The 144,179-nt window shown below is 41.0% G+C and overlaps 6 protein-coding genes across 10 annotated transcripts in view; 4 read left to right on the top strand and 2 right to left on the bottom strand.

Annotated features, from left to right (window-relative positions):
- Positions 1-27,085: 27,085 nt before the first annotated feature.
- Positions 27,086-30,054, bottom strand: sec61b (SEC61 translocon subunit beta). The gene is made up of 4 exons (XM_063486594.1): positions 29,905-30,054; positions 29,342-29,439; positions 28,406-28,510; positions 27,086-27,626 (listed from the first exon to the last, which is right to left on the bottom strand). The coding sequence occupies exons 1-4, from the start codon at positions 29,905-29,907 to the stop codon at positions 27,539-27,541; spliced, it is 294 nt and encodes a 97-aa protein (XP_063342664.1). The 5' UTR covers positions 29,908-30,054; the 3' UTR covers positions 27,086-27,538.
- Positions 30,055-30,327: 273 nt separating this feature from the next.
- On the top strand, positions 30,328-35,083 carry alg2 (ALG2 alpha-1,3/1,6-mannosyltransferase). Of its 4 annotated transcripts, none has more exons than XM_063485943.1 (6): positions 30,328-30,438; positions 30,701-30,788; positions 31,134-31,305; positions 31,398-31,535; positions 32,145-32,312; positions 33,252-35,081. In XM_063485943.1, exons 3-6 carry the CDS (start codon positions 31,135-31,137, stop codon positions 33,990-33,992), a joined length of 1,218 nt encoding a protein of 405 aa, XP_063342013.1. In that variant the 5' UTR covers positions 30,328-30,438; positions 30,701-30,788; position 31,134; the 3' UTR covers positions 33,993-35,081. The 4 variants fall into 4 exon arrangements, with proteins under 4 accessions (XP_063342013.1, XP_063342015.1, XP_063342014.1 ...); XM_063485944.1 differs by lacking the exon at positions 30,328-30,438 and adding an exon at positions 30,440-30,456; XM_063485945.1 differs by lacking the exon at positions 30,701-30,788 and having other exon boundaries at positions 30,340-30,438; positions 33,252-35,083.
- Positions 35,084-50,853: 15,770 nt separating this feature from the next.
- LOC134635674 (DOMON domain-containing protein FRRS1L) lies at positions 50,854-55,918 on the top strand. The gene is made up of 6 exons (XM_063485103.1): positions 50,854-50,983; positions 51,199-51,423; positions 51,776-51,860; positions 52,126-52,264; positions 53,400-53,646; positions 53,735-55,918. The coding sequence occupies exons 1-6, from the start codon at positions 50,905-50,907 to the stop codon at positions 53,905-53,907; spliced, it is 948 nt and encodes a 315-aa protein (XP_063341173.1). The 5' UTR covers positions 50,854-50,904; the 3' UTR covers positions 53,908-55,918.
- On the top strand, positions 55,770-72,845 carry tmem245 (transmembrane protein 245). The gene is given in 19 exon segments (XM_063485102.1): positions 55,770-55,800; positions 55,803-56,461; positions 57,559-57,676; positions 58,219-58,314; positions 58,618-58,725; positions 59,089-59,298; positions 59,397-59,566; positions 63,752-63,775; positions 66,027-66,131; positions 66,216-66,298; positions 66,384-66,474; positions 66,560-66,658; positions 66,750-66,878; positions 67,227-67,349; positions 68,433-68,578; positions 68,662-68,762; positions 68,868-69,042; positions 70,387-70,581; positions 70,671-72,845. Coding segments are annotated over 19 exon segments (2,712 nt in total). The 3' UTR covers positions 70,720-72,845.
- Positions 72,846-78,169: 5,324 nt separating this feature from the next.
- On the bottom strand, positions 78,170-134,046 carry galnt1 (UDP-N-acetyl-alpha-D-galactosamine:polypeptide N-acetylgalactosaminyltransferase 1). 2 transcript variants are annotated; one of them, XM_063485940.1, is made up of 14 exons: positions 133,655-134,046; positions 116,720-116,832; positions 99,602-99,741; positions 99,338-99,506; positions 90,863-91,029; positions 90,122-90,249; positions 89,942-90,021; positions 89,345-89,515; positions 85,949-86,066; positions 85,435-85,615; positions 83,533-83,672; positions 83,336-83,434; positions 83,079-83,213; positions 78,170-80,613 (listed from the first exon to the last, which is right to left on the bottom strand). In XM_063485940.1, exons 3-14 carry the CDS (start codon positions 99,738-99,740, stop codon positions 80,467-80,469), a joined length of 1,674 nt encoding a protein of 557 aa, XP_063342010.1. In that variant the 5' UTR covers position 99,741; positions 116,720-116,832; positions 133,655-134,046; the 3' UTR covers positions 78,170-80,466. The 2 variants fall into 2 exon arrangements, with proteins under 2 accessions (XP_063342010.1, XP_063342011.1); XM_063485941.1 differs by having other exon boundaries at positions 133,839-134,046.
- A 10,022-nt stretch (positions 134,047-144,068) lies between these two features.
- ino80c (INO80 complex subunit C) overlaps positions 144,069-144,179 on the top strand; it is a 3,560-nt gene continuing 3,449 nt past the window's right edge. The window contains exon 1 of the mRNA XM_063486571.1: positions 144,069-144,179. This exon is cut by the window's right edge and continues 169 nt beyond it. Within this exon, the coding sequence (XP_063342641.1) occupies positions 144,169-144,179 (11 nt within the window). The 5' untranslated portion in view covers positions 144,069-144,168.

Below are 144,179 nucleotides of genomic sequence, written 5' to 3'. Positions count from 1 at the left end.
GTTGAATCTGCGTCACGAAGAATCCCTCTGATAATTTTGTGAAGAATAGTTCTGGAGGGCCCGGTGGCGCCAGTGTCCGGCAGCCTTGCCTCTGTCAGTGCGCCCCAGGGCAGCTGTGGCTACAATGTAGCTTGCCATCACCAGTGTGTGAATGTGTGTGTGAATGGGTAGATGACTTTATGTAGTGTAAAGCGCTTTGGGGTCCATAGGGACTAAGTAAAGCGCTGTACAAATACAGGCCATTTACCAAAAGGGAGTCAAACCCAGTGCTAGCAAGGTGCACACAATGAAGTAGCAGGTGAGTATAAACAAACACATTTACAGGTCAGAACAAAATGATTGTGAAAATGTATCTAATTTCTAATCTCACCCGTTTTTATACCATTAAGGCTTCATGTTAAACATTATCAGGAGCTTAGCTGCTGTGAATGTGGATGATGTTAGCTGTCAAGGCTTCCCTTCAGCTATTTTGAATCATTTAATGGGATCTTTCTGTATTTGTACTTTAAATATAATTATCTGACACATAATTTGCCTGGTTGGTTTTTAGTTAACTAACATTGCTCCTATGTTAATTAGTTTGATTACATTAGACTAATTAGATAGCTTACCTTAGCTGCTAACCCAGCTCTCCACCACCGGCCAACTTAAGATTTTTTCGGTGATGTGGTTACATTTATCTTTCATATACAGTCTATATGTGGGGCACACAAGCAGTCGCGACCTACTCCAGAGCTTAGCAAAAGAAATTTAGAACAGAACGTTAAGTTTATGCAAAATTGTGGTAAAATATTGTATTATCTCAAAAATTAAAGTTCCAGCAAACTTTAATTTTTTAAAATGATATCATGTTCAGAAAACACTGAATGTAAAATACTATTTGTTTTGTTCATTAGGATGACCACAGCTACAAAAATAAGATGACAATAAGAAGTTCCAATCAGCTGGAGTCATGCTTTAAGGCATCGTTTGGTAGTTTGCCCTGAAATAACTAAATAAACACTCGTGATGTCAACCCCGTAAATGGGTTCTGAACTAATAGCTGTGGTAGTAATGGGGACAAAGAAAGCCTATGAGCATTGCTGGTTTGTGTGTCACTACCCTGATAGATTCTGGTTTATCCTCTGTCTCTCTTCATTTTTCCTCTGAATTCCTTTCATCTGTGAACCTGTTTCTTTTTTCCCCCGTATGACTTCATGCAGAGGAAACTAGTGAAGCATAGATTTGGTTTTATTGCACTCTGGGCTGCTCTTAGGTAATTGTCTGCAACATCCGTCTATAGTGGGGAATAAACCTGACCACTTAGGTATCTCAGGAATCCACAGCATCATCACATTCTGGGCTGATAACACTGGAACAGCCTGATTCCTATCACCTGCAATGTTGTAACCATCTCTGTCTCTGAGTGTGTTTGTGTGTGTGGGAGTGGATGTGTCCTCATACCATAATAGGCTTTTCCAAATAACTGTCCCATAATTCTAGTCTCGTGAGTGGATACAGCCGGCTCTGGCCTCAAAAGGAAGAGAGAAAGGGGGAGTTTGTTGCTGTAAATTTCGCTCACTTGGCTACAAATGCATACACACACACATTGGACCCAAATTCACCTTCTATTTCAGACAGCAAAGTTTCCGGAAGGAATCCTAGGCATCCCAGGAACTGTCTTCCTAATTCCTAAAAGCTTAGTATTAGGCTCATCCTGTCTAGATCTTTGGCCAAGGAGCACACTTGTGTACACACAGCCCGACGTTCTCAGATATCCCAGATATCCAGTCGGATGAGCTGAAATTACGTTGTGACTGAGCAACAGGGAATTCTGTGATCCTGGCTGTGCCAAATCATGAGTGATGAATTCCACTGGCGATGCTTAGCTGGCAAGCTCTCACGGGAATACCACAGAATATCCACAGTGTGTTTGGCAGGATTGAGAGAGAGAGAGAAAGACAGAGAGGGGGAAAGATAAGCTAATAAAAGACTGTATCTCATCTACCTCAAATAAGTGCTTTAGAGATGAGAAGTGGGCGTTCACCACAGCTCCTCTCACCCTCACACTGCCTGTTCATTTCAGATCCACAGGCTGTCAGGGTAATTTTTCCACTGTGAGGCTAAAGTGAGGGTCGACACTCTACTGTGTTTAGACAACACAGAGTAAGCTGGTGAAGAGACAACAGGATTTACTCTGATAGGGGTTGAAGGCACGGCGTACTTACAAAAGTATGTGGACAGCCATATTTGATTGTTAACCATCTCACTGTATTATTATAAGCAGCAATATTCTGCCTCGATTACTGTGGTCGCTGTTCATCCTAAAGACGTTTCTGTGCAAAAACTTGACAAACGGGAAATTAAAAAAGCAAAATGAGCATTTGAGGCTGTCCCCAAAAGCAGCTCAATCCCTATAAAGACCTCCTTAAGGTCAGTATGAAACCATGATTACAGGCTGCTACAAAAACAGGTTTGGTGTCTTTAGCTAATTTTCCCTTCATAACAAATCTACACGAAACAAATGTTTTTGTCTTTAATCTATTTGAGTTTTTGGCTACTGCTAATTTCAAACTCTTGTTCCTTCTTGGGCTTTTACAATTCTACTTAATCTTTTAAAATTTTATAAAGACTGAAACTTACGGATCTGGGCACTTTAATTCACAGGCAGCTGGTAGCTGTTAGCCTAAGGGCTTCGCCTCCACTAACTCCAGTCTGGAGTGTTGACCATTGGTGGGGTGTTGCGTTCTGGAGCACTTTTAATGTAAATGCCTGCAGGGGTTAAAGTAGTGTTTGGCAGGCTGGGGACCCCTAAAATTGGGTATAGCAGTGCAGTGTGGAGAAACGAATTACTAAGGGCAACAAGTCAAAAATATTTGTTTTGTGAGCTTTGGTGGATTTTTCTTTGTGTCCAGGCGGGGATTGGCTGACCTGTGCTGCTCTTTCAATATTCACTGTTCTCTGTGAATTGAGCCACAAAGATCTCCCAGCGGAGGAGCCTATCCCAGCTGTCACACGGTGAGTGGGGTGCACCCTGGACAGGTCACCAGCCTGTTGCAGCGCCAACATCACATTGCATGCAAGCTTAAAATTCCTAGTATATAAAATTTCACTTGCTGGGCAGTACTTACCTATCTGTGTTTCTTTGGGATGCGGCACAAGTGGCTGAGCTGTATGTTGGTTGTATTCCTACATAACAGTAAGGTTTCAGCTGAATTGCTTTCCTGCAGCAACTATGTCACTATTTGTGCAGGAATTTTTGAATTACTCTTTCAAATCTATGAGGTTCTCTGAAACCTGAATATAAGTATTATATAATTCTTTAAGTTGCTTGAAGATGTTTCACCTCTCATCCGAGAAGCTTCTTCAGTTCTAGGGTCAAATGGTGGAGAGTCCCAGATTTAAGCCCTGTGGGAGTGTCCCCCCAAGAGGGATGAAGAAGCTTCTCGGATGAGAGGTGAAACGTCTTCAAGCAACTTAAAGAAGTCCAGACGCTTTTCTTTCTAAGCTCCTTAGACAACCGGCTTGATACTTACTTCAGGATGTCAGTGTGGCAGTTTGAGCTTGTGTTGGCAGAGTTGGGACCACATCTGAGGAGGCAGACGAATCCTTTCAACGAGCCAATTGACCTGCAGCAACATTTAACTGTGTGTCTGAAGTAAAATAGAATTATTTTACTATTTCTATAACATTGTGTATTCAGAACCAGAGCACATTTTGAGGTATGAGTGCACTTCTTGACAAATGTAGTGATCTGATTGGTCAGATCTGTGTATTTGGATTTGAAAAGTCGAGTCTGATTTGAGAAAAATAAATGCCGCAAATTCATCCGGTGAAATTATGCGATTGGCGTGAACGGCTGCATTAAGAATAGGTGAATCCAAAAAATATTTTTAACACATTAAACATTTGCACAAATCTTATTTCTGTTTTCTTGCTCCCTTGGGTAGGTCGCAAATGATGCCTTGACCTGACTGTGACCACGAAGGGTTGCAGATGTGGTCCCCATCTTTGAAGCAACAATTTGATCATTGCACAGTATTGCAGCAGTTTTTGTTGAAAAATAAACATCAGGGTGCGCATTAATATCGGCTACAAAAGGATGGGCGATGAGCGAACTGATTTGTGTATGGATGGGACTTGAGATAGCGCTCAAGTCCCAAAACACCAGACAAAAAAAATTATTATTATTCATGCCTTAAGAAGTGTTTTGCAAACTTGTAGCGTTTATTCCAAGAAACACTGATGCACTTAAACCCTATTTTGTATATTTACTTTACTTTTTCACTCATCTGTGCGTAGAGAGCCTTTTTAATGTTTTCATTCTGCTGTGGCAGCTGAGTTTCCAGCATTTTGAGTGTGAACCATCTGAATATAATCAGAAATATTTCACACTCATCAGCAATTCCCACTTGCTTGTTCACTCAAATTTGAGATCTCGCACTCCATAGTGGACGACAGGTGAGTGAGTGCTTTGGAGTGTACAGCCGGTGGAGTACTGTGCCCATGAAAGACTCTTCTTCTCCCACTCAGTGGGAAGAGAAGAGTGGGCTGCTGTGGAATTGAGAACCCTCATCCCCTTCACTACAGTGGGAGAGAGCCACCGGGTTCGCGCTAAGTGCTGCCCGGCACTATTACTGTGAAAAGGACTCCTCTCTAGGGTGTCCTTTCAAGTGTCTGCTGAACGGGACACTACTGAGAGGCATGGCCAGCTAGTGTGTTTGTGTGTGTGTGTGCCTGCATGTGTGGGTCAGTGTGCTTGCTTGTATAATGTGTTGCTGGGAAGGTTTGTGCCTCTGAAACCGGATCAGGTATGTGTGACAGCCACTGCGTGAGGGTGCATTTATAGAGCAGCATGTGTGTGCCGGGTTACAGTATTAATAGGAGGTAGTAAGTTTGTACAGGACACTAATAGCTGTGCTGCTGATATTAGTGGATCATTTTCCATCACACTCTGTGGCGTAGAAGCGCCTGATTCAGCAGGTGTCTCCCTCGAATGTCCTCGATGTTCTCTGCCTCCTAGAAAAGTGTCTGAGTGTCCTGAGGAGGGTTTACCTTGTGATTTGGCCGAACAGCCTACTTACCAGGGACCACATAAAATGTGAATCCAGGGCAGAAGTAAATAGGGTAAGGGGCACGGTCCAGAGGAACTAGAAAGCAGTGAAAATGCTTGTGAAGCGTCTTGATCACTAATATTTTTTTTGTTTTTTCAGTAAGCGGAGAATCAGAATTTAAGAGTTAAAGAAAGAGATGAATATGAACAATAATCCAAAGATAAAATGATCACTTACATAAAAGATATATGAGTAAATAAAAGATACCAAAAAGAAAAATTGCAGACAAAATTCAAATGATCTATGGACTGTTCCTATCTCTTATCTTTTGTTGTGGCAAAGCTTCGGTTATCTGCTCTCAGAGCCCTCTTTGGTGATCGTCTGTGCTTGTTGGCGACGTGCACTCTTGAAGATCTTCAGATGGCAAGGATTCAGCTGTGGCTGCGGTGTTTGCAGAAGTGAAGTTAATGGAGAAGGGAAGGGATTTCTGAGTTAGCAGACAAAGCTAATTAATGAAGTGCATCTTGAGTTATTAGTACAGTCTTTCTCAATTTGCAGAACAAGCTACAGTGAAGTGTTTAAATCCCAGTGAGTGCATCAAAGATGGAAGCGTAAGTGCTGGTACTTTAAAGATAATTTGCCTCGCTTGGATAACGACACAGGACACACCTGTGGTATTTATCTCTAAAATCACAAATTAAAAAAATTCTAAAGCATCTTTTGTCGTGGAATTTAAAAAAATATATTACTTTTGACAACTGAAGGCAGGGAAACAGCAAATTCTTGGCCTTGTTAGTGAGTATCTTACCTTTCTTCATGATAGCCTCAAGTTTTTTAAGTAAGCTAAGGACAGCCAAGCCGTGCTCTGATGTTTCTTTTAGAGAGAAAAAGCTTTCTCCTGGGACCCCTTCTATACTTGTTCAGTCTTTCTACTCTCACTAACTTTTACATTTAACATGCTAACCGAGGCCTGAATGTAGAGATGTAGCTCTTGGGTTTTCTGCAGTTTCTCTGAGTGTTGCACAGTCTGACCTTGGAGTGAATTTGCTGGGACAGCCAGTTCTAGGAAGATTGGCAGCTGTCTTGAATGTTTTCCACTTATGAATAATTTTCCTCACAGTTGCTTCTCTTATATCATTGCTTATGTCTTTTCTCCTTGCATTGTGTTAACAGATACCTGAATAATTTGCTGTTACAGAGGTGCTCACACTGACTGATGTTCAGTTAATCGAGTGCATTCAATTAGCAGCAACTGGCTGCTCTTATCCTCTTAATCCCTACGGACGCATTAAGCGTGTACTTGGTTTTCTGATGGATTTTACACTGGAATAACAGAGTGTGATAGATATTTAATGTCTTGGGAAGGCCGAGATGACTTTGTTTAAATATATCCTAAACCATAAAACATTTGAACTGAGTTTCTTTTTCCCTGACTGTAATCATTACTTGTTTTGCATGTTAGCATTTAATAGATTTGTTTAGCTGAGAGAGACCAGAAAGTGGGGAAAGGGAGCAGGCGGTCACATGCAGTCAGGTTGTGTGTTAAACAGTTATAGAACTGGGCACTCGCTGCTTGAAGGTATCTGTGGCCACAGGGTATGCACCCTCAGCACTCACATATCAGGTCATCCCAGGATGATGTTGTGATTCAGCTGACAGTGCTGGCATGTAAGCATGTAAAGTGACAGGAAATTCATGATGTTACTTCAGATCAATAAATAACATCAGACCAGAAACCGGCAAGCCTCCTCAGCCGTTTTAATCTGGCTCCTATAATTTGTTAGAGATCATATTTCTGCGCACAGCAGCAAAATGACAGGTGGTGTGATCATGTTTGGGGCCGCATGTGTGTGTTTGTGCTCATGTGCACATGGACAAGCCCGTAATTACACTGTCAGGAGGAGGCTGAGTGGAATAATGCGCATATGAATACAGTATGGCAGCACACACACAAACTTCACTTAAACAGCATCATGAGCTGGCAGTGGGCTCCTTTTCCACCTCGGGTCAGGCTTAGTTCAAGCACAAAGAGTGAGTGAGGGTGGGTGTGTGTGAGTCTCTCTGTGTATGTGTGTATGCGTGGTAATCCTGCTCCAGTTTTATTTTTAAAGTGAGCTCAGACAAAGGCCTCCAGTCAGTCCGCTCTGAGAACAGGACCTTGGGAAAATGACCAGTGGCTGTTGCGTCACATAGTGTGTATGTGTGCATTTGTGTGTATGCGCTTGAGAGACAGAGTGTTTCTGACTTTTCTCTTGTAAAGAAGTCACTTGTTCAGGCTGAAAAAGAAACAAAGAGGAAAAAACTCATGAAAATCCTTGCCAGATGTGCAAGGGCTTAACTGCACACACACACCAACACTGTTTGCTTACAGGCTGGCTTAGCGGACATTTGAATGTCAAGAGACGTCACTGTGTGATGTCATAGGAAGGATTTTATATGCGATAGGAGCAAGTCACCTACACGCACACATGCACACACACAAACACACACAGTGGATACAGTGAGTAGAGTTTGCCTACACACAAACCACACCACACCCAGCAAAGCGCTCTCTCAACAGGTTTGTAGAAGAGAACAAACTGAAAATGAGGACAGCAGAGATGAAATTATAGATTAAAGTAAAAGACAGGAAAAGGAGATGAGGGAGAGTGTGTGGTTGACAACGGAGGAGACTGGAGGAGAGAGGGAATGGAAAAAAGAAAGGTGTAGGCATGAGAAAAGAGGAGAGAAGAAGAATGGGAAGGAAGATGAGGGGGGGAGGTAGCAGGAAAAGAAAAGGGAGATCAAAAGGATGAAGAGGTGAGAATCACTGGGGCAAGAAGACAAGAAGGGAGGAGAGGAGAGAGGGAAAAAAAGAAGAGACTAAAGAAGAGGATCAAATTCCTCTTAACACTTGTTCTATTGTACTTTTGAGAAGCTTCCCAAACCTGCAGACACCAGAGGACTTGGGGAAGCCTGGCCTCAGTTACATTACATCACACACACACACACATGCACACAGAGTGTAATCTGTCCCACAACAACATCACTGCCAGCTCCTGTCTTTCTTTTCTTTCTTCCTCCCTTTCTTCCTGTGTTTTCAAGACTTTTTTTCCAGCGCTGATGACGCACTCTGGCATAATGAAACTGTTAAGAGAAGTCCAGTAGAAGCTGGGGCTGAGACCAAGAGGGTGTGGGGCGGCGGAGGGGTGTAAAGTGAAACCACACCAGGGCACTATATTTACAACGAGCCTCTTTAGCACACAGCCTATTTATAGCTGCCAGATCTTTTCTCAGTGTCTGCTGCACACTGTTGCACCGTCACAAGTGCAGGCATCAGATGGCACCGGTGGATTGACACTGCACTGTGCTGCCAAAGGGAACACGCCTTATCCTGTAGCATGTTCCTGTGTAAACTCAGCCTCATCACGCTCCAACCACCCTCCACCCTTCACACTGGCACTTTCGGGACATTCCCTCCTCTGTGCTCTGACTGCATTCGCTCTTTTTTCTCCCCTCCTCTTTCAGAGATCTGTCTGCTGTTAAGATGAAAGAAGAGAAGAGGGATTTAACCCATTTTCTGTCATGGCTTGACTTTACTTTTAAAGAGGACAGAGGACAGGAAAAACTGGTGAGATAAGTGGAGGGATTTAAATGTGATCAGGGATTACACACAAACTTACACACCTAGCCAAAAGAAAAATGTCACTAAAGAAAAAGTATGGTTGGTCCCCATGAACATGTTATCACGGAGTATTGCGCAAAGGTCATTTCTTCATATTTTGCTTCAGAGTAGCTGGACTTTCTTGTAATTTCTTTTTAAAAGTGGCCTTGAGCAACAGTTCTCCAGGATTTCTGAAAGTCCAGAGTTTTTCTTTTTACATTGGTTGCTTTTTCATTTTAAGCCAGTCCTTCTACCTGTTTCTTTTTCTTTCTTTCTTTTTCCAGCAGGGACGTATGAATCATTCAGTGTTGTATCTATACATAACAAAAACCTATCAAAGGACCAGTTTTATAATAACAATTTGACAGGCATAACATTGTATTTCGAGGTTATTCCCAGAGAGCACTAGTTGAAAACTTGGCATATGTCAACATGGCATGCTGTATGTCCTTAAAAGAAATCTAAGGAAACTGGACAAAAGAAGTCTCAGACCTGAAAATCTACACTCATTAAAGGAAGCCCCCCCCCTTCGAGTATTTTTTGAGCTTCCTGGCCATGGATGGAAGAAAAAGCCTTTGTAAAAGGTAGCAAAGAGCCATGTGCCATCTGTGTGTGCTTATCAGTGTAAAACAACTCATTTTAAAATGAAATCAATGCAAAAAAACTTTTTGACACCATCCAGTGATGCTAAGATGGTGTTAAAGTTGGACTGAAATATGTATTTCTGATAAGTTGCACTTCAAGTTTACAGAGAGATGTGAAACCTTTTCTTCACTGAGGATCTTTGTCATTCTCAGTGGCAGAGTGGCAACTGCAGTGATCCAGCTGTTTTCCAGGCAAACTTTTTTAGTGCTTAGTTTTGATCACATTAATATGTTTTCAGCTATACTGCTGATACTTTTCAACAACATTTCAAGTTTAGAAAAAAGGAAACAACTGGAGCTCTGCTGGTATCCCTCAAACCGAACCCACCGGTACTCATGGAAGACAACAGTGGAAATAAGAAATGTAAAGAAACATAAAAAAAACTCCTCTATTTTACTGTGCTAAAGACATTTAAAATACACCAGTGCATATCGGCATGTCCCTTCCTCAGGGTGTGCAAAAATACCAACAGAGCAATTACAGCTTCACTCATCACAGGCCCGCAACACTACAAGTACATGCCCCATTTTCTGCAGAGGTGAGTACAGCATTTCTGCCTTTAAGGGCATCAGTCAAGAATTACAAAGCCCAATGACAGACTCTTAAAAACACTTGTCTAATGCAGTGTAGTGTGGACACAGGAAATTAATAAAAGAGACAAATACACTGAAGCCACAGCACTGTTGGCGATGAAAATAACATTACAAAAATATTTAGGTCCAAGAACATGAGGCGTCAAAGTTCTCATTAAGACCAGAGTAACTGCTGGTTTTAAGAGTATAAATGTAGTTGGAAATCCTTTGTTTGAGGCGCTCTGATACTCTTAGCAGGATTCACACGGAAGCAACAGATGTGATGCTTCAGAGTCTGACGGTGAGCTTTCCTAACGTTTGGGAGATAGCTTTACTTGCGCAGTTGCCATAGCAACAGTAACCAATCATTATGAAGTAAGCTAGCTAGTTTTGATTGTGGTGACTTTGTTTGTACACAACAGGTTGATTATTCACCTCCATGATCAACATCTCTTGCATTTGGATGATGAACTCTCGGGATATTTGTATAACATTTAATAACATTTAATTGGCTGAGCTGGAGCATTTGAATAAAGTTGATTGGATGATAGCCATTAGACTGACTGGGCCATTGCAACATCTTGATTCTTTTCTTTTTCATTTGCTGCTGTGCTTGGGATCTTTGTTCTGTTACATGAAACATGGCGTAACATGTGACTCTAGAATACTCTGTGATACAGAGGAGTTCATGGTCGACTCAGTGACTGCAAGACGATCAGGTCCCGTGGTTGCAACGGACAAACATCTCCGCTTTTATCTGTCATGAACTTTTCATGAAGTAGCATTGTGTTAACACCTGAATGCTCCAAACCTGCAAACTGCCAAAACCTCTCCATTTGCAGAGGTGGTCACATGTATTGATGATCGGTTAACTTAATTGTTTGATTATAAATTATACATTTAAATTTAAGAGAAGTACAAATTTAGAAAGCACAATGATCGTAGTTCGTGTGATGAGTTTGCCGTAGATGAGAAGAAGGACAAATAATGCGACTGGGGTTTAGGCACGCACTCCTTTGCCTCCCGGATTTCTGATGCATAATATTACCACTGCCCACTCTGCACTGTTTCACTGTGTTTGTCAGTGTACACATCACAAGCCCTCACAAACCGATTTACGCATCCGATCACATTTGTTCAGGAATTTATGAGGAGTAAAAACAAAATTCTTAGAATTTTTGGAACACACGCAAGAGCTGCACACAGTGTGCCGACACACATTCTCTCATGTAATCATGACGTCCAAAACTCAGTGTTTTGATCAGCTTTTGCCTGGGAGGTGGGGAAGATACTAAAATTATGCTTGCTTCACACTATTACAAAATCCCACTGGGCCATGTGAGAGTTTTTAACATTTTTTCCCCTCAGAGTATTTTTTTGCCTCAATAAGCTGTTTTCATATTGAGGCTTTTGTAATCCCCCTGCCTGCGGCTCACTGCAAATCACTGTTTTTATTGAGACGCTGGTTCAGTTCGTTGTGTGCAGTTGTCAGAGGAACTAGTATATAAACTGTGCAGATGAAATCATGACTGATTAGTGCAGCAATAACCACAACAACGTTTCAACTGGTAAACAGGAACAAAAAGTATACACCACATCAATCCTGTTTTGATTAAAGGAACCTGTTATGCTCATTTTACCCTCCATTTTTTTTTCATTTGTGTAATTTACTTAAATAATTATAAGTAATCCTTATCCTTACCTGGGCCTTAGTGCAGCCTATCAGTTCATCCACTGTCCAAAACAAACCATTTTACAGCTACTTTGAGCCAGTTTTCTTCTGATCAGCTGCCCCTCACAAACTAAACATTTAAACAGCAGGTGGTGGGTGGTTCTTCTGTGTTGTGTACCAAGATAAAATACAAAGGATTTCCCCTCTCCTTGACAAGAAAGTCTAAATACTGTTTTTTTTTTTGGCTCACAGGGATTGCTTTGGCAAAATTAAATATGAAGATTCAACACTGTAACAGTGAATATATGACAGAAAACAAAATTGTATCCATGTATCCTGGCAACACTTCCTGACAGGCCATACTTGTTCAGTCTTTTCCTACTTAGTTTATCACAGTACTGTATAAAGTCCTATGGAACTTTTCACGTGACTGTATCTGCTGACAGTGAGAGGTGTCAGCCCCCTACATAGTTATCATGAAAAGGGGAAACTATCCATAGAAGCCCAAACATTTATTGTACCAGGCTGTAAATCTGCTTTTTAATGCTGTAAAATTGAGCATTTCATGATGGAAGTTAAAGGGGATTCATGTGCTTTTGGGGCAAGTCTCAAGTGGCCACCAGACAAACTGCAATTTTTTGGCACATCTGCAATGGCTTCACTTTTCAGCTCAAGATATTATTGAGTTGGTCATGCAGTATTACTTAATCTTCTTCATCCTTGATGGTAAATGTTTTACTCTTTCCTGTACTTTATCTAAAATAATGTTATGTTTAATCTAAAACACTGTTTTAATATTTCATGACTTTGGAACTAAGCACAAGAACCTGGAGCCAGGTGTCATTGCAGCAGATCTCTTTACAGTTATTAGGGCTTTTGTATGCAGTTTATTACGTTCTCTGATCAACTACTGTGGACTTATGATTTATAATTTTTGGCTTTTCTTCTCCTCATCTTTACTGTGTTCTAATATTGTGTTAAAGGAGTTGGAGGACTTTGTACTGAGTCACTGCTTCCCCATTTGGACTTTATCTGGCACAGGACGGAGAGAATGTACCGCCCTCATTTCTGACCAGGATGTACATTTTGGCAAGCAAACAGTTTTATGTAGCCACAAGTTTGGCAACAGAGGATTTCAGTCTTTGGCTTTGAGGGTAACAGTGTGCTAACATTTTTTATCTGACCTGGGTCTTGCCGTTTCTTTCCCCGTGGAGCATGACAATGAGCATTGTTGACAATTTAGGGGCCGTTAAACTACAATACAGGTATGTTGCGTATGTTTGGGAGAGATGTAGCGAGACTGCTCTGAACCCTGAGCTGGTGCTGTTTGTTGGGCCTTCCGTCGCTCACCAGATGGCTTTAGATGGACCTGAGGTGCAGGGGCTGTCGTACGTTGTCGCAGTTGTGTGTGTTTGGGTGTCTGTTTACTCAACAGGGTGTTAACGTCAGTCAAGTAAATCAATGTTTATCCTCACACGTGTCAAGAGAGACGCATGTGAGTGTGTGCACCACTTTGCTTTGCCATCATCCCTTCACTGTCCTCAAACACACACACACACACACACATATACAAAGATGAACGCGTCCTGACTCAGCCTTTATTGAGCCACGTTAGTGAATATACCCACCAGCTGGCCAGTGCAACCACAGCACAGCTCTACGGTAGTTTTCCATGTGTGTGTTGGAGGGCAGAAGGTGTGTAGGGTTGCTGAGTTTCTCGTGCCTTCCATTGTAATATCTTTGGTGGGCGGTGTGACAGCGTCACCACTGCTTCCTGTGCGCAATGCTGCACACACACGGTCAAACAGAGACAAGATGATTTTAGCGACTACGTAGAACAATGCGGCACACAAAGAGAGAGTAGCATCACAATACATCCACTAATAACATGCTGCACTCAGGGTCATCCCCTCTCTCCGACTCTGGCTGAGTCCTTTGGGGGGAGGTTTGTGGCCACTTTCTCAGCTCTCCCTCGGGAGTCTGTTCCAGCTGCTGCAGCTCCACACAGTCCCAAACCTCAGCCCGACTTCACTGACCACGGCTGCAGCCTGTGCGCTGACATCACTGCCCGTGCGTCCAAGCACAGGAAGCTCAGACCACCACATACGCACTCTTTCAGAGGCGTCACAGCCAAGGCCGCTGACACACAGACATGCTGATGTTGTAGTTCCCAGGGCCTCTGGGTTGTAGTTCTCAGGGTAAGGGCAACATGGGTATAAGATACTGATATAAAACCCAGTTAACACTTGATTATTAAGGCAGTTTACACAGGAATAGTCTGCAAAAATGTGTGCGATTTTGCAGTAAATATGAAGTGACTTTCAACTTGTAGTTGTACATGAAGATACAGTACAACTCTCTCCTTCTTTTTAGTTTCTTTCATATTAGTTTTTTGCACATTTATCACACTTAAATGTTTCAGATAATTAAAGATAATGCAACTAATGCAACTTTGGGGTTTTTGAGCATAAGAACTGTCTGTTTTAAGTCACGACATCTCAATCTGGATTAAGTCCAAACATTGACTACGCCATTTCATTTTGCTTTTTGAATCATTCAGAGGTGGACTTGCTTGAGTTTTTGGATCATTGTCCTCGTGGATAACTCGAGTGCACCGCTGGTTTGATGCCCTTTTTATAAAATTCTGTGAAAGTTGTGCACCAGATGTGACTTTCCAAAAAGTTCAACCTTTGTCTCATCCATCCACAGAATATTTTTTAGCAAATATGAGCCTGTTTGATCTTTTTGGTCAGCAGCGGTTTTTGCTTTGGAACTCTCTCCTGTGGATGCCATTTTTGCTCAGTTTCTTTCTTATTGTTGAATCATAAACTTTGACCTTAACTGAGACAAGTCAGGCCTGCAGTTCTTTAGATGTTGTTCTGTGTTCATTTGTGACCTTCTGGTTGAGTCATCCATGTACTCTTGGAGTAATTTTGGTAGGTCGGCCACTCCTGGGAAGCTTCACCACTGTTCCACGTTTTCTCCATTTGTGGATTATGACTCTCACTATGGTTCACTGGAGTCCAAAAGCCGTAGAAATGTCTTTATAGTGCTTTCCAGATTGATAGATGTCAAGGACTTTGCTTCTCATCTGTTCTTGAGTTACTTTAGATGGTGGCAAGATGCGTTGCTTTTTGAGATCAGGTCTGGCAGTAATTATTAATTAACACATTACAAAATGTTTCTTTTTACAGACACATGAAACCATTTTTCCTTCCTTTCTTTTTCCGAAGCAAAAAATGGAAACAAAACAATGGACCATTTTTAGGCATGTTATAATTTTCTTTATGTAAAAAATAACTACACAAAAAAATGAGGGGGAAAAACAAAAAAAGCTTTTGTTGGCAGGTAGGTGAGGAGCAGACGTATGCAAGGAGGCTTTCAAAGCCTACTAGGAGAATCTGGAAAAATGTGTTTCTGTATGTTTCTTCTATTTTCCTTTTTCCTTCACTAAATGAAAGTTTTCAAAACTGCATTTTTCCATTTGCTCACCTTATCTTTATCTAATTTTAAAATTGTTTGATGATATGCAAAAAACTAAGAAATCCAGAAGAACAAATTTGATCCTTAAATATTTAACCTCAATACTTGTTTTGATTATCAGGTAAAATGCATACATTGCATAGTGACAAGTGAGGCTCGCTGATAGTTCAGGTGAAATGCTTGATTAAATGAAGCATTTTTGCATAATAGATGAAAAACAGCTTAAAGCACATGTTAATTACCAGCTGAAGAACCCTGGTTCGTGTTGTTTTATCACGACAAAATGTGACACTTACTGTACTACAAAGGTGGTTTTAAATACTTTGACAGCTTTTTCCATATCTTTTGACAGATCTTATCAGTGAAGTAAGAACTGTGTACGACACCAAAGAGTCAGAAAAATGTTGCCAACATCTAAATGAGTTTGTAGATGGGTGCAGACTGTAGCACTGAGTACAACTGATGACTACTGCGTAGTCACGGCCTTAAAGGCCAACATGTCAGTGAGTGTTGCCTCTAGTGTGATCCCATTGCTGTTTCCATTATCAGCGCCAAAACTCAAGTGTGGCATTAATGCCATTTTCTATAGTATTTAATACAGCAGGCCTTCCCAGATGATATTTTCACATGGTGTAAGATTATTGTACTGAAAGGTCGGCATATGCATTGACGCTTTGGAGGCATATTGTAGCATGCAGGCATATTTCCTGTCAGTCTGGCTCCTGGCACACGTGTTTTCCACATGGAAAGATACAAATATTTGTGTGTAGGTGGAACGCTGAGCGTGGGAGTATTCGTGGAAAGGAATTATAATATTGTTCTTTTAATATCTGAGTAACTCTGACTTTTACAGAGTTGTTGATTTATTTAATGTAATATAAATGTAGAACACTGTAAGATAGACAGATAACATATTCTTTATTTTTTCCCAAAGTTGTGAAATCCCTTAATTTGTAATAAAATTCAAAGAAAAAAAGAAAAAGTTTGCAGTTATGCAACTCTAAAACAAACCTGTCTTTTCAAACAAAGGAACTTGATCTTTATCTACAAAGTGGGTAGCATTCAGCAAGTTTATTCTTCCCTGGTAATGCTTCTGATGTCTTCCATTCACCCAGCACTGTTACCCTGTGCCCTGCCACCTCATTCTCCTCCACATTCCTTGCACACTCAAGCCAGGCGCTGGTTTCCACTTCGGTCTCTGTCATCTCTGGAGGTGAACATCCTCGGTTATCATGTTCATAATGAGCAGAAATCAGCAGAAAAGAGAAAAAAATAATCTTCTAAAAAATATTGACAAGGCACAATGGACGGATTGAGGGAAGAGCCGGAGGGGGTGGAGGGGGGCAGGTTGCCATATATCAGGCCTGGTTGAATCTCAGCATTGATCTCATGAATAATAGAGCTTCACTGTCCATGTGATGATATTAGATGTGACATCCAACTATAACTTGGAGCCAGCACTCCTTCAAAGCTTGTGCTTATCTGTCTTTAACCTCTTAAATCTGTGACTAATCCAGTCTAACTGTTAAACCATATATGTGAGCACATCCGAAAGGTCATTGTTAAGTTCCCGAAACAAGAAGTGGAATAAAAGTTATTCCTCTTTGGCTTCAAATCACTGACTCACAACACAGTCATCAATATGGAACACTCTCATCAAAGAATAACGAGTTGTCTGCTAAACAAGACGAGCTTCAGTGTTTTCGTGTATTTCTCAGCCTCTTAATAATATATAGAGAAACGGCTCAAGTCCTGAGCTCGTGGCTAACACACACATATGCCTCAATTGCCATGTGTATCGTGTTTACTGTCATCAGTCATTCACCGTGACAAAAGTCTGTGAGAAGAATCTGCAAGTCTGCATTTTTTTCTTCCCCAGCAGATTGTAACTGTGGGTTTGTTTTACCTGCCCTGCTTTTCATCCATTTATTCATGCGAGCAACTGGTGAGGAGCGGGGCCGAGCGGGAGCCCAGAGCAGTGAGGTGTAAGGACGAGGATGAGGAAGTTGTGAAGAGTAACTGCTGCAAATATGCACAACTTTGAGGCATTTCATTTGAGCATTTATCAAATATCCTGGTGTACTCGGTGTACTGGGTTCCACGCTCAGTTTCTGACATGCATGAAAGCATTCGAAAGCAAGTGTGAGTATAAATATATGAAGCGCAGCATGTAACGGTAACTATTACATGTTTCCTTTCAATAATTCAATAATGTATCAAGCACATATGTCTTATGTGATTGATTTATGACACTGACCACAGTTTATATATGAAGTGCCCTGTGAGTACCTGGATGCCATCCTGACAGGACACATGCCTCATTCTGTTAACTGTTTCGTCTGCGAAACAAAAGCAGAGGCACTGAACAATTAGCAGCCAGTCGGAAGAAGCACAGCTGGTATATTTTCATCATTTCATCATCATTTATTTGCACGCATGTTAGCTTGTCATTTTTGTCATTTTTGTCAGTATTGCATGTAGTCAGAAACAACTTTTTTGCAAAATGTGCCTTCAGGTGTAATAGTCATGGTTCAGTACTGGTTGGTTTACGACATGATTTACAACATGACCTTGCCAAAATTTATACACTATGCAAGTATGAAGTATGCAAGTACCATCATACACAGAGATATGCTGGAAGTTTCCACTTTTCTTTCCTCCCACACCACCCTGACAAACCCACTCCTTACCTAACATGTAAACTACAAGACATTAGCTCTGGTGGACTTGGCTGGCCTTTTGCTTGCCGGGCTCTGACATGTCTACACATGCTCATGCCTGTAAGACCCCCTCTCTGAAATACTACTCCTGATTTACAGTTGAATGTTAAACATGAACTCTCTACTTAAGTGTACAGCAGCTTGATGGGGAAAGAGATGTGTAGGTTGGATAATAATGACATTTTCACTCAATAAGAGGGGACAAGCTCATTTAACTCATTCATATAAGTTAGGGCAGTGTGTCAAAAATGCAGCTGCTGCTTGCTGGGTCACAGCGAGATACTTACTGAGAGGTTAGCTGAGTGTTGTCTGTGTTGGAGAATTATGAATAACATTGCAGTTTGTAAATGGGTTCAGCAAGCATTCCTCGCATCCACGTGGATAAATCTGACTACAGGCCAAATGTGAAATGCAAGAAATACTCGTAAAAGTCTGTTATATAAAATCATCCGAGCACGGTGGCCATAAAATCATGAGATTCATCCACAAACAAAGCATCAGTGTTGGTCATATGTTGGTTTATATTTGACTCTGGGGGTATCCAGTGTATGAGAACGTGATACACACTATGTCTCTGCTCCATAGGGACTTCCGCTCTCTGAAAACCTGGGATGGCACAATATTCACCTCACCTGCTGCATGCATACAGAGAGCATGCAGTAACCTGTCTGATGTACATAGCTGAATGAATGTGACAGCTACAAAATGCAAATTAATCATTCTGAGATTCAAACATAAGGAGGCTACACAATGATGTTTGCATGCCAGAAAATTTGAGTTTATGGTTGGTAAAGAATTAATGACTTTGCATTTACCTTTAAAGGTGCACTAACCTATATTAACTAATTTAAAGGAGTCATGTTATTTGCAAAAAAATCAGCAGAATTAGAAATGCTTCAGTAAGCACAGGCCATACAGACACAGTCAGTATATTTAGTTAAGTGACTGCAGTTATCAAAAAACTAGTGGCTAAAATTCATTGTGCTTATTCAGCGCACCCATCTTAATCCTAACTTCAAACATTAATCTAAGAAGAGGATGAATAAAAAATGTAGCCATGTGCAGTTTTTATGAAGGGGGAAGTTAGAATTATACCTGTACATAATTATAGAGACGAAGATATTTTTAGCACCAGACCATTGGTGTGTTTATTTCTGCCTGATGGTGTGGAATTTAATTTGGGAAACAAGCCTCAAGTGGTTATTAGCGGAAGTGCAGTTTTTGGCCCTTTCACTTCATTTTTCGGGCCTGGAGGCCACTGTGTGGTAAACACAAACACTGCTCCATATCTGCTGAATGTGTAAACTGGGGACCGTTTTGTAACAGCCTTATACGGTAGCCTGATATGTCAGTGTTGTGTTTACAGCCAGCTTCCTCTCTAATAGCAGGTTTAATTTAAGAGAAACCTACCGGACAGTGTTTTAAAACAACCCTTTAGGAAAGCATTTAGATGAATGGTAAGCACAGCGGCCGAGATAGATGATGTTTAATCATCTCTAATTTATAGCTGGAGTCGGCAGCGAGTGATGTTATTCATTACTTATGTGAGAGTGTCATGTTCAGTGTTTGTCCAGCGGATGTGACTGAAGCCTGCTCTCATTGTATGCGACTGCCTTCTTCATTCATCAGTGCAGCAGCTCTCGTGCTCGTCATGTGGAAAGCTTATGAAATCACAGACCACAAAACCAACACGGCTGCAGTCTGCAAGCTTGATGGTTTTGGGACAGACAGCGAAAGAAAGAAACCGATATCCTGAATGCTGTCATGAATAATTAACAAATTGCCACAGACTTGGATCCACATATATATTCCTACATACAAAAGTATGCAAATTGTTCTTGCCACAACTGTGGGCTTAAATGAAAACACACAGTAATATTTGACTCAATAAAAGAAGGGAAGCCCGGCACTGTTTAAGGCTTCTGCTAAAGGAATGTTGCAAATACTGAATTAAAGACAAGTAGGCGACAAAATTATCTACAAGGTATGCTCAGGATGATATATATCTATATCTATATATGTATCTATATGTATATATCTCTATATATACATATATAGAGATATATGTATAGATAGATAGATAGAAGCTTTATTCACAAATTCCAGCATTTATCCACAAACATGCTAGACATTCAGTAAATACTAATAAATACATATTATCAAGACACAGAAGTACAAATGAACTATAAATTAAATTATGTGTGGCCTAAAATATTTTATTGAAGAACATTGTTATATAAGAACCAGGTGATCCCCTCATTTACTGTACAGTCCCCCCTGCTTCCCCTCCCCTCCCTCTGCCTCACCTCTCCCCTGCTCTGGAGTGCTGCACAAGGAGTGGAAAATACAGTCACCTAAAAATACACTGCACATAAACAACACAGTTACAAAACACATGGCTACACACACTCTTTCACACATGGCCCAAGTGTCTTTAATATTATAAAGCACACGGCTGACATCTGAGACACTCAGCGCGACGGTTTCACCCCCAGTCACCCCACCCTCCTCCCTAAATTAGTCCAGCCTCGGCCACCGTGTCCCTCAGAGTCCAGTCTGATCCGCTCCACTGCTGGGTGTTAAGTGAATGAGGTGAGATGAGGTGGGGGCTTTCGGGGCGGGGAGGGTTACACATGTTTATGACATCACAGCCCAGTTGGCTCTCCGTGCTTGTGGCAATCACGCGGGGCATCATCCGGCCTTACGTATCTTGCTGACGGGCGGGGATGTGTGTGAAAAGGTCACTGAGACCAAAATTCCTCTGTGTCGGGATACCCTGTCGTAACATGCCTACTACAGCAATCATAAACAAGCAAAACACTAGGACAATAATAAAATGGCAATTTGTACGGTACAGCGTGCTGAGCAGTGGTGTTTTATTAATCACTGTCTGCCTGTGGTTCATTTTTTTTGTCTGTATGGCAGCTGATCCCTCGCCCTGCACTTGCTGCCTTCTCATCAGAAAGCAGCGCTTGGTTTCCTGCTGCTCCTTTAAAGTTTTATTCAGCTCTGATCTTGATATGTGTAGTTGAGCCTCCACATTGTTCCATCCTGTTAAATCGCAACAGACCTGTTAAATTTCTTTTGGTTTTCTCCCACCATCGACTGTCTCCACTTGTTTCCATCTTCCTGTAGTTATTCATATCTCTCTTCAGCACTCTGTGCTCCTTCATCTCTCTTTGTTTCACAGCTTCTTTCTGCTCTACTTCTATTTCTTTTAACTCCAGGTATATTTGTCTTCTTTCCCTTGTGCTTTTAACTCAACGGTTGGAGTTTTATCGTTGAAGATCTCAATTTCCTTTTTCTATTTGACTTGTCTTTCTATTTTTAGACAAGTTCTTGTCTCGTATTTCATATTTCTCCTTTTGCTAACATTTTCTTTCTTTTACACAGATTCTGCCCTCTCTGTCCTGGATCATATATATTTGATACATCACAATTCCTTATCATGCCACTTTTAATGGCCAGCATGCAACAGGACATTTTCTCTGAGTAGATTTTTGTGGGTAAATCTTGTTTTTGCGATTTTGCTTTTAATAAACAGAAGTAAAGTTTTTTTTAACGTACATATACTTTTGTCTCATATTATCTGTGCTGAAGAGCAAGTTGAGTAGACCGTTTCTTTTAATATTAAAACATAGCTATTTCTAGATCGAGGGGGAATGAAGTGCTTTAGAAGCAGATTCGTGACTAATATCGAACAGCATCTGTTTGGATGGCTTAGAGTAGTTAAACTGATTGTGAGAGGTGCACAGCAACACCCTGGGTGTACATATACCATCTCTTCATTTTGATAATTTGATCTACAGCAGCCTTTCTATAAAAACTGTGGATAAACCACAGATTTAATTTTTATTGTTGTTTTATTTAGTGTTGCAGAATGCAGTGAGATGTCTTACTCCTCTATGCAAATCATCAAAAATTAGAACCAAATAAAAATAACTTCTGACTTTGAATAGTTATATATATGTATTGTTTTTATCCCTACACATACAGCACTGGTTAAGTAAGTTTTAATCAAATCTGATATGCGTTATTATGTCTTTCACATTTCATGCATTGAGCACAAGGTGAGTGTGTGTCACAAGGAGGGTTAGAGAGAGAGAGAGAGATGAGGTACTGATAGATGCAGACTCAGTGTTGGCTCTCACCCTGACGCTCTTATTTCTCTGAAGGTAGATCTAAGTCCAGAAGGATCATGGAGGGTCCAGCTGGCCCACATAAACACATTCACAAATTCTCAGTTTCTCAGCTTCAATCCCCCCACCCACCTACCCGACCCTTATACAGCACGCATGACATCAGCCCTGAGCCGTGGATGGTAGAATATGGAGTCAGATTATTTTACAGCGAACAAGTTTTCACCTCTCAGCAGATCAGACTGTGCTACTGATCACTGGCCATTAACAAACTTTTTGACCAATTGCCTGCTATGCTAATCACCGGTCTTATGATCACAGCAGCTGCACGCATTTGCTATGAGTACAAATGCTTTATTTTGGAAGAATTTCCAGGCACTGGTGTAAAGATTCAGGTTTACAAAGTGTGCTTTAAAGTGGATAATAACAAGAAAAAGTATCATAAAAGCAGCGCACATAATGGTAAAGAGCACAAGTGAAATTAATGATGAAGTCAATAAGATATTAAACTGGCACAAACTCTAAAGGTCACAAGTTATAGTATGTATAAATAGTTAATATTATGATGCAATCTCATTCATAAAAATACAAGATTATATAAAATAACAGGTTTTTCTCATTCCTGTACTATCTTATATTATTTTTATTATTCCTTTATTCTTTTTTTCTTTTTTTTAAATTCAGAAACAGTATGGAAAGTCAGTAAAACATACAAATAGAAATAATAACGATAATACAGGGCAAAATGAGGTATCACCTTTACTTAAAACAATACACCTAAAAGTGAGCTTGCCCACTGGCTTGTGAGTAGTTTTCAGACATTTGCCATTACTTGTCACAGGTGTCCCAGTATAACCTCTTCCAGTCCTCAGTTTTTTGGGACATCCTTCAGGATTCACTTGGTCAAAAAGTCTGGATCGATTCTATCCGCCCGTCCAGCCATTGCACGCTTTATCAACCATGTGATCTGCTCAAAAAGTACGCACATGCACACACACGCTCATACCTGACATACACAGCTGGTCAAAAGTTTCCGAACACCCCCAGTTTTATTGAAATTTCAACAGTTAAAGTGGAGTGAATGACCTGAAGTGGTTCAAGAGGTTATAAACAGAGTTTAGATCACCAAAAGCTAAAGAATAATGCAGATTCGAGTTATACGAATAAACAGTGGACAAAAATTAAACTTTATTGATTTCTTCAGACTGTCTGTCAAAGCACTGTTAGAATACACTGTAACTTATATCCTTATATCCTAGCATTTTAAGTGATTCTGTCTGTAGGCATGAGTACACTCACCAGCCACTTTTTAGATACAACTGTTCAACCCCTTGTGAATGCAAAAATCTAATCAGCCAATCACATGGTGGCAAAACTAAGCATTTAGGCATGTAGACATAGCCGAGATGACCTGCTTAAGTTCAAACTGTATTTCAGAAACTGCTTATCTTCTGGATCTACTTTCTCACACAGCCATCTCTGACCCTGTTGCAGAGAATGGTCCGAAAAAGAGAAGATTCCAATAAGCGTCAGTTCTCAGTGCCTTGTTGATGTCAGAGGTCAGACTGGTTGGAGTTGACGGGAAGGCAACAGTAACTCAAATAACCACTAATTACAACCAAGCTGTGCAGAAGATCATCTCTTAACGCACAACACGTCGAATCTTGAAGCATCAGCTACAAACAGAATTCACACAAGCTCACCAAAACAGGACGATAGAAGATTTAAAAAATGATGCGAGCTCAAATGAGTCTTGATTTTTGCTGAGAAATGCATATGGTCAGATCGTTAGAACCACTGAAAGTTAAGCATTTTTCTTTAGAATCAAATACAAAGAAAGCCAAGTGACTACAATCGAAAAGGAGTTGGAGGAAACTCCGACAGAAGGCTTTCCAGTCAATCCGAAACCACAACAGAATTAGAAGACAAGTTTCAAGAGACAGTCGATCACGTGATAGGTGGCTGTTGGAACGACAGCTTCAAGCTCAGCAGTTTTCAAAGCAAGCAAATCTTGGTTTCACTCTTTTCCAGCTGTGAACAAAAGACTTTGTGATGCAAGTTTTGCAATTTTGTGTCAATAAAAAAAGTGTTAAAAAACGAGCAAAATAAGAAAAATATGGTTGCCTGGGCTCCAAATAGTGTGTTAATGGAGACTGGAAGAAAGTCTTCTAGACTAATAAATACTGTTGAAGAGGTTAAAAATGGTCCTTCTTCTGTTGTGACACCAACTGTTAAACATAGAAGCTTGATGGTATCTAAACTTGTGTAAAGCAAATGGCTAACCCAAAGGCCTAACACTGCATTTTTCAGTGACACAACCTAATTAGCCAGGCGTTCATTCTACTGCAAGTCGAAAACCCAAAAAAACAGAAGCAAGAACTCCACTCCATGGAGCTAACGTCAAGTAGAAGAACTTGTGAGCTGTTGTGTCTGAAAAGGGCGGTTTCTTACATTTTTGTTAAACAAAGCAATTCTGTGATGTTTTAATTTTAATTGCCCTGATTATATAATTACCCTGCATGATTTTCAATAAAATCTGGGGAGAAATGTAAATGTGCTGAAAGTTTCACTCTCGTGTAAAGAATATTTTTTTAGTCTTTTAGAGGAAGGACACACATCAATCACAAGCCTTCGGCTGCACCTGAAATCCCCAAATCTGTGTTTGCCTGCGCGGTGGGACACCTCTGGGCACGAGCATGTGTGCGATGGACGAGCGGGAGAGTTCTTTCACCTCCATGCCAAAGCCCCGAGCTGCATGTGTCATGTAGAACAGAAAACACATGTGACCTATTTACAGGTTTCCTCAAGTGTGCGTATCTACATGTGCTCACCTCTCTCACCTCTCTCAGTGTAAGGGACCATCCCCTGTGAACGCATGTGTGTGGGTTTGTTTTTTTTTTTTCTCACAGGAAATGGGTTTTTGGTGAAAAAGAGACAGGGAGGAAGCACTCTGAAGAAAGCTTCTTTTCGTTTCTTTCCTTCTCCTCTTTCCACAAGACAGACCACGTTTCACGTGTGCATGTTCAGGAAATAAAGGCTTTGACTGTAACTTAACAAGCATGCAGATGCACGTAATTACAACTTTGATGTAGTGGAAATGAATGCGAACCCATACATCTTGTATCAGATAATCTGATATGCAGAGGGAATACATAACTCGGAAATAGGCTACAGTTTAATAAATGTCCCTTCAGGACTCTTTTGGGGTAATTTGAGACCTATGATGCACTTGGATGCTCCTGTGCCTTTTTTTTTAATGGCGTTTCTTTGACTTATAATACAGATTCAGTTTCATTTGTCAGTATACAAACTAGCCCTTACATACAAAGGTTACAGATATATGTGAACCATGCAGTGACCTTTCTAGCAGTAGCAATGAGCGGATAAAAGCTACCTCCTTCTCCTCCCTGAGTGAAATGCCGAGCTGACGTGTTTGGATGGTGTCAGGAGGAGTTTGAAACTACAGGTCACAGTGCTCACACACACTGCTGCTCGGGCCCGTTTGACTCCCGAACCCTGAGGGACAGCTTTACCATGGCTCCTCCATATTTAATTGTTATGCTGAATTATTCTGGCTCACTGCCGTGTTGTGCCACCGTGAATTGGGCCGTGGAGTCTGTGAGTGTATTTTTCAGTGTGAGTGTGTGTGTGTAGGACAGGGAGAGTGATGTGGCAATAGTGCCTGAGTTTGCCACGAGAACTGGAAGCCTTATGGAAAGTAAAGCCATAGCAACAGAATGAATTAATGAAAAGGACACGAATGCTAGGTTTAACACACACACACACACAGACAAGGCCATGCCAGCTGGTGGTTACATATTCAACGCAGATAAACCTCCTGATGCACGTAGGACCAAAACTTCTTCTACAGTACAAAAACATCCAGCCTGCAGCTGTCAGTAACGGTCTCTCAGCATCAGTGAAACCAGAGAAAATACATTTTTTTTAATGATCCACATGGTTTAAACTGATGTCTCCAGAAGCTATTTATCTCATCTAATTCTTTCAATATAAATCTACTCAATATGATAAAGTATAGCTGTAGCTGTAGAAGAACATACAGAAATATATATCATTAAAAATGTTTAGCCCGGGCTAAATAAATCACTACTCAGGCGTAACATGTGTTCATGCTTGTCCCTGAGAGAGAACAGCTTTATGAGTTCGTACCTGCTGAGCCAGTGGCGCTCAGAAAGTAGTCTGCAGCGCCCCCGTCAGGAGAAGAAAATAACACACCTGGGCAAAATTCACAGGAAGCGCAATTAGGATAGATTTTGGATCTAGTGATCATGTAGATGTACATATTCGTAGTAGTGGTTTGGTCAACATTAAAAGTTATTGCAAGCTGTGTTTTTTGTAATTAAATTTTCTCTGGTTTCTGTATGAGCTTTATTCACAAAGACAATTGCCACTAAATGTAAAGAGACATTCAGGCAGAAAGGAATGCTAACATATTTAATTTCTGAAATGATTTCAAAGGTTTGCCTTGTGGCATTTCTGACACTGTTTACACGGTGATTGCCTGTATTTATAGATTTTATAGTCTGCAGAAGGACACCTTTAATGCCGCCAGTACAAATAAAACCAAAAACAACCTTTTGGCAGTCAGGTGTTAGGACGGGTGTAAGACCCAAACTTAAAAGGCCAACTTTCATCCACTCAAACTTAATTTTGAAGCAGTTGCTATATGTACAGCATGCATACGCAATTAAAACTGAGTAAAGGATGAGCTTAAATGTAATTTTAAGCAAAAAGAACATGAAATAGGATTATTGAATTACAGCCAAAGCCTCAGTCGGATAAATTACAAGTAGCTGGAATTTGTTTAAGTGTTTGGTGGACTGCCAATCACAGTGAAACTTAACACTTAACATTTCAATTTCTGTTTTAATATACTTGTTTTTATCCATCTAAAAGCACCATCAAGGCTTTCATTTTAGTCGAAATAAACACTAGTAAATGCCTTTTGTGAAAACGCACGGCTTTCAGTAGTCTGGTAATGGATACAGAAGGTTAAAAGTGAGAAAACTTCACTTGTCACTAACAACGCGGCGGAGAATATTTGTCCCCTCATTCAGTGTACAAAAAGCCTCGTTCAACTTCAAATGACTTGAAAAACAAAAGATTATTATTTGTTTTAGTAAAACAAAGTAAGGTTAAATTTAAAAAACACACACATTAATTTTTACTTTTTTTAATTGTACAATAATACAATCACATTTTGTACAAATGCTGTTAACAAAAAAAAATTAAATTGCAATTCAGGCTACGGGGAGAAATGTTGGTGGGAGGCCTGAAAACAACAATGTCCTTGGGCACTGCACTTAATTCATGCAGCATTGGAGTGAACACATGCTACTCCTGCTGCTTGAAAGGGACAGCGACACCGCTTCTCCCCATTCACCCCATCATGTGTGACACATGCACACGGTGATGGGAAGGAGCAACGAGGTGGTCACCAGAGTCAGACGCAGATGAAGATCGTGTACAGAAAAATCCAATTTGTGTGTTTGTAGTGACAGCTTAAGAAAAGGACGTGGGGAGGTTATGGTGGTTCATTTGTTGTTTGGTCCAGGTCCAAAGAGTTAAGAAACTGAGGCGCAGGGTCAAAGGTCATCAGGCCAGGGTTGCTTAAGAGCGGGTGTACTTCCCCCAGATGTGAAGCATGAAGACTGACGCGATGAAAAGCAGGCTCATCACCAGCACGGGCACCGGGCCGCTGTCACACAACAATGAGACGATGATTAATACCCAGATTAACACACACACACACACACACACACACGCACACACACACACACACTTTGCTGTAACCCTAACCAGAGTGCGAGTCTTAGTGGAGAGGCTGATTTTATTGATGAGTTTTAGAAACAAGGAAGGGGCTCTCATCTCTGAAGGAGGCTCTGAGTGGGGGGGTGGAGGAGCGCATTGCTAAGTAAAAGCATTGCCATGCCAACCCTCTCCTCGGCGGCCCTCCCTTTCCTCCCCCCTCTGTCAGAAGGCTGTAATTGAGTTGACCTTTCAGAGTGGATCCTTTAATGAAGCTTTGAGGCCGGCGTCTAACACAGGAACAAACATGCACTCGATATACAGCACTGTATACGGCGAGCGTGCCCTCCTTCGACTGCTGGAGAGACGCACTCAATAACCACCACAGCACCATTGATCAACCAATGACTGGCTATGGCCAGGAGGCAGGATGCCTCCTCTGCTGTTGGAGGGGGGTGGGTGTTGAGGATGGAGCAGAATATAAGTTTGAGAGTTTTCTAAATGTGTACTTTCCTCACATAATTACGTGTGTATATACACTCACACTCTTAATAGGCTGAATACATCATCTGCTTTACCGCCGAGTCACGTCTGGCCAATTTCCCACCATTAAACATGGCGAGTGTCGGAAATCCTGAGGATTAGTTTTGGAGTTGCGAGTGTATGAAAGTCAAAATGTCAAACGCTGGATTTGTTTGTGGCTATAAAACTTTTATAAACTATAATTACACTTTGAGTCCCGGTGAGTCTTCAGTGTAGAAGCGCCACATGCCGCCTGTGCCAGCAGATCCCGTGGTCCTGCCACCGCTGCGTGTACCACTGCTGGTAGCTTTCCTGTGCAACACAGATGCAAAAAGATCTTTTATTCTACCAACAATCAGCAATTTCTTAAAAAAAAAAAAAATGTAATCACATTACAACACTTGTCCAGAATGGAAAAGAAACCAGATTTTAAAAAACAAGCACAACACAATTTCTGTCAATCATACTGTTGGCAAAGTTTATCAGACTTTAACTTTATTCAACTGTATAAACCAACTCAAAACCTTCTTTGAGGCTGCCATTTATAAATCACCAGAAGAGGGGAAAAAAATCAACAACAACAGTGCGATCTATTATACACTACGGCTTATTATGAATTTAATTTCAACTACAGCAGCTGTTGATGAAAGAGCACACTGAGTCATGGCTCCTTCATTCTTTGGATGAGATTAAACAAAGGTTAATGAGGTAATGAAGATGGTGGTAGTAATAGGTAATAATGAGACTGAGAGGAAGCAGTGAGCCTCTGATTACACACTGATTAAGCCAACAGCATAACATCTATCTGCTCTAATCTATGGGAAGGAGCATGCACGTGCACACACACACAAATTATCAACACCTATTCACAGGATAACGACATTAATAGATGGGTCACTACTGAGTGAGGGAGTGTGTGTGTGAGAGAGAGGGGGGTAATTGCAAGCTTTGTAAGTTGTTTGTGCAGCACAGTTATCTTTCTTACAAAAAATATTCTCTCACTGGATGGTGGAAGAAAATCTGGTGTTAAACTGGGTGTAGAGACAGTGAAGGCTGCATTATCTATTGAGTCTTCAGGACACCCTCTGTGCCCTTTTGTCATCAGCTTAAAATCCTGATGGCATAAAGTGTGTGTATGCATACCTCTGTCTGACTGTGGAGCCTGCTGCACGGGGAGCCACTGTCTTGCTGGGGGATCTGCTAGAGGCTCCAACATTGGTGGCACTTGCTGCTGGTCCAGGCTAGAAAATAAACAGCACGTTTAAAATATGTGACAATGTTACAGTGCATTCAATCACAAATCTTCATATCTGTTACACTTTCACACCTAAAACTAACCTACAGCACTCTGCCATGAGATTCAATAAATGCTTCGTGTATAAATAACTTATATTTGGCTTTAAAGTGTATATTACGTCTATATCAGATTACAAAGACTCTGGCTGGGTACTTATACAGTTACTATCAAGCATCAAGTACCAAATCTCCTCCTAAAGCAGTCACATATATTTAACATTTACTTAATTAAGTACTACAATAGCCTGAAACTGTGTCTTGAGACCCTTTAATTCGTAGTTAAAAGAGCCACGTCTACAATTGATGAGCTAACGTTAGCATACTAGCTAACAGCTGAGTGCTGAATGAATGCGGTGGACAAGGCTAGCGTGACCAGTAGTAGCCGTTCCAGTCATATCTGAGGAGCTTACCATTTTGTTTTATTTGTCCAGATGCGAGCTAAAACGCTTTGGAGCTCTTCAAGCTGATGTCCACGTCGGAGGAGCGGCACACAGTCAGTGTGTGAAAAACTTGAGAAGAGAGCCCACAAAGCTGACGCTCGTCTAAAAAGGACACGACTGCAAAACACAAGACCAAAGTAGGCGACCAGATAGAAGCCTGAGTAACTGACCGCATTTAATACAAAAAAACACACTCAACAAAACATTATTTCATGTGTTTATGCATTTTTGAGTTATTAAATAATAATTATAAAAAATATTTATTTCTAATGTTTTGAATTCGTTTATAAATATGTACATTAAATCAAAGGCAAATAATTGATTACCCTCGGTTCTGAAAGAGACGTGTCTGTCACGTCGGAGGAAACGCTAGCCATTGTGGCTCAAGCACGAAGCGGGGTGAGTCTAGTCGTAACGTTTGATTTGAGCCAAGATGGCGTCTAAACGGTAACTTTGTCGGACGGTTGATCGGTATTACAGACAACTGATCGGGCATAATCACAGGTTGGTACACTTGGACAGGTTAGTGCGGAGAACCGAGCTTAAATTATTTTCCCTAAAGATGTGGTTGTGTTTTGTTACAAATTCCGCGGTTGACGGATAACACATTGTAATAATAACTGAACAAACGTCTTAAACGGCTTATAATTGTACTGTCATCTAAAGCAAAACAGGTTTCTGAATCAGGAATAACCTTTATGTTCGCGTTATTAGCTCGACTTTTTTTCTCTACTATATTGTGAACTAGCTGTTTGTCCTCAAATAGGTGACGAACGCTGTGACAGTCAGACAGGGTGGTTGCCAGAAGCTGTGGGTGTATTTCCTTGCTGTCAACAGTTCTGAAGTACCTTCAGGTATAAAAGTTATAAATGAAATGATGGTACAAAACCACAAGGACAGATTCTTCAAGTTGGCAACAATGCAGCCCTGAAATCTTTCAAAGATTAGATGCATGAATCCCGGGTACCTTTTGCTGGAGAAAACTGTTTGTTGTTTTCATCAGCATCAAGTTTTGGATTGTTTGAATGCCACAGAAAATGTATTTTTTCTTTAATCTGTATTTAATTTGTGCCCGAGGTTAACACTGACTTCTTTTAAACCTTAAAGCTGCTCATCTAAACTCTGTACTTCTGATTTGGGAAAATTAGCTATTTGCCCTTATTCATCTCAGTTTTAACTGTATTCCTTCTTGTCTATAGGATGGCACGGGTAGTTTTCCTCCATCCTGACCTTGGTATTGGGGGAGCGGAGCGGCTGGTGGTCGATGCTGCCGTTGCTCTGAAGTCTCAGGGATGTAGCGTTCAGATCTGGACGGCCCATTATGACCCAACACATTGCTTCTCTGAGACCCTCGATGCGGAACTTCCTGTGGTGTGTTAGTGTGCACTATGCTACAAAAAAACATTATATCACTGGTAAACACAAACATTTTGTCACTGCTCCTGTTATTATTGTTCTAATAGGTGTGTGTGGGTGACTGGCTACCCACCAGTGTGTTTGGCTACCTGCATGCCCTGTGTGCCTACCTGAGGATGATCTATGTGGCCCTCTACCTGGTCTTCCTTAGCAGCGTGGAATATGACGTCATCTTCTGTGATCAGGTGAATTGTATTGCACAATAAGTGCCAGAGACATTTTAAGAGAGAGGATATAAAAAGGCTTTTTAAAACCCCGTTTGGAGGCAAAGGCAGCATGAATGACTGTCATATATTTTTTGAGTTCTTCTGAGAAAACTGTGTCTCACAACTTACTGTAACTTCTCTGTAACTTAGCTGTTTTTCAATGAAAAACAGTGAGTGGGCGCTTCCCAGTTGAGCATCTCAAGAAGAAGGAGCACATTTATTTATTTATTTTTTAACATTTGGTACATTAGCTTTAGCATATTTATGAATCCACACATTTTACTATTAAAATGGGGTGGAAACTTTCAGGGCTGGCAGAATATATTTAAGCTCTGTCTTGATAAAACACATGGCTTCATTAAATAAGCTACAGTTGGAATTAAAAACCTGCTAGTTCCAAGTGGGTCCAGTGGGATTTGTTTTCCAGATTTGGTGAATTTTATATTGATTGATCCTTGTGCAGTGTTTTAAACACTACAATAACATTTAAAAACAATCAGCCGTTTTATGACTTGCACTTCTGTTAAATGGGCACATGTCACATTTTGATCTGTATTTTGATTTTATCGTTGTTCCCTTTGACCCCAGGTGTCGGTGTGTGTCCCAGTGTTACGTCTGGCTCGCCGCAGGAAGAAGGTTCTGTTCTACTGTCACTTCCCAGACCAGCTGCTGACTCAGAGGAAGTCGGCCCTGAAGAAGCTTTACCGTACTCCCATCGACTGGCTGGAGGAACGAACCACAGGCATGGCTGATATGGTGCGTAACATCACACACAGCAACATGGTCAGATTACAGGACAGGACTGACTTTTTTATTTCATTTGTATAATAAAAATAGTAAGGAATGTTAACCAAGCAGTGAACTAATGAAACAAGTTCACAAAACCCCAGCACACTTTTCAATCAGAGTCTGCGGGCCTACCAAAGACTGATCCGGTGCACATCTGATTACAAATGATTAAAATAATAAAATTAATTTGTAGACTAATGGAATAAAGGGATTGACCATTTTATGTCAAAAGAGTGTTGCTAAACCACCGTGGAAAATTAATCTCTCATTTTGAATTTGATTCTCTCTCTCACACTTTGTCACGTAGATGTACGACCTTGAAAAGCATTCCTGCAGAGCACTAAGTGAATGATTTTATGGCTTTCGTGGGTTGTTTGGGGTGATTTTTGGAAGTCCAGAGACACTATCCTCTCACTTGCCTTATTGTTTTTTTTCAATAACTAACTCCGCCGACGTTCACAATCAGCTGTTCCTGAAGACGCTCTGTGCCTGTGTGTAATTAGCAGTTATACTAAATACTTGCTGTGTAGTCCAGCTACAATGAGCCTATCTTTTCATGGGCCAGGAAACTGGACTTTGCAGATACAATTTGCTCGGGTACAGAACAGATTACCTATTGTGAGAGCACACCTAGCTTTTCAGCCTAAAGAAGTTTGAGAGAAGTAAATTCTCTCTCCTCGCAACTGCTTTAGCTCTTTAGCTATTCAGTGGTGCGAAAGGATTGATCTCCACATGTAAGCTGGTGTCAGAGCTCAGGGCCCTGAGAGAAATATGATGACATTTTGATTGTACTTTAGACTTTATGGTGATCAAAGGCCTCATGCTGCTGTTCATGTTATAGGGAATTAAAATACCTGTGATTTATGTGAGATCTTTGTGAACAAATCTCTTTATGCTTTCTTTTAGATTCTGGTAAACAGCCAGTTCACCGCAGGCATCTTCAGGGAGACTTTCCGCAGCCTGAGCGGAGTCCAGACAGATGTCCTCTATCCCTCCCTCAACACGCGTACCTTTGACGAGGCAACCACTGAAGCACAGAGCCTGGAAGGACTGCTCCCTGAGGGAACTACCTGTCTGTTTCTCTCTCTGAACCGATACGAAAGGAAGAAGAATTTAGGCCTGGCTCTGGCGGCTTTGGCAACCCTGAGGAGCAGCCTTCCTCCTGGCCAGAGACCAGGCATTCACCTGGTGGTGGCAGGAGGCTACGATGATCGCGTCACTGAGAATGTTCAGCACTACACTGAACTGAAAGAGCTAGCAGCACAGCTCCACTTGGTGGACTGTGTTACTTTCCTCCGCTCCCCTTCAGATTCGCTGAAGGTGGCGCTGCTGCGGGGCAGCACCGCTGTCCTCTACACCCCTAGCAGAGAGCATTTTGGGATAGTTCCTGTGGAGGCCATGTACTGTTGCTGCCCCGTTATCGCTGTGAACACTGGGGGCCCCCTGGAGAGCGTGGCAGACGGGGAGACGGGCTTCCTGTGCGAGCCCACGGCCGAGGCCTTCTCTAAGGCCATGGAGAGGCTCGTCAGGGAGCCACACCTCCGCAGGGACATGGGACAAGCTGGGAGGAGGAGGGTAGAAGATAAGTTTTCTCTTCAAGCCTTCTCAGACCAGCTGTATGGATACATTGTCAGGCTGAGCCAGTGATGTGAAAGCTGGAGGAGAGACAGGAGAAAACTTGTGAAGAAATGATCGTCTACTGAACAGTGAAGCTGAGTATGGATGGCTCGGCACTACAGAGAGTAGGAGCGAGGATGTATGTGTGTATGTGTATATGTGCAAGGAGGTGGGGGAAGTATCATGAGGACTTGGAGGACTATTAATCAGCATTCCCCTGGAGGGGTTGCTGTGAGGGGGAAAAAAGGACGGAATTTCTATACCAATTAAGAAAAGACTAACGAGTTTTCCAATCCTATCTTTACAAAAATACCAACCTTGCAAGTGTGTTCTTGTGTGTGAAGTTGAGGATGTGAAGCAGCGTGGCAACCAAGAGCCTCCAAATGAGTCTACCTAAAGGATTGATTGTTAGAGTGAAATGTTTTGCACTGTGTCTGAGTGTGTGTGTCTGTCTGTTGTTTTCTTTTCTACAGCACTCTTTGTCTTTGTGTGTTTTGGGGATGAAGAACAAGAATGTCGTTATCACCGTGTGCCATCGGGCAGCGCACAGTCGCCGATCGATAAGCAGGATGCGTTCCACTACTTCCGCTCGGAGCTTTGTTCCCCGGCGTGTATTCAGAAGACGCCGGCCTGTCCATGACTCTTACTGCTGCATGGAGGTTATTAGTAGATGATAGAGAGTGTTTGGCTTTATTAGAGGTCTGGCTGATGGGCAGTGTGCCTGTGCCTGTGTCTGGGTCATTATCAACGAGGAGAATAGCGGGAGGTCATTGTGTCTGTGCGCTGCCCTCCACAGCCTTCCTACTGTATAGAAATGCTCTTATTGACATTCCTGAAGTCTTAATAAACAAGAGGACACATAGTTTGCTGAGTCTTATGGAGCTTGCTTTGTTGGTAAGTTTTTGGCCTTTAATAGAGTTCGCTAAGGATTTTGTGGGTGAGCATAGAGGCACAGAGGCATTCTTAAAGCCATGGATAAATCTGATTGTGCCTCAAGTTATTAAATAAAGCATTCTCAGACGAAGTAGCAGCAGAGGAGTTTTATTTTGCTCATTAGGAAAAGCAGGAAGCCACACAGAAGGGCTCAAGTTTCTGTCTCCACCCGTTGCTGCATTATCATTTCCAGAATCTGAGTTGTATCCTGGTGGGCTTGATTCTTCTTCTTAAAGGAGATCTAAAAAGAGTAGATCATTTGATCGGTAAATCAGGTGTACAACTAAAGGTTATTTTCCAGATCCTTTGACCATTAAAATTCCTCGAAAATAAAATGCAGTCCACTATATTTTAGAACACAAGGTAACATCACCACATATGAAATGTATTCTCTTATCCAAAAATGGCAAACAATTTTCTAGAAAATACTTCTGAACTTTAGAAATGGATATAGCTACTGTGACATCACCCTTTGATTAATGAACATCTGTTCTGAAACCTCAAGCTGAGACTTTTCACCTTCTTGATGGTTTATAACCAGATAATGATTCAGAAACCAAGAACCAACCAGCCAGACACCGAGAGTCCCAACTCAGAAAAAAACAGCTAAACAATGACGCTATCAAGACTTTTCGATATTTCTGATGCTTGTCATCTGAACTTTACTGTAAAAATCTCTCCAAAATATGTCAGAAAAGTGTAGTTTATCGCACAGATTCTGGTGCATAAACTGCAAATAAACAGTGCATTATTTTACCCCAAATCTTTGTGCACGGATAAAAAACCGCACTATGTAGCCAAACATGCCAATGGGTGCAACAGGTCAGTAATGGGCGATCTCTCACTTGTTAGATGATTGTGTAAACCACTACATCATGGAGCCACTTTATTACTTCATCTTTGAGTATAAAATAAGTCAACTAATCGCTGCTTATCAACAACAACAACAAAGCAACTGATTTAATGCCACTCTACTGTATCTCTCTCGCCCACCTGGTTGAACACAGCGTGGCTGTATTGAACAAAAGTGGCGAAATGCTCACTGTTGAAATTCACCAGGTCATATTTCAGCTCCTGGTGCAGGAAACTCTGACAGTGACAGCTTATTGTCTCGGTGTTTGTTGTTGTTGACGACCCTGATTTGGGTTTCTTGAGGCACTTTGATCTCGGTAATGGGCTGCGTGCGAATTCTGGTCTTCTTCACAATGCTGTCGTTGCTCGACTTTGGAATCATCATCTGGAGGAAGCTGCAGCATGCTTTCTGTGTCACATTTTCATCTTGAAGGGGAGAAAAAAAGGAAGAGGAGTTTAAATAAACGTACTGCATTTTGAGCTGACACAACAGCCAGCTCAACTGCAGCGTGTAGCAGGGAAAACATTTCTTACCTCCACACCCAAAATGGAAAACTTGGCCTTCTCCCATATAAACACTCCAAAGAGACAACCCAAACATGGGTTTGCAAACTCAATCAAGTGTCCCACCTCTGTTGTAGACACACTCTGATCGATCTGCAGAAACAAAGATCAGAGCTGGTGCACAGAAATTCAATAAAACCATGAAATTTGGCTGAAAAACAAACAAAAACTTCGCTAATAACTAGGTTTTATACATCCAGTCGCACTGGAAAGCATGACCAACAAACCCAAACTCTTGTAAATTTTCTGCATATATTATAAATGCTCACCTGTCTCCATGTCAGTTTGGAAGAATTATAGTTGCACATTCCCATGACATCCATTGCTGCTGTGAGTTGAAGCTAACTGATGGACTAAAGGGCACCTTCCATTTGTAAGGCTCTGTACAGGAGTTGTGCAATATGTCAAACCTCTTAATTTTTTCCAGATAGACTTGACTCTAAGTAGTTCATGATAATAGGGAGCCTTACATGTTACATATTAATTTAGTATCTTCTATATTTTTCCACGTTTGTGCAGGACACCGGGGATCTCGGTCATATTCCGTATTCAGAAATGTTTCTCTTAGTTTGATTAAGTCGCGCGGTTCGCCTGCACTGATTTTTTTTAAATCCCTCATCTCATATTGATTCAGACATTTTCTTCTGAGTCAATTTCAAAAGCTGAAAGGCAACAAAACCAACAGCGATACCACTTATTTTTCAGAACTTCAAATTATTTGTCCCTATAGGTCCAATTAGTGCTGGTGGCCATGATTTAATTTAAAATAGATAGCAAAGTGTGGAATATTGCAGCGATGCTCCTCACGTCAATTTATGTATGTGAACCTGATACGTTTGACTTTTGCAAATAGGGTAAAATACATACTCCGATTTAATATTCAGGAATGGTTTAGCCTGAGAAATCCCTGCTTTACACACCTGACATTTGATCTGTTGTCCACTGTTTGATCTGCTGGTGCTTGATTGGAAGTTGATAATCAGTTGGATAGATGGACAATATTTTTAAAAAAACATATTTGGTGAGTCATTTTTCAGGAAGTAATCAGTCTTTTGCTTTCTGAACTTCCAATAGATATTAGGAAACAGTAAAAAAGGGTTTCTATTAGAAATTTTATGAGTGTTTGTAGTGTGATTTTACTCAAAGGTGTCCACTGTAAGGTTTCCTTTATGAAATTAAAGAATTTTGTTGTTTTAAGCTCATGAACAACATCTAAAAATGTCTTTGCTTACAATTAAATTACAATTGTGGTTTTTATTTGCAAAATATAGTTTTGTATAAAGAAAAAATAAGGAAGAAGAAGAATGCAAACCATTTATTGGCCAGGAATCAAAAAAGCGTGTGCGTATTTATGTGTGTGTTCGTGCTTTGTTTCCACATCCAGGAGCATTAAGAGCAAAAGTGATTTAGGGGCCCTGCTAGGGTGGATGATAAAACGGTCCCGCGGAGTCCGTAAGCGAGCAAAAGTGACACACAAACAAAAGCACGCAGCAGTAAACACTGATCAGGGTCCATTAAGAGTTCCACGTTCTTGCCTACACAGAAACACGGAGTCCGCGGTCTCCCTTCTGTTGCTGTCTGGTTTCCTCGCTCCTTAAAGGTCTTTACCTCAAAGTTGGGAAAGAAGAATCAGCAGTCCCTTCACTCCCCCGTCTCTCTCTCTGCCCTGTGGTGGGGTGGTTATTGAGATCATGGTGTGTCTGAGTGGCAGTGATAACCGGTACCCAGGTGCCAGTGGCACACGGTGTTTAATTAATTAATGAGACCGCGGGGTTGGTTTTCTAATTCCACCTAGCCGGCATCGGGGGTGTGGGGGAGATAGCCGTGAAATGTTTAGGTGTGTGTTTTCAGGCGAGAAAAGGGGAGATGTATGTGCGAGTGCGGGCGTGTTATGAGTGTATATCTATTTTGTTGGCAGTTTGGGAGCTGGCTTCCTTGTTAGTAGAGTATTAAAATATGTATGGAATATTTTTACTCCCACTTTTAATCAAGTATCTTGATTGGGAGTTAATCACAGGCCAAATGAAGCTGATGATGAAAGAAACACAGTTAGCGTTACAGTAATACATCAATCTGAACTCTTCCTCCTGCACAATAACCAGGTCATGGGCATGGGATATAAACATAATGCAATTACTGGATGGTGCTCAGATGTGTGTGGTGTAGGTTAAGGATCCAATCAAGTAATATCAAGAGATCAAACCAAATTCCACAGAAATCAGAGAGCAAGGATATGAAAAAGACTCTTTAAATAAACTCTATATTAAGACCTTTAAATTACTCCAAGAAGCTTTTGGCATTTTAGCAAAATGCAACTAGCAACTTTCACAACTTCATCAGTCATGCAGCACCTTAAAACAGTTTTGCCAAAACATTTTAACTTACCATGTGCTTAAAGTTTAACCAGAAAAGTATAAATGATGGTAAACGTCCATGACATTACAATCAAACATTTTAATGTTATTTAATATTTCAGTGGGAGTTTCTTTTGTGGGGACTCTTGGGTGTTAGGGTTTATTTCTGTGAAAGAAGACCCTTACATAGGTTAAAGATATCACTCTTTGGGTGTAGCAGTTCTTAGATCTATGAAAAGTTGCTGTATTTTGCTAATAGTGAGGTCAAATGAATTATAATTAAAACCTCTGTGAGTGAGAGTGATGTCCAAGTGAGATGTGATGTATTTATTAATACAAAAAAGAGAAGTCTACCAAAATCCCAGACTGAAAACTGGGATGTTTGGTTTCTTTTAACCCCAACGTTAACTTTACATCAGTAAAAATTTTTATTAGATACACCCTGCCAATAATACCCCCTTTTTCATTCAGAACTGCATTATTTGTTCATGGCACAGATTCAACAAGGTGTTGAAAACATAGAGATTTTGGTCCATCTTGACATGATAGCATCACACAGTTGCTGCAGATTCATCAGCTGCACATCTGTGATGTGAATCTCCCGTTCCACCACATCCCAAAGATGTTCTATGGGATTGAGACCTGGTGACTACGGAGGACATTTGAGCACAATGAACTCATCGTTCAAGAACCAGTTTGAGATTATTTGAGTTTTGTGACATGGTGTGTTATCCTGCTGGAAGCAGCCATCAGAAGATGGGTAAAATGTGGTCGTAAAGGCATGGACATGGTCAGCCGCAATACTCAGCTAGGTTGTGTTGTTTTAATGAGGCTTAGTTGGTACTAAGTGGCCCAAAGTGTGCCAAGAAAATATCTGCCAAACCACTAGCAGCCTGAACCGCTGATATAAGCCAGGATGGATCCTTGCTTTCATGTTACTTCTGCCAAATTCTGACCCATACAAAATCACAGCAGAAATGTAAACTCATCAGATGAGCCAACATTTTCTGCTTTTCTGTTTTTCCAATTTTCTGGTGAGCCTGCATGTAGTCTTATGCTGCTGTAGCCCATCTGCTTCAAGGTTCAGCATGTTGTGCCTTCAGAGATGCTCTTCTGCATACTTTGATTATAACAAGTGATTATTTGGGATGCTGTTTGTCTTCCTATCTGCTTCTCCTCTGATCTCTGCCATCAGCAAGACTTTTTTTGCCCAAAGAACTGCCACTCATCTTTTTTTTTTGAGAGCATTCTCCAAACAACAACAACAACAACAAAAACCAACAACTTGGGATCCTATCCTGGAGATGGCAAAGACCAGCCGGTCTAACACCAATAGCCGTGTCACATTACTTACTAACCTCACCTTTCTTCCCTATTCTGATGCTCGGTTTGAACTGTCTCGATCAAGTCTTAAGCGCATCAAGTCGCTGCCATGTGATCGAGTGATTACATATTTTCATTTTTGAACAGTTGAACGGGTGCACCTAATAAAGTTGCTGATGAGCATACCTCTGAGAGTTTAAAAACATTTAGAATACATACTATACCACCATCAGCATAACAGACCACAAATGATAAGAAGATGCTTTTAGGTGTTACAACTGTGTCCTCGGAAAAGTTTGAGCGGCCCCGATTAATAGAACAGAAATAGTTAAGAACGGCAGCTGAAAGAGGTGAGCTCACACAGAATGTGAGGGTCACAGAATCGTATGTGAAGACAGGAAAACACTGAAAAACTGCACAGTAAAAGTCCATTGTGCAACATTCAGTGAAAATACTACAAATACCACACTGAAATATGTAATAAGAATTTGTAATTGATGTTTGTAGAGTACTGCTACACATTCAATAGATTTGTTAGAAAATGTAATATTAGTTTTTAAAAAAGGAAAAAAGAGGTGGCAAGATGAAAAAAAGGTTTATTGGGTTCAGTGTGGCTTTTTTTTTTTTTTTTTTAAATCAAGCATCTGCAGAAAGAGAATCCATAATCAAAGCAAAAGCACAACTGGATATTTCATTCAGCTTTCTCTGATGCATGTAGACACAAACATTTAATATAGCTCAGCCTTTCTTGTAACTCTAAATATTTTTGCATTTTGCTCCAGGCGCAGGAGTTTTACTGCAAGCAGAAAAAAAAGCTTCCTAGATCATAAATGATAGAATGTGCCTTAACAAAAGAAAAGCAGCATTTGTATTCACAGCTCATCTTTAAGAGCTGTTTTACATGGTACATGTTAACAAATTATGTATTTCATACTTTACTACTTCCATAAAGTACTCAAATATATTAGCTTACACACCGTAAATGTTAACACTGTGCAACTCGTACACTCACACACTGGCAAACAGTCTTAGAAGCTGATATCACAAATGAAGGGAATGATTTATTGACGCTCCATAAAACTCTTCTTTCTGTGGGAGCTCACAATAAAACTTATATAATCTCTGCTAGTGAAATATTATAGATAGGCTCTATAAAACCAGCTTTATGACTACAGGAAAAAAAAGCGTTATAACTTGTTCTATCCTGTATATTGTGGTTTGAAACATCTTATTGCTTAAAGACAAACGAGTCCATAGATTTCCAACATCAACAATTTCCCAGTTCAGGGGTGGGTTATCAATAAAATCTTGGAAGTCTTGTTTCAGATGTAAAGTTATGAGTAAAAGTTTAGTTAGAAAAAAAAAAAGCTAGATAACACAGTAAGGAAGAAAACCACACAGTGTAAATTAATGATAAAATTTAATAGTAATCTGAGATTTCACAGAGTGGTCATGTGCTGTCTGTATATTAAAGTTTTGCTGGAAGTGACACTGGCCCACATGTCATCTCTTAAAAGGCACAGATTGGCCACTTACTATGAACCATCACAGTCATTGTTGCTCTTATTTGTGTTTGTGTAGGGATTGAATAAAGAATCCACTTTGATAAAACCAGGTATCTTTTCACTTCAGACAGAGCCAGGATACCTGATATCACCAGCTTACAGTCTTTGTGGCCCACCAGGAGTGGGGTAAAATAGGTGAAGGTGTTTTGGGAGCTCCCCCAGCAGCCTGGACCTACAGGATGGCTTCAAAGTCACCTGATCCAGTTCTGTCTCTAAGCTTTATCAAAAAGGAAAGTTTAAGCCTAATTTTAAAAGGAAAGTCGGTGTCTGTCCACTGAATTCTGTTTCCATTGACTTTTACTAAAGTATTAGAAAAACAAGAGGTTTACCAGTTCTCATCAGGATTTAATGGAGATTTCATTTAGTAACTGGCTGTTGTGTGCATCTTTGGCAGAAAAGTTGCAGGAGCTTCCTTGCAAACTCAAAATGACTTTGGCAGGAGAGATACAAAACAAAACAGCATCCCTACCTTAACACAGTATTACACTAAATCCAGTTGTCTTTTGAGTCCAGATTCATATTCAATGCAAAAATATGAAATTTAGATCAAGTGTTTCATCAAACTCTGAAAAATAATAGTTGAACTATTCCTTTAAGACGGGTCAACCTGCTAAATGCTCCCTGAGCAGCGATCGATCAAGCAGCTCTTGCACAAACAGCTTTATTTATATCATGAACTTCCTGCTTTAACTCATCTTTGATGTTAAATTTATACCCAAGGTAAGTATATGCTTTAACACACACAAATACACACACACACACACATCCTGGCTCCCAGGTTGCTCTTCCTGAAGCAGCAGGGTGATGCAGGAGGAGGAGAAAGGGGGAGTGGGGGAGAGCGGAGAGAAGAAAAAGGAAGAGGCAACAGGAGAACAGACCTCCCATTGAACTTGGCTCGCTTCCAGCACTCATTCACCCAGTAATCAGCTGTGAGTCAGTCAGTCATACTGGCTCTAAACAAACACATTAACATTTGAGTGCGCAATACAGCGATGGCTGCTTGCATGCACGCAAGCACAGACTGTCACTGCATTAAAGACACATACACGCACTACCGGAGCACAGTTTACTAACTCTTAACCTGCATGCATTTTTGTGAATTTCACTCGGAAAGTGCATTTTTTTTTTCCTTTACAGTCTCAGTTTCGCGCAGGCCTTTGATGATCACGAGTGATGTAGAGCTGGAAAAGACAAAGGGGTTTTTTTTAGAGGGGTGTGGGGGGTGTATTGATAGAGGTGGGGTTGGTGGACTCTCATCAAAGGACGCCATCACTCACCTATGCCCCAAAAGGAACTGTCAGCGTGCAGGTATGATGCCTCGGCGCTGCGCACGAGAAGCTGAGCAAACCCCCGCGCAGCTGGGGAGGATAACCTCCGGTGATTACACTCGCAGGGGTGAATGTCAATCATGCTGGCTGCCATAATGTGTGTATGTATGTGTGAGACAAACCACTCAGTTGTTGATGCAAGTATGCCTTATGTACAACTGTGGATTTTGAGCATGTGTGTCTGCATTAGTGTGTGTGTATGTCTGCCCAGCGATGGCCTGTGAGATTGAGCTGTCAGTCGGCAGGCAGCAGATGAAGATTAATGGAGCGAGCAAACAATAAGAGGCTGGCAATGATCATAAATATGCTAATGGCCATTATCAATACACACTCACTGACATGCATAAGAGACAGAGTATGCAGACGTGTGTGTGTGTGTGTGTGTGTGTGTGTGTGTGTGTGTGTGTGTGTGTGTGTGTGTGTGTGTGCGCGTCTGTGTACAGTATTCATGCGCAAGGGATTTGGGATAGGAGGTGATTCGGGTTACCCAGTTAAAATCATCCTCCCTCCCTTTGGGATACTGCAGCATCAAAAGACACACACACACACACACACACACACACACACACACACACACACACACACACACACATTTTTATAGTGGGAGTGTGTTGGCTGACTGATGGATCGGGCACCTGAGCTTCCCATGTGTTATGTTTGGGGTGTGGGCTACAAAAGGGAAAGGGAGGAGGGCTCATTGAGTAGATGACATGATTGGTGTCACATTAAAATCTGTTTATTTAGTGCTTGTGCGCGTGTGAGAAGGGCAGCGGATAGTGATGGTGTCTGTGCCAAGCCTCTGATTAAGACTACAGGTTCGGCTAATGGCACAATGAGAAGCTGATTAAGAGCGGATGAGATGGTAAAAAAAAGGAAAAAGAAAGCAGAGGGACATAAAAGGGATAGATATACAGACACATCTATTCACTAAACTGATGATGGGCCTCTTTGTTGTCTCATCCCATTCTGTGGTTCTCTTGGGTCCCTCCTGTGTCTGTATTGCATGCTCATTTTTTAAATGAATACCCTCTTTCTTTATCTCTTCCTGCCTCCCCCTCCTTCCTCTTTGTCTCCCTCACCACCCATCTGGGTCACACAGCAAAAAAGAGCAGAACGGGGTCCCTGATGTGAAACCTGGTCATCCACTTTATCACCTGAAAACACACTTCTTAACCTCCTTCTACCTGGTTGTCTCTTTTCCTGCCTACTTCTCTCTGCTCCATAGGGTGTGCAAACTCCACTGGGAGATGTTGAAGGCTCTCGGGGCTCTCCGACCTTCCTTGTCCTTTTAGCGCACACATGCATACACACACATACACACACACACACGTACTCCTGCTGTTACAAACTCACACTCTCCGTCCATTTCTGATGGAAAGCGCAATTTGTGTGTGGCAAGAAGGCGATGGATGAACTGTGCAAAGTAACACAGGGAAGTGGTTATGATTGGGGCTAATGAGCTCACAGGGGATGCTGGGATAGAGGAGGCGGGCCAATGGCAAGCCTGGTTCAGATACACCACTCCCTGAAGGGTCTCAGCTTAGCTGAAACCCATTTCACCTCATGGGAATTTATTTGAGTATTTGTGTGTGTGCGTCTGGGTAGTTGCTGTTTGAAAATCAGCAGTCCCTGTGGTCATTATACACTCATTCTGCTGAGCTGGTTACTACTGCTCCCCATAGACATCGGTAGTAAAGCATTTAGAAGTCATATCAAATCGTTAAGTCAAGGTCACGAGGACCCGCTTGTTTTTTTTCCCGAGTGTTATTGAGTCTGTAATCTTGCTCTTAGAGGCCAAGCAGAACAAACTCATAGAAACTCAGTGATGATCCTTAACACTGCATCAGTGGTAAGTGTGGGTGTGTGCGAACAGGTGTGTGTGTGACAGTGTGTCATTCTGTGTGTCTCATTACCATGCATGGTGTGTCAGTGTTGTCCAGAAGGCTGAGCTTCCATCCATTGCTCCAGGGGAGAGTTATAGATTACTGGCTGGAGCAGGCAGGGGCCAGGGGAGCCGCTGGAGCCCAGAACCAAGAACTGTAGGCTGGGCACGGCTCTCAGCTCATCAGCCTGTCTCTTGAGGCTGCGGAGCTTAACCTGGAGCAAGGCTCTGATTAACCAGACTAATGACAGTACAGCCCCCAGCTCCCACTGCCAACACCATAATCACTGCTTAAGGCCCCAGCCAGTCGTCATGTCTATATGGAGAGAGAGCAGTGTTACAGCTTAATGGATAAGTCTACTGACAACAAGCATTTTAAGTCAACGGTCAATAGAAGCTTTGAGAGTCAATCGCATGAGAAGGGACCAATGTATGAGGCTTGAATGAGCTCAGATACTTTTTTCTGTTTGTTAGCTGTATCTATGCAAGAGGCTCAGTATGTGAATATAAATATGCACCACCGGGTTTGTGTGTGTCACCACAGTTGGAGGTGTTTAATGAGCACTGATCGATGTCTCATCTGCGCCTCCTTAGCGCTAATGCAAACATTTCATCAGGACAATGGAACCGTTCAGCCTCTGGTACACACAGAGAACCCAACAGACAAACAGCACAAACCAAACAATGTATGCAAATAAGCCAGACAGTCAAGCTTTTGTTCTTACACTCTGTTACAGACAATTACCCAGTAAGTGCAATAAACACACCACTGGTAAAAATTGATATCTTTTTAGCATCTTTGAAGGTGTGAAGGAGGTTGGAGTGCAGTCAGCCTGCAGAACAGGCATGCCAATAGTGCTTACTGTCCTCTGTGAGTAAAGTGATTTCTGACAACTCCTAAATTAATCCCTGCAGCTAGATCACAGCCCCGCTTTATGACTGTTTGTGTGTGTGAGAGTGAAAGGTAGAGACAGAAGTAATAGCTTGGTGTTATAAACAGACTCGAGTCGATAAGTGAGCTAGCTCCTGCTGGGTGGAGAATGAGAGAATGATATTCAATTCAGACCCCAAAATAAGTTAAAAAAAAAAAAAAACTCCTGCAGGTTTACTGCTGCTGCTGCATGAGGGAATAAAAGGATGACACTATTATTTTACTTTTCCTATAAAGCTAATAGCCGCAGAGGTGAGATATAGTTAAAAGGCAAATATGAGGCAGACTTCAACGAAAGGATACCTGGTTACTTTATTTTCTCTCTCACACATTTTTTAAAGCATTTCCTCATTTAGGACTTCACATCCTATCCAGACTGTGAATGTTGTTTAAAGGTGGGGATTCAGCAATGTCAAGCAACTTCCATCCCATCTCCAAGCTTTCAATATTGACAGAAATCCTTGAATCTGAGGTAATTTTGCAGTTAAAACAGTTTTTATCTCAAAGTCAAAGTCAAAGTAAACTTTATTGTCATCTCTGCTATATACAGTACAGTATATAAAGAGACGAGACGACGAGGCTGCAGTTCCATTCAGTGTAAAAGAACAACAATAAATATAGTAAGAGTAAGAATAAGAATAAATATAAAGACTGGGGTAAGGGGAGTATATACACTTTGAGGTAAAGGGGTCAATAACATTCTAAAATTTACATTTTGCAATCATGATTTAAAGTGGCTTTGAAGTGGTTTAGATGACCAACATAGCAGCTTTACAGTTTACAGTACGAGTATGAGTATCTGGTAGTAGTCTGGTATTATCATAATTGATTTTTGGTTTCAGAATAGGGCACATACCATTACTGCTGCTAGAGCTGTGACAAATGATCATCTCATAGGTGTCCTGGACAGGACATTGTGTTGGCTTATTTGTGGATAATGAAGTGTTGATTAAAAAACTTAATAATGCTGGTTTTGGTCCTAAGGCTGTGAAGAAATTCTGAAATCTTCTAAATCAAAATCAGTCTGTATATGCAGACGGTCATAAATCTGATTTTCTTGAGATAACTACTGGTGTCCCACAGGGTTCATTTAAACAAATGATCTGGGCAAGTATATTTCAGCAAAAATACATCTTTATGCTGATGATATTATCATATTCACACATGTGCTCTCTGTAGGGAATGCAATACAAGAGCTTTAGAATCAATTTTATTCATTAAAATTGCTTTGAAGCATTTAAAATAAGCTTTATTTAAAAACAAAATTTATGGTATTCACAAAAATTCACCCACGAATCTGACATCTGATGGTGAATCGAATAATTCTTGCCTTACCCTTTTTTCAAATAAAAATACTTGTGGAAGCTACTTTTCTACCTATGATGGTTATGGTGATTCACTGTTTGATATATGCATGTTTCTGCCTCAGCTTTACTGAGCCATACACCTCTATGTTTTATTATAAATGCAATCATCACTGCAGTCACCCCTGGACTCTGTGTGATTTGTTGGGCTGGCCGTCACTGACTATTTGCAGAAAACAGCACTGGTATATTTTTCTCTGTTTCTAGGTAAACTTCCTGTTAATCTGGGTACTCTTCACTGTCATCTAATTCCAGCAGCATACCACCTATGCTCCTCTAAATGGTTGCTCTGATGTAACTAAAGTTCTGACAGATCTGTGGAAAACAGTGTTTACTTACTATGTACCTTGGACATGAAATCATTTCCAGAAAGCAATAAATTAACATGCCTGTATCTGTTGGTGAAAGTTTCATAAGGAATGCAGTGAATGAAACCTGTAGATGTTTTTCTTGTGAGGCCATTCATATTTTATGTTATTGGCATTTTTTGTGTTGTATATTATGTTGTACTCCCTGCATTTTATGTTGTTTATGTGTAGGATTTTTGAAATGTTTTGAGTTTGTACAGCATCTACCTTGGGCAAGTCTTTCCTTTGAAAGAAATTTGAATGCAACTTCCTGGTTAAATAAAGGTAATATTAACATAAACAACTGTGTGCATCTGAGATTTCTGGGACTAATTTTATGCTTCTAACCCAGTACATGAGAGGAGAAAAGTGGGTCTTTAGTGTATGTGGGAGACTCAGGAATAAATTGCAGTACCCGTATTTGCCCTAATTAAAGATAGCTCTTAAACCTAAAATCTCACCCTTTTTAAACCGCAGTTGGACAGAAACCTCTATAGGAAATGAGGAATATGCTATATTGGGTTTGGACTACATGAGCAATACTTGTAATATCAGATATATGATCAGTTTTGGCCATCCATAGGATGTGTGCTATAAGGTGACAGAGGGAAAGAAGAAGGATGCAAGACTTATGTTCCAGTGGCCAGTTTTCAGTCTGCAGAAACTCTTATTGGCTGACAGCCCTGACTTAGCCATTCACGTTGCTGCTGATCCTCCATAACATGCAGAGCTTACCTTGTGTGTCCACATGCACAGCTGTGTGCAGCTGCTGAATGGACCACTCATGCAATATTTTCTGTTAGTGTGAGTTTATTTAAAGCTGTGCCTTTACAAGTGCTGGTTGACAGCTAAGCAGAAGAAAGATCCAGGCATGCACTCAGAGCAGCTGCGTTTCTGAATGGATTCCGCCGTCATTGTTCTGCTGTCACTAACTCATCTCTCAGGCCCAGGAGACACACCACTGACATTTACCAGACCCACACCACTCCCCCTTCCCCACATATCCTTCCTCTCCTGTCTCATTCTCCCTTTCTCTCTCTCCTACCGCTTCCATTGAGTCCCTCGCTCATTCTCTGCTTCTGTCACTCCATCTCTATCTATGGGATGATGTACGGGGATGGATCAGTGTGGACACGCGTGTGTGTGTGTGTGTGTGTGTGTGTGTGTGTGTGTGTGTGTGTGTGTGTGTGTGTGTGTGTGTGTGAGAGGCAGAGTAAGTGTTTGTGTTAATGAGTGGCCCTTTAAGGCTATTAAGCTAAGATTGGTATGCCCAGAATCCCTCATTACCCAGCAAGCAATGCCCCCTACATGGAATGGTAATTGGGAAGGAGAGAGACAGAGAGAGAGGGTGAGAGAGACAGGGAGAGAGGGCTGAGGTAGAGGTGGAAATAATAGGAGGATAAACAAGGGATAATTGGGCGGATTGAGACCAAGAGAAGCAATTGATCAGGCTGATATGTGTCTGCTAAGAGAGAGATGATGTGAAGAGCAGAGAGGTTAAAGGTCACACACTCTAGTATGTACGCACACGTATGACACGCACATGCTTTACATGCATGAGTGGTGCTCTATAGACCCAGACCTGACATAAGCTTACAGATACATGCATGCATACATGCACGAAGACATATTGCAACATGCATGAAAGATCAGGCTGCAAAAGCAACCTTTTAAAAGGTTCATAGTCCCACAGGAGGTTCATACTATGAAACAAAATTTGAGTCAATATCAGTCTGACTTTGGGAGTTCTGATTTATTTAGAAAAATGTTTTTTACTCTGTCAGGCTGTGCGACCGTGGATGTCACTCAGACATCTCTGACAGTCGCTGCAGTCTAGTTACACTTTTAGTCAGTTTTACACAGTGTAACATCAGCATCACCCACAGGACACAGACATGAATAGCAAAGATTCACAGCATTATTGGTGAAATCCTTACCTGCTGTTGCTGCCAAAAATCTTAAACTCTGATGGATTTCCACACCTTGCTTTGTTTTTGACAAAACACTGAAGTATTAAATTCAAGTGACTTTCTCTTTTTGGTCTTTCCTTGTGTTTACGTTTAGGTAATTTTATCAACCTCACACTTGCTGATTTATTTTTAATAAAAATGTAAAATAATACTATCCATTTTGTTTTTCTAAAATAAACTTTAGATTTGCAGATACGTTTGATAAGTGTTTATGTATGGACATAAAATTTCGCTGTCACCCTTCTTCGTTAGAGGCACTTGGAATGATTTAGGGGCATTTATAATTCCCATCTGCTTCAGATCCTCCTGGTTTATTTATTTTTTCTTTTTTTCTTTTTCTTGTACGTCAACGACTTGACATTAAATTTGGGACTTACCAGAATTTTTTCACCTGGCTCTTCTAATAAAGCCGAAGCTTTACAGATTTGTAGATAAAGTACAGCAAAGAAAAGTGTAAGATGCTCTGTATGATTCTATGTTCAAACTAAATAAAAGTTCAAAAAAAGAGCAAACCGTGGATTTATGTCGCCATCAAGTGGCAGGACTGTGACTTTGTGCACTCACAGAGAAAACGGGACAGAGCCTCTTTTTCTTTTTCTTTTTCAGTGGGCTGAGGTACCCGACTGTAGGATCTGACTATAGTCAGCTGCGACATAAGATACCATCTGGTTGCCTCTCCAAGGGGAAGTGTCAGGAAGATTACACGGAGTAGACCCAGGACTCAGATACGCGGCAGAAAATGGATGTATGGATGCAAAAGTACTTGTTATGATAAGTTAATGTAATGTCGCATATCTACTCAAAGTATGTCCAGGATCATGCCCAGCTAAAAAGTCCCTGTAATTTTGAAATGCACACTTATATGTAGCTGCCTGGACTGCAGAGTACCAGAGCTAATGAGACATGTAGTGACATTAAGCACCACATTTAGAAATGACGTATAATACACCCAGAGAGTGCACGTGAACGTAGTGGACATGCAACCATTTTTTATGGAACAGAATCTGGACCTTTTAAAAATCGCATATATGCACAGATATAACAAGCAGAGTGATACAGATTAAAAACAAGAGGAAAAACAGTATAAAAGGAACAGCTTAAATTCGTGTCTTCAGTAAATAATTTTCGGAGAGAGGAGTGCAAACATGACTGGTAATTTTTAGGTTAGGTTAGATTAGATTACTTCCAAATTTTGGATGAATAAACACAGTTTAACACATAATTTGTCAGAACAATAGAAGCTCTGTGGTATATTTAGTGTCAGTGACTAGGACTAAAATTCCGATTGCAGCCGAGGCAATAAAATCTTACTCTACAGGCTAATTATTTTACATTGCATCATCTTATACTCCAAACATGTGAAATACCGTGTCAGCTGTTGTGGAAACGTTGTTCAATCTCCAATTGATCGATAGTGATAACAGCACGTATCGTCTGCTCATTGGACGTTACTGTGATTGACTGAGGAGACGAGAGGAGAGGGCGGCTGGGCGATACCATTCATCCGGCCCAACACCGAAAAATAGCCTATGAAAAGATTAATGAGCTCTAGAAGCCATCAGGACTGCGGTTTCAAAGAGGATTATGGGCGTGTAGCTGAATTCGATGGTAAGATTACGAATCTGGGTAATTTAGAGCTGGATTAGCCTCCTAATCAGACGCGGTGTCCCCTCGCATCCCTGCAAATAAACAGGATGAGGAGACGGTTTTGTGACGCTGCAAGGAAACCTGCGAAGATGCAGAAATTCAAACAGTGATGGACATCCAGTTTTCTTCCAGATCGGTTTAACCGTTTTTGTTTTTTGTATTTATTGTTTTACCAGCGTTCCCTTTTTTGTTGGTCATGATTTTTCTGCGGAGGCTTGTGCAGCTTTCGGTGCTGCTGATCCACGCTGGATGGTGGGGGGTCGCGCCGAGCCCCACCGATGAGGGAGCACTCCGGACCGGCCACGGAGAGCACGGAGAGCCTGGACACCAAGAGCCTCACAAGGACTCCTACAGCACCTTCGCCTCCGAGTTTCTGGAGTCCAGATATCTGTCCGATGATGGTGAGGATGTCACTCAGTCCACTAAAGATGAGCAGCTAGTGTTTTTGTTTGCATGCTTTTTTCCATGCAGAGCAGTTGAAACAGACAAGCACACAGGGCCTAGCATGGGCAGGACAAAGGTTAATATGTGCCAGTGTTGTCTTGCATCCAACCTGTCACCTCAATATGAGGCCTTTCAGCACCCAGGCCAGCTCCCCGATGGTAGCTGCCCACCCCTTCCTTCTCCTCACCCACACAGAGTGCAGATGGCCTCTCCTCAGTTGGCCTTCATCACTGAATACATGTATCAGCTGTTTAGTGTGTAATCAACAAAATTCCTGTTATTTATATACTTATTTGCTGTGTTTTGCAGGTTACCCATTCCCCACAGCACCCCCAGTCGACCCCTTTGCCAAGATCAAAGTCAGCGACTGTGGAGTAACAAAGGGCTGCATAAGGTTAGAGATCCACCTCTGTTTTTCTCAAAACAGAGCTCGAGTGTTACTGTAATGCCTGGGGCTCCTTCATCCCAGATGCTCCTGACTTCAGCGAGCCAGAGCTAAACATGGGAACTCTCAGCAAGCTAATCTTTCTTCTTTGTAACCTGGATTCAGTTTCTTTTAAAAAGTGTCCTAATTTGTTTAGATGAGCTCTGTCTGCCCAGCTGAGATCTTATGTCTAGTGAATGACTGTGAGCATTTGCATGTATTTATCTGCACTCAGGTACGGGAAGCCGGGGTGTGATGCAGAGACGTGTGACTACTTTCTGAGTTATCGTCGCATCGGGACAGATGTGGAGTTTGAGCTGAGCGCAGATACAGATGGCTGGGTGGCTGTAGGTTTCTCATCTGATAAGAAAATGGTGAGCAGCTCCGCAACATCTCTGACTGCTAAAACTTGCACAGGTCTCGTGTCTTGTTTGGGACAGCAAACCATGTGTTTGTATCTTTTGGGTTGCATATAATTATGATTCATTTGTTTTATCACTTCAGGGTGCAGAAAAAATAGCAGTCCCACGTCAAACCCATGGATAAGAATTTTTTTTGACTGTAAGAGATTGAACTAATTAAATATGAAATTCAGTGACTCAGCAGGCCTCCACAATAAACTCTCTGTTTCAATTTTTTAAAACTTAAAAAAACATATATTCATTTATTAGTCAGTTTGTTCAATAAAAACATTGTTTGGGTTAAAGTAAACTCTTTCACAATTTAATCCATTGAGGCCAAGCTTGTGCTGTTTTTTCCCCCAGGTCAAAACATTGACATCACAACAGTGTGACTGATATGTTGCAACCACAGTCCTGGAGCAACATTTATGTAATTTTTTGGGAAGACTAACAGCATGATATTGCATCACATGCAATATCATGCTGCATGCATGCATCGCAGTTGCTGCAGATTTCTCAGATGAACATCTGTGATGGAAATCTCCTATTCCACCATATCCCAAAGGAGCTCCATAGATTGAGATCTGGTGACTATGGAGGCCTTTTAAGTACAGTGAACTCGTTGTCATGTTCAAGAACCCAGTTTGACACAATTTGAGCTTTAAGACATGTTGTATTATCCTGCTGGAGGCAGCCATCAGAGGATAGGTACAGTGTGGCAATAAAGGGATGAATATGGATATTTTCTTTTACAAGCAATTTTTTGGAAAACCTAGAGATGATTACATGGGAAAAATCCCAGCAGATCAGCAGTTTCTGAAATACTCAGATTAGTCTATCTGGCACCAGCAACCAAGTTCAAAGTCACTTAAATCACCTTTCTTCCCAATTCTGATGCTCATTTTGAACTTCAGAAGGTCATCTTATTATCTTAAATGTTTAAATGCTTAAATACACTGAGCCATGTGACTGGCTCATGGGTATTTTTTTTTTTTATTAATGAACTGGCCTGGAAGTGTATATTTTACCTTGACTGTATCATAATGGTCAGTTTTTTCAAGAACTAAATTTATGCACATTTTGGAAATAACACTCTTTGTCTCCTCAGGGAGGAGACGATGTTATGGCCTGTGTGCATGATGATAACGGGCGTGTGCGGATACATCACTTCTACAACGTCGGCCAGTGGGCCAAGGAGATCAAGAGGAATCCGGCTCGAGACGAAGAGGGCATATTTGAGAACAACCGCGTCACCTGCCGTTTCAAGCGACCGTTATACGTCCCCCGAGAGGAAACGCTTGTGGACTTACACCTCTCGTGGTACTACCTGTTTGCATGGGGACCTGCTATTCAAGGTGAGTGATGAGTCTTTAGCGTCAGATTACACTGCCCATTTTTTTAGCCCTTGCCCGTGACATCTCCTCCATCTTACCCGTCCAACAGGTTCCATCACGAGGCACGACATTGACAGTCCTCCAGTCAGCGAGCACATGATCAGCATCTATAAGTACGTGGACATCTTCATGCCCTCCACAGCTTATCAGACATTTAATTCTCCCCTCTGCTTACTGCTCATAGTAGCTCTCACCTTCTACCTGCTGATGGGGACGCCATAATGAAGCACAGCACAGCAGAGAGAAGATGAAGCAGCAATAAAAAAAAGTTTAAATCTTTATCTGATGCCACATACAAGTGCCCTCTTTGCACAGACTGTGTTAGATATATTGAACATGAAAGACTATATATTCATAACTCACACACAGCATCTTGAAGTATTAAAGCAACACTCTAGAGGTGACATGTGCTGATCTGAGTATTAGACAAGAGGGCAGAGTAGTAGTAGTTTAAAATAGGCCAGTCATTTTCAGTGTTAATGATAGCTTACAGTTATATAAAAATATGAGGACTCCATTCCAACAAATACATCTCACAAGACTTTGAAACCCTGCATGCACTGGAAAATCTGGGAATGGTTTCAGACACCCACCGTGCACTGGTGACTAATGTCGAACTTTGCCAAAACAACGGGTTTCTGAGGATGAAAGAAAAATAAAACAGCTCTCACAAATGCTTCCCGTCTCCTCACCCTGCTACATTTCTGTGGATCTCAGCCTTAAAAAAATAAAATAAAAATGTTGTTTGCTGGTGTTAGAAATATGGAGTGCAGGGTTTCAGGAACAACCGAGTGCATCTACTATGTAAAAGATTTTCATAAACTTTTTTTTTTTTTACATCCTTGTCTGATTTCATCATCTCACTTCCTCAACCACAGTAACTGCTTTGTTTATCAGTACTGTGACACTGTGACTCACAGCAAGACTGATGAGAAGAGTTACTACTATTGCCTGTTCAAGCAATAACATGGTTAACAGAAACATTTTGCTCTTATATGGACTAATATTTTGTCTCCCCTGGGTTGCTATTGTAGCTTTTGAAGTGTATTAAAAATGGTTGAATATGTTAAGATGTCTCCCACTGAAACATCTGTCACTTACATCTGTGCTTATTGCTAAGAACACAGTCTATACAAAATACAGACGCTGTAGTGAATGCAGAGACTGCTTTCTCACTCTGGAAGTATAAAGCCAAAGGGCATGACTTTAATAGAATGTAACATAATTAGATTTTGAGCAGTGGCTACCTCTGAGGACACAGACCTCAGAGGCATGTAATATGATGTGCAGCCTGATAAAATGTGCAAATTACTCATACATTCACACTCGTGAGAGGCTGGGCAGAAGATAAAATACACAAGGAAGCACAGAAAATAACAAACCAACAAAAAACACACCAACTTTTACACATGCTCTGTAACAAGCAGATGAAATGGGCAGTGGGAAAAATTATAAAAAAAAATAAAATAAAAATAAAATAAAATAAAAAAGTAAATGAATGTGCAAATGCAATGGTATTCATATAAAAACCATTGTATATTTATGCATGGCTGTTTTGTTTTGTTTTTCTTACCAGTTAACCTAACATGCATGCCTACCATGGGAAGAAGCTGTAGGGCACAGGGAGAATATGCAGCTTTTGAACAGAAAGACCCCACACAACCATGAGATTCAAACCCAGACCTTTCTTGGCAATGGGTTGACAATGTTGATTACTGCACCACCATAAAGGGCAGAAGCTGCAAGCGTTCCAGGAAGGGGTGGAAGTGTAAGCTAGTGTGGTGTCAACTTACCGTACCATTTAAAAAATGTTTAAAAAAATGATCTCGGAATTTCAGAAAACCTGATCATCATGACTCTAATTGTCTTAAAGACACTTTGTTTAACAACGTAATGTAATTATTTTTATTTATATATTTTAAATAGCTATGATGTGTATTGCTGCTTGAATTAAATAATTTATAACACCACCTTGTAACATTAATAAAACAATAATAAAAAATAAACCGGAAGAAAAGTGGTAAGTTAAAAAAAAAAAAAAAACACAGGAAGGAACGCGCGGTATCACGGGCACTTCATTGCCCATGAGGCCTTTGGGCATTCGATGTTGCTACGTCATTGTTTTCCTCCCTCACGCGGTGCAGTTGGACGGGCTGGCGGAGCTGAAACTGGGAATATGGCAGACGAGGAGGACTCGGCGCCGGATCCCGCCGCTGTCTCTCCCCCAGAGAGCCCTCACGCTGGGCGGCCTCACTCTGTTTCTTTCTCGGAGAGCTTCCAGCCGGCTGTCGGGATGATGAGCCAACTGCTAACCCAGCCCTCTTCCCTGAAGTTTGACAAGAACATAAAGCAGGCCTTCTACAACACCGGGGCGATGATATTTGTGGCTATCTGCTGCGGGGCAGCTGTCCTGGTCTATTTCATCCTCGAGGCCTTCCTCCGCCCGCTGCTCTGGGCTGTGCTCTGCGGCACCTTCCTCCACCCCTTCAAATACTCCCTAGCTCGTCTCGGCCGCTCGTGGCTCAGCGGCCTGCAGGACAGCGGGACGCCCATAGTGGTGGGGACGCTGCTGGTCCCGGTGTGGTGTCTCAACTACGGGGTGGAGGCGATGGGTAGGCTAGTGCTGGAGAAGCTCACGATACTCCTGGTTATCGGGGCGGGGGCACCGCTGGTTTACTTCCTCTACCTTTTCTGGAGTGTCATCGGTATGCAGGTGATCCTCGGGCACGTCTGTGGGGTCATCGGGAACGCGCTGGACTGTTTCCACTTTATGTGGGTGAGTGACAGTAGAGTGACAATCCTCTCTGACAGGATGACAAAGGGCCCTCTGTCCGTCAGAGTGGGTGCTGTTAGGTCAGCTCTGTGTAAACTGGGGCACATATTTTAAATATTATCTGGGACAGAATGTTAAAAGTTATACTTTAAAGGTCAATGATTTTATTATTCGCCTGATTGTGTGGGTCTTACTACAGTAAACTAGTAATCTTACGATAACAAACTAGTAGTCTTTTGATTGTTGGTTGGGTAAAAAAAAAAAATTATATGAAAAACTCGCATCACGTTATTTGCACAGAAAATAATCTACAGAGGGAGTAATAACAGTAATTGTGAGTTTCATTCCTACTTAATCTCATTTTGTGTGTCTGATTAAAATGAACTCAGAATTAAAACTGTTGACTGTACAAATGTATAAATGTTATTATCATGTTGTCATAAAACGCCATTTAGCAATAGGCAATAGTTGATAAAAAATAATTGGGGAATTAAAATCGATTGGCTGCTGCAGTGTCTCTAATAAAGGCTTATTCGATTAACCCTAAACTGAAAACGTGTTTCTTGGAATATGTGTGTAAACTTTTATGTAAGTTGATCTAATTTCCTGCAGTTCCAGCATCTGATCGATCGGTACCTTATTCCCAAACAGCTCCAGGGGCCAGAACCCGTCCGCCTCATCCAAATTGCATTAAATGTTCTTCTTTCTCTGAATGCGGTGTTCAGCTGACACAGGGCCCGTGTTTATAAATAGGATGGAGGACACTATATTAAATTACATCAAGGCATGTCTTTGTGAGGAGTGACACAAGCTGAGATCTTTGTGAGCAGTCGATTAAACTTCTAGTGTAGTCTTACGCTTTCGCTGCTAAACAGGAGCAGAGCGTTTGTAAAACTGGATGAGTTTAGGAAGAAAAAAAACATCAACACAAAGTTATTATCACAAAGACTGCTCAATTATACTTTTTAAGACTCATGAAGTTCAAAAGTTCAGCATCAAATGATGATTATGACGCAATGGAAGAGAATGGAAGTCTCAGTATATTTAATTAAAATACCCTCTGTTTCATTATTGTGCATCTTTGTTTTATTTCGTCACAGGTGGGAACTGTCGTGTTTGGATACTTGCTGGCGGTTTGTTTTAAGTGGAGTCCCCAAACTGAGCGGTACCTGAGGACTCTGGCACTTCCTGTCTGGGCTGTCCTGCTCTTCTACATCGGTGAGTGGGGACAGCGCCCACAGCGAGCCATACAAGCTGCCTCTTTGGACTGCAGGAGATTTTTTTCTAAATGTGGTCAATAAGTTGCTGCCTGTACAAATCCACTTGTCTTTGAAACAGAGGCCACACAGAGTTGTGCGGTAAGATGAGGATGTTGAAAGTATTTTTAGCACACTTAACATGTGCTCTGAGCTTCAGGCGTGAACTTTTAAAAAAGTGACCGGAAGCTGGTTAAGAAGAAGTTCTGCCTTAAAAAGAGGTTTGTGGGCACATTTGAGAAACTGTTTTCTGCTTTGAAGTTTTTGAAAGTGCTTTCATAGCAACAGTCAACATTGTATGTCATATTTGTTTATGAATATGGTTCAGCTCATCAGGCAAGACTAGAAGAGTCATGCTTGATGAGGAATATACCTGTTAAGCCAGTAATGTCGTCCACACTGCCTGCAGTTTAACTATAACAGGTTTCTCTCAATCTAGTTAAATGTATCCATCTGTAACTCATCCAGCTTCTTCCACTTACCCAATTCCTCTATCTGTTTTAGTGTCTCTGACTGGCTCGTGGAGAGTGCCCATATTTGTGGTTGTGGTTGGGCTTCTCATCGTGGGCTACCAAGAGAAACCACCTGTCCCTGGCACAGGTGAAAATATACTATCACACCTATACACTGGCATACATTGACATTTACCACAATGAGATACCTTTACTCACCATTAACTAGGTAATAAATATGGTCAAATGAGCACAAGTCTATGATGTGCTTAGATTAAGTTGCATTTAGCCACATTTGCCTTAGCCTAGCTTTACCTGAAATAAAAGTGACTTGAGGTGACTGGTTGGGCTACGCTCATCAGACCAGCTTTGATTTTTCCTACTGTGCATCCTCCGCTCTGCCTGCCTGCCTTTGTGTTTCGTTATATTCAGTCTCTCTTGATCTCCCCAGGTGAGCTTTCAGGGCAGGTGCTGTCATTTGCTGCTAACACTATTTACATGGCAATCTCCTGTAGCAACCTTCAACCCAAAACCGAACTCAGTGGAAGCTCCTCCACAGGTAAGCTAGCTCTATTGTATTCAGTGTATTAAAGTAGGTCATACAGGTGCAACATATGTCTGGGCTTTAAGGTTTATGAAATTAGAGAACTGCCAGATTGAATGGAGGGAATCAGGCCTCTAAACATACAGTTTGATACATGTTTATAGCATTGCTAATTGGTCAGAAAAAGGTCAAGTTGTAAAACCCAAGATATGCAATTTCAGTTTTACATTCTTTATTTCTTTTTTTACAGTAGCTCAAGAAACACTTCTGCTTTGGCTTTACCAGTTTAGCCACAGCAGTTGAAACTCAACTGCTTTGTTCTTTCTTTCTCTTCCTTTTCTGTGCTTCCTCTGTTTGCTTTCCCTCATCTGCTCCTAGATGGTGTGCAGTCTGTGGGTCCCGTGCCTTCCACTCCTGGGTTTCCCGGGTTCACTGGGAGCTCTCGTACATTGCCTGGCCTCTTCCAGAGAGAGAAAAGCTCCCACAGAGCCAGTGATATTTACTTTATTCTGCTGGTCTGGGCTATTGTCTTGGTGCAGGTCTGGCTCAACCTGTGGATACTACAACTGCTCCCTATTCCTGTGGCCGGTAACACACACACAGACATGCAAACACATATGTGCACACTTTCAGTTACTCCTCGTCAGTCGGATTTTACTCATGTGCATGTTGGCTCACTGATTTAGTGTGGGTTCTGAAGAAGCTGGTGGTCCGGTTTGGTATGAAGAGCTTTGCAGAGAGGACTCTTACCTCATGGTGGACGGTGCTAGAGAAGTTTGGACGTGAGCGTGAAGAGGCACTGCTCCCTGGACCAATCAAAGGCCTGGCTCAGTTCCTCCTACGTATTGACACTAAGGTAATGTAAGAGCTGCCTGTGAAGCCGATGTCCTTATTTCCTCTGCCTTTGGCTTTATACTTCCCCATCCAGACACACTTTATCTGCAACTGCTTGATAACAAATTACTTATCAAAATATCTCAGGAAAACTGAAAGTCTCAAAATGGTCCGTTGTTATCAGTCATATTACACATGTTAGTCTCATTTTAAATGTCTAAATTTGGCCAGTGTAAAGATCTGCCAGGTCCTAAATTTTTTAAAATGAAATTGGTAAATTTATATTAAATTGCCCAAAACAGGGGCTTTTTAGTTCCCTTTACCTTTAACAGAGGATTTTAGCTGCTGTTTTTGTTTTTCAGCCTTTTAGTTTTGACCCAGTTGCAACAATCTCATCAGTGTCATTTACAGCAACAGCTGGAAGCTATTTTTAGCAAAAAGCTGTAATAAACCAAGTGTGCGCTAAACTGCCCAGCACCAAATAGCAGACAGACAAAATTAGCACTTAGCTGAGGAACACTTTAAAATCAGTTCATTAAAAAACAGAGCTGAAAGGAGAGTGAATATTAGCCTGATGCCCTCATCATCAGGTGGGCAAAAAAAATAATCATGCATCAGTGATGTTTTTGCTCCATATCTGCTGGATGTGTAAGTATGCAGTTGTTTTGTTTCCAATCAAAATTTAGAGGCAAAATATCTCCAAATCTCTCAATATAGAATAAAAATATCCTAACAAAGCAATGCAGAGCATCATTTTTTGCCGACATATTAGAGTGAGCGACAGGATTAGTGCTATATGGTTTACATTTCTCAGGTTTTATATATAATGATGTCATTGCTGTAATCTTATACACTTTTCTGCCTTGCCCTCACAGTTTTGGGATGTATTTGTGTTCTGTCTTTGTAATCACATTGATTTGCATCCCACTTGTATTGCCAGTCCACACTCACTGTAGTTAGTATATCTTGCCTGCCACTTCCTGAGGGGTGTACTACGAAGCAGGTTCCACAGAGTTTGACTTTTTTGTTTTCATGCATTAGTTGGCCCCACGAAACCTAAAACCTCATTCAAACCTGATGGGCATATCCGATTTCAATGTTAACCCATGGTTTCTGTGACAGGCTCTGTGCTCGCTTACATAAAAGTGGGAATTGGTGGTGGGTGCATCATTTGACTCCTCTTTAGCACAAAATGGACTGCAACAGCTATACTGGTGCTGCCAATAACTCAAGATGGAACAATTCAGCAGAAAAATATTAATCGCATAAATTAACAAGTTAATATATTTATTTTACCACTCAGTCCACTCCTGGTTAGGGATGGGTATCGAAAACCGGTTCTTGTTGAGAACCGGTTCCCACTTTTTCAATTCCTTGGAATTGTTTGCCATTTTTGCAAACGATTATCGATTCCAGTCGCCCCGAATGACGTCACCACGTTGCAGAGCGTCATTTACCTGGCAGGAAACATGACGCCTAAGCGGCTCAAATGCTAAAAAGTTTGGTTATACTTTATGAGAACGGATGACAACAGGGCAACTTGCAAAGTAGATATTTCATTTAAGGGAGGAAACACTACGAATATGCAAAAGCATTTGCTCACAAAACACGCGATAACCTTAAATGAATGTCGTGTTTTTAATTCCGCTCCGGACTCGTGAATCTCAACCCAGCAGCAGCCGTAACGTTTTCACGTCCTCTCCCGTTAATGCGGCAGGTAAATAATCAACTAACAGTGCATATTATGTTAGCGCGATCTGCCTTATTACAAAACCTGCCATTACTGTGCGCTGCATTTAGGTGACCATGATGAGAGAGACAGACAGAGTCTGGCTGGCTCAGATTCTGGCAGTTCTTGCTGCAGTCTACCGTTAGCGTCTCCTTTCAGGCCAGGATAGACGAATGTCACCGAGCAGTGACTAAGTTTGTGGTAAAAAGCTTGCACCCATTTGCCACAGCAGATGCCCCCGATTTTCGGTAAGTGAATGTGTTTAATTGTAGGCAGGGACATTACTGGATGTTCTTGTGTAATTGCTACAGAATAATTTATGTTATACTTTGTTATTGCTACAGAAGAATATTTATTTTATTATTTTACATTTACAATTTTTTCCCCCGGGGACCCTGTGACACCCCATTGAAGAGCCGTAGGCTGGATCTCTTAAGGATCTCTTAAGATCTCACTGTTGGGTTTGTAAGGCCATGCTAGTCCTAAATTTCTACCTTGTTCAAAGAGAAGATATAAAACAAAGTTCTAAGCTAATCGACCTTAATGTTCTCCTTTTGAAAAAAAAAAAAAAAAGAATCGATAAGAGAATCGATAAAGAATCGAATCATTAAACAGAATCGAAAATGGAATCGGAATCGTGAAAATCTTATCAATACCCATCCCTACTCCTGGTGCTGCTATTTAATGTAGAAATCTACAAATTAGAATCATGATGTGTTTCATCATGAAGTGCATTCAGGTTTGACAGTGTAATTAGATAACTTTTGTTACTGACCAAATTGAAGTAAATTCATTTTCTTAATTGAATAACCTCTGTAATAAATTCCAGTAGACTGCTATTGCAGCAGTGTAAAACGTAGCATTTACACAAGTTCAGTGCCTGGGAATTCCTGTGAAAACACAACATGTACAGTTGTTGTCAGTTTACATTCATCACAGGCATAAATGTCATGGTAAATTTGGACTTTTAACGATTTTTTTGAGCTGTTCTTTTTCCAGACTTGTGTTATTGTACACCATATATGTTTAGTGACTTTAAGAAAAAAAGAAATGGGAGCATGAGTTTGAACTTATTTTAGATTTTCTCTCATCCAAATAGTCTGGAACATATACATACACGCCCAAATGTATACACATACTCAAGTGGTCCCAAAGGTTCTACAGTGCCTTTTAATCTGACAGGGCCAAGGCCTATTAACTTCTCATTAATTATTGACTACAGCTGTTAGTTTCTCTTTGCCAGCACAAAAAGGATTTGCTTGGCAGGACTCATTTGATTGACCTCAGACCAATAGGAAACTCAAAGGAGCCCAACCCGAGAACCACCAAGGCTCATGAACTGGAAACTGTTGGAACACCAACATCACTGTCCACAGTAAAGTGAATTTTACATCGCGGTGGATTGAGAGGGTGTTGACCAAGAAAGAAACCCCTGCTTTAAAATCAACACCTTCAAGCTCCTCTGAAGTTTGCAGCTGCTCAAACAGATAAGCCAAATGCCCTCTGGAGAAACGTTTATGGTCAGACAAGATAAAGATTGAGCTTTTGGGCCACAATGACTAGAGGTGTAAACATGAGGAACACTGTACTGAGTGTCAAGCATAGTAGTGGTAGCATCATGCTCTGGGGCTGTTTTGCTGCCAGTGGCATAAGGTACATTACACAGAAGATTCTTAAACTTCATCTTAAATGAACAGATAGAGGGTTGAAACTTGAACACAGTTGATAGTTCCAACAGGACAATGATCCCAAACACATATCGAAACTGGTGTTGGAATAGATAAAGTAGGCTAGCATTGAGCTTCTTGAATGGCCTTCCCAAAGCCCCGACCTCAACCCTTTGAATATTCGTGGACTATGCTGAAAGGCTGGGTCTGCTCCAGGAATTATGCCTAAAGCTTGTCGATGGCTACCGGAAGCATTTGGTCGACTTGCTAAGAGACATTTAAAAAAAATAATAGTGGAGATTTATGTATATATTTTGACCCTTAGTGGATTAGAGAAGAGCCAAAATAAATACAAACAACTGAGTTCAAAGAAATCATTAAAAGCCCCAAATGACCTGTGATTGTATGTAAACTGACCACAGCTGTACCGTTTGCACTGCTGTAACCTAACTGCTAGACTTTGTTCAGTGCTGTTATGTACAGCTCAACAGATTGCATATCAGCTGATAATCTATATCACTCTTAGGGCAACTTGTTTGGAAAAGAAGTGAAACCGTATCACTTGGAGATAATGTTAAACAAAAACCTCTGAAAATAGCTTTAAAAAGAGAGCTGCCCTTCTGAAACCTCTGGCTATAGTCTCAACATACCTTGCTAACACATGAATTCCACTTTGTAGTACACCGCTCTGACCCCTCAGAGCCTGTACCCACACAGAGCTTGTATTCTTGTTGCACGGGTACATGTGATGACTGCTGCACAACTCTTTCCAATAATAATCTTCCCAATGTCTCTTTGTCTCCTCCCCAAGCTCTGGCATTGGCTTAACAAGCAGGTAATGATTTGGAGGAGCAGAGTGCTGAGAGAGCGAGACTGAGAGAAAGTGGGCTTGTGTGTGAGAGACATTGAGAAAACAAGGGCAAATAAATAAATAACTTGTATTTATGTGCGGGTGTGTGTGACAGCGTGAGCACACCTTGTAGCGGCTTGGACTGGCATTTTACCCATCCACTGTCATCACCTCTGCCATCCTGTCTAAACATCTGTCCTCTTGCTTCTTTCCTGCTTCCTGCTTTTATTTTGACAGTGAGCTACAGCCGGGGTGTTGCACTCAATAATCCCTCAGCCCCGACTGTATCTTCTCTGCTTTGACCTGAGTTTGTCTTGAGAGTGTATGTGTGTGAGCTGCCTCAAAGAGTAGTGTTAAATGGGGGAAAAAAGGAGTGTTCCCCCTTTTTTTTTTTTTTGGAAATGATTTTTTTTTTGTAGTTTTTAGGTGTGGCTAAGGGACTGGACAAAACAATGGAAACACGGTTATTCAATGTGAGGAACTAAACCTAGTGAATATATTGGCCACCTTTGAACCATTTGGCTTTGTGGAGCTGGTTATTACCATAGACCAGGGATGGGAAATCTCAGTCCACGAGGGCCGGTGTCCCTGCAGGTTTTAGATCTCACCTTGGGTCAACACACCTGAATCACATGATTAGTTCGTTACCAGGCCTCTGGAGAACTTCAGGACATGTTGAGGAGCTAATTTAGCCATTTAAATCAGCTGTGTTGGTTCGAGGACAAATCTAAAACCTGCAGGGACACCGGCCCTCATGGACTGAGATTGCCCACCCCTGCCATAGACTGTATATAAAAGATGGAGATTAGCACTGGGCTGTCACTAATTGTTTGGTCTTTGTTGTTGTTGTTGTTGTTGTTGTTTTTGTTTTAAAGTAAGACATCGGAAAAGAGGCTTGGCTCAAATTGAGAATTTGAGGAAACTACGTGCTCAGTCAGCAGCCAGGACCAAATTTCAAACCCTTTTTTGTCATCTGTTTTACTCTTAAATTTGACCATATTATACAACATCCTGCTTTTTTTTTTTTGTTTGTTTTTTAATAAGACTTGAAACTATTGATTGAGACCACAAACTCTCTCTGTAGTTCTCAATTTGAACTATATACAGCATGACTGTAGCTCCCGTTAACCTCAATGTACCAACAAGGCTGCATTCTGCATCTGAAGGCCACCAGGTCACAATAACTATGGTTGGAAAAAGACTTGCTTTCTGTCTTGACCTCAGTACAAATTTAAAGTGTTTACAATCTATTCAATTCAGTTCGGTTTTATTTATATAGCGCCAAATCACACGAGTTGCCTCAAGGCACTTTATACTCTGATTCTGGCTGTTATTTATGAACTAGAGTGTCTTTTATTTAGAATTATCACAGGTGTTGATTCAGTTCAGTCATTTCTGATGATGTAGTTTATATTTTAATACAATGCCGATGTGCTGCATTGGAAATGTAGTGTTTGTCGCTGTGCGGCCTGTCTAACTTTTTAGAGGTCTCATGCTCCCTGTTGTGATTGTGACTGAAACCTCTTCTAAACCTCTCGCTGCTCAATATTACCCAACTTCTTTAATTTAATTACTTCTTTCAGTATTAAAATCTTTTTGAAGTGGTGTTTCCATTTTTTTGTTAAACAACTATTTGCTGTTCTTCTTTCAGGTAAGCTAGATGGTAAAGAGGAAGGTATAAGACTCGCTGTAGATTCACTCACCTAAGATCTTACACAGACTCCTTGCAGCAAATGCCATGTCATGTTACCATCAATATAATAAACCATTTCGCCATGGCCTTAGTGCAAAAAGAGAGGGTTCTGCTAACAGAGCTTTGATTATAATGCTGTTTTGACATTAACACGTGAATACAAAGACATACAAATTGGGGGCTTCAACTGGTGATAAGTTTTGGCGCATTGAGAAACCTGAGTTGAGAACAGAGAGCACACTTTGAAAGTGATGTCATGTCTGTTTGTCGTTAAACCAACAACCCAAAAAGCCACTTGCATGATTTAATGCTTCAGTTCAAGAATGGGTGCATGCACTGTATGAGTACAGATATGCTGTTATTGTCCTCTGTGAGGACTTTTTACGTCTAAAATGACTTTTCACAAGTGTAAGGACACAGGTTTCTCCATGTGCATGTTTTTACCTCCTTTAAAGTTGTACTGATGAGTCTATTTTGCCATCTTCCTATTATCCCCTCTTCTCCCTGTCTTTGCCCTCCTCTCCTTTTTATCTGTGCACCCAGATGGTTGTGTGGCTGGAGCGATCTCTGGATAAAATCATCAGTATCTTCATCATCTTCCTCTTGGTCACAGGGACCCTGCTCATGGCTCTGCTGCTCACTGCTATGGTAAGTTTTTGGGTTTTTTTTTTAACCTGACTTCACATCATTTGCACTGATGATGGATAAAAAAATAAACATTAATCTTTGTAGGTTCATCACGAAAGTGCTCACATCATCGACGTAACCAGTAACCTCATCAATGAGACCGTATCCAACCATCCAGAATGGGCCAAGTAGGACAGTCCACTCTGTTTTTCTGTGTTTATTTTTAGACTTTCCTCTCATTTGTTAAAACAACCTTACTTTGTCCTCTGTTAGCCTCCTTCCAGAAGCCCGCGTGGTCCAGAAAGCTCTAAATTCAGCTGCTACTAATGTCTACCAGCATGGGAGAGAATGGATAACACAAAAGGTCAGGACAGTAATTTTCACTGATAATAATGGAATACAGCCAGACAGCGAGGAATGTGACCAATCTGTTTCCTTTGTGTGTGCAGCTTCATAAGATTTTAGGAGATAAGGTGAACCAAACTGCAGTGATTGAGAAGCAAGTTTTAGAACTTTGGGACCGACTGTATCACTCCTGGTTTGTGAAGGTAGTGTCAGAGTTTTGTGTTTACTGTCTCCCAAAGTCTGTTCTTCAGTATTGTTCAGTTTTACATAAAATACTATGGTCACATTTTTCAGAATGTAACCCACTCTGGACGGCATCGTGGGAATAAGATGACTCACAGACAGAACAGCTGGCTGGGGGACATCCTGGACTGGAAGGACATCGCTTCCTTTCTGCAGGAAAATATCGAGACACTACTGTCTGTAAGTATGGGCGTATGTAACGTACACTATAATGCCAAGTGTTTCAATCACTTCCATGGCCACAGATGCATAAAATCAAGCACCAATGCATGCAGACTGCTTCTACAAACATTTGTGAAAGGATGTGTCGCTCTCAGGAGCTCTGAATTCCAGCGTGATACCGTGATAAGATCCCACCTCTGCAGTCCAAGTCCATTTTGTTTTTCTTAGATCAGGACATCAGCCATGAAAGCACCATGCCAGCACTGCCCCACTAGCAGCATTTGCAAATTTATAACTGTGTGCGTCTTAGATAGAAGTACAGTTTCCTGTGGATGGTGTGTTTAATGTTGCCTCGTCATTTTGCAGATCCTGGAGTCTTTGTGGGTTGTAATGAGCAGGAACGTTGGCCTCCTCATCTCCACCACGACTACTCTCCTCACCGTCTTGTTCCACAGCGGCACGGCGCTCCTCAACTTTGCACTGAGTCTGGTATGAAACGCTGATCACAGCCACATCGTTTTCTTTACTTTATAAAGTGCAACTGTTTGCAAAATTGATTATCTTTATTCTTTTGTAATGCACAAAAGTAAGCAGAAAGTGTTCAGCTTAACTGCAAGTGTTTCTCAAAAGTATTCTAATAGATTTATAGAAATCTGAGGCCGAATAATGTCCTGCAGACTCGTCCATAAAAATGTTCTCAGACTTATGTTTAGCTAAAGATCATTCCCAACTGTGTGCTTAGGTTTGATTTATAAATAATGTTTACTAACATTAAACGTACCAGTGGTGTGTGCTTGTTTGCTGTGCTTTCTGCAATGGAGGCAGTGCTTCTTTTAAGCATTGTTTAAACTGTTGCGGTACATTTAAACTCCTTCATATTAAACACACACTCACACTCTGATGGATGCACTAGGGGCAATCTGGTATTTAGTATCTTGTCCAGAGTCATTTTGAAATGCACACTTGAGGAGCCTAGGATCAAATCGCCGACCTTCCTTTTAGTAGATGACCTGCCCCGCCTCCTTGAGCAACAAGTGCTATCATTACCTAACTTAACAAGGCATTCATTCCACTGAAACATCTTCTTAAATAAGTATTTTGCCAGGTTGTGTAAAAAAAACATGATCCATAACCCGAGATCAGTTTAAATTGACAACACTGGCCTTGAGTTTTTTCTCCTCAATAAATAATGCCAGCACAAATGAGCAGTAGTCTGGAGTGGCCATGGACCTTTACAAAGATCAAAATCACCTTAAAGTTAGAGGAGACTGAGGCCAGGAAACATTCACTGGACTAAAATAGTGAGTTGACATTAGAGCCAAACACGCATCCTGGAAGCGTGTCAACTCCACAGTGACCGAGGTGGGGCTTGGACATGTCATCTGTCCCTCAAACCACAATACAGGACTTTACTGAGCATTGTTAACTGTGTATATTTAATGGTGTTGCTCTTTCTGTCTTATTTTAATAAAGTAGACCTGCCACATTTACTCTTAAAGAGTTAAAAAGCTAATCAGATAGTCTTATATTTAGCACAGCTGCCATGCCTTATATTTTTACTCCTTCCTGTAGGTGATTTTCCTGACTACTCTCTTCTACCTGCTGAGCTCCAGTGGAGAATACTACAAACCGGTTAAATGGGTGATCAGCTTAACTCCTCTCTCTCAGCCGGGACCCTCCAGTAACATCATTGGCCAGTCTGTTGAAGAGGCCATCAGGTAGTCGCATGCGTAAAAGCTACAGAATCTAAATTTGTACCTTGGCGACATTATTTTTGACCATATTTGTGTTTGTTTTGAAGAGGAGTGTTTGACGCCTCTCTGAAAATGGCCGGCTTCTACGGCCTCTACACTTGGCTCACTCACACTATCTTTGGCATCAACATCGTCTTCATTCCTTCTGGTGAGTCAGCGTGTCCGCAGCAGATTGTGCTGTCGTTATGTTCGCACCTGCCAAGCCACACTCAGTGTTTTGTCACTCTCTGAATCCCTCTTTCCTGGCCTGAAGCTCTGGCTGCCATCCTGGGTGCCGTGCCGTTCCTGGGGACCTATTGGGCAGCTGTGCCGGCAGTGTGTGACCTGTGGTTGGCGCAGGGTGAAGGTGTCAAGGCCCTGCTGCTGCTCATCTGCCACCTGCTCCCAACATATTTTGTGGATACAGCCATCTACTCTGATATATCAGGGTATGTATGCGTGACCAGCTTATTTGAGCTTCTCTTTATGGCACTGGGACATCTGACAAACAGATCACACCAAACCACCTGTGACTGTTAACATAATACATACAAGTCCGCTTGCTGGCCTAATGTGGGTTTGAAAGAAAACTGTACAGTTGTACGAGTCTATAAACAGTGTCTCTGTTTGCCCTTTATTTCATAAACTGCCTGTTGTGGACAGACAATGCTCCTGTCTTGGAGCTTCAAGCCCTACTATCTTTACATACAGTTTACATACACACTCAAATGCATAAATTAACTCAAATCTTTTAATAAGCGGTGCTGACGATTCTACAATGTCTTTTAACTTGATAAGGCCAAGGCCTATTAATTTCTCGTTAGTTATTATGATTGAGTACATCTGGCAGTTTCTATTTACCAGCTTAAAAAGGATTTGACTGACAGCACTCATTGGATTGACCAAATGGGAACAATGGGAACATCCCAGGAATTCAAAGAAGATCTAAGAAGGAGAATTATAGATTTACACTAGTTATGAAGGTCTCTTGGAGCTATTTCTGAACACCTGCAGATTCTAAGATCATCAGTTTAAGTAGTTCTAGCTAAATACAAGTTATTCAGATGTGTCACCAGTTTGCCAGGGTCTGGAAGAAGTCCCGAGCTGCCACCCTCAGATGAGAGGAAAATGGTTAGGATGTTCGAGAACAATCCAGGACCTATCAAGGTTGAAGCCTGTAGGAAACTGCAGGAACACCAGTGTCACTGTCCACAGAGAAGCCAGTTTTACCATGAACTGAGAGGATGACGACCAAGAAAGAAGCCCGTGCTCAAAAATTGACGTCTTCAAGTTCAACTGAAATTTGCAGCTGCTCACATGGACACGCCAAACCTTCTAGAGAAAAGTTTGATGGTGAGTTTTTTGTCCACAATGACAAGAGGTATGTTTGTAGTGAGTGAAAGCAAGGCTTACAAACCTAAGAAGGCTGTACCAGCTGTCATGCTCCAGGGCTGCTCTGCTGCTAGTGGTACTGGTACATTGCACAAAGTGGCTGGAATAATGAAGGAGGATCTCTAAATTCTTCACCTCAAATCAATAGTTGGACACAGTGGTTTGTTTCAACAGGACAGTGACCCTCAAACACACATCAAAACTGGTTGTGGAATGGATAAAAGCTCAAACTAACCTTGATGGGTGTATATTCTGACCACAGCTGTGGTTAGGGTAAAGCTAACTTTTTAGCCTGTTTTAGCCTTCAGCTGCATCACATTCAGAGTTGTGTGCACTGATACAGTAGCTGCCTGCCAGCCTTTCCACTGTGTTTTAAACCATTTCTTTTGTCTATGTCTCAGAGGTGGACACCCATATTTGACAGGCCTGGCGGTGGCAGGTGGTGCATACTATCTGGGTCTGGAGGGGGCTATTATCGGGCCTATCCTCCTCTGCATCCTGGTGGTGGCAGCCAACATCTACAGCGCTATGCTGATGAGCCCCAGCTCTGCAGTGCCCACACCAGTGCAGCCAAACTGGCCTCCCCACCCTATGAGGTAAGACACATGAAGAACGAACAGCAGATTAGATGTTTTTAAAAAATGCAAACCAACCAGTCAGTTGTCTTCTTGTCTGTGATTCGTAGGACCTTTACGGACGCCACTCCCTCTGTCCTGAAGAAGACCTGTGAATGAGCACATGAGGAAACGACATCCAGCTTCCTATTGGCTGATTCCTCAGGGGAATTGCTCCCCTCCCTGAAGCTCCTCCCTGTGTGGCCTGACTCCATAGGGACGCCCTGACTGAAAAAGAGGCATAGCAGCTGGTCACCCATGATGCTATGTGCTTAGCTGAACGGTTTCTCAGAGCGATATGGCACCAGCTCCTTTCATTCAGCAGCACACAAAAACTCCTGTAAGCATGCACCCTAATCCCAAACTTGGACCAATGACATCACATTGGGTTTATGATTGTGTATGGCGGAGCCATCGATGCTAATCGCATCATCGCTCAGAACTCAGTGCCTAATTTATTTTGTGATATTGAGAAATGCCTAAAAATTACTGTGTCGTTTGTGGTGAACTGTAAGATGATATATTTTATCTACAAGACCCCTGATTTCCAGCCTGCACTCCTTGGCTGTATCTGTGCTACCGTACGTGGTTGTGCAGTATTTGTACTCCCTACCTCTCTCCTAATGGAGGCTCAAGTAGAGTTTGTAGTAAAGGCAGGTTTTCTAAAAAACAAAACTTCTTGTCACAGTTGTTGTCTTGTGTGACTCAAGTAACTGAGTAATTAGACGGGGACCTGTTATTATGCTTATTTCTAGCTACATATTCGTATTGTGAGACTATAAATGAGTATTTATTTAATACTGACTTCATACTCTCGAAGCATTGGCCACTGTACGTGCAGTGACATCGCCACAGCTCTGTACCAGTTACACCAGCGGCGAGGGTGCAAGGACTCGCTACAGTATTCTCCTGAACGATAGGTGTCGCTACTCAGACAAAAAGTCCATGTCAGTGCTGGTATAGGAAGAAGTCAAAACCAGAACCAAAGAAATCAGAAGATTTTTTTTTCCCTTTCAACCTGTTGTAACATCTCCCTCTGTGTAATCTGTGGCAGCTGCTGCACAAGGTTACAAAAGTTAAGCGGTGTAGCAATGGCCAAAACGACACCAAAGCTCGGCGTTGTTCACCCTGACACAGCTGCTAAGTTCACCTGCTGTTTGAAGAAGCCCTCTTTCTTCTGATTGGCTTCCCCTCGCCTGGCTTCCACACAGAAGCCAGTGCTCATAAGCCTCGCCTCCTAATCACCATACAAGGAAATCTGTGCCAAGCTGATGTCAGGAGTTGGCAAAATGATTGCCTGTCATAAAGATTAGTTTTATATACATTTACCTCATTTTTTGATGCACATTTAATATGATCACTGTAATTGGATAGTAGTATAAACACTATGATACACGAACGATAGAAAATAAGGATAGGTCCCTTTTAACTGTTTTTATTTTTACTCTTTAGTTACTGTGTCATTCACGATTCAGTGATCGTAGCTGTGACATTCTCAGCTTTGACAAAGGCGTTCACTCCTGCTTTACTGAACCAAGCTTTGTTACCACTGTTTGTTTTTTTTGTTTGTACGATTCAGTTATTAATAATAATAAAAATAATCTTTTTTTTTATTGGCTACAGGTTTAGACTGATGATGATGACTACTTCTAATGGATCAGATTACACATCTTACAATCAGATTTTTTTTAATTTAATTTTATTTTATTTTCAATGTATTTAAAGATTAAGATTGTTTTGTACACATATGTGTGAAACCAAGCTTTTAATTCCTTACATTCTCTGCTGATCTCTCACCTTTGCACTCAGAAAATCTTGATTGAGTAATTTTGTGAAGCACTTTCAAGTTTTTTTGTTTCCTTTTAAGTTTTTTTTAGGACTGCGACTGTTGTCCCGGTCACAAGATTTCATTGACAGTTTAGACTTCACACACCTCAAATCCTATTTTAACCTCTTTTGCTCTTGCACTTCGTGCGCCACACTGTAACTCGAGTCAGAGCACTTGTCTGAGAGGAGAGTGTAAAGCAGGTTGCAGTCACTTGAAGCTTTAACAAAGAAGCAGATGACTCGTATGTAATGTGACTGATCAGACATGGCTACCATGTTAGCTGTCTGAGAGTGGGACAATGTGATGTGCTATGAGTTTCAACCCAATACTGTAGTTTTCCTTTTGTACTGATGCTGTGGTTTTGTTTTTTATATAATACTGGATATGCACTGATACAATAAACATGATCTAAACTGCAGTGACTTTGACTGTCTTGTATTGTCCTTTTTAGATTAAATTGAAACCACAAATGATTCTTTTATTTGTGTCTTCTAATTAAAGCATTAGGAAAGGAATAATTGCCATGAGTGTTTTGGGTTTTTTTAAGGGTTTTTTTTTTTTTTTTTTACTGTCTGCATTGTTAAAGATCTCTAAAGTATAAATGTAATGTTTATCTGAAATGTGTTAATCATTTTAAAAGCTTAATAATATGTAATTACTCTCACCGCGGGCTTCATTGGGTACATCTTGGTAGTACTGGGTTGGGATTCCTTTTGCCTTCAGATCGTACTGTTACATTGTAACCTTGGTTCTCTGAGTGAGAGACTCTCCACTCTGTTCTTGATATGATAGAGAACTGCTTTTATTCTTCATGGCACAGAGTCAAAAAGCAGTTGGAAACATTCCTCTGAGGTTGATGTGACTCACTGTGGAGGCCTTTTGAACACAGTGAACCCACTGTCATGGTCAAGAAACCAGTTTGAGGTGAATTGATTTTGGTGCGTTTTCTGCCAGAAGCAGCCATCAGAAGATGGGCACACAGTGGTCATGAAGGGATGGACATGGTCGGGTAGCCTGTTTAAATGAAGCTCAGCTGGCTCAATGTGTGCCCAGAAAATATCCCCACCACCATTACACCAGCAGCAGCCTGGACTGTTGATATGTGGCAGGATGGATCCATGCTATCATGTTTTTACACCAGATTCAGACCCTACTATCCCAGTGTTGCATCAGATCAGGGAACTCTTTTCTAATCTTCTGTTTGGTGGTGGGGTGTGAATTGTAGCCTGTTCTTAGATGACAGTAGTGGCATCCGGTCTGGTCTTCTGCTGCTGTAGCCTATCTGCTTCAAGATTCAACACATGTGCTCAGAGATGCTCTTCTGCATAACTTTCTTGTATCAAGTAGTTATTTAAGTAGTTATTTATCAGCTCTGATTACCAAGGCATTTTCACCCAGAAAACTGCTGCTCACTGGATATTTTCTCCTTTCTGGACCATTCTCTGTAAACCCCAGAGATGTGTGGGAAAATCCCAGCAGATCAGCAGTTTTTGAAATACTCCAGTGTGGCAGAAACAACCACATCACGTTCAAAGTCACTTAAATCACCTTTCCTCCCCGTCCCGGTGCTCAGTTTAAACTTCAGCAGGTCATCTCGACTGTGTCTGTGTCAGAAAGAGTTTTGGGGGGTTTTTTTGGAGGCTTTTATGGTATCAGTGTAAATAAGTGATGAATCATTTAATTTTTAAGCCCTCAAATGAAGTCAGATCTGTTCTTTAAAGAAAATATTTACTTTGGCCTTTGTTCCTACTGCGTGTGTAAAAACCACAGAGTCCAAGCAAACATGAACTCGGTTTGTGTGGAGGGCCGCGTGATTGCTGAATGAGAGGGCAGAAAAAGATCAATGAGCAAACAGTGGCTCGTCTGATATTAGTCTCGAAAATTCATGTTAAAATATGTGGAATTTTTTCCTTTTTTTTTAAACTTGTTTTTGTTCTGAGACAACATTTGAGAAAGAGTCAGTCGCAAGCAGTGAATTACCGGTAACATATGAGTACCTGTCTAAAACGTAAGATGGGGGGGATTTGTGTGGAAATGAAGTAGCCAAGAAGCTGAAAGAATAAAGTTCCTGAATAAACAGACATGAAATCCTCCCTCTGTGTTTGTGTGAGTTGAGTCAGATCGTGTCATCTGTTCTGTGAAGGCTTTACAGATTGTCAATGTGTCAGCAAAGCTCAGGACAGATGGACAGAATAAATATCAAATCCACACTTTTCCGGCTGCTGCTGAAGCCAACAGTCGGTCTATTTAAACACACTGATTAAATCCCTGTCGTCACGCTCTTAAATCATAGTGAAATCATAACACTGTTTTTTTTCTTGTTTGTTACTGGAAAGAAAAGAAGCTCTTCATAAAATGAAAAGATGTAATTTAATTCCACTTGATAAAGGTGTGTTTGGTTTCTAAAGTGTCGGTGTCTGTAGTAAACACACGCAGACCGCACAGCATTTGATGTGCTGTAGCAAAAGGCACAGAGTGACATCTGAAATCACAGCAGATATAATCCCCCCACCAGACTGCTGATCTTCACTGAAACCACAGGCTTCCAGGGTTTACACTGTTTATCTGTTAAAAAACAAACAGAATTCCTTCAGTCCTGGGCCAAACTGAGAAAACAGATTTTCTTTTTCTTACCTTGGTATAAGTGTTAAACTTGTGTTTTTTGCTGTCTTTTCATTGGAAATCTCAATATCAGGTCCAAATACATGTCAAGTGCAAGTAAAAGAGGCCGTCATTAGGCTGACAAACACAAAACTAATTCTATCAGAAACTTTAAACGAGGCCAAAACAACAATCTAGCACATCCTTACAAAGAATGAATGCGCCGACAAACTCAGAAACACCAAAAGGTCTGGAAGACCACAGAAAACAACTGAAGTGCACAATAACAGAATTCTGGTTAATAAAACCAACTTCACAACATCTGAGTCAGCAGCACTCTTGAGGGGGTCTCCAATCAAGAGACAGTGTCATCAGTGTGAATGCAGGAGAGAAACAGCTCATGATGTGAAGCATAACACATCATGTCTGTGAAGGTTCTCAGTCATCCAGGTCATCGTAGTCCAAGGAGCTTGGAAAGAAAAGCATCAGGACTTCTTTAAGAAGTGTCTTCAAGAAACTTAAAGAAGTCCAGACACTTTTCTTTCCAAGATCCTTAGACCATAAGACATCATCTGTCAAACATGGTGGAGGCATTGTAATGGCGCGTGCATGAATCGTAACTGAAGAGTAAAGAAGTGGGATATTCTTCAGTGATCAAGTCTGTCACCTTATCCAAACCCAGTAGAGCATGCTTTTCATTTATTAAATACACAACTGAAGACAGAGAGACCCAGAGACAAGCAGAAACTGTACTAAAGGCCTGGCAGAGATGTAACACAGCACCTGGTGATGTCTGTGAGTCCAAGACTAAAAACAGTTCTTATAATTATGGTAATTTTCCCAATTTCTTATAAAAATGAGGGACTGTGTATAAACAGAGCTGTAATTCCCAAACAGTTAATGCAATTCTTCTTTTGTTAAACCCCTTGAATTAAAGCTGAAAGTCAGCACTTCAATAACATCTGCAACATCTCCCTCTGCATAATTATGGGATTTAAAATCCAAAACTGTAGCGTGTTGGTTAAAAAACTAATCAGAAAACATAAAAAATGACTACATAGATAAAAATCAACAAAAGCCTTAAACAAACACATTTGATGAGCAGACTTCTAAGTTAATAAATTCACTCTGCTGCTCAAAGCGCACTTCAATATTCTGTTTTTTCTCTCGGTTTCCCTCTGGGCTTCAATTCAGCTTCACTTCTTCAGATCAAAGACTCCCCCCGTAGCTCCCATGAACTCACAACGCTGCACATAAACTGGAGCAAAGTCTCTGCGAGCTCGAAATCTCCTGAACGGCACAATCACTTCAGAACCACAGCACAGGTGTCTCCTTTCAGGCTGGACCTGACGTAAGCAGAGAGATTTACTCCTGAGCCTCTGCTTCTCTGACCAGCTGAGAGATTCATAATCTCACTTTTGTCAAAACCACACAAGTTTGAGATGCTGATTGTTTTTTTCTTCTTCTTGAAGACAGAGAAGCTGCGCTATTATGAATTCACCCCGGTGCTTTATTTACCATAGAGATGCTTTCAGGAAACAAATTCCGAGACATCGCCGCGTTTATCAAAGATGAGTATGCAAAGCGCTGTTGTCTAATATGTCTTCCTGGTGGCTCTCAGCGGGCCTAATCCTGACAAATGAATAATTCAGCAGATCAAGTGGAGGTATTTAAATAATCCACTATCCACAAAACACTCTGCAGCCCGACTCGGCTACATTCACACCACCCTGCGGTGTTTATGAACAGGACCGATGACAGCCTCTTCCCCACAGGGTTTATCTTGATGTTTCGGTCCAGACTCACCGCTCCTGCAGCACTTCTAGCAGAGCAGAAATTTATCTGTTCAACACCCACCAGTGTCTCCAGCAGCGCCAATCACAGCTCAGACCCAGAGAACAGTGGAGTCCGTAAATACGCTTCCATCTCACTCAGTTCCTCAAGGGGTCTGGCAACAGACTGTTTTAATTCAGGATTTCTTATATAACATAATCAATATGTAATAAAAACTATGATAGCAATAACTAGAATCAGCAAATATTTCAGATACTATAAAAAAGTGTTCTTGAAGGAAATCAAAAACTTTTGTTATTAGATTACTAAAAATGTTCAGTTTTAAAAACTTTCAATGTTTAAATCCATAGTAGGATAGGATCTGTAGTAATTTAAAAAGTAGATTTTCTGTCATTAATAAAAACACATTTATTTATTGAAGCCCAAAAGAGTCATAGTGAGATTTCTTTTGTTTGCAGCAGCATTTCTTTGTTATGCAGAAAAACTGAGACGTACTGTTGCCATTGCGCTTTTCTTTCTAATACTAAAATATCTCAGGGATTAAGTTTGTAGTTAAGCTTCTTCACGTTGATACAAACAGGACTTTTACTGGTTAAGTGGCTGCACGTGGCTCCGCAATGTCAAATGAGTTTGACGTCCCTGTTCTAGAGCTTTTGAGCTAATCTATACTGGGCAGCTGCACTAAAACCACTCTCCTCTATCTGTAATATTGTGTGGGTCCCCCTAGTGTGAGTGAATTAGTTATTACCCATCAGAATAAGGGCACTGGGCCTTTGTGAGGTGGACCTAGCCGCTTCCACATCCATGACTCTCACGGACACTGGAGCAGATTTCCTCAGTTTAACAGTAAGAAGTACAGTGAACTCATCGTTGTGGACACCAGTTTGTGCAAAATACAGTACTGTGCAACGTGTCCAAAGTTTGAACTCCTGTGTTATTTTAGCTTGGGGAACGTGGGGAATTTAAAAACCAGCTGGCACTTAAGATCCCACAAGTTATTACCTGCCTTTTCACACAGAAAGGAGATAAGTGCCTGAGCTGCATAAGGGAGTTATTTGTATGGTGCACATGGGCGAGCAATGGAATATTCCACTGATCAGGAAAAGCATCATAGGAATAAACTGCAAAAGACAATTCAAAACAATTAAAAAAATGCCACTTTTTTTTATAAAGTAAAAAAAGAAATATATTAAAGCAAATAAAAATGTGTTTTGGCAGGGGAGACCAACCGTAGACACAAATTTCAAAACACAGACAACGTATCTCCATCTTTGTATATGTAATTATGACATAAAAGAGCGTCTGCACACTTTTTAATTAAGTGCTAAATGTTTTTAAACTCTCGGTTATAAACATCATTTTAAAAGTTCAGTATTGGTTGGGCTATGTAATTAAGTATGTAACGGTTTGTGGTGCGTCTGTGGAGACAGGAGGCAGAAATCACCAGGCACCTCAAAGTATTCTGTAAACGTTTTCACTTTTATTTTCTACATTTGGATCAGCTCAGTGTGGAAGCCTGGACATGTCAGTTCATTTCAAACCCACCCCCTAACCCGCCTCCCGAATTTAGAACAATCGATACGCTCCCCCGTCTGTCCCACAATCAAAAAAACTCTCACATCTTCACCACAGTCACTCGATCAGACATGAAAAAACAAAACAAAAAAAACAACCTGTTGATGGCCTCCACTCACTGCCATGTCCATGGCGAAGATGAACTGATGTCGTGTCCTTTGTGTAAACCCTTCCTCCATTGGAGGAAGCTGAAATGTTTAAAAATCATTTTTTGAAATCACCTCTGGTGCCCTGACTCGCAGCGGCAGAAGCGATTAAAAAAACAACAACAAAAAACAAAGAATAAGAATAAAGAAGGCGTGATAGTGGAAATGAAAAAGACACGCTGTCTACCTCTGACTGAGATATGAATAGTGAAATGCTGCAGGTGCGCTTGCCAAGTGAGAGAAATGTAGTAATGGATTAAGATATGTCATCTGCTGTGCTCTCTGTAATCACACAGTTCAACCCTTTCACTCCTTTTGGCTCTCTACAGCTTTTATTCTGTCCCTGATTAATTCTCATAGCGGTGCCACGTTCCTGCTGTAGATATGTCCGCAGGGGGAGTGCAGGGAACCCGGCTCTGTGTAAAAAATAACAGCGTTTTGCTCTTTTAGTACGACGGAGGAAGCAGGGGTATGCTAATCTGCTGCCAGTCTACGCTACGGGTGCTTGCTCGTCCAATAGCGAGGAATCGGAGCGCAGTTTGTTCTAGTAAACAGGGAGCTAATGGGCTGGGATTAGTACTGAAGAAACACACGCTCACACCCACACAAATGCAAACATCCACACACTCCGCTGGAGGAAAGAAGCCCTTGGAGTGTTTTTGTTTTTCGTTAAGAGGTCATCGAGAAGACGATATGACAAAAATGGACTGAAGTATCAGGCTTAGGCAGCCTTTTTCCTATATGTATACAGCATGTGTGTCTGTCTGTGTGTTTATGTGTGGCAATGTAGTGCCTTACTGGGGAGATCCACGTGGTTGAACACTACAATAGGCAGTGAACATCAGTAACAGACTCATGTATCCTCTGAGAGTGTGTGTGTGTGTGTGTGTGTGTGTGTGTGTGTGTGTGTGTGTGTGTGTGTGTGTGTGTTAGCTCTATGTTAAATATCTTTAAAGACAACAGAGACGTACAGACAAACTAGGGTTACTGAAACAGTAGAAACAGACAAGCCATGTAAAAACTGGACATAGAAATCTTAAGATATCACAAACATCATAATTCTCTATCTCTAGATTTCTGCTGATGGCAGACGTCGGGTCCTCGTGATCGCTTTCTTGTTTTGTTTGTTTTTTTCGTGTGTATGCGTTGTCCCTCTGCACGGAGGCTTCAGCCTGTAAGATGAAATGCTAAACTGTAACACCAGAGGGAGACACACACTGCTGCATGACCAAAGGACTGGCTTTGATGCACACACACACACACACACACACACACACACACACACACACACACACACCACAGCTTCTCACACATGCACACGTGCACATCCTTCTTCACAGGAGTACATTTTCAAAATCCATAAAAAATTAAATAAAACAAATATGAAAAAAAGAAAGAAAATCAACAAGGAATTCAGTCCCCTTCTCAAAGCATACATTCATCTCAGTACACGCACACACACACACAAATAAGTGCACACACTCTCGTAAGAGGCAGTCAGTAAACGTTAAGTGATGAGTTGAGCGGTGGACTGCTTTGTCCGGGGGAAGCTGTGATGACTCCACCAGTTAGTTCCTCGTATTCGCGCATGTGAGCGAGTCAACTCTCTGCGGTTAAAATCTCTTTTTTCTTTAAAAAAAAAAACAAAACAAAACAAAATGAATGTAAAACAACAGCCATCGTCTCTCAGAGGGAGGCTTTTCTCTCTTCTCGCTTTAAGGAGGCTTGTACGCACTCCTCCCTCTGACGTCCGGCAGAGGTAGTACCGTCCAATCTGTCCTCCTTCCTTCCCAAATCCCAGTGTAGGGAAGTCTTTTTCATTCCTGGTGCCGGAAAAAAAAAAAACACGTCTGTTCCCCTTTATTTCTTATTCTGGGCTGCTGTGTGTGTGAATGTGCGCGTTTAAGAGTGTGAGGAGTGTGGTCAGAAGACCTCTGGTAGTGTGACATTGCGGAGCAGCCACTGTTGGGAGCGTGTGTGCGTGCAGTCTCTGACGCTGGGCACCTGGCTGTCCTCCTCGCTGGCCTTGTCCAGACACTGGTTACTGTTGACGTGGATCAGGGTCAGCTTCTGCACAGCACAAAAACACAAATCAGTCTTTTGAAAGGTTCATTTAAAGGAACATAAAATGTCTTTTTGGTTAAATCAGCACATGGACTTTGTTATACTTTGAATATCAAATTCTGCTGTGCAAGCCTCTGAGGCTCAGTTTTAGCTCTCTGTGTTGTAAATGCTGTGGTTGGGTTGGGTAACGAGTCAACGGTGATATATCGCCAAACTGTGACAAGAAATGGTGCTAGGTTGAATTATGTGCACTGGGATTAGAAAAGATTATTTTCAATTTAGATTCCATTTTGATAGATTTGCTCACAGTTTACTGTAAACTGCTGCAAAGCAGCGTGTTTATGTGAATTTACCTGAACATTAATTTGCATTTTTAACAATGTGAATATTTGTTTGTTTATATTGCATTTTCCAGCTTTGGAAAAAGCTCATTCTGAAAGAATCAGAATGAGCTTTTATAACTTTCAGAGCATTTTCTATTGCAGCTCCTTGGTAATGGACTAAATTGTCTTTGCAATTTAAATAGGCTCTGTGAGACTACATGTTGTGAAGAGGCAGGACGCAGGCACAGGTGAACTTGGAGTGAGCTGTTTATTAACAGGCTGGTATTGAATGCAAAAGGTAAACAAAAAGTCAAGAGGGGAACACTGGAAAACCAGGAACTAAAAACAGGCTACACCGGGGAATACAGGCTAATGAGGGAAAGGAACAGGCACAAACCCAGGAGCAGGAACACAGAGCAAAAACAGGGATAAACAGACGATCAGACAACGACAAAGAGGAAGACTGCAACTATAAATACAGAGAAAGGTGATTGGGGCAGAGAGGAAACACGTGGGGAACACAACTGAAACTCACAGGGGAGGAAATTGAGACTGGGGGAAGTAAAACTGAACACTAAACAAACCTAACAAGAGGGGTGATGGAGACTTGACACAAAAGAGAAAATATACAAAACTAGAAACTAACTACACTAAGAACAGAACAATGGAAAATTTGCATGAATGCAAACTCAAACAAAACCAAGAAACATAGATTTACATGAAGAAAACTACAAAGTCCAAAAACCTCAAAACTCACTAGGTTTCAGACCCGGGACCCTCACAGGAAACTACACTGCCCAACGATATACTGTCTATACTCTTTGGGCTTCGACCCAGTGTGACACATTGATCTTATTTGCTTTTTATTGTATGATGGTCATTTTTACTTGTGTCGTTTTGCACCCTTTAGTTCCATTTTACTGTCCATCCATCCATCCACCCATCCTTGTTTATCCTTATCAGGGTGCTGGGTGGGCTGTACCCTATCCCAGCTACCAAAGGGTGAGAGGCAGAGTACACCGTGGACAGGTCGACAGTGTGTCGCAGGGCTAACCCAGAGAGACAGACAAACCATTCAACTCAGTGTCTTCTTGCTGTGAAGCAACAGTGCTAACCACTGTGCCCATTTTATTTTATTTTATTGTCTTTCTATTTTATTTATTTCTAATATACAGCACTGTGTCAGCCGTGGCTGTTTTAAAGTGCTTTAAAAATAAAGTTGGAAGGGAATTTAACGTCCTAGGTTTTCCTGCTGTAAATGAACTATTTTCTGTACCTGTCAAGACCTTTGTGAGAGCTCACAGTATTCAATTTAATTCAGTTTTATTTATATAGCACCAACTCTCAATAACAATAACCTCAGTGTGTTTATACTGTAAGCTATAAGCCTACAGTATAATGGTATGACCCTACAGCATTCAGGAGAAACCCCCAACAGTCAGGGAGAAGAAAAGAGAGAGGCAGGACGAAGGACACACTATGGGAGAGAACCAGAGTTTAATAATTACTAATGATTAAATACAGCAGTGGTGAAGAAGAGACAGTGCATCGTGGGAAGCCCCCAGCATCCTAGGCCTGTTGCAGCATAACTAAAAACCTTATTAAAAAGGAACTTTTTAAGCCTAATCATCAAAGCAGAGAAGGTGTCTGACACCAGCTTCCAGTTTTCACATAAAGACAACATCTGATGACCTCCCCTGTACCCTTAATGTAGAGTTTTCAAACCTACAGAAATGCTCAGTAGACCATTAGAATTGTTTTTCCACTGGTAGCCCAGGTAAGCTGTACAGGCAGAGATCACCCTCATTGGCTATTATTTTATTTTGGAAGCAGGCAGAAATATGAAATCTGACAGAAACCCCTCAGTTCAGAAAAGAGAAATAAGGATTACCCCTAGTAGGCAAAACCTTGATTGTTCAAGGTTTTATTCATGAGGAGGAAGATTTTAAACTTTGAAGAGAAGCTAATATGGGAGAAATATGATCTCTCTTTCTTTAACTGCAGTGTTCTGGTTTAACTGAAGGCTTTTCAGGCTGCTTTTATAATAAGCTGATAATAATGACTTACAACAGTCCAGGTGATGAACATATGAACCAGCTTTTCAGCATCACTTTGAGAAAATGCTTTTTTATTATGTCTTCCACTTACCAGAGGGTCGTACTCCCAGAGCTGGTTGCCTTTGAGGTGATGGCACTTGAGCATCATGACGGGTCCGTTTAGCTTGGACACGTCTAGACACAAGTCATCTGTCCTGATCTCCTTGTTGGCCGTATAGGAGAAAACCTGCACACATCACCCACAGACTTTCTCTCTTTTTGTGCCGAGAATAACTCTAATGTCAACAGTGATCAACATTTACACTGTAATCCATGTATAGTTACAGCATTTTGTAATTTCTCTGTTACCTGGTTGCCTCCCATCCCGTGACAGTTGAAAATGCCGACCTTCTCGTTCTCCTTGCGGGCCATGTTGTCCAGACACTGGTTAGTCTCCACATTACGGATCTGAGCCAAACACACAGGAAACAAGTTCATTGCTTGAATACACACCCACACCGTTTAATCCATACAGATTCAAGTGTTGCTTGTGTGAGCGAGTGTACCTCTCCCAGGGAGTAATAGTGCCGAGGGATCTGGGAGTCAGGGTAGATGTTCTCCAGGTACCAACTGAAGGGTTTACACTGAAGCTTTTGCCTCAGAGCAGTGCGAGACGTGATGTCACCATAGTCTACTTTGGTCACACCTGGACACACAGACACACACACAAAAAGGTCAAACAAAACACTGCATGCTGCCATTCCCCCATGTGTATAAGCTTTATTTAAACTGTGTTAGGATTGAGCAGAAAAGACCCACATGCTGATCTGAAGCAGCCAAACATGTTCAAAACTGCTAAATTGCCTTTTTTTTTTTTTGAAAAGAACATGAAATAAGTTGTAACACCTGGACTGAAAATGACCCAACAATGACAACAAACATGTGCCTGATGAAGAGCAATGGAGGTCAATCATCTTTTTCATATAATAACTGATAGTAACTACATCGAAAATGGAGCTAGCACACTGTGGAGGTCCAGTTTCCACTTATATGTTTTATGCTTACAAATAAAAAAACAAAAACCCTGTAACGCTGAGATGCTACTCATATCATTTTGTTGAGTTATGATTGAATTGTGTTTAGAAAAGGTGCGGCCCTTTGGCTTGAATTCAGTGAAGTCTGACCCGTCTAGCAAGATAGTTCACTTCTTGTTTTTTCAGTACAGTACCTTTACATACTCAGCAGGACGTGCCCACATTGGAGTATCAGGACCATGGGAAATCGTGCACTCAATTACTTCAATTATTAGCTTTGTCTTTTAACTTTGGGCCACTATTACAACTATAACTTTCCCTTATATCCATGCTTTTATGTATCCATTCAGGTTAAAAGCTCATCCAGTTCAGGATTGATGGGGGGGATGGAGCCTGTCTTAGCCGACATTGGGTGACATGTCTGGTAAAACAGAGAGATAAGAAACCATTCATGATCACATTAACCCCAAGTGGATTATTCCAATTTGGAAAAATCAATTAATCAAACATGCTTGTCTTTGGAGGAAATTTGGATTCAGGAGACAGACAGTCTCTCTACTTTTAAGATTAGGCTTAAAACTTTCTTTTTTGATCAAGCATATAGTTAGGGCTGGAGTGTTTCTTCTTAACTTAAATAACCTTTTCCCACTCTATTTCTTTATACACCACTCTGCATTTAATTGTTAGTTATTATTAATCTGTGTCTCTCTTCTGTCCTGTCTTCCTTGCCTAACCCCCAACTCGTAACAGATGGCTGCCTCACCCTGAGCCTGGTTCTGCTGCAGGTTTCTTCCTGTTAAATGGAGTTTTCCTTTCCTACTATCGTCAAGTGCTTGCTCATAGGGGCCGTTTGATTGTTGGGGTTTTCTCTCTATTACTGTAGTGTTACAATATAAAGCGCCTTGAGGCCACTGTTGCTGTGATTTGGTGCTATATAAATAAAACTCAATAGAACGGAACTGAATTATGATCTCATTGTTATGCCCGGGAACTGATCTAATTAGGGCTGATGCTTTCTTCCAGCTCTGTAAGACCTCTATTATACAACTGGTCAGGTTATTGAAACAAGCGTAAGAATGACAGAAGAGCGCCCCCTGTCAACAAAAGTGAGAGAGGTATAAATGTGTTCCACGAGATGCTTCGCATCTAAAAATATTCTTTATTTCAGTAGCTCTGCTTCTCTTTTGGTTGCTTTTCTGCTGCAAGCTTGTGTGTGTGTGTGTGTGTGTTCATGCAAGTTAACACATGCTTTGTAGCGTGAAATTACTCCCCGCCTCCCCCCATCCTGCACTGTTGGGTCACCACTGCAATATCACGCAGTCAGCGGGTTAATGGATAGATCACACCTGTCACAGAGATTAACCTCCACACACGAGCACATACATGAACGCAAACACGCGCACACACAAACACACAAAATGTGGCAAAACTCACCAGGAGAGATGATGTAGAAGAAGTTTTTAAATTCGTCCATCCAAACTTCTGCCAGACGCCGGTTGTTTTTGTTGATGATCTGTCCTGTTCCTCCGGGAAACGTGTAGGGCGTCGCCTTTCTGAACACGTGACCCACGTGAGAGCACGTGACAATCTCTAGAGTCCCGCCACACTGCCAAATCTATGAGAAACAAGCCTTGTCAACACTAATTTAGAGAATAAATTGAAGAGTAGACACACTGTAAGTCCTGGGCACTGAACGAGCTAAGACAGACCAGTGAACTCAGATGGGAGATGGATGACGCAGACTGGTCCCGGCTGTGCTGTGCCAGTCTGAATAAATTTGACTCAACGCCAGCCGGGATGACGTCTGACGAAGTCTTAGTCAGGTCAACAATTTATTCAGAGAAGTCAATCTAGAGGTGTAACATCTGCGTGTGTTTCTGAACCCTAGCTGACACTTCTGAATGGAAGAATAAAGTCATGTCAGTTGTCAGTGGGTGTGTTCACTCACTCTGAAAGAGATTTCCAGGTTCTCTCCTCCCCAGATGTCCATGCCTGCGTCATATGTGCCAATCTCCTGGAAATAATCTCTGTCTATGGAGAACAAGCCGCCTGCCATGGTGGGAGTCCTGAACAGAGACATCGGAGAAAAGGTAAATTAGGAGAAAGGCAGGTTAGTGCCACTTAAATCACTGATGGCCGGCTTTTTAAAGGTCATCCAGTACCTACACATTCCATCAGGGTTTTATATTTCACTCCTCTCACCCCCTGTTATTTGCTGATTTCCTGTTTTTTCTCCTCTCTTCTCTGTTGCTGTGACAGTCATGTCAGAGTTAAACGGCCTCGAGGCCTCTTTCCATTTTCCCTCCCGCTTACAGAACGGCTTCCTCTTCTTTAGAGCTTATTCTTCTCCGCTGCCTGTTTTCGCTTTTGCTTAAAATGTCTTACGAAAACACAATATGTTGCACACAAACAGACAAACATATCCTGAACGCGCACAGATTGATGGTGCATGTCCAGCAGTTGGCTAAGAGCGGGAAATAATAAGCAACCCAGAAATGGAAAAACAGTTCGTCAAACAGTTCGTAAAATGTGGCTTTATAACAGAAGACAATAACGACAAAGCCAACACAACAGATCTATGTATCCTTTCCTTTTTTCCTGAAGAGATATCAAAGCTTTCTAAAGCTTACAATAAATCACTTTCTTTACGACACTCAAACACGTCGCAGTAAAACAAAGAAAACCCACTAATTTACAGCAAATCCTGGATTCTAATTAAAGTCATTTATCTAAACAGGGACCGGCCCTTACGTACATAAAAGCGTAGTTCATCATCTCAACATATCACAAGACTGAAATAAACAGAAACACTGCCACTGTATAAAGCATCAAAAGGCGGGTAATACTCAGCTTTGTGTTTGAAGCATACAATATCAAAATGACACATTTAGCAAGTTCAGAGAATTTCTTCAGATCTTTTCTGTTTATTGTATTTTTTTAAAGTCCAACAGCGGCTAAGAAAACCTTCCCAAGTGAGTAGAGACTTCTGCACATTGCCGTAAATTACAAGGTAGATGAGCCCATAATAACTAGCTTAGCTGCTGATTTCCTCCTCTGCTGTCAACATATGCAGCTCCTCAGAGAGTGACAGCAAAAGACCTGCAGTTTGCATCGTCTAATGAAGAGAAATTCCCCCAGCAAATGCACACGTGGAAGCTTGAAACCACATCAGCATTATTCGTTACAGTTTTTTTCATTCTGCAAACTCCATACGTGCAATAATGTGAAAGCGCTCTGTGGCAGAACAGGGTTTTTATGTAAATCGTGTCATTAGTGGAAATTAATTTTCTGCCCTGACACAACAACCCAGTTTTGTTTTTTAGGCCACTTAAAAGACACCCTAAGGAAAATTTTGTCAAGCAGAACTGAGAAAAACAACCGAAATCGGGGGCGCGGGGTGTTACATAAGCTACATTATGTGTGTGTGTGTGTGACCTTGAATATTGGCATCAAGCATGCTTAGAAACAAGAGCAGGAAAAAGAGATGATAGACAGGCAGAAATAAGCTCTTGATTTTAGTTCCAAGGTCTACAAACAACAAAAAAAAGCCCCTCAAAACAAAAAAACACAATCTTACATAAACATCTTGCATTGAACAGAAGTGGAAAGTTCACTCTATTCTTTCAGTATTCCTGCCTTGAGAACCTCTTATGATGAACTGCAGCAGCAAACTGAATGGTAACATATACACTGTTTGTAAAGTGGTTTGATCGCTGGTGTCCGGTTTAGGTAAATTCCTTTTTTCATGTAACCTAATGGAGATGCCAAGGCAGCTGTACAGCAGCAGCAGCAGCCATAGAATAAACAGGGATTGAAAAAGATAAAGAGTTCAGGGTTTTTGCCTGCTATAGGAAGGCTTAGGCGCAGTGCCTAAGTGTTTCTGATTAAAGAATGTAAAGGCCTTTAGGCGACATATCACAATCAGTGAGTTTTATGCAGAGCTGGGCAGCCAGGAGCTCACAGTGTGAGCAGAGATCCTGGGTGGCTCCTTCTCCACGTAAAAGCAGGTGTCAGTGTTTAAAACATCTATGAAGGGGATGAGGCTTAACTATCCTTTGAGTCATGATAAGAAAGATTAAAAAAAAGAAAAAGAAAAAAAAAAAAAAGGTCAGTCTGGTGAAGTTTAATGACAGCAAACAGTGAGGTTACGTCAACGTGCCAGGCTGCAGTTCAGGTCTCTCTAGTTTTCTTAACTGAATTGGGCAGGGTGCTTGTTTTGGTGTGCATGTGTTTGCTTTCAACCGCTGTGCTGTTTCTGTGTCTGAGTGTGAAATACAGAAATAAACTACATTTAATAGCCTGAAACGGTAACCTGTGTTCATCAACTGCAACTTGGAAAAGATAACTGCTTCCTGTGTGTAAACGTGTTCATATGCAATTGCACAAAATAAACTTTTGGCTTTAATGCCGCAATATACTATCGTGAACTGCTGGAAACAGTGATGAGAGCATGGGTAGACTGTGGTCATAAAGGGACGGACATGGTCGGCTTTGGTTTTTCGATGATTATTAGTTGGTACTAAAGGGAAAACAGTTTGCCAAGAAAACATATGCCACACTATTACATCACCACCTGCAGCCTGAAATGCTGATATAAGACAGGATAGATCCATGCTTTCATGTTGTTTAGACCAAATTCTGATCCTATCATCAACTGAATATCATAGCAGAAACTGAGACTCATTAGACCAGGCAACATTTTTCCAATCTTCCAATCTTGTTTTGGTGAACACAAGCAAACTGTAACCTCAGTTTCCTGTTCCTAGCTGACAGGAGTTGCACCCTTCCAAAATACCTTAGTCATTTGAGTTACTGTTGCCTTCCTATCAGCTCAAAGCAGTCTCTGTCTATTTTCCTCTGACCTCTGGCAACAACGAGGCACTTTCCCCAGATAATTTCCACTCACTGTTTTCTCCTTTTTTGCACTATTCTGTGTAAACCAGATGGTGGTTTAGGAGATACTCCTTCAAAGTCACTTAAATCACCCTTTCTCCCTATTCTGATGGGGCGTACCAAATTTAGTGGCTTTTGAGTGTAGGACTCATTTTCAGGTTGAAAGATGGAGCAAACTGTTTCAAAGGATGGAGGGTTGCAGTAGGAGGACTGAGGTACCAGCTGTGACTGTATGGCAAAGGTAATTGTTTACATGGATCAAAGGGTAAGGTTTAAGGGCCTCTCTGCAGAATTTAGTTAGGTCAGGACTAGCCCAGGGTCATAGATGTCCTTTGGTAAAATGAAAAGACTTAACTTGAAGCATAGAAACTGCTGTCAGTCTGTTTTATAAGTATGAAAAGGATAATAGCAATGAAATTTAAAGACTCATCTTGCTGTGTGTACCACCCACCTGACAGGCAGTGTGCGGTCTCCTTTGCGGCGGTCCATCTCCCTTTGAGGTACAGGGTACCAGCGGAAGTTGAGCTTCCAGTTGAATCCTCCGTATGTCATGTCAGAGCCTGCCATGTACTCAAAGGTATCATCGCTGATAACATCGATAATGGGGCACACCACTGTTTTCCTACAGTAAACAGAGACACATCAGCGCACGCACACACACACACACACACACACACACACACACACACACACACACACACACACAGTACATCAACCTGCTGTTCATAACCCTGGGTGGACATCAATCAAGGCTAAAAGTTTATCTGCAAGATGTGTCACCTCCAGAACCAAATACAGTCATAAGCCAACTTCTCACCAGCTGTCACTCATCTCTCATTACACCTTTGTAAACCCTGTGCATTTTCTCCATGTGCTGGTGTGAGTGTGTGTGTGTATACCTGCTTACGGCTAGCAGTAAACAGAGAATGAGTAATTAAACGTAAGATAAACACAAGGGCAAGCCCCCTGCAGGCTCAACAATACTTTATTGATTTTCTTTTCCAGGCTTGCCAATGGTCTGCGTATCTTTTGTGTTTGTGTGCCTTACCTGTCTTGTTTGATGCGGGCAAGCAGAGGCTCCAGCCATCCTGTTGTGCATTCACAGTGAGCATCCAGAAAGGTTATGACCTGAGAACATGGAGGGAAAACATAAGACAAATCTAGCAGTGCAAACACAATATGGAGAGCAGTTGCTGTGGATGTCACGTATGTGGACATGCGCACACACCTGGCCAGTGGAGATAGACGCTCCCTTGAGGCGTGCGCGGATGAGCCCGGACCGCTGCTCCATCCTCACGACTCTGACGGGGACTTCCAATTTTCTCACATACCTCTCCAACTGCTGTTTGAGGAAATCTAATAAATGCATATATAAACAGATAAGAATGCAAAACAGGCGCCTACAAAACAAAAGCTGGATTACAAGCTGTTCCTCCAACCCACTCCATTTGTAGCAGCAGGGATCAGAGATAACTGTGTGCTTGCGTGTTTTCTTTCATGTATGTGGCCTTCTCATACAATACCTCTTGTACCTGCTAGGAGCTTCTCCATCAGCTTAAACACAAGTGCAAACATAAACACACAATCCGTGACCTGCACCATCTAACCTGAGGTCTCGTAAGGTTGCTTCTGCTGGTGGTAGTTGGTTGGGGTGGGGGGGTGGGGGATTGAGGGTAATAACAGAGTGTAATCCCTGCGTCTGGCAAATTAAAGACCTAATCTCCCCCAAACAGGGATTAACAGTATTGCACAGGGTGGAGTGGCACACACAGCCCTCATACATGCACTGACTATCTCTTGGGCACCAGTACAGGCACATACACACATGTGCAAAAACATCTACCTACGCAGAATCCAGCAAAAATCATAGCTCTAAAAAATAGGCTAAGCCTCAAACTAGAGAGAGACTGAAGGAATTATTTGCAGTGAGTGTTACTGTGTGTGTGTGTGTGTGTGTATGAGAGTTTACCTCTCTCGCTGGCATCATCCACCAGAACAATCTCCTCCAGCAGTGTGTGTGGAGAGCGGTCAATCACGGAGTGGACGGTTCGCAGCAGCGTGGTCCAAGCCTCGTTGTGAAATACAATCACAACGCTGGTGCGAGGAAGATTATCGGGGTATAACTTGTTCTTGCACCTAAAGCAAGTAAACAAAAATATGGTAAAAATAATCAAAAGGGTCAACTCCATGCTGCAAGAATACAAGAATATTTACAAGCATATTTCTACATATATAAATCTTTGGTTGGTTCTCATCTTACATTTGCAAGTTTGATCTGCTACCCATATGAATTAAAGCAGAAAGAAAAACTTAGAAGGCCCAGAGACATGCTACTAACTAACTGCATCTCTCAAAGAGATGCCACAACAGAACTGGTCCAGAAGACATACAGTAGAACTGACATGATATTAAAGCCAGAATCTTGTACACAGAATATATGATATCAACCTGAACCTTTCATCTACTTCTGGAACAACAGATATGATTCAAAAAGGAACTCCTTAAACTTTTTTTAGATGTAGACTCTTGGTCTGAAAAGTGAAGTCAGAAATGCAGAAGTTAAATAAACCTGCATTTTTTCTAATGGACAACAGGGGGCGGTTCCAAAAAGAAGTCTATTAGAGAATAGAAAATAGATTATCTCACATTGTTTAATACTTCATTGAACACGTTCCTCATGAGTTAACGGTCTAAGCCAAATGTTTAAAGTGACGGTCAAACAAGCATGATGTTATTTTATATTTGTCTGGCCCGTTTAGGGATCTACGCTCCTACTGTTACCTAGTGCCACAGGCAGTGGGTAGTGACTGAGAGAATGAGACTCCCGATAGAAGAGGCAGAAACGATCTCAAATGGTGTCTGGTGTCTGTTCGGGAGGTGCTCAGAGTAGAATGCTCAACCCAAAACAGAAGTAAGCAAAACTAATGAATGTCACAGTAGCTTGGTACATCATTTATTTACAGTATTCTAAAAGACTTTGGGCCAAAAAGTTTGGAACTGGTTAGAAAAAGGTTGATACAATGTATAACCATTTGTATCTATAAAACAGACTTGGCATTATTTCAGAGATTGAATTATATTTTAAATTAGTTATTAATCTACAGTCTGCTTATTTTAATTAGTTCTAAATTTCAAAAATCTTCAATGTCACCAAATGCTTTGTGTGTAGAATGATACAAAGTTGCTTAGCACAAGGCAAGCTCATTCAAGAGTGCATAGCCGCACAGCACAAATGATGAAACAGCTGAAGATACAACATGAAGCAGAAACAACAAAAAATACAAAGGAGCAAAAAGAAGCGGTGTGTGAGATGCATCAAAAACTAAAAGCAGACAAGGCTTCACAAAAGGCAACAATACAGGCAATAAGTGAAAACGCAGACTTGATTTTAAACAGACAAACATGAACTTGCAGAGACCGAACAAAGAAAGGAAAAAGAAAAATCCTAGGAGACACATAACAATCCGGGCTCTGTGCGGCTGTGAGAGCTGCAGCTACATCGACTTTATACAAGAGTTAAAAAAAGAGAAGAAATGGAAAAAAAAAAAAAATCAACTAAACCACATTAGACAGTCCTAAAATCACTCAGATCATCATTTCGCTCCTTGTGAAAAATCATCGTAATCAACTTCAAAGAAAACTGAGGGTGAATAATAAACGAGCATCCGAGCGTAAATCCCCAGATTTAGACCGAGAAAGACAGAATTAGTGGGTCAGCATGATCACACTTGATTAGTGATATTAATTAGAGTGTGAGTCATTTTCGTTGCAGTGTTGAGTGCACACATCAAACTCTCTTACTGAGAGACAGTGAAGGATGGGGTTGCCTAACACAGGACAACAGGCACAAGGAGACGAATATTAGCGCAGTGAAGACAGTTAGTCACATCTTTTTAAATAGCTCTCCACAGTATTTCCAGAGAAACACTTCATTTAAATGGTCAAATTGTCAGGTATACACTCTTTAGGCAAGGTGTCAAGCTTATTTCTGTTCATGGCTGGGCCTCACACATATGCAGTTTGATCTTAACAGCGCTGGATCAGTAAAAACATTGCATAATACCCAATTATATATTAAAAAAAAAAAAAACCCTCCAGATTTGCCCCTTTCTTTTAGTGCAAAAAAGTCCAAACATATTTTGAAAAGGCTCACACTTAATGAACCATCCAGCTATAAAACAGATGATTCACGTTCAGTCAGTCCGCTGTCATTACAAAGAAACGCTCCTGTCGTAAATCAAAATAATGTGTGGGCACGGCTCCTTGGCTGAAGCATCCCGCTTCAGTGCGGCATGGCAGGCCATAGGTAATGTCTTTGTCAGGCTGTAAAACTGATGATGATTCAGACCTCTGGCTCCAATTAAATTAACAGTTCAGACAATCTCCCTCAAGACTCGATCCATTTCTAATGATTTATGACAAAATACTTCCTGGTGCAAAACAATAAAAAGTTATTCTCTTCTTATCTGCAATTTCCAGTTCGCAAAGCAATCCAGTCCCCTGGATTGGACCTTTTGTCGGCTCAGTTCTGGCCTGTATGTCTGACGCTTTAGGATTTAGGCACAAAGTTTGCACAGTTTAAATAAATCTGACAATTTCAAGGTTGATTTCAGTTCAGTATGAAAATCAGCCTTCCGATGTCTTCTTGTCAGCCTTCTTGCTCGATGTAGCTACTCCAACACTTTGTCTCTTCACTGTAGCTGCCTTTATTTGCTCATAACGTTTTATTGCACTAGCTGTAAAGCAGCACAGATACCCGCTCCTACAAATAAACGTTTAAAATGAATTTCCAGAAATTCTTCCACTATGTTTTAGGTTGCCTTGAGTTTATAAAAACCATCAAAATCAGTTTAGGGGTCACATTAAAACTCCTTACTGCTGGCCTTGACAGCTTTACTTCAGTGTTACACAGACTACAGTAAATGCTGCATAGAGGACTACCTATTCATACTGCATACAATATTCTTTTTTTAATGCAAAGTAATTTCTTTACAGGTTTATGTTTACCAAAATTAAGCAACATGATCCACTAAAATCCCTGTGAATAACATATATTAAGTATGGGTTGGTGGGTCACCTGGTTAGAGTTAAAGCAGACAGAATCATCTGTACACACATCTGTAGGTCAAGCAAAAAAGGTAGCCTGCCATGACACCTGCATGCAAGCACTCCGATATAAAACTGTCTCACACGCTAAGTGTTTTCTAAGTGTTGGAGGACGAAACTGAAAGCAGCCCGACATCCTTCCTCTAACAAATTCAACTCTTACAAGAGCCAAATGGAATAGGATCTGATTTCCTCCTCTTTATAACTCCCCCTCCTGCTTGTGATCATCCTGAGCGCCTCGCTCTCTCTGCGGCTGATTCTGACTCAAGGAATGCAAGAGCGACAGAGGAGAGGAGGTCAAGAGTGTATTCTCTCCTGCAGCTGCCCGTGGAGCACGTTAAAAACACGAAGTAATTCTCAGTGTTTGGGGTGTGCATGTTCGTATGCTCGAAAATAGGGAGGTCGATGAGCACACAAGATGATTCACTGTAAAAACAGAGACAGCCTTTGAGTCTTTTAATGTTTTTCTAAGGCGGCTCATTATTTCTCGCTCACATGAAAAAAACATGACTTAAGGCATGATCTTTGGTGTGTAGCAGAGGAAAAAGAAGACCGTGTGTCTATACACAGCCAGTCGCAAACATGTTTATTTGTATTAGCATTTTTTTTTAAAGAGCAATTGTAGGGAGCCCTGTGCACTCGAACAGTCAGGGTGGCGGAGCAACATTTGGCAACGGCAAAGCAAGCTAATGAGTTACAGGCTGCGTCTTCAAGCAGGGAATTGTGGGGATATTTAAACATGGGCGTGCGGACTGGCTTTAATTAAACAGCATTATTGTTGCAACATTACACACACACACCAATAAAAGTCTGCATTCTCAAAAAACAACAAAAACAACAATGTAGTCATCACCAAAAAAAAGAAGCTTTTCTGAAAGGTGTGGTCATGGAAAGTATTTTCACATACTGTAAATCCACCCAGACACATATAGAATTACACACACACACACACACACACACACACACACACACACACACACACACACACACACACACACACACAGGCGTGACCGTAACGTCAGAAAGACTTGTTCTCCACTGTTCTTTCTGCACTTAATGACTGCACTGCTGACAAGAATGAAAATGAAAGCAAGTAGCGATCTTCAGCTGGGGCGTGTGGATGTCATAAGGCCTGCATTCTAATTGGCTGCTGCACAAAAAAGATCCAGATCATTTCCTTGGCCGACTAGATGATGCCCTTTAGAGTGACCTGACAAAATATAAAGCTCATCAAATTAAATCTCTTGCACAAGTTTGTTAAAGTCCAAGACAAGAAAATGATCAAAATTCTGCCAAGACTGCATGTTACATTCAAAATGCCTGACTTCCTGTTGGGCCTAAGGTATGGCTCAAAGCTCCAGGCTTTTTGTCTATCTTAAGATGTTACACAAGACAACATAAATGCAGATTAAATATGGTGCTGGGGTGGCTTCACTGAAATATTGTAGGTGGCACAAAACAGCCATTTTGCCACACTGACGTGCAAAAGCCATTAAGTATAAACTGCACGAAAGGTGATTCATGGAGAATTTCCATGGCCCTAGGGTGGACTGCCATAATCTTCACACTAAAGCATAATCAAGGCTTTAAGCGCCTTGATCTAACTGTTGTGATTTGATGCTATGGAAATAAAGCTGAGCTGAACTGAAGGCTTGAAGTTTATTCGCAGAACCTTTCAGGTGAATATGGTGAACCTGTGAGGAGTTCATCAAAGTAAAATTGACATTTCCTGTTCCCACTAGCTGGTGCTCAAAATATCATTGACTATTGGGATATAGATGTCTGAATCTTATTAAGTGTCAAGTTTGGAACAGACTGAACAAGGTCTATTTCAGTTATACTATTTTGGCTCCTCGTGGCAGCACATCAAAGTCTGGAATGCCACCAGCGGATCCACCATTTAATAAAAACTCACAGCCTTCATAATAAAGTAACATCAACTCTTTGAGCGTTATCTGGTCAAAATTTAATGCGCTGATCCTGCCTCGATCAGAGTGTAAAACATGTTAAATACTGTCATATATGAACTCTTATAAATCATGTCAAGCTTGGGGCTAGTTGGACAATTTATGTGTGAATTACACATTAAAATTTAATGCTGAATGACTAAAACTCGCCACTGCATCACGGACACGGCAATCAAAAGAAAGTCAAAAGCTTCACAATTTAGCATGACCAAAGTCTTTAGTTCAAGACTGATCAAATATGAAGATGATTAGATTAAACTATGAGGAGTTTATTAAAGTAAAATCCCCTGAAAATGGCCAAACAGTCACATGTGCACCAAATTTCACACAGGCACTACTGTATGTGTCAGGTCTCCTTGTGCAGATCTATAAAATATGTAAATTTTCATCAGATTGACACGTGTAGAAACCAAGATGAGTTCTGAACATTTTCCGGCTCTCAAAAAAGCCAGATTCATTTGACAGAAACATAATAATGCAACAAATTAATTACAATATGGCCTTCGCACTGTCAGTGCTCGGGCCTTAATAAACCATAAGTGAGTTTTTTCCCCCCTTTAAAGTATCAGCTAATGACAACCTCATTTGTGATGAATTCAGCCAGTTTCCCTAAACTTGCTGATCCACACACGCAGTGAAATAGACACAAATGCATGCACTCCTACACACACGCAGCCACACGTTCCCTTGCACGATATTGACTCCGTCTTATCTACTAATTGGAAAAGCAGATAGACGGAGGGAAGGCTGAGTGAAAACACACCTAGTAATCAACTCTCGCTCAAAGACTAAAACCCATTTCACGGATCAAGGTCCTCTTACTCTCCTGCCTGTCTACTGTGCATGTGCCCCTGCCTGTCACTGTTGCGCCTCTCAGTCAGTCTTCCTCTCCATCGCTCCAAAAACCTTCATTTCTGATGCATGTTCCTCTACTGAAGCAAAAAAAAAAGAGACGGGGGGGGGGGGGGTTGCTTTCCACCTCCCTGAGCTAACCTTGACATATCTTTTCAGCTGTTGGCTGGATGCACATCGTCTGCCTGTCTGAAGACTGAACAACCTTCAACCTAAAACCACTCGCACTCACACACAGTCAACATTGAAATTCTGCTCACATGATATATGAATTACACACATAACTTAATATTATAAAAGTGTTGCTGAAAAAAACATTACATCACTAAAATGATGCTTTAGCTGTTGTGACAGGGTTTAGGATTTATTTATGGGCAGCAATTGTGTAAATATGACTGCCCACAGTCACCACGTGTTCATTCATGAGTTTACAGAAACCTTGCAGAATAAAGGTGCTCAGAATGGTGCTTTCATTCACTGATTGCACACTGACTGCAATATTAAGACACAATTACTGTTGGGTTGGCTATGTCAAGCAGTTTTACAACACATATAATAAACACAAGCACAGCTCTGCTTTACTTCTTTGTGACCGTGAGTAATCAGAGTAAAAATCCCTGTGCTGATGTGCTAATGAAAACTGTTCCGGTAACACTTTATCATCATCAGCTGGATTTAACAGCAGCCTTGAATGAATGAATCGCGCTAAAACCACATGCAGTCACAAAAAGAACATTTTCACAGGTATTCACATGCAATCCTGTGAAGAACTAGGTACACCCTCACTGCCTCCATAGGAATTAAGAGTGTAAATAGCAGATAGGTGCACTTGATTAACTGATCATCAGCAAGTGTGAGCACCTCGAGTGTTGGAGATTTGCTGGTCTGGAGCATTCAGGTGTGTACAATGTTCCCAGGACTGGATGTCCCAGCCAATTCACCCCAAGGTCAAACTGTGCCAGTGCTCAGAGAAATTGGCAAAAACCCAAGAGTTTCATCTCAGACTCTCCAGGCCTCAGTTAGCATACTGAATGTTAAAGTTCATGACAGCACAATTACTGAAAGACTAAATAAGTATGGCTTTTTTTGGCGAAATTCCCAGGAGAAAGCTGCTTCTCTTTAAAGGGAACATTGCGCATGGCTTAATTTTGCAAAGTTGCATCTGAGGGAAAAACCCCCACACAATTGTTTTGGAACAATATCTTTACAACAGGCAAACCAAATGAGGAGATGTTTGACCATAATGGTCACGTTATGTTGGTGAAAACCAAACAGAGCACATCAGCAACTATCAGCACAGCTGGGCTTGTTTTGCTTTAACCGACCCGGGCACCTTGCAGTCATTGAGTAACCTAGAGTTAAATGTGAGGACATCTGTGTGATAGATAAAGCTTGTCCCAAATTGGGTCAGGTTAAAGGACAATGATCCAAAAACAGCAACAAATCTACAATAGAGCAGCATAAAAAAAAAAGGATGAAGGTGCTGAAATGATCCGGTCAGAGTCGAGACCTCAACCTGACTGAAATGCAGTGGTGGGGCCTTAAGACAGCTGTGAAAAAACCCTCACAAACATCAATGAACTGAAGCAACGTTGTGGGCAATAATTCTTAATCACTGATGTGAGAAACATATACAGTCATAGAAAAACTGATTACTTCCAGTTACTACAACTAAAGGTGGTCCTATAAGCCATTTAATCACAGAGCCCTGTGTAAACTTCCCTTTTCACATGACCGTATCTACTGTCATGAAATCCTGCATACTGATTCTCACCAGAGCTCAACTGGCAGTTTTGAAACCAGCACAAATGGTGCTCAGCAGAGTTTGTTTTAACACAGTGTGAAAGCTCTCCAAAAACATTTGTCTTTTAAATGTTTTTTTCATGAAAACCATTCTCAAATGATTTGCAAAAAGGAAAAACAGAAGCTGGTTGAAACTGGAAAAAAATAATAATATGAATTGTGGGAAGCTTGGTGAACACCACAAAAAAAACCCAAACAAAACACAAACATTACATCTTTGGAAAACATTCTGCTGTCTGTGCGATGTTTAGGTGGCACTGGATAGATTTGACATGTATAATTTCCTGTTATTAATATTAACATATAATGATCTATGTTTATACTTACTACACAACATAACACAAAGAGGATATTTAGGCCATGCTTCATACAATATGAATACCGAATTAGGAACTCCTGACTGTTTTTCAGGAAGTTCAAATTCCCTTGAGATCTTTGAGGGCACCACACCCTCTCTGCTCTCCGAGTATCAAAGTTTAATAACTTCCTAACGAATACTCAGAGGTGCTTCTAACCTACATTTATTTTTGTATGTTATCCCATTTTAAGATATGACATTTTTACTAGACATTTCTTTAAATCTCCTATCTAAAGTTTTCCTAATTTTGCTATACTGTATAGGTCATGCCATTTAAAAATAATAACACTAATAAAAGATGTATTATTGTTATTATCATGACAAAACACAGGACTTGTTGCTGGGAGAGGCAGCTCACCCTTCTAGGCGGACGTCAGGCAGCGAACGATTGAGAGCAATCATCTCCGAGGCCATGAGGTTGAACTGGTTGATCTTAAACATTTCCTTCATTTTCTCCTGCTGCTCTTTAGGGATCACCACAGGTTTTCCTCCTTCACCAGGCCCATCTCGCGGTCTGGACAAGGTGTCTACAGAGGATACATATTCAGCTTTTCAAACTTGATGCTTGACAGTGCCATAAAAATGTGTCTGTGTATGGGTTTGTGTGGTGATACACCCTCACCGTCTCTCCCGGGCAGTCCTCTCTCCTTCTTGTCATCACACTTGTTGCACTCGCTGAAGTAGAGCAGAATGAACATGTCCAGCATCACCCAGACCAGAGAGGTGGCCAAAACCACCTTACAGTAGGCGAACCTCCGCATCCTGAAAATGTAGAGTGAGAAGGGGGGGTAGTTACCATCAGAGGGTTTCTTTGAAAGCATGGTAGAGGAGGCAACTCTTCTCATATCTTTCCCACCTTTCTACTCAGGCCACTCAGCGTTTAGCCTTCCTACAGCTCTGAGCCTTAGATTGCTGGAAACACTTCCACCTGTCCATCAGTCTGCCTGACTCCTGTCTCCTATCTGTCAAGCTTTTTATCAGGGCCCCTCTAAGTGGTCATCTCTACACTCAGTGAGATTCTCAAAATGACGGACTCCTGTCTTACTGGAGAAACAAAGCAATAAATCTATAAGGGTGGTTAGCTAAGAACAATGAACGTTTATAATTGTTTATAGAGAAGATTTTGTTTTTTTTAAAGGCAGTGGTTCCAAAATGGGGCTGCCAAAGAACATCAGTGTACTAAGTCCAAGTGTGCCTTGGGATTTTGTGACAACCATACATAAATATTGCATTACACAAATGCACAAAGACAAACAAATGAATTTTTAATTTCCTGTGTGTTGACAAATTCTATCCACTAAAAAATAAACTAAAAAATAAAATCCCAGAAAAGTCTGTTTGTACAGTTTCTAGATGGTGCATATTACAAATATTTGACACATCAAAACCTATGATTGAGTCAGGACTGACAGCAAGGGGGGAATTCATTTTTATGGCAAGCTAGCCACAACTAACCAATGCCAAGGACCCCACAGCTAAACAAAAGGGAAAAATTAAAACTGCATGTAGATGGTGTCCTGTAAGCTGGCCATCTTATAGCTTCACTGTGTCAACCCCCTGCCCCCTGGCCTGCGTGCGTCATCTGTTAGAAGAAGTTGGCTAAGGCTGACACGCCAAGCAAGTTAAGGAGGCACTTGGAAACCAAACATCCCTTTTGAAAGTCGCTTGGCCCGCTTCAAAAAGAGAGCTGGATTTGAACCAAAGGAAGCTAAACTGTTTGTTGGATTGCGGGAACGTGTCTGATAAGGTGTTGGAGGCAAGTTGCATTCCAGAGGACCTTGTGACACATTCTTTTAGAATATTACCAGTGTTGTATGGTAGGTCCAGGTGGTGCAAAAAAATGCAATCAAAAGAAGAACTGATGACATCTCAGATGACACTCAGAGGCTGTTATACAGGTGTGACCTGAAAATCTGTCTTGCCCTTTGGGCACAAAAAGTTTAAAAAACAATGTTTTACGATATCTAAACAACACTCTAGTTCTACACAACAACCATCTAGTATATCAGTGTTCCCAAATACCCTGCAGGATATGAGCCAATCTACCCTTTGTACATTTAACATACCAAATCCCTGTGTTCTAAAGTGCAGTCAGACACCCACTCAAAGGTAAGCACAAACACACACACGCAGCAGAGAGGGGAGCTGTGATAGTAATTGCTTTTCGTTGGCAGGCAGCAAGAGACAAGACACAGCCACATTAAAATTCCACTGCTCCCCTTTCCTTCTCTCCTTCAGCACCATCTCCCCTCTCTTTGGCTGATTCTCTGCCTCAATGATCCCTCAGGTTGCAGCAGCACAAGCAGAAGGGAGAAAATTAATTTGGCCACGGTGATTTCTCTCGTGCCCCCGGGAGGAAAAAAACGGTGTTTGTGCACAGCTAGCTTAGCTTAGCTTAGTTTAGGTTTGCTTAGCAGCCAGGGACATAAGAGAACTGCAGAGCAGCGTTTCTAAATTCCACCTGATAGGATTCTGGAAGCACAAAATGCCGTGCACAGCAGAAAACAAGAGGGAAGATTTAACTGTTTGTCTTTCCTCAGACTTCTGTTCCTGTGAGTTAAGTAGTTTTAGTGTTCAGGTTAGAGCTGTACTGTCCATATATGATATGCATATATGTAGTCCAGGGATGGGATTTGAGAACTAGAATATCTAATCTATCAGATGCAGCTGCAGAGTAAGAAATTATGGCATCAGACTCAGAGCAGTGCACACATGAAAGCCGTTTTTATCCTGCTTCCGTTTCAAATAATAAAACATCTGTGGGCCTTTTCCTCACACAGAAAATTGATCAAGAATCAATAAGCAAATAGATAAAGAATAAGGCCTATTAGCAGAATCAATAATGACACTGGTATTGATGAAATCTTATCAATAATCATCACTAATGTACTCTCCAGCAGAGTTGGGCAAATTACTGTTCTCGGATTAAAAGCTGACTCAACTGGAGGCGTAAATTGAAAAAGGTCTTGTCAGCTTGTCTTGTACTTCACAGCGTTTTGTAACTTTGCAAGATTTTATCTCTCAGGTTCACACGTGAAAGAAAAAAAATTGGTGCAGGGCATCCACCAGCACATACACGCTTAAGTGTGATCTCTCACCCCCTGGGGAGAGAAAAAAATTCAATGAAATCTATTGAACTGCTGCACCACAACTTTTGACAAGGTTAAAATGTAACATGTTACATCAGTTTATATGTTCCCACTTAGCCACTCGACCGGTTTCAGTTTGAGTAAGGTATAAAAGAAAACAAAGCACTTATTGCAAACCACTTCATATCAGCCTTTAGCAACATTTCCTGACCATCACTTCTGCAGCTCCCTGTTAGATAACATCAGACACACAAAAAAAATATTAATTACAAGATTTTTTTTTTATATAAGAAATAAAAACGTTTTAAAATAAACATTAAACATCTGTTTTTAATATCTGTAGGGGAAAAGCAAGTTCAGGAAAACTCTCTTGTGAGGATATAGTAAGTGGGATATTGTAAGCTAGTAACGTAGAGCTTAACATAGATGTGTAAATCATAGATATTTACACATAAAACACACTTCAGACAAATATGTTTTATGTATATCATTACTGTTTAATCTATCATATTTGTGAAGGACTACTTTAAGAAGTAGAAAAATAACTGTGTTTTAAATATTGCCACTAAACAGCAGAAAAAATGTGAATGTGAATAAAAATTCAAATGTCGTATTTCTGTATGAATGATAGAAAAATATTACCGGTAATATAACAAATAAAAACTGTTTAATTGTCATCAAGTGGAAACTTCCTGACCTGGGATGAAAAAAAATACTCAAACCAAGAAGTGAAGCTCTTTGGATGTTAAAACCTCCAGAGCTATACCAGAAATAAACATCTTTACAATCTGTTACAAAGAAAATGTTTGGTCTCCATTACTTTTCTTTGAAAAGGCAGCATGTGTACAGGAAGCAAATCTTTACATAACCAACAAATTATGTTCCATTAGGGCCTAATTAAGTCATAATTAATGCAGTGGCTGCCTTTAGTTACTGGTGGCTACTGACGGGCTAATCGACTGCAGTTAATCGAGTAATAGAACTGGACTTCTAGATCATGTTTGTGGTGTTAAAGCAAATTTACCGCACTTCTCTGACAGCTGGAAATCGAACCATTTAGAGTGTGAGAATCTTTTAGTTTTGTTTTACTCACACTACTGTACAGTTTGACCTGTTCATACTCTCTGCAGACTGATATACTTTAGATGGTCGCTTAGATAAGGTCTGCATGCTAAAAATGGGCCACTTTAGCCTAGTGGTTGCTAGGACACATAATGACACCATGATGTCTGATATGGATAAAGCTCTTCAAGGGGCCTACAATGCATCTGTGTGGCAAATTTGTTTGCACAGATTTTTTGTATTATAGTAAGATGTTAAAACTAATTAGCACACATATGTGAGTGTGGACGCAAAAAACCTTTCTAGCATTAGTTAGCATAATAACATAATCATTCATTACATTCTCTTTTAACTGGCTCCAAAAAGCCAAAGACACAACCGGCAAAATGCCAAACCCAAGACTTCAAAATCATCTCCAGGTCTATCTTTTATATACAGTCTTGCTATTGTCCCTAACATCTTTATATACAGTTATACAAGAAACTAATGTTTAATAGGTGATCATTGTGGCATCTGGCAGTCTGCACTCATGCATGACTGAAGGAGAGCTACAGGGGTTGCTGCGTTCTGTAAAGCTGCTACCGTACTGAGTGTTGAACTGTGCAGTATGTTCACATTACTAACATTAGTTATGGTTCACAGCAGAGGTGCTAGAGGTTTGTGCAGCGATATTGGTGAAAAAGCTGAGTGCACTTACAAAATTACCATGCTATAGGATGTGTTATTGTATCTCTTTATAGCGCTCACATTTGCTTTTCCATTGATGTTATCTTCTGTTGTTTTTTCCTGTAAGCCACAGTGCAGGACCCAGGTTTTCCCCGACCACATCTGTAATGCACTTTAAACTCAAACCCAGCTTGGTCTTTTGCCACAATTTGGACTGTTGGAGGGAGAAAACAGCCTGAAAACCATCATAAAAGGAAACATGCCAGTTATAAAATCGTTCCTAGTAGATTCCTGGAAAATAACGATTTGGAAAATTCACAGATTCTCCCGGATATCCTGAAGGAATTTACCAGACTGTTTATCTCACTTTTTTCCATCCTCTCAAAATTGTTCAAATTCCAGGACTAGCAGGAAGCCTGAATTTCAGTACTCGCTCTGCAATCTCTGTCCTTTCTGTTTCACTGACAGCTGCTAGACTGCGTCGGCCTTGCTTGACCTTTATGAAACAACAACACAAAACCACACAATGTAGCAGAATCTTGGATATATTTCTCTCTTCACCGTTTCTGGCGAAACACATACATAGCAGAGCTCTTATATGAATACAAACACCAACATCGGAGCCTTCCATCACAGAAAAACTTACATATTCCTGTTCACAGCATCATGTCAAAATGCTGTCAGATGGATGTCAGCTTCTTTCTGGAGATGCCATTTGATCACAGCGAATGTAGACAGCAGTGCTTCAAGCAACAGATACATTAAATAAAAGCACGCGCACGCACACACTCCTGCTTACTGCTGTCTCTCAGCCATGCCTCTCCACTCACTGTATTTCTAATCAGGCATGGCAGAGGACACCTCCGGTCTCCCTGGCGCTCTGGGCTCTGCCTCTCTGTGTGAGTGTATGTCAGTTTAGTTTATGTTGGGTGCTAGTCTCTTTGAAGTCTCTTTTAAACAGCCTGGCTTCATACGACGTTAAACAGACACACAACTCTCCATCGTTCTTATTAATCCATTAGCATACTGCACTTCCTCCATCTTTCTTTTAAACCTCCATCCTGGACATCGTGCACTCTCGTTCCCAGCCACCCCACCCCCACTCCCTCCCGTTTCTCTCTTAGTGATGTTTTCTCCTTTCAAGAGCGGTTGCCATCACTACTTCCCTACAAGAACACAATTTCCTCCTTCACATCCTTCTCTGTGTCTCTCTTCATCTTCCCCTCCTCTCCTTTTCTCCACAGGCTTAATCCCCCTTTAGAGATTGCACAACCACTATTTCTCACAACCATTTGGAAAAACTCAGCAAGAGGATCCAGCGCTTCACTCGCTTTAGAATTTATGACTGCGAGCGAGGATCCTCCCTTCTAGGGATTTCATGTTTATATGTATAAAAGAATATTCAGAGGAAGGGAGGGAGATAATACTGTATGAGAGTGAGGGCAAATGGAAGAGATGATGAGTGTTACTAATAAACACAAAGTTTGTCCTGCTAAATATGTTAAACTACAAACGTGGGCCCTCTGTATAGCAGTTTTGTTTTGTTTTTAAAAAAAAAATAAAAAATCATAAAATATAACCAGGTGTAATTTGTTTCTAAAAGTGTCTAAAAAACATGCTGCCTTTTTGAAGCTTCCTTAAGAAGAAAACCAGAGACGGTGCTATTCAGGTGTACGAGTTGTCCTTGGGTCATATAGGCTTGATAAGCTCAACAGTTTCCAAGACAACGCTGATGGGAGCGCTGATTTTCTGAACAGTCGTAATGCATCTCAATTGGAGCAGAACAAGGCTCAGGCTAACATTAGGGGAGGGAAATAGAAACAGAACACGGTGGCCTGAAGCCCCGTCTTCATGCTTCTCTAAGGAGTACACAGGCGCCCGAGGCAAATCAGCTGGGTTCGCTTAATATCCAGATCATAACCTTGACTGCAGAATATAGACTGGTCCCGTCGAGGAAATAAAACAACCCAAGGACTGGGACACGACTGAGAGAGAGTGAAAGAGACCTGCCATCAGTTAACAAAGAGAAAGGGACAGAAAATACACGCCCTGTCCATCTGACAGTGGACTTAAAAAACATACCGAGCACTGTACCTCTATGGCATATTGCTGTCTTTACCATGAGTTACAGGCTACATTGTATGAAATGAAGACGATTCAGACTAATGCAAAATCCAAGACACTTTAATGAACAACCCAGCACACACACAAACACACACAAAAAGAGTTTGTTTAGGCTGCAATCTATAATTAATTAACCACAAGATTCATTGGTGACAGTGTTTTAGTTAATATTAGTGCAAGCCTGTAGAGCTCGAAGAATTCAATCATCACTTAAAAATCCCCCATGAGTCAAAATATCATTTTCCCAGTCGAATCACGACATGCTTTTAGCTGCATCAGTGGAAATAGATAAGGGAGATGGAAACAGTGTCAGAAAAGGGCAGAGGAGGTCAACTCAATCCTGTTTGCTGCGTAGATGCTCTCTGCTCCAGCGGAAAATACATGCAAAGTTTCTGAACTAAGAGCTACAAACTCTAAGGCACTGAAACAGGTTCAACTTTCTATTAATGTAGCATGTCAGGAGTCGGGCAGCTGCTCTGCAGGTGGACAGGATTGCATTATTAATAGGTTATGAGCGAGGCTCTGGGCTGGATTACTGATTTATGTTCTACACTTTTTCCTCAGTTTTTAACTTTTTTTTCATTCTGACTAATATATTTTAAATTTGAATGGGTCTCAATGATCAGTGTTAGGTGTTTATTTAGAAAAACTCTTATATTATTTTATTCAATCCATTTTTTAAATCCCGTCTCAAAAAGCACCTCCGTAAACTGGCTTACTCACTCTGACTGTCTTCCACATGTAACATGAATTCTTAATGATTTTAACTTGGTGAACATTATTGTCCATTGTTTTGTTATTTATTTATTTATTTACTCATGTGTGATCTTTGTTTAGAAAGGGGCTTAAAATAATAATAATTATTATTATTTATATACACTCACCGGCCATTTCATTAGGTATACCTGCTTTATTTTTTCCCACTAAACCATGTAGGCTTTACAAAGAATGGTCTGAAAAAGAGAAAAGATTGAGTGAGCAGCAGTTCTCTGGGTGAAAATGCCTTGTTGATGTCACAGGAGAAAATCCAGACTGATTTGAGCTGATAGGGACACCTCGTTGAATCTCTGCTATGAAGAATTAGACACTTCTCAAGGCAAAAAGGAATCCAAACCTGGTACAAGCAAGGTGTACCTAATGAAGTGACCAGCGAACGTATACGGTAATGATAAATAACGTATGGTTAAACAGCAATATTGATAATGGCCTTGTTATGGCCTAAATACTGATATTAGTAATGATCTAAAAGAAATCAATACACCAAAATCAAAATGGTGCTATTCTCTTTGCAGTCATGGTTGTGAGCATCGCGGCATTTCGGCATGAAAGTCACCTCACTAAAAGAAAAAGGTGCGACTTAGAGAACATTTCATGATTTCCACATACCATCTAATAATTAAGATTAACCTGAGCACAAAAAAAGAGTGCCCAACGTCAGCTGATGTCAAGATTAACTGCCGTCATCTCAGACACAACATTTTCAATTTCACAACACTCACAACAACAACTAAATCAAGCCAACAGATGTGGTTAAACACAGCAGCGCTCAGCTGAAACAGGCCCTGCTTCAGTTGTTTAGTTTCATTCTCCCGTCAGTTCTATAGTCTGGTTGTTTTCCTGAGATGTGGAGCCTGGGGCTTTTTTATCCCCACTACAGAGCTGAGAAATATCAGACCGCACGTACTACTAAGCCACTTGTGTAAGCAGAGTCAACCCCCCAGTATTATCAATGCCTGGTTCCTGACCTTATTTATTGAAAACATTCCCCTGAGCAAACCCAAATTGGCTTTTTACCAAATCACGGTATTACTGGCCACATTTACACTCTACACACTCTAATTAATCAGCACATATGCCACAAAACAATGGTAAAATCTTCGCATGCTTTATTGATTTTTAGAAAGGCTTTCGATTCCATTTTGCTAGAGGGTTTAAATTAAAACATTCTCTAAATAAGCACAGCAGGTAGACGTTTGAAAACAATTAAGTCGACGTAAAGTCTTATTCGAATGACCATCAGTACATGAGGAACGCAGAGGTTGTCAATAATCCTAATCCATAATTTCTAATGTCAAAAAAAAAATTTTTTTGTGTGTGTGTGTTCGGTATTTTATCAAGAGTTCTTTTCTGCTTCTTTACACACAGCATGGAAAGTCATTCACATAAAGGTCGAGATGAAACCCATCAAGTAGGATGGAATGGCTGATATACATGATAGTATCTTTCAACAGTCTCAACAGTTTTATGTGGCAACCTATAAATAGTTCAGTCTTCACCGAGGGGCCAGACAGATTTCAATCAATATTTGTCAAAAAATAGTCCACATATAAGCCAGAGGACTCATATCATTATTCAAGCTTAATGTGAAAGGCCTGCATTCAAAATATAAAATTAGATTCACAAGTTTAAGTATTATTAATGTTTTAAAGCACCAGAAATAAAAGCAATTGCTGTGGAGAATAACTCATTTCACTCTAATGTTTACTTTGTTTTTGGATGACAACTAGATTTTAGTTACTGATGCACGAATAGGTTCATGTTAATGTTCCTGCAAGTAAAGGTGGGGCTGACTTGAATCATTTCACATACTGCTGGGTAGCGTGTGAATTCCCCTTTGGGCATCATAATGTTAGTTATTTCAAGCGAAACACAGACCTTGCTTTTCCTGTGCGAGGTGTCCCTCCCACACAGACGTGCGAGGGTAATTTCTAAATCGGACAAGTTATGCTGGTAATACTGATCCTGAGCAAACAGGGCTCATATCAGTAATAAAAGCAGAATAGAAATTGGAAGAGACTAATGAAGGGGAAAAAATGAAAGAAGAAAAAAAAAAGCAGGGACAAAAACAGCACTTCAGCCTCCGGCAGTAGTATTGACAGTCAACTACAATGAATTTAAAATCATGAGCTTACAAAAAAAGCCCAAGTTTCAGGAAAACGAATAGAAATTCAAATTAGGAAATACCCGATGCAGTCAGTACCTGGCGTTTAAAAACACTGCTTTGGTAAACTGTCATCTGGCAGTGAATGCACTGAAACAAAAAGCATGGAGAATAAGCATTTTTGGCATTTAGGAGAAAAACAGAAACTTCAGCTATCTCCCAAGTTAAGTCAAACCTGTCTTGGATGGACCATCAGCTGTTAGGAGATCACTAGATGTCAGCTACCCATCAGAGTCCTGCATGCAAAAATCTGCAGGTCCATAATAAACATCCCAGGTAATTAGGCCTGCACAATAAATCGGAAATTTATTGTCATCGCGATATCAGCCTGTGCGATGGGCCCATCGCAAAAGACGGCGTAAACTGCGATAATTGGGTACCTTAAAATGTTTACACACGTGCCTTAAAGAATTTATCAATCAAAGAAACCCCTTTACACATTTAACCAGTCGAATAGAGCCCTTCACGGCATTAACCAATCAAATGGATTAGAGGCCCGCCTCCTATGCAGGTGGGGAGCGAACAACGCTGCAGCAACGAGTCAGAGTTGTAAAGGCTGAGAGCGAGACGCATGACGAGAACGCTACTGACTATGAACTCGTGCCTAAAAAAAAAAAAAATAGTACCTCGCTTATTTGGAGGTACTTTGGATTTGATAAAGACGATGTTCTCCAAACACAGGTACTCTGCAAAACTTGCCGAACACTCCTGGCAACCACCAGAGGAAACACGACTAATCTCCACCATCATCTTCAATACAACCACAGAGAACTGTTTGAAGAGTTCTAGAAAGATAGGGCTAGCCAAACAAAGGTTGCTAATGTTAAGACAAAGAGCACAGCAGTCCAACAGCCATCTCTGTATCCGAGTTTTTCAAGTGGAACTCCTTATGAGAAAACGTCGAAGCGGTACAAAGAAATAACAGAGGCCATTACACATTTTTTGACAAAGACATGATGCCTATAAATACAGTTAGCAGAGAGGGCGTCACCAGTCTGATACATAAAGTGGACCGGGACCCCTCACGAAACTACTTTTCCCATGTCGCCATTCCACAAATGTACGAAACATGCCGCAAGACCGTCATGTTTGAACTGAGCCAAGCTGAAAACTACGCAAGCACTACAGTAAAGTTTCCTCTCCAGTTTTGACTTAGGTCATAACTACTTGGTGAGTGGTAAAATGATGAACAACTGCATTGAGATAATTTGCAGTATAATTTAAGTTATGTTTATTTCAAACTAATTATAGAGACCAGGAAGGATGTCTTTCAGAATTCAAGCCTCAGAATTTTTTTTTTTTTATGGGGGCAATGTTTCAATGTTAAAGTGCACTTTGTTGTTACACTGCTAATACAGCAGCTTTCTTTAAATAAAATTGTTGCAGTAAAATGGAAATTATGTATCCTGTTTTTTGGGTTTTTTTTGCTATTTATTTTATCGCAAGTCATATCGTTATCGCAATATTGATCACAGTTATCGCACATCGCAGGTTTTCCTAATATCGTGCAGCCCTACAGGTAATACCCATTGATTAGCAACATTGAAAGAAGAACAACTGAACTCACAATGCACAAGGACCAAAGGAACCTTTTTTACAATTCTAAAGCCATAAAAACCTTTAGCACTTCCTCCAAACTACGTGGGGCATCAACATGAAAATCAAAGCAAATTAAATCTGGCATAATTTTTTGGACACAATCCTTGGTCACAAATCAACATAAGCTGCAGGCACAAATGATCTATTAGGTGGGTTTTGTAAGTAGTACAGGGAGGAAGTCTCTGTCTACAGTTAACAGCTACTTGTAAACTTAACACACAAAGAAAGAAGTCATTTGTAAAGCTGAGTTATATTGGTTTCAGTTGCATGTCTCATTTCCAACTCAACTGTTAACTTTAAATCATGAAACACAACAAAGACACACCTTAAATCATGGTACTCCCCTGCTTGTTATTGTGGTTGTAGCTTAGCTGTAGCCATGCCAACTGCCAACTCCCATCTGGCTATTTAATCATGTTGGGGTTCCTACTGGCATTGGGAATGCAAGCAGAAAACACTCTAAAGAAATGTAGAGGGGACCACACGTGTGAGTCGTTAAACCTTGGGGAGCCCCCAGAAGTGTATTAGTCAGAACGTACCATTACTGAAATAAACCTCAACACTGTTCAACCTCAGACCAACATGGCCTTCCAATAACCAAAGAAAATATTTTTGGATGCTCCCTTATTTCCCATGGGTTTGTCACAGTGGATGGATCTGCATGTTTGACTTGGCAAAGATTTCCTGGAGCAACCCTCCCATTTATCTGGGCTTGGGACCAGCACTAGGAGTGCATTAGCTTGTGACCCCCTGAGGCTGGGTTTGTATCTCCTCCAAAAACAAATCAAAGTAAACTAAATTATTAAAGTGATAAAAAATGCGTATCTGGAACAATAGGTAAATCAAATGCAATTGGTATTTGTCCCTAAAGCATGAATATAAATTGGTAGAGTAACATAAACTGTCTGAAATGCAAAACATTAACAGTTCCTGATGAAATACAGACTAAGCGGACACAGTCTAGCCACAGAGAACCAGTGACACAAGAAAGCTGGGCTATGAACCGAGGAAGAGGCACCGCAGAACAGTTCTTCTTAAAATATGACAAATAATATCAGAGCTGAAAACCAAATTTGGTTTGTGAATCTTCACATAGCTGGATGACAGTGAAAAACAGCTGATTCTGTTAGTTGAGGGACCTGCAGGATCTATCTAAACTATCTATTGGGGTTTGTGATACAGCCTCAAAAATCATATTACAATATTTAAAGAAAATTTACAATAATGATAATTCTGACAATATAGGAGAAATAAAATGCTGATAAAACGTTTTCCATCCTTCTTTTCCAATGAGGTACTGTCATTGATGACAAACTACCTTATTCAAAGTGTGAATCTTTCGCCACAAGGTGAAAGCAGAAGCAGCATTACAGCGTAATAGTAGTGACACAGCATTATACATAGTGACACAGCATAAGTCAAATACTGGTGGTGGAGTTTTCCCTGTAATTCTAAGTGAAAGTATAACACAACCTGCACATCACCACCTGATAGTATCTCCTCCTCCTGTACGTTCATACCCTGGTTTTACGTGATGGTGTCTTTTGCCCTAAGTGATATAACAAGTTAATTTCCACGTTTATCAGGAACAGTTTTCTCGCATATTTTGCAAAGCAATTTTTTGTTGGAGTTTGTTGAAGTAGCTTCCTTTTTACAAAATCAGAGGTTGACATCCAGCTCTCTATGTCAGACATGCCTGTTCTTGACAAGTTGTTGCGCTCACTAAGGAATATAGATGCTTTTTATATCCCATAAAAATGTATTCCCCATATTATCGCAGAGGATTTATCCCTACTACTTACATAATATGTTGTTAAAGTTTTAAAAATCAGTTTAAAAAAAACAAAGAGGAGTACAGAGAGAACTGCCCATGGCAGCGTAAAAGTCCCAGTTGAAATTGATTACCAATGCAAAACTTGGCTCACAAGCAAAGTGGAATTAAATACTTCAATCTCCAATCACTGGGGCCTTTTTGGCCAAAATCAATATACATTACTGTCACGAGGGGTGTTCCCCTGATGGTTGGAAAGAGAGTGGAGCTTTGTGTGTACACGTATTAAAATAAATTGATCACAACACACATAAGAACACATAAATGACTGCATCATCCTGGTGGTCCGTTTGATGTTAGTATGCTGTAAATGATCTTTTAACAACTATTAACTTTTTTGCACTTGCCTCGCAAAAATGCAAAGGTACAGACAGTGGAGGCTTTGATTACACTGACTGGCACAAATAATACAACAGTTTACACAATTAAAACACCATCACAGGCTGTGTGTTAATTGGTGTTAACACGTACTCACACAGAAACTCCCTAATCACCCTGTAATACTTAAAGTCTGAACCATTAGGCCCAGTGGGTTTGTGTGTCTGGTCTCCCCTGTATGTTTGCGGCTCTTTTCTACTATTACAGCTGCTGCTATTCCTACTATAACTCATGCCAAGCTGGAGGGATTTACGAGTCTCTGACAGCACAGCTGGATTTCTCTGCCTACTAACCACTTTAACAATATGCTTTGATTTTTTTTCATCTAAAAATACGAAAAATGGTAATATTTCTAAGACTATGTTACAGTGCAACCTTGCAATTTTGTGGCTGCTTTTATCTGTAAAACGTCTTACAGTACCTTAGGCAAAAAAAAGGAAAGAAAATGTCTTTAAAATTTATATCCGAAGCTACTTGTAAGAGAACTGCATTGCTGTCTATTAAGCATGACTTTTAGCACACTTTACCATGTCAGCATGTCTATTTCCCCAGCACATAATATGTGATATATTTGTCATATTCTTTGCACTTTTGTGGAGCTACTGGTCAATTTTCATACATACACACAGTGTAAAAACCAATGTGCAGACATATGTTTAGCTGCCCCCAGGTAACACACAATAACAAAAAATCAAAGGTCAACTAGGCTCTGATAGCTCACTGCATGAAAGTATCTGTTGTGTTACACCATTTCTCATCTGTATTATAAAGCACACAGACATACAAGAGTAAACAACAACAACAAGGAATCGGGAAAAATACTTTGTATTGTTGCATTGCATTGTTTGCATTATGTTGCATTGATGGTTCTTTTGCAACCCTCTTTTCATCGTTATGCCATTGTTAGGATTTTTAGCATTATTGATAATCAGTGTTCTGACTTTAAAACATTTCTCACTCACATTTTAGAACCAAACAGCAGCGCTTTAAGTGTCGTTTAAAATTCCTTAAGAGAACTCTAATGCAATCTTCACATTAACTGAATTTCCCTGGAACAGAAAAAGCTTGATAAAAGTTGATTTATATTTGCTGTTACAGCAGCTGGTAAGATCAAAGAAACATCCCAACAGAGTTATGTGCCAAAGTAGAGCTGGGCGATATAAGATTTTTTCATATCACGATATGTTTTTTTCATTTCAGGCGATAATGATATATGTCACGATATAAGCCAAATTATAACAGCGCTGGCACGGCTGGCAGCCTTAACCCAATTTCCCTCGGGATGAATAAAGTATAATCAATCAAATAACTATATTTGTAAGATTTAAATGTGCCGTTGCTCACGAGTAAAATGTGAAATAATCTGCAGCTTGTTTTGATTTAAATATTTATTTCCCATAATAAGTTCAACAGGGTAGATGTACTTAAGGAACATGAGACTTCAGTTTCAGATAAATAAAGGCAAATATTGCAAACTACACAAAAGGCAGCCGCTAAAGTGTTTAAGTTTCAAAATAGAACAAACAAAACAAACTACTAAATTGTCAATTCCACTTAGAAACAAAATATTAATTCTAAAAATAAATCTTAGTTTGTTTTACAGAAGAACAGACAAAATTGACTAACTTTTGTCAATATCAAATAAACTGAGAACTAAAAGGAAATTCTCAATCTCTCCTTGTTGTATAGCTTAGCTTTTCAAACAGTTTTAACAGTGACTTTAGTCTGACAAAAGCCGAATGACGAATTAGCGCTTTCAGTCAGAGATTGAGCATGCACCGGTTTATTGTATTTCCAGACTTGCTTTCGGCACAATTTACAGTGCGCGCTACTCTGTTTTTTGTCAGACTTGAAATAGCCGAAATACCTTCACACTACGGAACTTCTATGGCCCTTCCGTTCGACAATCTCTCCGGCATTGGAACCAGCATCGGTTTTTTCTTCGGTAACCTTCGCTCACGCTCTCGGTTGATTTTTCTCTAGTCGGCAAACTCATTTCCTTCATTACCTGGGCAGCCCGGCTGCAAAAACAAATACACATGTGCGCCTTGGCACTTGTGCTGTACGTAACAAGTCACGTGACGTGACGCTGCGGCTGTGATTGGTTCGGCTCTGCGCTACTTAATTTGGATTGGCTGTTCTTTTTTTTTTTTTTTTTTTTTTTTTAAGAGGACAAGAGGGATGAGGCCTATCGCAATAGTTTAATTTTTCTATCGAGAAAAAGTTATTTCGCAATACATATCGTTATCGTTTTATCGCCCAGCTCTCTGCCAAAGGTAGTTTGGATTTTTCAAATACGGTAACAAATCAGATATAATAAAGCTTTGTTAATTTTAGAGCAGGGCATTGCTGGATGTCAGCAACAGGGGGGAAAGGGGAACCACAGAAGCCAATAACACTAATGTAGTGTTGCAAATGAATCTGCTGCTAACATTAACTTCCCACATTGACACAATATGACACATTTTGCATTTGGATTTTCAGATTTTACTCATCTCTGTATTTAGCACGTTACCCTTTTTCACACATAGCCACCAGACAGTAAATAGTCATAAAGAGAGCAACGTGCTGCAAAGACACGCATCACTATTTTGGGGACTTTCATTTAGTTTTGACACATTTATAGGCACAAAATTGATAACAGGAGCAATTTACAAACTAATCAGTGATTTCAATCCTTACTTATGTACCTATGACCCTTAATTTTTGTTTTTCAACAATTGTTTAACAACACTTTAATTAGAATACTTAAACTTGTGTATACAAATAGTGTGCTAGTACAATAATGTGTGAACAACGGCATAAATTTGTTCAAGGGTTCAACACACAGAGCATAAACAATAGATCATAGCAAAGTCTGAAATATGAAGACAATACAAGACAGTTACATAACTGTTACAAGCTGTTTCTATGACGCATTAATGAGTTACAGATAGTAAAAAATGAGAGAAATAAGTGATATGAGATCGGATGAAGCAGTGCTCTCCTACATGCATTTTACAGTTGTAATAATACTCTAGCTATTATTCTTGTTATGTCTTCATATATCATTCTTTCTTTTTACTCTTCTTTAACTTGACCTCATTTTTATTTTTTATTTTCTTGTTTGTTTTTTTTAAATCACTGTTGTATATATAAAGACTTTGCCCTCACAATGAGCCTGTGGCACTTTAACCATTTTGTTTATTTATTTCAAACTATACTTTTTTTATCCTGCTATGGTAACAATGTAGTTTCCCTTGTGGGATCAATAAAGTATCTATCTATGTAGATATGTATATTCTTCATTAAATATAGCTGCTGTAACTTGGGCTTTCTACATGATTGCACAGCTGAATGAGGCTAATGAAGGGGACCCAACCATACAGCTTACAAAGAATTGCATGCACCGCTCCCGCTGCCCGCTTCACTCAGGCAACAACAAGGCAGACCCACCTCTCCAATGGAAAGCCTTTCACTTAGCTAACCTCTTTGACAAAGGCAGCAGAAATGCAACATGAGCACCAGAATTGAGTCAAAGTGAATGCAAATGTGCCTAATTTGCAATCAAAAGGGTCAGCACTCAAAATCAAAAGAGGCACTTTGCTGTTAATGGGGTGCTGAGGTTTATGTTTGACAATGTAACATGTAATTTCTCAAAAATAGTTTAAGCACACATTTTTATTTTGCCCGTAGGTGAATAAATCTAGTCTGTAGTATACATCAGGATCATATGGGGTGCAATGTTAAAAGGAGGTTCATATTTAGACTGAATTTTATCCATTGAACTTCTCTTGTTAAAGAAATTGGATTTTTCAACCAGAAGATAGACTGGCTTATTAAAACAAAGAAAGGGTCACCATAGGGGAGCTGAGGTCAGTAAAAGAAAAAAAAGAAAAAGTTACATATGCATGAACCGGTAAATATGTTTAATATATCCAGTTCAATACACAGTACAATAAAAAAAATCTCAGCCCTTTAGGTTTCAATATGAACAACCCTATCTACAAAAATGGTTGTGTTAACTGTTCTTTGTTGCATCACTTTGTGCAGGCATTCCTTAATTCGTACCTTTCAAAGTGAGTTAAGGGGTCTCTGGTCAGATGTGCAGGGTGCTCCACCAGTAGAGGGGGCGGAGCTTCAGAGATCCCACTTCCTCTTTTGCTCGTCACTCATACATGCTCCTTGAAGAGAAAAGAGAAATAAATTTAGAATAAATATTTATTGTGCTAAGGATGTTAAAAGACACCAAACATGCTGGCTAGAGGAAACTCTTATGCAATCTTGAAACTAGAATAAGGAAATGCTTTAAAACAGCTCTTCATTTATTTATTGTTTTCAAAATTCATGCATCGTACATAGGGAGAGTATTTTTTCAAATGCCTGGGAAAGGAGACATTTTCTGATCTATGAAAAAACCACAGGAAGCCAAAAACACATTTCTTGGCTTTGCATGTACAATAACGGTGCTATTCTTTCCTGCAAGATTACAAAGTTAGCAACACAATCTCACAAGGCAAGCTCCCACTCAGCGAATTATGCAAATGAGTCATGATTCAGTCAAACGTGCCAGTATAGTGGACTTTGGAAAGTTCTCAGTCAATTAAAAATTGGCATCCAAGGTCCGCATCTCTTTTTATTATGTCATAAACCAATCATCGTTCCTCTTTCCAGCGAAAATCTAAAGGTCAAACATGACCAAAGGCGCCGCCAGCTTCGCAGCAGGATAAAAAAAAGCAAGCGGGGAAACAGAGGGCTGATGGGGATGATGGGGTGGAGGGAAGCAGGGATAGACAACTGACGAATTCTCAGAACTGCTCATTTCACTGGATTAATCTGCTATTTTTGAAAAGTCCACAGAGAGCAGAGATGAGAGCGAATATGAGTCAGAGTGGGCCTGTGTGTATGCGGGTCTGCGTGTCCTTCAATCCGGCCCTTGGCCTACTTTAAAGCCAAGTCATCATTCTGGTCCACTGGGGCCTCATATTGCCAGCCAGTGTATATATTAGGGGTGCAACGATACACAAAATTCACGGTTCGGTTCGGTTCGATACTTTGGTGTCACGGTTCGATATTTTTTCGATACAAAAAAATGTTCATGCCTTTTTAATTTGTCATTTATTAAAATTATAAATATATATTTTAACTCAAAAGTACAGTTTTTAAATTTAATGTTGCTGAAACGACAAAGTAATAAAAAAATTAATATCTGATGGAGAAATCCCTCATCTTTGGAAAAGAGAGTTTATTACAGAGAAATGGCTCTTTCCAAAATAAAAGCTATACTATACGCTTCTTCTGGGGTATATTCTCAGCAGCATATTAAACATATCAGGTCCCCATAAGGAGAATCATGCGCTAACGGCTGTCTAAATGACTCGGGTAAAGTCTGTAGCATGCGTGCTTGTTGTTTTTGTCTGCTTCCACTTGTCTTTGCACTAGGATGATGTCGGAGTAAATGTGCAGTCATATTCATTGTGTTCCCACTAGTGCTGTCAGCGTTAATCTGAAATGACGTTAACGCCACAACACGGCAAATCTCCATTAACGAGCTACCGCGGATCGCCCGTGCGTGGGGCTGGACAGCGTCAACACGTTAACGAGCAAACTGCACTAACGCAGTAGTTCCCACCCATGTAATTGAACACTGCGTGGCACATCCGACATACTGTTTTACTTTTGTCCATGATGCGCTTACCTTCAGGGTCATACTTCACATGAAGACCAAAATAGTTCCAAAGGCCAGATCTGAATTAGGGCGGGGGAGGTTCAATTTACCATGTTGCAACGAGCTAAGCTTCTGTCTTGCTAGCTTGCGCTGCGCTCAGTGGATCTGCGCTCGACAGTGCAGCCTAGGCGGAGTAGTCGAAAGCAGATCCACTGAGCTCTCAACACAGACAGCATCGTCAGAAGAAAAGTTGATAAAATAAATTAAAAATCTTGTATTGATCGATACACTTGCATACCGAACCGAAAGCACTGTATCGAACGGTTCAATATCGATACGAGTATCGTTGCACCCCTAGTATATATGTGTATATTGAGGAATTGTATTACAAAAGCAGCCATACCATAAATCTCTTCCTGCCAGCCCACACACTTCTGCATTAGTGAGTGTGAGGAGGCTGTGCTGCAGTGCAGGTATGCCTCAGTATGAGAAGAGTCGTGGCCACCAAAGGTGTCTGCCTGTCTCCTTCTGGGTGAGTCATCAATCCTCATCTCTCTCTTACTTTATCTCTTATATACGTCGTAAGCCGTCTCTCTGTCTGCCCTTCTTTTCTCACTCTTTACATGATTTAAATGAACCTCCACGAAGTTTGAGTGGAATGTAATTCATCTGCAAATTGGAAGCAGGACAAGCAAGAGCTTCTAAAAATACTCATCAGATTCCCTTGACAATGACAAAATAGAACTACAGAACACCCACCACACACTCACACATGACCACACAACACTGCAGTGCAAATAGCAACGCTCTCTGTCTTTGTCTGTGCAAACCTCTTGCTCTTTTTAAAGTCAGAATGCTTTCTACCTGTCTCATTCTCTGTGAGTTTATGAGCGCTACATGTCTGGGTGGAAAAAAAGATGACAAAAACCACAAAACCCAAGACGGCAGACAGCAAGCACAGCAGTGATGATGAGAGAATGAATATTGTGAGAAACGCGTCTGGCAGTAGTGCCCTTTGTTACGCTCATGATAATAAACTAATGTGAAAATCTAAATGAGAGAAAGCCTCAGTGTTCGTGAAGTTTTGAATGACGGTTTTTTACAAATGTAATCTTGACTTTGTACCTTTACAACCACAAAATGATTTTGCAATAGATACTCCTGCTACCAAGGCATGCCCCATTTCAGAAATGAAGCACACACAAACACACTGTTCACAAGGCATAAAATGTAGTGGCACATTGTTTTGGCTTACATATGGACAGAAGTATGAGGCAGAGAAAGTGAGCATGCACGGACCCGTCCAAACACTGGCAAACACACAGTTGTGCCAGTGAAATCTGACATTATGTAAGCCAACACAAGAACCCTAATCCAGAGAGCAGAAAGAGAAGTCTATGCTGTGAGTGTCCACTTTGTTGCATGCTAAAAGGTGTGATGTGGTTGTGAAGGCCGAACTTCTATTATAAAAACACATGAATTTTCCTTACTTATAGTAAGGAACTTTTTATTTTAGGTTTGGGGATATAGCCATTTATTTTTTCTTGCTGCACCAAAATCATACCAGCTTTTACCTTCGGAAATGAGATAACTCCAAAACACGGCCTGCATATATTGTAGCACTGACACTGTTATGCACATGAGCCAGATGTGACTGAGCCAGTTTTACTGCAGTGAGCTACTTTTATCGCTGTAAGGCCTTACATAAAAATATGGAAAAATGTATCTGATTATGGCTGATGCATTGTAAAAAAAAAAGAAAGAAAGAAAGAACTAATCGCACAATGTACATAAAAAATGCATAAAAATTTAAAGTACAGTTGAAAGTTGGTGTTTTAGGACTAACATATGAATGATGTCAATGAGTGAATTTGGCAAAAGAAATTCCTCTCCCAAAGGTAGGCTTTTGTGAAGGCAGATCTCCTACTACAGACACCATAATCAGTATTAGGAGGCAAAAGGTTTGTGCATTTCTATTTTTCTGCAGTCTTTGCCATTCCTTTGTTTTGTACACCTCCCTTCTTCTTTGTTCCAGCTGTGAACCAAACCAGAGAATGCAGGATAGGAGCCAAAAGGCTGTGTCTTCATCCCACCCTACTCTTGCCTCTATCTCAGTCCCTACAGAACACCCTCTGTTATTAATTCAGTGTAACAGTCTCTTCTCCCACTTAGGCCTCTTTCCATTCAGCTTGACCCGACATAATTCCTGTCGTAAATCCAAAATACCAGTGACTCAGGCGGACTAACAAATGCAGAGGTGAGGAGGTGCTCATGGGCGGACTAATGAAGAGATTTCTGCACGCAAGCATAAAAGGTTCTCTCTCTGTAAGCAAGACATTTTGCAGAAAGAGAATATCATAAGGTCCAACATGACACCTTGCTAGATAAAGCTGGCATGCTAAAGTGTGAGAGCTGCAGCCAAACAAGGTTGAGGAGCTCTGGAACAACCTTTGTTCTGGACAATTTAGAGTGCAGTGTGGGTACAGCTAAAACTAACAGACAGTCAAATCAGTCTTTCACAATCCCCCAAAGCTCAGTGTGAGCACACTGTGATCAACCAGCCATGTCTAAGCATTAGACCTAACTGTTCCCCTCTCTCCAAAGACTGCCACAGAAAGTCACAGAGTAGAGGGGAGACACTCATAGACAGGAAGAATGGCCTCTTCTTTTAGACTATGTGATAGCTTAGTAAGAGCATGAAGAATGTGTGTGTGTGTGTGTGTATGTGTGTGTGTACATGCGTTATGTGACTCTGTTTGTAGCATATGCTGTAACAATGGGAGCTTAAAGATGGCATCTTTGGTCATAGCAACAACAAACAGTGCTGTGCCAATCCTGAACAAACTACAACTTCCGTCCAAATCCTTTCAGCATTCCCTTTGACCTCTTGCTCTGTCAATCACCTCGTGGTTCAAGTGGTATGGGAAAGGAAGGCTTTACAGGGCCTGAAGCACGCCATACACACACAAAAACCAAATCAATGCTACATAGGGACTAGAGGAAAGGCAACAAAAGATGACAACAACATTATCACAAGTGATTGCAGCAGTAGCTCACCATTTCTGACATCTTTCCAGGGGAAGCCCAGGAGGGAAAAACAGGAATGCCAAGAATAGCGTGAGGAGAAAATAGGTAAGAAGCAGCTGGCCCAACATCCCTGAACATGTCATAGTTATCCTGGATGAAACAGCTCACCATTTTGCCTCTTTTGCTTACCTTACTAATGACGTGCATTGGGACCTATATGCCTATTCCTTCCACATATACAGCTTGCACTTGCAGAGGAAGGCGGGTGTAGGAAGAGGAAGAAAGAGGAACCAAAGGACAGACAGAAAAGGACAGAGCGAGTAACAGAAAGACAGAGATCTGCTTCCTGTTTACTGACGGCAGAGAATGCAGGAAACAAAGCACCAGGCCACAAGACTGTTAACAGTAGTGACAATACACACAGCACAGATACACACTACCTTCCCTCTTCTGTGTCCTGAGTGATTAGACAGGCCAGATTTATCATCAACTTCCCCATCCATCTCTGTGTATCTTGGTAACATCTGGATGCTTGTGATTTGTTCTTGGTTTATATCTCCCTTCTGCCCTTGTTCTAGCCAGCCGCCGTGCTAACAGGATCAAGCTTAAGCGCATGCACACCCCCAACTGTGTGCACAAATGCTCCCGGCAACATTCACCAATCTAAGACAGACTTCTTAGCAATTCCACGTGGCACTGCAATGCAATGCTTTTGTGGTTTAGTCAAAGTGTGGATTTAATGCAGTTTCCTATCATATGAGCTGGCTTTTAGCCACACTCACTGCAACTACATTGTAATTTCTGGAAAAATATCTTTGGAAATACTTGAAAAGAAAAATGAGAAGTATTTATAATTACATTATGAAATTTAGAACACATTTCTATCTTATGATTCAGTCACACTAGAGTAAAAATAGGATGGCAAACTCCTTATGACTAGTGACTCAGTGGTTGCCTTTTTTTTCTGTTGGAGTGCAAGCAATGCAAGCATACAGGTAACCTAGTAAGAGACAACCTGTCTGAAACCAACTGCAGTCCCACTCACTGATCACAATCATTCAAAGACAGACTGGCGATGGGTTGCAATATTTGGTGTCTACTTCAAAAATGCAAGCATACTGCCAACACATCACAATAAGAGTGAGGCAGTCTGTCTAGATAAGTGCAGTTTGTGAGACACATTTCTTTGAAACAGACTTGACTCAACTAGTTGCCAACTAGTTGATCACGGGCGATCGTGGCTCAAGAGTTGGGAGTTCGCCTTGTAATCGGAAGGTTGCCAGTTCGATCCCCGGCTTGGACAGTCTCGGTCGTTGTGTCCTTGGGCAAGACACTTCACCCGTTGCCTACTGGTGGTGGTCAGCGGGCCCGGTGGCGCCAGTGTCCGGCAGCCTCGCCTCTGTCAGTGCGCCCCAGGGTGGCTGTGGCTACAATGTAGCTTGCCATCACTAGTGTGTGAATGTGTGTGTGGATGACTGGATATGTAAAGCGCTTTGGGGTCCTTAGGGACCAGTAAAGCGCTATATAAATACAGGCCATTTACCTTTACCATTTGTTGTGTTGTGGTTCTGTTCCTATATAAAAGCAAGACTGGTAAGCGCTCATTTCATTTTGGTTTGGGCAGAATGTACGAAATTAATGTGAATTTCCAATTGAAATGCAATTTTTTCCAATTTATCAGTTACAACTGCTGTATTATCACAAACAGATTGCAGATAACTGCCAACTTAGTTCCATTCAATATCAAACTGACAGCAAACTGACTCCGTCTTGTTGCCACGTTAGTTTAACACTGTCCAACAAGTTGCTTTGAAGACAGCAACTTACTGCAAGTGGTTGCAGACCTGGTTCCTGTCTTCAAAGCAACTATTTCGAAGCAACCTACGCAACAAGATCAAAAGTGGACTGCACATGGTCAAAATAATTTTGGTTTCCAACCACCATATGACGAGCATTAAGAGAGTTGCCTCTCATTTATCCACTCTCTCTCACTCTCTCTCTCTTTCTGAAAATAAGCTCTGCCTGACAATACAGTGCAGCCCCGTAGAAAATAATTCAACAGCAGGGATGTTGGACTGGTGATGTTGTTGACTGATTGCTTACGCCGTGTTTATAACAACTGTACTGGATGAAAATATTTTTGGAAATGTTAGCAGCAGACTTCCATTTTGACTGTATTTTTGCAGCTGTGTTTTTGGCATTTAGAACAACTGAACTGCACTAACAAATGTTCTTATCTTTTAGCAGTTGGCTCCACTTACTCTTAGCATAAGGAAGTGCAAATCAGCACAAAAACAGCAGAAAACTAAACAGTTCTGGAGGCATAAAAAAGATCCCTTCTCTACAATACATACATATAAACAGCACAGGTGGCATGGAAAAGCATGTTTGGTCCGTATAAGTAGGGCTGTTATGAATACGATCGGATCCAGAATAGCGAATACTGAAATCCAAACATTCATGTTTTTATAACCACTTTCTGACAAAAATTAGAAAACACATAAACTAAAGAGTCTGAGGTTAAGATGCATGAAATAAATCATCTCAGAAAGGAAGTTAACAAAGACATTTTGTCCCTTCTAATGTCGTCCTCTGACAGTGCACAGCCTCTGTGTAGGTGTTGCTGCTCTCTGCTTTCGGTCACTAGGTGAACAGAGAAGAAGAAGAGAGAACCAGAGGGCAAGACCTCTGCTCACAGAATAGCAGTGTCCACAGATTTGTCACTACGTGCTTTTTTTTTTTGGGGGGGGGGGGGGGCAAAAAGCAAACCTTTTACAATATAAAATGAAAATGTCACTAAAGCAACTTTTTAACAAGAAAATAAAGACATTCTCTATTAATCGTTCTCTATGATTGGTGGTCGGCAGCCTCGCATAACCTGCCTGTCTGTTTGCATGATTTGTTCTCATAATCCTCAAACAAATGTAACACCACTGGGCCAGCTCAAGTTGTTTGATCTATGACACACTACTGCCTATTGGCGTCTGCAAAATGCACAATCCATCACAGGGTAAATATATCTGAATACACACATACAGCTCTGCAGATGCGCACACACATAAACACACACTCACATACACACACACATATCCTAACAAAGCTAGCAGTATCAATACTTCATTTAACCAACTCTGTCATGAGGTCAATAGCCCCTCCACCCACACACAAACACACACACACTCACTCCTAACACCCCTCGTCACACTACATAACCTCCAATAAGTTTCACTGTGGGTTCTAAATGTTCAGCAATAACTTTGGCTTAATTACTTCAGGTGAAATCCGCGATGAGCTGCAGGCATGACTAATCTGGTCATCCTCTTTCATATCTAACCTTATTAAGAAGTCATGTAAATCTTCATCTCTATTTATATCTCGGTATGCCTCTGTAGACTCTATTCTTGTAAAATCTACCACACAGAAATTTAGGTGCCCATAAGTAACACTTTTAATCATGTAAATATACAGAAAACGGCTTGAACAACTAAAAATACCATGGTATTTTTGCTTGAGGCTATGTTAAAAAGAAAACTCAAATCAGATCTCAAGTGCAGCTTGGTTCTTCTTTTACTTTGTACTGTTGTGAAATATATTTCACTCAGGCTAGCCCATGTGCAGCAAGTACAGAGGCAGCATCCCTGCTGCTGTCTCTTTCTGACCCGTGGAGCTGCAGCCACAGTGACCCACATCCAAGCCTGTGGCAGATTATACTGCATCACATGCAACACACACATTCCCAAGATACATGAACACAGTGCATCTGACATTCATGGCTTGTGGAAATGCAATTTCTGATAGCTTAGCAGACACACACACACAAACACCCTGGAAAAAAAAAGGACAATGGACGAGTAGTTCTGCAGTCCATCAGCCTAGACTAACTGTTGATATGACTATCAGTGTGCCTGGTCTACAACAAGCTCACTCAGAGACCTAGCACACAAAACCACACAGACCCACACACATGCACACATGCACACACTAGATAAGAGGCAGAGATGGACAGTTGTGTGTATGTGTGCGCAGAGGGGAGAGCTGTGCCTTCGTGAGGGTGAGCCCCGGGCAGATAGCTCACTCTGTCACACGGCTAGACAGAGCACAGAGCTTCCACAGCAGTGTCAGTCCTTTCTGCCCTCCTCTGCTTCTCTCTCTTACCAATAACTTACAGACAAATTTCCATATATGATAAAAATGTTGCCTTCAGTTATATTTGCATCAATTAATTATCTATATAACCTTGAGAATGGCACTGCGGTCACACCTTTGAGAGTGTAGTGTCCTTTTGTGGAAACGTGGAAACTAAGCCAAGACCAAGCACAATTTACCCCCAGTGGAGTTGAAAACATTTAAATTAAGAATATGAAGAGCAGTATCAGACTGGCTTTGTTTACTTATCTTTCCTTTTTACTACCTGTGCTGCCCTTGAATAATTTGGCCGAGACAAACATCAGCCTACAGGCAAACACAATGAAAATTAGCAGCTAAATGTTCAAAAAGCAAAAGCATTTGAGCATTTTTTATTGCCACCGAACAGCTTGCCTGAGGTCTCATATAACCATATTTATATGTCACGAAGCAAACATTATATCCCCCACCCATTATTACACAAGATATACAAGCACACAGAGAAAACCCCAGGGTTTTAAAAAGATTCCTCAGCAATTAACTATATAACACTCAAACAGCAAGCATATTTGGCAGCGAATTTCAATTCGTTTGTAATCTACATTTCTGAAGGAAATTAAAGAATGAACTAATACTGTTATTAGTCAACTAATACTAATACTGGCAGCATTAGTTGACAGTAATACTAATTACTGTCAACTAATACTGCCAGTGACTACAGTATTCCAACTGTAGTCACTGGCAATCCATCTGTTATCTCTATACATTTTGTTTGACTTTTGTTTGAATTTTAACCTCTTTACCCACATCCTGTGTGAGATAACTGTTATTTGTTTCATTGGTTGCTGTTGTCTGGTAATAAGAGTGACTAAAAGCTTTTAATCACTATCATCTAAGGAGGGTGACTTTTTCCACAACAAGATCTTTCGTTTAACTGTTCAAAGCGCTGCGAACAAAGACACATTAAGAGCTGTCATCCAAGTACAAACAGGCCCTGCTTTAGCCAGTACTGCGGACCATGAGGCACTACAGAGACTACAGAAATGGAGTTACTCTGTACAGTGGACTGCAGCTGCCAGCTGCTCCTGGACAGTGAGGCTGGATTAAATGCTGAAAACAAATATCCCCACAGAGGTCAATTATACACAACTTAGCTAGGCTACCGTGCACACACAAAATACTCTTAGACTGCTCAAGAGTATTTAAAACGCTTATTCTGTGAGGCCCATTTTGTTCTTGAGATTCAGTGGACTGACTCTAATGTAGTACCCTGATTAGAAGTGGACGATACGACTGAAGCCTTTTCTTGGATGTAAGTAAAACATGAAATATGATATCTTGAGTAGCAGTCATGCGCACGCACTCATCTGCCGGGCTCTTGGAAGCAGTCAGAATGATTTTCTCAGTCAATTTTCATTTTGAGCTCATCAGCTGTGGGTTTCATGACTGTAAGACAGATTTTCTCTCTGGTTAATTTCAGCAAGTATAAAAATTTTTAGAGATTCTCTGAGCTAGTTTTTGGATGACAGAACTTTCAACCATTTCAGTGAGAAAATGCACGAGTTCAGTGGATCCAGGGTTAACACCTTTGACTTAAGCAGGGATTATAGTACAGTTTTTTTATAGTCCACTTAACACAAGCGTCCATGCAGATGTCCAAGTGCCTGGCTGTTTTTTGATCATGCTGAGAACTTACATTACACTGCACCAACTACACATGCTCACCAAGTGGTGGACTTGAGGTGTATAACATAGACTGTATGTGTGCTTGGCTAAGCAGATGCTTCCTGACAAAACCTACCCAGCACTAGAAGCACTGGGTGGGTTGTGTCGTGCTGTCATAATACTGTTGCAAATGAGTATCTAATCTGATAGAAGAAGGAGCTACTTAAATAAGTCCTCCCTTATTCACAAGAGGCCAAATAGCCCTAAAGGGAGTTACAGCTTTCAGGTTTGCACTGGTATTTCTCTCAAATTAGACTTTGCACATGTGCAAAACTATTTCTCCAACTGGTTCTCCCTTGCTCTGGACTTTTCACTAGGACTCCAGCAAATTAAACTTACTTTCCAACTGCTGAGAGAATTTGCATGAAAGGACTTAAAAGCTAGCACTGTTTGTCTAACTTGTGTACTGTGAAAGAAGAACTGGTGTTTATAATTTGTAAAGTTCCTACAGGAAAAACGTGCATACTTATCAGATTCACGCTATAAACAGAAAAAAAACACCCTGTTGCTAGCTTCCTTAAGTTGAGGCTGACAGCTTTAGAAGATCATGTTACATCAGTGTGTCCCACTTTTTTAAACCAAATTTACAGAAATCTTTTTCTAACTTTAATGGCATAATCAGTCAAAACAAGCAGGGAAAACTGTCTAGAAAATTCCCTTAGCAGAAAAGTCTAACAAAACAAACAACTCTGAAAGACGAATACAGAAGCCAAAACACACGCAAAACAAACAGAGTGTAAAATATTAAAAGGGACACAAACTGGTTCCAAGCCAGACAGAGTAGAGACGTGTCTGTCTAATTATGGACCACACTACTGTTTCTCCATGAGTCAGCAGTAATTGAACATACACCACTTCTTCCTATGGCGAGCAAGGAGGGGGAGGGAGGGGGGCAAGGAGCACGACTGTCACCATGGAAACTACTCCTGTCGAGTAGTATCTCAGAGTGAAACAGATGCTTTGAGCGAGATACGGACACACACGAACAGGACACTTTTACAAAGAGGGGAATTGTCAGAGCAAAGCTGATAACAGCATATACTGTTACTCAATGTGACTATACTGAGCTGCTGCATGCTGTATTAGTTCATTTTACTGAGACTTTCAAGGTGACTTTTAAAGCTATGTACTTTGTCCATGCACCAAAAAGTAGCAGGCTACTGGCACTTGTCATTAAGTTGCCACAATTTCTTCAAACCAATAAACGCTCACATCCCAAAAACCGACCTGTTCCGGCCTCAGTATTCCAGCTTCCTCTTTTCGCCACTTAAGAGGAACACAACATAGACATACTATCATCTTTTAAGTTGATGTGTATGGCAAACTTAAAATCAAACAGTCGTGCATTCAATGGATATGAAACTGCATTAGTAACCATGTGAAAGGTGTAATTCTGGCTACCGGATAAATTAATTATAACATTCAGGGGTTTTTTTGTTCTCCACCAAGTCATGAGGGAAATCTTTGTCTTTTTAGCTGTACAATGGTCCACATGTTGACCAGCCTTTTTCCAGTTTGCCATTTTGTGCTACATTTCTGTAGCTGATGTGTAATAATAGCAATAATAAAAAAAATTTCAAACATTTCAAACTGTACAGATTATTATTTGAACAAATAGAAGCTTCAAATATATTTGAAGCTTATTTGAATATTTGAGAAAATGAAACCAGTAAATGTTTAGAATGCTCATCTGAAAAATAAATAAAATTATGAATAAATAAAAGTAATTGTCAGTTAAGTTGTTTTTTATTGACTAATTAATTAACTGACTAAACGCTGCTGCTCAGCAACAGCAACAAAAAAAATAAATGAGTTGTGAACTATAGACCAGACTCAATGAACTGTAACAAACCATGCAGAGAGAAAAATTGCAGAGTTGGCAGATCATATTTTGTGAGTTTACCACACCCATTAACACATTTACACAGCACACTGTCACGTTGTGCATAAATACATGGTTCAAAAGCTTCTACACAGAGATGCTATGTTGGATGGATGTTTGTAGCATCTTGTGGGGAACACAAAACAGAAAAAAAGCACTTTGCAACACTTTAAGCATCACTGAGTTTACTGGAGTACTAGCTTTTGTATTTGTATTTGATAAAAGTCACGGGTGACTCCCGACAAACCGTGACAAACAAAGTCTTCATCTAATGCAAATATTTGGGTTTTTTGGTGCTACCTCGTGAAGACTTACATACGCAACTGAAATGAAAACAGAAATAGACCATTAATTCCTTGTCAAAGGAGAGCCAGAGCAGAAAACAAGAGACTGCAGCTAGGAGTTGAAATAAACCTCTGCTGAATGCTGGGCTAAATCCTATTTCCTTATCATTAAGCCAGCAGAAACACTGTGTCCATCCAGCTGAGACACTCTGGCTGTGACAGGCTCTGAATCATCTGTAGAGGTCCTATATGCAGTTTAAACATACTGCGCCACATATAGGCGTGCTGCTCTTTTTGCCTTCACAGTTACAGTGTTTTTTCCACCAAAGCATATTTATGAGGAGTCAAAGTGCAGCAAACGAGGAAGGAACATGTTAGGTAAATGACTGACACAGCAAAGATCGCTGAGTGTGAAGGGTGTGATTTTCACACCAACATGTAATTCTCAGAAACAATCCTTACATATGTGGACGCACACTTTTTGTGTAGGCCTTCAGTTGGTTCAATGCTGAATAGGAGCAGAGAGCTGGCAAGACTCCCCGGTGGCACTGGCTGACCCACTTCTATGCAACTCTATCCCTAAAGTGACCCACTGTAGAGCCAGAGGACACACACATATAGCCAAGCACCAGCACACACATTCACACACACAAGTGCACAAAACTAAACTTGTCTGCCTAAACCCTAGAGGACTGAGAAACAGGGAAAAAAAATCTGCTAAATGCTGCCAATATCCCCTCTCTCTCCTCGTTACACTCTGTTTTCAGCTTCTCTTACTTGTCTGAAGATCAGCCATTTAGGTCTCTGCTATCCGATCTAGCTAAACTAGCTACAGGGCCACACTTAATATTGGCTGCCTTTTTTGAGCAGAACAGATGTTTAGATCCACCCCCTAAATCAAGTTGACTTGTCGGCTTTTGCTAATTCTCTCTGATATTGGGATAGATATAATACAGGCAAAATAATATTGTAGCATGCTCAGCCACCATCGTCTATTTTTCAAAAATACTTTTTAGATTTTTGGCAGCACAAAAAAAAAAACCCATACTTGTTTCACCACAAAAAACAAACATATATTATACATAATAGCTCCAAGTTGGTGATGTTATTCCAATTTATGGCAACTCTACTCTGCTCTGTGACAAGAAAATGAGCTTTCAGCTGCACTGTCAATGCCAGAACCAACTGCTGCAGAGGGTAGAGATAATTCTGTCTGATGTGAGTGTGATCAGACAACATTATTAACAACAAAACCCATCTTAGTGGAGTAGCTGGTTGGTAAGCAGGCAGTAATCAGCTCATGCACTGACAGCTGATGTTTGTGCAGTCTTTTTCATGTGAGAGCGAGATTCCATTAAAGAAAGCAAAAGTGACATTTGACAAGCTACAACAGATACCACAAAATCTGTCGCCGCCAGTGGCTTTTGTCTATGACAATATGCATCCATATGATTAAAGTGTCCCAGTTTTTTCTTGTTCTTGCAAATAAACGGTTACCATCATTATACATATTTAAATGACTTATTGTTTTAGCGGAAAATGACAAAACACTGAAAAATGCTCATTACGGCGTCCTTGAGGTGATGTCTCGCCTTTGTCTAAGAAGCACAGCAAATCTTAGAAGTTAATTAAAATAAATAAATACAAAGACGACACAGATTTGGCTGCCAATTGTGCACACTAGAGAAGCTGCTATCAGAATTTTGCCATGGCGGGCAAAAAGACTGCCAACTTTACTTGTGAGAAGCAATAACAAAATGATTAACTGGGAAATTTCTTCAGTTCTAGTTACACTTTATTAAATACTTCTCACCTACTTCACAGGCCTATGTTAGGTGGTAAGCAAGATGAACAACGTACAAAGAGTGGAAGTGCAATAAATTTTGCTCACTGATATTTAAAGCACTCACACGCTCAGCAGCCACTGCCAGGTCATGGTGGCTGTGCATGTGAGCAATACCAATGTAACAAAGCAGGGTGACCCAGGTTTTGGGGGGGGGGGAACAGGCAGGCTGGTATGAGCTCCTCTCGCATGTATCTCTTTATGTGCATGTGTGCGATCCGGTCTTAGTCTGGAAGTAGGAACAATGGCATTCCTGTGCTCTGAGCTCCAGGTGGCTGTGGAAACCCAATCCCAAACCAAGCCTCACTGGCACACAGATCGCCAGGGTCCCCGAATGCTGCTGCTTCCCTCCGGAGACACAGATCAGAATAGAGCTATTGTTCCAGAGCAGCTCGGAGTAATAAATGCGCCACAGCCACGCTTGATGACAAACACTAGCAAACACGCAAACAGGACGGCAGTGATTTTCGCCTTCACTTTCCAGATTATTTACTCAGCAGCAAAGCCAATGAAAACGTGAGCTACTAATTTCTCACTGTGATTAAAAATAGGGAAATGGTTAAGACATTTTGGTTGTAACTGTCCCTTATAATTTAGATGTTTTGTAAAAACATGCTTTTGCAATGACTATAACCACCTGCAGTAGATTATACAGCAAAAACATACACAACTCACTACTTAGTCATACTCACTATATGACTTAAAACCACAGTGACATACTTTCCCCACACACTTTTTTCCCTCCTCAATTAATCTCATTCACTAAAAAACTAATTTTGTTATATTCCCAATGCTGTACGTCCCACAGATTGGCAAAAATGTTCCCAGTTTGAAAGACTCTCAAATCAGCCATGACAAACATGGTTACACACAAGCACACACACACGGATGCAAATCTGCTACAGCCTGAGCACACAGTCAACGCAACACAGGGCAGGAAACACATCATGCAGACTCCACGGCCTTGAAATGAGGAACATGATTCATTTCCTTTCAGAGCTGGACAGTCATGCCTTATAACACAAGCCTGAGTTTAGATATCCAGCTCTGAGGCAAAGATCCTCAACATGGCACAAAACCCCAGTTATGATTCCACAACTTCAACTTCCCATATAGATTTTAAGGAAGCAAGCACTATATGGTCAGGTTATTTCTTCTTCTTCTTCTTCTGTTTGGTATTCAGGGCTACCACACAGATATTCCTGTTAAAAATGATCAAAGCCTTGAGCTCGCCTGCACCATGGGACCGCTGCTACAGGTAGTGAACAAGGTACAGCACAGCTTCCCTCAAGCAACACAGCATATTCTCCTGCTGCACTCTTACAGGCAATGCCACACACGCGTGCGTGCACACACACACACACACACACACACACACAGAGGATAAATAATACATGCTTCCTCTTTTCTCTCCTTTTAAGGAACATGACAGATTAATTTAATTGGTTCCCTGTCAATCCTACAGCTTCATCAGCTCTGCTGTGCAGAGCTGCCGAGTCTTGCAGGATTGATAGTGGATCCATTTTCTTATCTCTGAGATAATTACAGCATTGTTAATGCCCGCACATTCTCTCTTCTTTCACTCATACATACACGCACACATCAGGCCCCACATGCTTTAAATAACCCTTTACAAAGTCTTTTTTAGTGACTGCGTTACATTCAAAGTGACTAACCTCTTCAAATTTGCACTGGCTAGTTTTCTCCTCCTTTCCTAGCTAAAGTCATCTGACCTCTATTAGGCGCACAACAACAGACCAATCAGAGGTTAAATTCCGGGTTTACACATCATCTTTTTCGGGTTGTGATGCAACAATGAAGCATTAAAGTGTTCAGAAAGGAGGAAAAGAGCAAAGGGAAGAGCACATACACATTCCACTGTAACCATTATGCTCTACTTTAAACAGACGCTTTCTTTTCATCTCACTGGGTGAGATCACAGAGCAGTCAGGAAAACTTGATAACTAGCACTCATTTGAATTGACCGTTAGTAGGGGGGAAAAAAGCCGCTGCAGTCAAATGCGGCAAGTGTGCGATAGCACTGACCCCGGCAGTGGCCCATTCGCGCTACAAATTAACAGTCAGGGTTGAACGCTAACGCGGGATGGATAGAAAAAAGTATTTATGAGCACCGTTATCAGGGAAGCAGCTTTCCCTTCACTTGGCGTGTTTCGGTGCGGTTGTGAAGCAGCATCTACTGGTTAATTCACCTGAAAGCAAAGTGGCAATCTGTGCCTTAAGCGGAGAGTCGCACCGCATCCCTGTTGCTCGGCTGCTTCTGTCAACAAGCCCCGCTTTGCCATAACGGCGGCTGCTTGCCTGCTACCAGATAACGTTAGGGGGGTCACTAGGCAGAAGCAACCCTCCAAAAATGACTATGTGGCTAAGAGAGGAAACAACAATCACTGCAATTGGTGTTTAGGGTTTTTTTAAACAAGTATTTTCACCTTACCTAGAGTGACTGGTCACCTCAATCCTCAGCCGTGGCGCAAAGAGTCCGCAGGCAGAAAACTGACACCGACTCGGTACAAAGTATCACCGCTAAGTTAGCGGGCTAGCTAGCTTAGCGGGCTAACGATGGAAGGAAAAGGGGGGTGAGTATGGCTCTCTCTGTGTCGTCGAGAGAAGGCAGTTACCTAAGAAAACAAGCCGGGGATGAGGTGTTTCTCACGCAGCTACAGGAGCACTTTCCGGTGTCAAAAGGCGTGAACGGAGGAGACATCCATTTGAAAAGAGCGTGCGGTAGGACTGTCGGTGTCAGGCGGCTGTAGCGCTATGCGGTGTGAGCTCTCTCTCCCGGAGCGGACGTACAACCTCTGCCTGGGTCTGTGCGAGAGAGAGAGAGAGGGAAAGAAAGAGAGAGGGGAGCAGGGCTGCTGATGTGCGGAGCAAACACAGGCAGCATCACTGCTCATCCCTCCTTCGACTATCACAACCCGGAAGAAATACTGTAACTGATCCCATCCCTGTTTTTATTTTTACATAGTCCAAAAAAGAGAGAGAGAAAAATTCAATTCATTGATCACCACTATTTATTTACGCATATTTTTCATTGATTGAAACCTACTTGTTAGTGTGAATGATGCATTTGGAGCTCGTGTGACGTGAGTGATGTGTTATAAAACAAACATTATACAGGTCATAATCATAGTAATAATGATAATAATAATAATAAGCCCAAAGTCAGATCAGTGAGATGGTGCTTGTAATGAGCCTATAATTATTAACCACGCGGTATAAATGAGCAGGGGGTGATTCTTGTGAAAACATCTGGAACTGCAACACTTGTAACACGGTATTAACTGACACTCTCCTTCCTACAGCTTCCTTGTGGGAGATATTCATATTTAGGAAGAAAACTAAGTAAATGTCTATTTCTCATTTGAAATTAATGTCCAACTCAGGAGTCAGAAAGCACTAAGTATTGTAAATCTGCAAGGCATGGATTTTTTTTAAATTTAAATTAAATTATTATTATTATCATTATTATTTAGCAAAGAAGGACGCTTTAAGCAACATGCCTGTCAGGAAAGCTACTGTGTTTCCTTCAAAAAACAGCTCTTTTAACTCAATTGATCCTATCTCATCCTGTCACAAGACCAAAACAGAGAAAAGACAATTGTCTATCCTCAGATTTACATCCATAGCCAATCGTCTTCAGACTGCAAGACAACCCATGCAGGCACAGAGAGAACATGCAAAATTTACACAGGTTTCAGTTGGTGAGCAAATTTAAAAGCAAACCCTTTTTGCTGTTTCATCAGTAGGAAAAAAAAACCATTCTGAAACTTTGTTAAAAACCTGCCTTACTTGTTGTTATAGCCCTTAGTTCATCAGTACAAGCTCTTTAATCTTTTACTGTGTGGGTTCATTTACATTTAGTAAGCCAAATTCAGGACATTCAAAAGCCTAAAGCAGACACAGAAAGCCCTTCTTTTTTAACTAGAGCTTTGCAGAAAGTTTGGAATAATAATTGATTTAGGTGACTTTGAATGTGGCGTGATTGTTGGTGCCAGAGGAGCTGGTCTGACTGTTTCAGAAACTGCTGATCTACTGGGATTTTGCAACCATCTCTAGGGTTTACAGAGAATGGTGTGTGAAAGAGAAAATATCCAGTGAGTCATTTTCTCTGGGTGAAAATGCCTTTGTTGATGCCAGAGGTCAGACAAGAATGGGGATGGTAATGCTGTGGAGGATATTTTCTTGGCACACTTTGGACCCCTTAGCACCAACTGAGCACTTCATAAACACCATAGCCTGCTGACTGCCTCCATCCCTTTATGACCACAGCGTACCAATCTTCTGATGGCTGCTTCCAGCAGGATAATGAGCCATGTCACAAAGCTCAAACTCTCCCACTGGTTTCCTAAACATTGCGGTGAGTTCACTGTACTCAAATGGACTCCACAGTCACCAGATCTCAATCCAGGAGAGCACCTTTGGGATGTGATGGAACAGGAAATTAACATCATGGATGTGCAGCCAACAAACCTGCAGCAGCTGTGCGATGCTATCACACAGGAGTGTTTCCAGCTCCTTGTTGAGTCTATGCCTCAAAGAATTAAAGCAGCGCTGAAGGCAAAAAGGGTCCAAATAGGTATTAGGAAAATGACCAGTGAGTATATATCCTTAATGTATCTATCCCTATTAATAGAAGCTGCTTCCATCAGGGCGTTAGTTAATAGTGTCTTGAGAATGCAGGGAAGTTTAATATCAACTGGGAAACATTGCTGAAAGCAATATATTTTATCTCACCATTTACTCACATTTTTCATCCTTTCTGGCACAGTTTTAATAAAATATACAGTTTTATATGAATACATAGGAATAAACAACAAATTGGTCATGAACTGATGGGAAGCACTAATAGGTCATTTTAAAAGAGGGCTACCTCAGCTTGTTTTTATAGGCCACTACTTGCACACATACCATCAATCCAATGAGACCTCAGATCCAGTTAATGGCTTTTCATGTATTGCTATATAGAGAGGATAAAAGCTGCACAGAAAAAAGAAGGAAAAGCAGTGAAAGGTGAATGGGCGCTTCTTTTCTGGCAAAAGGAAAAGGGAGAAATGGGACACGCTCAGTTACAAGAAGCTATAAATAAGATGTCAACAGTATTGCTCACCATTACCTGCTCCATCAAGAGAGTGTTTAGATGCCTTGACTGCAAACATAACCTTTTTTGTCACAATTTATTACCAGAACAAGAGAAGCAGTTGGGAGTGCTCACACCATTTCCAGTGCTGGGCAGAGCTAGCTGTCTGCCTCAGTGAGTTCATTTTCTTCAACTCATACCAATTTATTGCCCGCACATTGCCTACAACGGTAAATTCTGTTTCACATTGGCAAAGCAGACACGGGTGTAATTTTGAAAGATGCACCGCGGTCAACATATGTTGCGCAAGATATGGTGTTGGTCCACTCTCTCAGGGTTGCACATGCAAATTGGTTTGTGTCAGCACCGGTGCCAAACTCCTGTTGGACTTAATGAAGTCAGCGAGGAGCCGAGTCTCATTTTTATGAGTCATCGCTCTACCTGCACAGACAGAAAACACTCTGCCTCGACTTGATGAGATGTGAATAGCAATACAGCTGCACTTCTAGGTCAGGACATGCACAGTGTATTCAAAAAGCAGCATTGAGCACAGTGAATGATTAAATATGTGATACACACACACACACACACACGCTCAATCTATTTGCATTTTCCCCGGACAAGCTTGCCATCTTGTGTTAGTCATTATGCATTTACAAAAAGTTCCTACAATCTTGTTTTTTTCTTTTCTATATTTAAATCTCACATGGGACCCCCCCCCCCCCCAAAAAAAACCCCACAAAAAACAACAACAACAAACAAACAAACATAAAAAAACAAAAAACAAAAATTTTGGTTCTTAGAGTTATTCTCTTATATGATTTCCAAAGAAAAGCGTCTGGACTTCTTTAAGTTGCTTGAAGACGTTTCACCTCTCATCCGAGAAGCTTCTTCAGTTCTGCTCGGATGAGAGGTGAAACGTCTTCAAGCAACTTAAAGAAGTCCAGACGCTTTTCTTTGCAACTCCTTTGACTACGATGACCTGGATGACTGAGAACCTTCACAGACTTATATGATTTCCATTTGTGTACGCCAAATGGTAAAAATCCATTAAAAGCTATAGATGTAAACATAAACAAAACCTACCTTTACCTTTACAACAGGTTGCCAGTGATCTTGTGGATCTTATGATGGTTAAAGCAGCCTTTTTTCAACTGTACATTTTCTTTGCTTCAACACGTGCGCTCATTCATATCTAAGTGATAATCAAATATATACAAGCTAGGAAGGATCCAGGCAGGCGTACAGGCCTGCTCAAACACACACAAATGCTATCCATTCCCATTAGAGACATTGACACACATCCAGCACCAGTCAATGGCCTGCTTACACAGATCAATAAGTTTTGCTTCAGGCTGTGGCTTACATGTTTGCCTCCCATACCACCCAGAGCCACTAGAGCAGAGAGCTACCACACTGGCTTACATAACGTTCTATAAAATTACTCACAGCATGTGTGCATTTTTCCACCAGAAAATCCCCAATAAAAGCTTTTAATTGTTTTTTTGTCGTTTTTTTTTTTTTTAGCAACAGGATACTTGAGAGCAACAGAAAACAGCTTTCCATGTTGAAAAGAAGAGCTTTATGTGGCACCCAGGTGAGTTTAGGCTGTACGCTTGACAGCTGGTGCCAAATCTTTTACTTTGATGTTGGTGGTTCTGCCCTGCTGCTCCAGACGACTGTTTGACCAAATACAGCAGGTGATGTGTTCATTAGAAGTGGCTTGTGCAGGTCCAGTGCCCCACAGCTACATCTCATAACTTGAGCCATAAAACATTCATATATGTTTGCAATTGAGCTTAAGTAGAGTCTCTAGATATACTTTATTGATGTAGCTGGCAGCAGCAGTGTCTCAGTACTGAAAAATGAATGAGGCATTTGGAAAGACCTTCTGAATCAGCATTTCCCTGGTGAGCCTCGTCCTCCAGTCACAGTGAGGACGGGGAAAGCAAAGTAGCTGAGCAGCAGCAGTCTTCCTCTGTGTGTGTCTGAAATACATACACACAGCTTGAGTTCATCAAGGTCTTCCCAGCAGCTCGGAGGGCACCGAGTTGAATTTGGATGTGGTAGATCTTTGTTGTGTAAGCTGGCTAAATGCTGACAGGTTCTTCCCTGGTGGGCCAGCACAGAATGATGGATTTGCTGGAGGCACTTCCCCCTCAAAGGTGTTTGTGTAAAACACAGTGACTGAATGACAAGAGCACAAGCATGTACTTCCCAAGGCATGGCATAATGCTCTGATCAACAAGTGGATTACTGTAGGCCAGTTCAGGCTGCAGACACACACTGAACAGCAACATAATTAAAAGCACCATCAGGTGAAGTAAATAACATTGATGTAGTGTTCCCAATGTCCCAGTGTCTTCTCCCTGAATGATAAGCATATAGTGATAAACAAATTTTCATAAGAAAATGCTTTAATGAGTTGGGTCAAATTGTGTCCTTGACTGTTCAGTAGAAATTTATTATTATTTTACCATGCTCACTTGGATAGGCACATGTGAGGGGCAATGAAATGTATGGGAAGTAAAGGCGATTACATTTTTGGATTTCTTTAACCGCTGCATAAATATATTTCCTTTCTTGTGGAATTTCAGTGGAATACTGTGATGGGGTTGCAAGCAGGTAGTGCTTCATTTTACAAGGGAGAATGCCTGGAAACCACATTATATGATAAAGAGCAAATGGGCTTAGATTGCTTGGAGATCTAAAGCAGTTGCAGTTGACCTAGCTCTTGTGGACATACCATGACTGAGATGCCTAATAATCTGTACAGACATCAGCCTAGATGTTTGTATGTAATTTGTAGAATGAGAGCAGATAGCAGCACAGAACCTTATGACTCAAGATAAGAGGCTGTAAGCTGGTGCAGAAATCTTTGCAGGAAGGAAAAAGTTAAGCAAGCAGTACTATGGATTTCTTAGGAAATAAGAGAAAGTCTATTCCCACAGTTCATGTAATCTTATTGCCAAAAAAAGAAAATAAATAAATAAATACTGTTGTCTTCGGAAATTTGTATGAACATATCTGGAGCTCAAATAGAGAATAAAACATCTGAGTGTGGAAAGATTACGAGTTTGTATAGTGTAGTCAAAGCTTCCAAAATAAAATGCAATGAGGTCACAAAAAACTCACTGTAACCCTTTGCAGCATTATTATTTGAGTCTACTGAGAATCTAAAAAAGAAACTTTCCTCAAATAGGGTGACCGGATACCAACAAACTGAATGTGGGCCACAGACTATTTTAATTTGGTGCAATATAGGGCATGTTACTATTGCTGAGAACTATTCTGAAAAATCTCCAATCTCTGACTTAAAAAAACCCAAAACAACAAAATTATACAAGTTAAAGGTTTAACAAATGTACTGCATTTTATCTGAATGCAATTTTCCCAACTCTTTCACTAAGAAACCACAGGAAGTACCCCAGGAAGCATAAAATTTGCATTAAAGGTCTTACGTACACATGTACACGTATGTACATGTGTCTTTGTGCATTTGTGTATTCCTTGGTTCTAATTCAATAATTCAATAACTATTAGCTGTTATTTCAGCAACTGTTGTGCGATAATAGCCGTTGAGTTTCAGTAAGGATGCAACTTATAAATGTATGTTGTAAGTTAGAGCTAATAAAAATGAGGGTCATTGTTTCAGTGAGTGCAAAGGGGCACAATGGATAAAGATGCTGTACAGTCCCACATATACTGGGCACCTGGCCGCCCTTCTGTATGTATTTTCACTCAGTATAACCCCTTTTTATAGGGATTCTTTATGGTTTGCCTCCAGTTGTGTGGTACCTCCTGAACAACACATGGTGGCAGCAATGTTCCACTGACAGGATTTTTTCTGTCACTGCTAAGCTTAATGACAGCTATATTGAAGGTGGTATTGGTTTTAGGAGAGTCAAGTCTAACAATCAAATAATAACGCATTCTGTTTTTTGGCTTCTTTCAGATACAGCGGATATGTTAACTTACATTCAAGAAGAACACTGACAACAGTATTGGCATCCCTTGGTGATAATAGTTGTACTGTTTAACATTAAAATGTTCAATATTAATAATTTACTACTGCTTGTTTTAATACAGGGTTGAAAATAATGAGCAATATTTTAAAATCCTTCAAAGGAATTAAGTTGAATATAGAGAAGGCTCAAAAAGGGCCACATTATCATTTTTCCATCTTATAAAATAGGCTGATTCATACTTATACTTAGTGGAGACTAACAGAGTCTCTACTAATTTGCAGGCATCCATCCATCCATCCATCCATCCATCCATCCATCCATCCATCCATCCATCCATCCATCCATCCATCCATCCATCCATCCATCCATCCATCCATCCATCCATCCATCCATCCATCCATCCATCCAATCTGTTCTCCCAGTACGGAATCACAGGGGTGCTAGAGCCTGCAGCTTGACAGGGCAAGAGGATAGGTTGCCAGCCTATGACAGGGCTAACACAGAGAGCACAATATTAAACTGAAATTCTTAATTCAGAGACCCTTACAGTCTCAGTTTTTTCCCCCTGTCAGATCCATAGCTTTTTAAAAACTATTTCACTTTCTGAGTAAATGAGAAATTTTGTTTCATGATTCCAGAATCCTTTCTACATATTTTCAAAATACATGTGAACTGAATTATTACAATGCAAAGCGCTAAAAGAGTTTGATGAGGCTCACAGGTTAGATGGAGTAAATGCTGGAGCTTCATACTGATTGAAGCTTGATGTCGTCCATGAGGGCAGCTCACTGGTGAAGCAATAAACACTGTAACTACACACAGCAAGGACCTGGTGTGTGGTTTATGAGACTCCAGTTCTCTTGTTTTGTAGTTTTCATGTCCATATACAGAAGAGTGGCCACACTATATTGCCCCTCAGGGTTAGCAGCGTGACCATAGAATCTGTAGGCTTTTAATGTTCTTGGTGGAATCAGTCTCTCCTCTCAGCGTCAGCTTCAGTGGCTCTATGATGTTGTCACAGTAAAATCTGCTTGTTTTATTATTCGTTTAAAGTCCTTCTGTGGAATATATGGAAGGTAGGCCACAGCAAGGGGAACACTGTCATTTTTCCATCCTCTAAAAGTCACTGTTGATTATATGGGAACTTCACATAATTTCAAGTAATACATGTTCTTATTTCAGAGGCCATGCATTTCAGAAAGAGCCTCTGAGTCACCAGTGACCTTATATCCAGTGGTTGTACTTGTAGAATGCAAACATTTTTTGAACACAGGCTTTCAGGGGAACAAACAAATGCAAAATCTTGCACAACTACATTATTAAAGAACAAGGACGCTGCAAAAAGATACAGGACCTGTGGCTGCTCAACTGAATGCAAAGTGGCTCTTACAATGTTTAAAAGGGGAAACATTAGTTAGACAGCTTTGCAGTTAAAAAATATATAAAAGAACTATACAAGATCAAAAGAACCCCAAGAGCCTTCATCAGGAACTCAATGGGGATGTGGCAAACAACACTAGAGGCCAACTTCAAGCCAATTGATCTACCAAAGACACGTCCCCTCTGCTGTTCTGCATATTCTGTTCTGTTCTGAACCAGCTCAGTGAGATCATTGACACGAGTGGTTAAGGATACAAACTATGGAATGGAGCAACTGTCAGGCACCTACATGGACGACATCAAGCTGTTTGCCAGGAATGAACGCCACAGTGATTCACTCATCCACACCACTAGGATTTACAGCAGTAACATGAGAATGTCATTGGGGTTTGAGAAGTGTAGTCGAATGGTAACAAAGAGAAGGAAGGTAGTCAGAACTGAGGGGATTGCACTATCAATAGGCAACATTGCAGACATTGAGGTCTGCGAAACTTACAGGCAAATGGGAACCATGAAGAAGCTGCTAGAAAAGCAAGAACCACCAAATACGTGCAGTGGGTCAGGCAAGTCCTGGAATGGAAAGAACAAGATTAAGGCATTAACACCTATGTCCTGCCGATAATCAGGTACCCTTCTGGGATGATAAGCTGGCCAAAGGAGGAGATAGAAGCCAGTGACATCAAGTCAAGGAAGCTTCTGGCCATGGTTTCACCCCAAATCCAGCACCCTGAAATTGTATGATAAGCGAAAGAAAGGGCATAGAGGACTAGTGCGTGTCAGAACCACTGTCCAACAAACATCCATGGGTACATCAGGAAGACGGCCACAACAGACCGTGTGCTTAGTGGATACCTCAATCAGCAGAAACCCAAGAAAGAATAGGAGCAAGGAGAAGAACCATCGTGGAAGGACAGGACCCTGCACGGTATGTACCACGAGCAGATGAAGGAAGTGGCTTACATCCAGAAATCCTACCAGTCGCTAAACACAGCTGGACTGAAAGACAGCACAGAGGCGCTAATCATGGCAGCACAGGAACAAGCCCTAAGTAAGATCAGGCAAGACCAGGCAAGACCCAGGCAGGCTGTGTAAAAATGCCCCTGAGACAATCCAGCACATAACAGCAGGGTGCAAGAAATAGCAGGCAAGGCATACATGGAATGCCATAACCACGTGGCCGGCATAGTATACAAGAACATCTGTGCCGAGTAGACCTGGAAGTCCTGAGGTAAAAATGGGAGACACCCCCTTCTCAGTGGAATTACCATCCCCATCCTAAATGACCATAGCCCCCCCACACCCTTATTTATTTATTATATTATATAACTGCCCTCGTATACAGTCCCACAATGTTTCTGTTTCAATGTTTCTACACATACACCATGTATATAGTTTACTCACATATACATATATATTGCTTCTTCTTCTTTGTATAATGTTTTCTTTACTTTTGCACCTTTGTGGTCCTGTTATCCAATTTCGCTGTGCAAGAAACTCCACAATGACAATTAAAAAAAGTTTGAAGTCTAAGTTCTAAGTTCTAGCTAAGATAGCTGAGACCAAGTTAAGATCCTGTGGGAGTTTCAGATACAGACGGACAAAATGGTGATGGGTAACCAACCGGATATAGTAGTGGTGGACAAGCAGAAGAAGACAGCCGTAGTGATAAACGTAGCTATACCACCAGGAATCGCATTGATTTCAAAATCCTTCTGCTCACTTTTAAAATTCTGAATAACCTGGCCCCTAGCTACCTAACTGATCTCCTTGATCTGTACAACCCAAAGAGAGCACTTATATCCTCCAGCCAACTGCTCCTAATGCAACCAAGTTCTCGTTTAAAAACCAGAGGTGTCCGTGCTTTTGCCATTGCTCCCCCTAGACTCTGGAATAATCTCCCAGTTGATATCCGTACATCGGAATCAATTCAATCGTTCAAATCACACTTAAAAACACACCTGTTCAACTTAGCTTTCGATGCAAATTAGTTTGACTTTCATTCAGCCTGCACTACACCATGTAATGTAATTTTAATTGTAACTGTACTATTTGTTCCTTGTTCTGCCCTCATTGCAGTTTTATTGTGAAGGACTTTGATGTACACTAGTCTTTTAAATGTGCTATAGAAATAAATTTTGAGTTGACTTGACGTGAGGAACATCAGGAAGAAGGAACACCAGGAGATGGAAAAGTACTAAGGGCTCAGAGAAGAGCTCAAGAAGATGTGGAGGGTGGAGGTAACATAGATATATATTTATTTGTATATTATTTATATAATTTTATATATACATATATATGTTATGGTTTTACAATTAGTGGTTAACACAGTATAGTTTATAATCATCAATAAATATTAATGTCAACTATTTAGCGGCTTACGTAGGCGGAAATGAATTGATTCCACATCCGGGTGAAACGCTGTTTACAATCAGGATAGTGGATGGCTCATGCTAAGTTCCGAGGGAGAAAACAACGTTTATAATTATAAATTACAGGTACTTTGCTCCAGAATCACCACCTATGGCATCTCA

The sequence above is a fragment of the Pelmatolapia mariae genome, linkage group LG10_11, assembly GCF_036321145.2.
Source record: "Pelmatolapia mariae isolate MD_Pm_ZW linkage group LG10_11, Pm_UMD_F_2, whole genome shotgun sequence".
NCBI classification, from domain to species: Eukaryota; Metazoa; Chordata; class Actinopteri; order Cichliformes; family Cichlidae; genus Pelmatolapia; species Pelmatolapia mariae.
Note: the sequence above shows the minus strand (reverse complement) of the source record. Positions and strands in the feature narration are given on the sequence as shown.

Coding starts and splice junctions, on each gene's coding strand:
- sec61b (XM_063486594.1), bottom strand. Junction 28,511..29,341: donor GGCTCCACAGTCAGACAGAG/GTATGCATACAC, acceptor TGTGTTGCACAG/GAAAGCTACCAGCAGTGGTA. Junction 27,627..28,405: donor GACTCACCGGGACTCAAAGT/GTAATTATAGTT, acceptor GTTGTGTGACAG/CGGCCCGGTGCCCGTGCTGG.
- alg2 (XM_063485945.1), top strand. CDS start 31,135: ATGGCACGGGTAGTTTTCCTCCATCCTGACCTTGGTATTGGGGGAGCG. Junction 31,306..31,397: donor TCGATGCGGAACTTCCTGTG/GTGTGTTAGTGT, acceptor TTGTTCTAATAG/GTGTGTGTGGGTGACTGGCT. Junction 31,536..32,144: donor ACGTCATCTTCTGTGATCAG/GTGAATTGTATT, acceptor CTTTGACCCCAG/GTGTCGGTGTGTGTCCCAGT.
- LOC134635674 (XM_063485103.1), top strand. CDS start 50,905: ATGAAAAGATTAATGAGCTCTAGAAGCCATCAGGACTGCGGTTTCAAA. Junction 51,861..52,125: donor GTAACAAAGGGCTGCATAAG/GTTAGAGATCCA, acceptor ATCTGCACTCAG/GTACGGGAAGCCGGGGTGTG. Junction 52,265..53,399: donor TCTCATCTGATAAGAAAATG/GTGAGCAGCTCC, acceptor TTGTCTCCTCAG/GGAGGAGACGATGTTATGGC.
- galnt1 (XM_063485940.1), bottom strand. CDS start 99,740: ATGCGGAGGTTCGCCTACTGTAAGGTGGTTTTGGCCACCTCTCTGGTC. Junction 86,067..89,344: donor GACCGCACACTGCCTGTCAG/GTGGGTGGTACA, acceptor GTCTCTGTTCAG/GACTCCCACCATGGCAGGCG. Junction 83,673..85,434: donor CTTCTACATCATCTCTCCTG/GTGAGTTTTGCC, acceptor CTGTGTGTCCAG/GTGTGACCAAAGTAGACTAT.